Source organism: Dermochelys coriacea, chromosome 18 (assembly GCF_009764565.3).
Source record: "Dermochelys coriacea isolate rDerCor1 chromosome 18, rDerCor1.pri.v4, whole genome shotgun sequence".
Classification (NCBI taxonomy): Eukaryota; Metazoa; Chordata; order Testudines; family Dermochelyidae; genus Dermochelys; species Dermochelys coriacea.
In genome coordinates this window covers 1,853,406-1,995,911 of record NC_050085.1, presented here as the reverse complement: position 1 = coordinate 1,995,911, position 142,506 = coordinate 1,853,406, and the positions used below count along the sequence as shown (strand labels likewise).

The window sequence follows — 142,506 nt, the reverse complement described above, 5'->3', positions numbered from 1 at the left end:
CACACACACACACACACACACACACACACACACACACACACACACACACACACACACACACACACACACACACACACACACACACAGAACATGAAACAATGGGTTTTATCATACACACTGTAAGGAGAGTGATCACTTAAGATGAGCTATTACCAGCAGGAAGGGAGGGGGTGGGGAGAAAACCTTTTTGCCAGTAAGTTAAAGAAGTATGGGCTGGATTAATGGACGATAAGGTGGATAGAAAGCTGGCTAGATTGTCGAGCTCAACGAATAGCAATCAATGGCTCCGTGTCTAGTTGACAGCCGGTATCAAGTGGAGTGCCCCAAGGCTCAGTCCTGGGGCCGGTTTTGTTCAAGATCTTCATTAATGATCTGGAGGATGGCGTGGATTGCACCCTCAGCAAGTTTGCAGATAACATTAAACTAGGAGGACAGGTAGATACGCTGGACAGTAGGGATAACATACAGAGGGCCCTAAACAAATTAGAGGATTGGGCCAAAAGAAATCTGATGAGATTCAAAAAGGACAAGTGTAGAGTCCTGCATTAGGACGGAAGAATCCCATGCACCGCTGCAGACGAGGGACCGAATGGCTAGGCAGCAGTTCTGCAGAAAAGGACCTAAGAGTTACAGTGGACAAGAAGCTGGATATTAGTCAACAGTGTGCCCTTGTTGCCAAGAAGGCCAATGGCATTTTGGGATGTATAAGTAGAGGCATTGCCAGCAGATCGAGGGACGTGATCGTTCCCCTCTATTCAACATTAGTGAGGCCTCATCTGGAGTACTGTGTCCAGGTTTGGGCCCCACACTACAAGAAGGATGTGGAAAAATTGGAAAGCGTCCATCGGAAGGCAACAAAAATGATTAGGGGACTGGAACACATGACTTATGAGGAGAGGCTGAGGGAACTGGGATTGTTTAGTCTGAGGAAGAGAAGAATGAGAGGGGATTTGATAGCTGCTTTCAACTACCTGAAGGGGGGTTCCAAAGAGGATGGATCTAGACTGTTCTCAGTGGTAGCAGATGACAGAACGAGGAGTAATGGTCTCATGTTGCAGTGAGGGAGGTTTAGGTTGGATATTAGGAAAAGCTTTCTCACTAAGAGGGTGGTGAAGCACTGGAATGCGTTACCTAGGGAGGTGGTGGAATCTCCTTCCTTAGAAGTTTTTAAGGTCAGGCTTGACAAAGCCCTGGCTGGGATCATTTAGTTGGGGATTGGTCCTGCTTTGAGCAGGGGGTTGGACTCGATGACCTCCTGAGGTCCCTTCCAACCTTGATATTCCATGATTCTCAGTTGCCTCGCTGAGCCTCAGTTTCCCCATCTGTGAAATGAGAGTAACAGAGCTACTCCCCCGAAGAACTGTGAAAGCTTGAGCTAGATCCCCAGCAGGTGCCTCCAATGGAGTAAAACCAGTGTACATTGGCTGAGGATGTGACCTTCGTGGGTGGCACTCACTGTGTCTGACAGTGGACAGTGGAAATGCATCCGATGAAGTGAGCTGTAGCTCACGAAAGCTTATGCTCTAATAAATTTGTTAGTCTCTAAGGTACCGCAAGTCCTCCTTTTCTTTTTGTGTCTGACTGGAGCATCCATGGCAGCTCCTCCACTCCCTGGGCCCTGGGAACTTCTGTTCTGACCTCTCCTTCCCCCTGGGGGCATCTGGCTTCTGGGACTCTTGCCTGTGCCCAGATTACCATTAATGTCTGGTGGTAAGGGGTTCAAACCATTTCTGGATGGGGCAGGAGCAAGGTCTGTTGGGTAACCTCTTGTCTATGTGCTTGGAAGCAGGGCAGGCATTTTCTAGGGATGCTCCCAGTCCAGGGTCAGGTGAGGCCTTGTCTCTCCCTCTCTGCTGCAGTCACAGAGACAGAGCACGTGTCCGGTTCCGTCACTCCCCAGCACGGGGACCTGGTTGGGCGAAGCTCATTCTGCAAAGGTTCTCTCTGATTGTGAGCGTCTCCTGCGCCTAAGAGTGCGGGCTGTGTGCTGCACTAACAGCCGTGCCACGCACTTTGTCCCTTCCCCTGCAACAATGGAGCGACCTCCTGCCCAGACAGGCCCTGGTTACAGCGAGCTGAGCTGGATTGCAGGGAATAATGAGCCCAAGCAGCCTTGGCAGGGATTTGATCACAGCATCCTTGGTCTCCAGGCTCAATTACATGACAGCTCTGCCTCGGGCCAATTAAAACAGGAAGGTGCAATTATCCTGCCAGCAGGCAGCCTTGGCTAGCTCTGGAGATGGGCTGAGGAATGTGGCGCATCAGTTAACGCTGTAGTGGCGGACGGAGAGAGCAGCGGGTGAGTGAGAAGCAAGGGGCTGAGATGGAAGTGAAAGGGTGGCAACAAGGGATGTGCCCCATAAAAAGCCTTCACTGGGTCACCCCTCCAGTTTTGCACCCATGGGGTGGGGCGCTGGAATCCAGATCCCGGCTCGAGGAGCCCACGTGCCCCGTCAGGGAGCAGAGACTTTCCTACCTGGCGCAGGCACCCGTCGAGGGTCCCAGAGCATCTGTCGAAGGTGGATCCCAGAAACAAGCCTCTCTCCTCCCTCGGGCCTCCAGACGCCCAGGGCAAGGAGGCACAGCGCGCCGGCCCCCGGCCCCCGGCCCCCGACCCCCGGCCCTGCTCCGCGGCCGGCTGCTAATGAGAGGGATTAATCACGGCACAGGCATGAGTTGTAGCCACGTGGTGCCTTGGCACCAGCAATATTCAGAGCCCAGGGGCCCAGCTCCACCCATATTTGGGGCTGGGTGTCCCCCCCCCGCGCCTCCTACGAGTGTCCCCCGGCCCCCGCTTGCAGCCCCCAGGCCCCCGAGCCGAGCGTCCCGGCCTCTGCCCTGCAGCTCCATGCCGCCTCCCTGCAGCAGCTGCTGCCGCCGGGTCCTAGTGCCCCGCGACTCCACTGCCAGGGCAGACTGACCCTGAGCCTCAGACCCTTCCCTTTTCCGCCGGGACCCTCCACCACTTGCCCCCGCCCGCAGTCACCGCTCCTGCCCCACCCCTCACCCCCACTGAGGCTACGGTCAGGGACAACAGCGGAGGGGAGGCGCACGCAGCACCCCCTGGCACCCACCATGGGGGAGGCGAGGGAGACTCCTGGACCTGAGAGGGGCCCTAGGAGCACATGCAGTGACAGTGGGGGGGGGGGGGTGAGTGTGCTGCTGGGAGGGGCGGGAAAGGGGGGGCTCCTCCCCCAGAGCTCGCTACTGCCAGCAGGGAAAGGGCTGGGGGGAGTCCTCCTCTCTGACTCCTGTCCCGGAGCAGCCTGCCTGTACCCCAAACTCCTCATCCCCAGCCCTGCCCCACCCCAGAACCCACACCCCCAGCCAGAGCTTTCATCCCCCCACAGCACCCTCAACCCTCTGCCCTTGCCCTGAGCCCCTCCAGCACCCCAAACACCTTATCCCCAGTCCCAGCCAGAGCCCTCATCCCCCCGCACCCCAACCCTCTGCCCCAACCCTGAGCCCCTCCAGCACCCCAAACACCTTATCCCCAGTCCCAGCCAGAGCCCTCATCCCCCGCACCCCAACCCTCTGCCCCAACCCTGAGCCCCTCCAGCACCCCAAACACCCTATCCCCAGTCCCAGCCAGAGCCCTCATCCCCCGCACCCCAACCCTCTGCCCCAACCCTGAGCCCCTCCAGCACCCCAAACACCCTATCCCCAGTCCCAGCCAGAGCCCTCATCCCCCGCACCCCAACCCTCTGCCCCAACCCTGAGCCCCTCCAGCACCCCAAACACCTTATCCCCAGTCCCAGCCAGAGCCCTCATCCCCCCGCACCCCAACCCTCTGCCCCAACCCTGAGCCCCTCCAGCACCCCAAACACCCTATCCCCAGTCCCAGCCAGAGCCCTCATCCCCCGCACCCCAACCCTCTGCCCCAACCCTGAGCCCCTCCAGCACCCCAAACACCTTATCCCCAGTCCCAGCCAGAGCCCTCATCCCCCCGCACCCAACCCTCTGCCCCAACCCTGAGCCCCTCCAGCACCCCAAACACCTTATCCCCAGTCCCAGCCAAAGCCCTCATCCCCCTGCACCCCAACCCTCTGCCCCTACTCTGAGCCCCTCCAGCACCCCAAACACCTTATCCCCAGTCCCAGCCAAAGCCCTCATCCCCTGCACCCCAACCCTCTGCCCCTACTCTGAGCCCCTCCAGCACCCCAAACACCCTATCCCCAGTCCCAGCCAGAGCCCTCATCCCCCCACACCCCAACCCTCTGCCCCTACTCTGAGCCCCTCCAGCACCCCAAACACCCTATCCCCAGTCCCAGCCAGAGCCCTCATCCCCCGCACCCCAACCCTCTGCCCCAACCCTGAGCCCCTCCAGCACCCCAAACACCTTATCCCCAGTCCCAGCCAAAGCCCTCATCCCCCTGCACCCCAACCCTCTGCCCCTACTCTGAGCCCCTCCAGCACCCCAAACACCCTATCCCCAGTCCCAGCCAGAGCCCTCATCCCCCCACACCCCAACCCTCTGCCCCTACTCTGAGCCCCTCCAGCACCCCAAACACCCTATCCCCAGTCCCAGCCAGAGCCCTCATCCCTCTGCACTCCAACCCTCTGCCTTAGCCCTGAGGCTCTCTAACACCCCAAACCCCCCAGCTTCAGACAGAGCCCTCACTCCCACACCCCTACTCTTGCCCTGAGCCCCTCCCATGCCCCAAACCCCGCATCTGCAGCCACACCCTGCAGCCCTCACCCCTGCACCCCCTCCCTCCACACCCCCTTCCATCCCCAAACTCCCTCCCGCAGCCTGCACCCCAATCCCCTGCCCCAGCCTAGGGCCTGCACCCCAGATCTCCTCCCCTACCCAAACTCCCTCCAGAGCCTTGGGCAGGTGGGGGGCAGAGTTTGGGCAGGGGCAGGTTCTTGGCACCACCAAGAATTATACAAACCTGCCGCCCCTGGGCAGAGGTGGGAATTTGAGATTCATAGGCTTTGATTTTCTCCACTGCCACATGTAGGTGTGGAGAGGGCTGGGAGCTGAGCTGAAATATGAATAGCTCATCATCCGAGACCTTCCCCTCCCCTTCCGGGGGTGGAACACGGAGCTGCACGTCCAGAGGCTGGGGAGCAGAGGGCTCCCCACCACTCTGGGGAGGCCCCTTCTATTAGGCCACTCTGGGTTACTGCCGTTATTAGAGCAGGAGGGTCAGGACAACTCCTGCAATGCACAGCCCAGGCAGCCCCCAGCCTCCTCCTCAGACATGCCTGGCCCATCTGGTCAGGGGTGCCCATTTTCCTATGGCCATCAGGGGGCAGGACGACATAAATCACCACCCTTGTAAAGAGACTAAATGGCTTCTGAATGGGCCTGACCCTGCAAAGTCTGCTGGCACCAGTAGCTTTTACTGCCATGAGCAGACCTGCTGGGACCAGTGGTGCTACCTGTATGAACCCGGTTTGGTGGGGCTGGCACCACTAAGACAATAACATGCCTGCATAGGTTTGATCCTGCATGGTGCTGAGCACCACTGGTGACTCTAGCAGGGTGGGAGGGCACTCAGCACCACCCAGCATCACTCGCTGGGGTATGTGGGGAAGGGAGACGAACCCAGGTAGCAGCCCAGGCCCACCATCATCTGCTTTCCTGGACCCCATCCTCCCCCTCCTTGCTTGCGGCTTCCCCCGATCCTGTCCAACCTGTGGTTCTTCCTTCCCCATCTCCATTCTCCCCAGCCTTTATGTGTCTCATTCCCCCCTCTCCCCCCACCCCCTGGCCAGGCAGGGTACCCCAGGCCACACCCAGCATTGTGGCACACACACTGACCTGGGGGGCCAACCTGACATTCTGGGGCCTGTCCCAGCAGATTCGTCACTCTCCCTAGTGTGTAGGGAAATGGGGGATGCTCGCACCCACAGCTGGTCAAGGGATGCTTCAGGCCCGGATCAAGCCTCAGAGGGGATAGATGAAGGTAGGGTCACCAGATGTCCCAATTTTATAGGGACAGTCCTGATTTTTGTGTCTTTTTCTCACATACGCACCTATTACCCCCCACCTCCTGTCCTGATTTTTGACACTTGCTATCTGGTCAGCCTAGATGAAGGGGTTTCCCCCATGGGAGTCCTATGCTAGCAAAAAGAAAAGGAGTACTTGTGGCACCTTAGAGACTAACAGATTTATTAGAGCATAAGCTTTCGTGAGCTACAGCTCACTTCATTGGATGCATTTGGTGGAAAAAACAGAGGAGAGATTTATATACACACACACAGAGAACATGAAACAATGGGTTTATCATACACACTGTAAGGAGAGTGATCACTTAAGATAAGCCATCACCAGCAGCAGGGGGGGGAAGGAGGAAAACCTTTCATGGTGACAAGCAAGGTAGGCTAATTCCAGCAGTTAACAAGAATATCAGAGGAACAGTGGGGGGTGGGGTGGGGGGGAGAAATACCATGGGGAAATAGTTTTACTTTGTGTAATGACTCATCCATTCCCAGTCTCTATTCAAGCCTAAGTTAATTGTATCCAGTTTGCAAATTAATTCCAATTCAGCAGTCTCTCGTTGGAGTCTGTTTTTGAAGCTTTTTTGTTGAAGTATAGCCACTCTTAGGTCTGTGATCGAGTGACCAGAGAGATTGAAGTGTTCTCAAGTCACCTACTACAGGACAGGCCCAACAAAGAAAACAACAGAACGCCACTAGCCATCACCTTCAGCCCCCAACTAAAACCTCTCCAACGCATCATCAAGGATCTACAACCTATCCTGAAGGACGAGCCATCGCTCTCTCAGATCTTGGGAGACAGACCAGTCCTTGCTTACAGACAGCCCCCCAATCTGAAGCAAATACTCACCAGCAACCACACACCACACAACAGAACCACTAACCCAGGAACCTATCCGTGCAACAAAGCCCGTTGCCAACTCTGTCCACATATCTATTCAGGGGATACCATCATAGGGCCTAATCACATCAGCCACGCTATCAGAGGCTCGTTCACCTGCGCATCTACCAATGTGATATATGCCATCATGTGCCAGCAATGCCCCTCTGCCATGTACATTGGCCAAACTGGACAGTCTCTACGTAAAAGAATGAATGGACACAAATCAGACGTCAAGAATTATAACATTCAAAAACCAGTCAGAGAACACTTCAATCTCTCTGGTCACTCGATTACAGACCTAAAAGTGGCAATTCTTCAACAAAAAAAACTTTAAAAACAGACTCCAACGAGATACTGCTGAATTGGAATTAATTTGCAAACTGGATACAATTAACTTAGGCTTGAATAGAGACTGGGAATGGATGAGTCATTACACAAAGTAAAACTATTTCCCCATGGTATTTCTCCCTCCCACCCCCCCCCCCCACTGTTCCTCTGATATTCTTGTTAACTGCTGGAATTAGCCTACCTGCTTGTCACCATGAAAGGTTTTCCTCCTTTCCCCCCCTGCTGCTGGTGATGGCTTATCTTAAGTGATCACTCTCCTTACAGTGTGTATGATAAACCCATTGTTTCATGTTCTCTGTGTGTGTATATAAATCTCTCCTCTGTTTTTTCCACCAAATGCATCCGATGAAGTGAGCTGTAGCTCACGAAAGCTTATGCTCTAATAAATCTGTTAGTCTCTAAGGTGCCACAAGTACTCCTTTTCTTTTTGCGAATACAGACTTACACGGCTGCTACTCTGAAACCTATGCTAGCAGCGGCACTGACTCCTTGCAATCTCTACCTGGTCAATTCTGCAGGGAGGAGCTGCTCCAATCAGCACTCGCCACCGCAGGCACCGGCCCTGCTGGGGAGCCAGAGCTGTGAATAGCAATTTGCCTTCAACAAATTAAACACCAAAAGCATATGTTCCCTGTCATCCTGTCACCTCCGCTCTACCACAAATCATCTGCCAAGCCCTTCGCTCTCTGGATAGCTGTCCCCTGATCACAGCACCCCAGCTGAGTCCTGGAGCAGCTGTAATGATCCATGGCAGAGCGCTGCTGGGCACCGCAGCCATTAGCCATCTGCACAGCACAGGCCGTAGGCACAAGTGGCAGCATGCGAACTCGCAACTTCCGACACCAACAACTGTCAGCCCCCAGTGACCAGGCCGGCCGGCCCTGAGGAGTGATTAGAGGGGAGCAATTCTGGCATATTCCAGTAGAGGGCAGTGGGACATACACATTAGACACCATCCAGGAGACTGATCACCCTTCAGGAGTGGGGTCACAGCACGGTGCACAGGCATCACACACTACCAGCCCCCCACCAGAAATACTCCACGAGTCAGCCAGAGATTCCCACCAGGATTTGAACTCAGCACCGTGCACTCCGACCATACAGGCTCTCAAGTCAGGAGAGCTAAAGCAGCAGCTCCGTAGCCAGGGCAGGCTGGGGCTCTGTGGAAGACAGTGGGTGCTATTGACACACAGCTCTGCTATGCAGCAGGTAAGGATTATTTTGTACCACAACAGGGTAGGCACCACCCCCAGTGCCTGTGGGAAGGGTCAGCCCTTCCTGAGCTCAGCAAGCAGTGGGAGCTGGTATATTCACCAGCAGGCCCTGGACTGTATTTGAGCAGTGGCACAGTGTTCCTTGTGTCAGCTGCAGCATGGGTGCCGGTGCAGGTGCAGCTCAGATGTTATTCCCACTATGGAGCAGGTGTTCGTGACAGTGAGCCCAGCCGGTACTGGCCCTGATGTTGCCAGGACTGGTACAGCTGTCCCATTGCTGGAATGTGGGCACTGATTTGGCTAGAGGGCAGTGCCCAGGTACCTACCCAGGGATCTACAGTGCTGACTATTGTGTAGTCACTGTGGGGTTTTCATCTCAACCTGCTGCCCCTGCCTCTGGAGTGGATTTTCCGGCCCCTCCCCTGGCATGGAAGGGATCCCAGGATGGCCCTGCCGTGCTCAGTTCTGTTTAGCCCTTGGTTTCTTAGTGCCATGGGTGGTGGGAGTCTCTGGCATGGCGCAAGTTTGTGGCCTGGGCCCTGCTGCAGAGGCCTATGGGTAATCCATCTCTATTGCTGCCTCACTCCATTCCCAGCACCCCACCAGCACACACCAATGGGGGCTGAGAAATCAGGGGATGTGGGGTTCCCAGGCAGAGCGTCAGGTATTGGGCACTGTCAGAGGGAAGATGCCCAATGGTTTGCTCCAGAGGGGTAGGAGATGGGACACAGCACTAGCTGGATCAGTGTGTCGGTGTCTGCATTACTCATCAATAGAGAGTGCTCTGAGAGCGTGGCTGCATCGGGGACAGCGGCAGTTCCATGGTTATCCTGAGATACAGCAGCTCTGTGTCCCACACAAACGATCCCCCGGCCTGGCACTTGGGGCAGAAGATCCATGGGGCAGGAGATGTGTGTGTATCAGTGGTAGGGTGACCAGACAGCAAGTGTGAAAAATTGGGACAGAGGTGGGGGGTAATAGGCCTCTACATAAGCAAAAGCCCCAAATATTGGGACTGTCCCTATAAAATCAGGACATTTGGTCACCCTAATCAGTGGGCCAGGTCTGTGCGGTTCCAGGGTCCTTTCCTGGGTGGAGCTGAGGCTGCAGCTCCTCTGTTCTGTCCTGTCTCGGTTCCTATACTGCGTTCGTCACCAGAGTATCTGAGCACAAAGGTGCTGAGCACAGTATAGGGGCCTAGACACCCTCCACGGTGACTACACAGCTCTCAGGTGTTTGGTCTCTCTTGCTCGCCTCCAAGGAAGAAGCATGGGCAGGGGTGGGGCCCTGGCCTCTATTTGCCAGAAGCTGGGAGTGGGCGACAGGGGACGGATCACTCAATGGCCTGGTCTGGTCATTCTCTTTGGGGCTCCTGGCATTGGCTACTGTCGGAAGACCGGAGACTGGGCTAGCTGGACCTTTGCTCTGACCCAGGGCGTTCTTATGCTTTCTGTGCAGTGGCTTGGCTTGGCTTGGCTTGGCTTGGCAGGGTGTATATGTTTTTTTAAATATAACCTTGGCTGTGTGTTTCTGTTAGCAAAGGCAGGCCAAAGAAATGTGCCTCACACTTGGAGTCAGCGGCACCAGAACAGGGGGAAGGGGTGGAGTGAGTGACAGGGGGGAGGGGGCAGGGTCTTGGGGGGAAGATACAGCTTGGAGCTGGGGCCTTGGGGGAAGAGAAGGTGTGGGGGCAGGGTCTTGGGGGAAGGGGCAGTGTGAAGGTGGGGGCTCAGGGAGAAGAGCAGGGCCTACTGCTCCTGCTTGGACTGGAAGGTGGGGAGGTGTGTGATGGGGGAGTTCACTGCAATGTCAGAGCAGCCCCCGAAAAGGGTCTGTCTCCCGCCCAGACAAGCTTTGCTCTTGCTGAGATTCCACTGGGCCAGAGGAGCAGAGCTGTTGATTGTGGTCTTCATCCTGGATCTTGTCCCTGGCAGCACCGTGGTGGGGATATGCACCAACTCCCCCATTCCACGCATTTTCACAGGGGAGGGGAACCTGGGCCCCAGAAAATCATTGCCCCATTGTGCATACCTGGGGAGGAGTAATTGGGCGGATCAGACTCAGGTTCAGTTAAAGAGAGACCGTTAACGGCTGGGAAGCTGGGGGAGAGCACAGTTCGAGTACCCCTCCTCCACAGCCGGGATGGAGAGAGCACGATCCCTAGGGGAAGAACTGAGCTCTCGGGTCCAAACAAGTGCTAAGCTGGCTGAGGGAAAGCATGGGGCAGGCTAGGGTTTCACTTGACCAGCTCAGCACAAGCCTACATAGCCTTGCCTGGACTCTTCAGAGCAGCTTAGTGGGCGCCTTCTGACCCTGCACTGTTTATCCCAGACTGGGCCCGGGGCTGCCCGGCTGTGGCAACTGCAGTCTAGCCAAGAGGGAGCGAACACGTTCGCAGCAGGCGCTTGGGAGCACTGATAATGTCAGTGTTGGTCGGCAGCACTGTGAATTACAAGCAGCAGAGGCTGGACGTGGAGACAGGCGAGCCTGTCCTGAGCAACGTGCCGGGCTCTGTCAGCGAACCTGCCCCTCTGCATTATGGCACTAAGCTGGTCAGGAGATAGTTCTGCTCCCACATCACTGGTGTTGGGATGTTAGAGCATGTGGCTGTGAAACAAATACATCACTTGCCGCTTAGCCGCAAGACCTGTGCTACGGACCCTGGCCCCAGTCCTGCCCCCAGCAAAGCCACTGGCCCTTTCTGTATCCCCAGGCACAACTTAATTGCACTTGTAGCAAGGGATCATCGCTGCTTAGTCAGGGATGAGGATGCCCGAAGGGGCATTTTTAGCAGAACCTTCCTCTCGTCTGTGGGACTCCTTCCATGAGGCCCCTATGGTAGAAGGTTTGATTTGATCCACTATCCCTCCATCCTCCCCGGCTCCAAGCCTCCTGCCCGCTCAGGGCACCTTTCTTCCAAGAGGCCTCAACCTGACCCACCGAAGGCACCTGACAGCTGGCGATGGAGCAGGTAGAGGACGACACAGGCATGGCAGACTCGAAGCGGCTGATGTCCCCTTCATAGACGGGCATGTCTGGAGCAGCGCCACAAGCACAGAGTCATGCAGACGTGAGATGACCAGCAGTGGGTCCAGAACTTTTGCCTGAAGAAAACTACTTATGTGGAGCGTAGTGAGCAGCTTGCCCCACCCCTCCAGCTTCACAACCCACACATGCATGAGGGCAGCCATGCTGGTCTTAACGCCAGTTGCTAGAGTCCTCTGGAAACTACCTTAGACTGTTCCGGGTCCATTGCCAACCACTCTGGGACTGGAAGGTCAACTGTGGGTATAGCGGTGGCAGAGGCTTCTGAGGGGATCCAGTATGTGGGTTACCCCACAGTGGTGTGTGTTAGATATTCCAGAGGTAGCTGCTGGCTTTGAGAGAATGGGGTTTCCAAACTGGGCTGGGGTCATTGATGGGACTTGTGCCCATACTTTGCCCTCCTCAAGGAGCACATGAGTATGTAAACTGCAGCAGGTTCTACTCCATTGGCACACAGGCCCTTGGGGACCACAGAGGCTGATTTACGAATGATAACCTGGCTGCACTGGGAAAGATCATGGTGCCAGGGTTTTCTGCTGATCAGGAATCTACATCCAAGGACAGGCTGTGCACTATTCCCTCCAAGTGACGTTGTCTTAATGGAGTTAGTGTCCCCACCGTTCCTCTTAGGGACCCTACTCACCCCTTTTTGCCTTGGTTTATGGAACTGATCTCAGAAGCTCTGCCAAAAGATTTAATTACACTCTCAGCAGGCGTAATTAACTCAATGATGTAACAAGCTGCCTGCTAACAGTGAACTGGAGAAGGGGGGATTGAAATGGGGTCCATTTACAATTGTAGTCCATTTCAGTTCAGTGTAGTCCATGTGGTCCACAGGTGGCAAAATCTTTTGTTCGGATTAAATATGCTAGGGGTTGAGTGCAGCCCAGAAATGTGCTGGGGGGAAGGAAGGGGAGCGCCAGCAGAGTTCTGTGTGTTTCCATACAGTCATAATGGGCTGTTCTGTACACCATGGGGAGGCACCAACCCATATGGATGCTAATGCAGCATCCTGTAGTGTCTCTTATGAATTTTGACCTAATCCCAGGTGCTGATAGCTGCAAACTTTTCCCAAAGCAGGAACTCCGGATAGGCAGTCACATTTTGGGGAAGGGCATATTTTTCAGGGCCACCTCAGTAGCTGACCAGCCCACTCCACTTACAGATGTGCTGGTCATCACCATACATTTGAATACTTTGGTGACACACATGGCTGGCTTGCCACTGGCAGCTTGGAATAAACCCCTGTGTCCTTCAAGATGTGGAATGCCTGAAATGGTAGAGGCGCCTTACGTGGAACGCCCCAGGAGCTGCCCTGCCCCAGAGCCTGGACTGGTCTGCACTTCTTAGAAAAAAGCCGTTGTGATTTTTCATTTCCCATTCTCTGCAGTGCCCAGCACCTGGGCAAAGTCTTGGTAAAAGAGGCATGATGATGGTGTGCTCCCAGAGGTGGGGTTCTCATCCCTTGCTTTGCGATGGTTGGTCTTGAGCTGCTTAATCTGCTCTCTGCATTGACATCCTGGTCTGGGGAATTTCCAAAGCTGCCAGCTGCTTTGCCGTTTGCGGGTAGGTGCAGTCATTCCTTGGACTTAGTAAAAGCAAATGGTTAGTTTGTTGGCCTCACACCAGAAAGTCCCCAAAATCTGGTTGTGCTCGTGCCACCTGGAAGTTGTGGGTCTTTTAGGTCCTGCATTTGTCCTGTGAGGAAGGGGCAGAAAACAAGGGCTGGTCGGTGACCATTGCAAGTGCTGGAGGTTCACTCTCTTTGCAGCTCAGAGGTTAGATGGTGCGCTGTATTTGAACAAAGAGAGTTGACTGGCATCTTGTGGGATAGAGATGACAAGGAACACCGGCCAGTGGGGTTGTGGGATAGAGTTGGCACACTCTCCGGGAAAGAGTCTGGCATGGCTGCATCACACTGCAAAATAATAGGGCTTGAACCCTGGGTCCCAGATGGACTCAGGTTTGGAACTCCCTGTGGGGTCCTTGGACCCTGAGTCTGAGCCCAAGTCTGAGCGATCTGTGTGTAGACAGAAGGGGGATTCAGGATTGAGCCTGAGCCTGGGCTTACACTGCAGTGTGGACATACACTGAGGCACAGCGACTTCTCTCAGGCCTGTGGTGGAGTCAGGAATGAAGGCCTGACTCCCAATCCCCTGGGCTAGGCACTCGACTTCCCTGATGACTAGGAAGTCAGTTCTCAGGCTGTGCAGTGCTGAGAGCCGCACACTTACTGAGCTGAGCAGAGGAGAGTAGCTGTTTGAAATGTAGGAAGGTGCAACCCCCACACAGACCAGCCCTCCAGGTTATACTGCAGTATGCCGAAAGGGTTCCGCTGAGGTCAGGGCTCCGTGGTGCTTGGAGCTGTACAAACATGCAGCCAGTGACAGTCCTGGCCCCAATGTGAAGCTTAGCAGGCAGATACAGCAAAGGAAGGGGTGAGTGGGGATTAACAAATGTGTTAGCATCAGCTAGCTGTATGGGCCACGCTTAGTCATTCAGGAGCAGCGGTCACAGCTCACCGCCTGGCTTGCCATTTGCAGATGGTGATTTTCATGCTGCAGAGGTGAGTTTGGAGAAGGGACTCGAATTGAGAGGAAGGGGAGCTTTGTGGATTTTGAGTGAGCTTTTTTCCCATTAGTAAGGGGCAGAAAGTAAGGGCATAAATCATGGTTGGAACCAGTAAACCTCAACCTCAGTAATATCAGTTGCTCTTAGTTTGCTTGTTTATTTTTATTTTTTGTAGGGGAAGAGATTCTTAGTTCAAAATAATGCAACAAAAGTTTTAAAAAAAGGTAAGTCCATTTCATATTATTGTTGAACCCAGGCTTTCAAATTCCATGAGCCAGGCCCCCCCCCAAAATCAGAAGACTGGCTTAAAAATCAGGAGATTTTAAAATATAATACATGTTGGAGTCTTTTTCTTTGCCTTTGGGGAGTCATGTTTTCAAACTCTTCTGTGCAACCAGGCAGGCTAAAAACTTACTTTTTTAAAAAAGAAAGCTGAGATCCTCATATATACGGGTTTCATAGTAGCAGCCGTGTTAGTCTGTATTCGCAAAAAGAAAAGGAGGACTTGTGGCACCTTAGAGACTAACAAATTTATTAGAGCATAAGCTTTCGTGAGCTACAGCTCACTTCATCGGATGCTGTAGCTCACGAAAGCTTATGCTCTAATAAATTTGTTAGTCTCTAAGGTGCCACAAGTACTCCTTTTCATATATACACTTAACTGCAGGAGCTGGGGTTTCCAACGAAACACCAAGTATTGCAAGACTCGTGACAAAATCACAACACCGGGTTACATGGAAATGTTTGAAAATGTTTTGTTTTCTGATTTTTCCTCAAAAATAAAACTGAAAAATTGCTGACGTTTTGGGTCACCGCCTTTCCCTTTTTTCCCCTTTTTCAGTGGCAAAGCTGAAAAAGGGGGGAAAGGAGAGAAAGGGGAAGAAATCAACACACACAGACACGCACAAAAAAATGGAAAAAAATAACATTTTAATGGTCATATTTTTGTTGACAAACTGGAAAATTTTGAAAAATCCCCCCAGAAGTATTTCTTTTCAGCAAAAGATCATTTTGCATTGAGAAAGAATTTGGAATGAAAAAGTTCAACTGTTTCCACGACAGACCAAAATCTTGTGTCCTAGGGAGAATCTCAAAGCCTCTTTGAGTCTGTCTGTGCTGGAGCTAGTTCTATTTCCAGATCAGGTAGAAATATCTGACTGAGCTAGTGCGCTGGCACAGGAGGTCAGCCAGGCTAACCAACCTGAGTATGTACCAAGGGTTGCAGGTGAGATTGGGTTTCATTGAAGCAGAGATGTATTGTACCAGGCTTTGATGGGATCCCAATGGCAGTTCTAGTGTAGACAAAAAGAAAAGGAGTACTTGTGGCACCTTAGAGACTAACAAATTTATTAGAGCATAAGCTTTCGTGAGCTACAGCTCACTTCATCGGAGCTCACGAAAGCTTATGCTCTAATAAATTTGTTAGTCTCTAAGGTGCCACAAGTACTCCTTTTCTTTTTGCGAATACAGACTAACACGGCTGCTACTCTGAAACCTAGTGTAGACAAACCCTCAGAGCGAGTTGTTGGGGCAGAACCTGGGCTGGTGGGTTGAGACTCTCAGAGGAGAAATCTGCAGCCTTTCTATGGATTTCTGAATCCATTTTCTAAAAGAATTGCAGCTGATATTGACATGGGGATATTTTCTTCCCGACCTCTTTCAATCCTTGGATGAAAGGCCCTCTGTGCACAGTATGATGATTTGTTTTTCTCTGCATTGTGTGGTAACACTGGTTCATAATTATAGGGTAGCTGGCAGGCACTGTGCACACTGATTTTTTATTGCAGATGTCTCCCTAATTAACATAGCGCTGCGCAGACAGGTTTGTTATTGTAGGGTTGCTGATGAGCGCTGGGCTGTGCAGACAGGTTTGTTATTGTAGGGTTGCAGACAGTGACAAAAGGGCTGCTGACTGATTTTTCTTTTTAAAGCAGAAAACGGCACAGAAATACTTGCTTTTATAAAAAATCACAAGATGAAGAACAGCCTGAAACTTGCGAATTTTGGATCAGACAGCTGGGGGGGCCCCCGCGGGATTTTGAACTAATCCCCCCTGCCCCCACGCACTCTTCCAGCATCCACAAGACTAGTGAGAAGCGACACATGCTCCCGGGGCTACCGCTCACCCAGCCGGCAGCCTGTGCAGCACAGAATTATGACACCCCACCTTAAATTTGAGCAAATTCCATCTTTCTGCGATGATGGCTCACTCATTGCCAAACTAAACATGCAGGGAGGTTCGCTGCTGGCCAGGGCTGTGAGGGCCCCGCAAAGAGCCCCAGGAGGAGTGTCTGTGCAGTGCTGTTATTGCTGTGCCAGGAATGTGCTGCTCCCTGGCCTCACACTGCTGCCTCACAGCTTGCTGGGGCAGCTCCAGCGCCATGCTTGCAGTCCAAGCTGTAAAAAGAAAAGGAGGACTTGTGGCACCTTAGAGACTAACAAATTTATTTGAGCATAAGCTTTCCTGAGCTACAGCTCACTTCATCGGATGGCACTGCAGGTTCTGCAGGGTGGCCTAAACCCAGAGGAGTGCACCCCTTTCTCCCTGCCCTGAATGCCCTGGGGCAGCAGCAGTAGACACCCAGCTACGAAACCCTCTGACTGAATCCCAAGGAGAATCCAAACCAAAGTCCATCTCATCCAGCATCCTGCCTGAGAGCAACCAGCACCTTTCAGACCAAGGTGCAAGAAACCCCCTAGTGAAGCACTAAGGAATAATCTACCCATAGGTTTCAGCCTAATCCAGTTAGGGTGAATCACGGCCGACTGAGAGCAATTTTAGCCCTTCTAAGAATGTATATTTCCTATTTATGGGGGTTCTTACTAGCCATTTAAATGTCCACTCCCTATTTTAACCCTGCTGAGCTCCTCACCTATCTATCATAGGTATTTGCCTGGCCTCTGAAAACCTCCAAATCTTTAATGTATTTATCCTTACCACAGTTATGGAGGGGCTATTCTTCCCATGGGAAAATGAGGCACACAGAAGCTAAAATGACTTGTCTAAGGTCACACAGGAAGTCTATGGGGAGCAGGAAATTGAAGCCAGGTGTCCCAAGTGGCTAAGCCACTGCCCTGATCATCCTCCCTCTCTCAGAGATATCTTCTGGCAGCGAGTTCCACAGGTTAAGTATATAGTTTGTAAAACATTTCCTTTTTCTGTGTTCAATTGGCTGCCTTTCATTGCCAATGTGTTGGTTTTGGATTATGAGAAATGGTCAACGGGAGAATCTGGGCCATTCAATGTCATATCCCCGCTTATTCATCTTCTCTCTAAACGAAACAGTCCCAATCTTTGCAGTCACCCTTTCTGTAGAAGTCTCGCTAGGCCTCTAACTATTTTCAGTGCCCATCTCTGAACCCCTCTGGACCTGCTATATCTTGCTGAGAAGGGGTCTGCACACACTATTCCTAGGGGATGTATAGAAGGGCATTTGAACGTTTGCTGTGTTATTCTCTCCCACTCTTTTGGCATCTCAGTATCAAGTTTCCATTTCTGACTGTTGCTGTGCAAAGGGTCTGAAAACATTTTACAAACTATTTGCCCAACATTTTCAGATGCAGCCCTGAAATTACAGGTGCCTCAATTTTGAAGGGATCACACTGAGACACCCTAATAGTGAGACATCCAAACCTCAACAGCCACTTTTGAAAATGTTGGCCTATATCTGTCGGGATGACTTCACCCACCATTGGAATGCAGCCACCTCTGGGATGCTGCAGCTGTTTAACAGCATAGAGCAATGTTACAAAGCAGTTTAGGACAAGTGAAAGAGACTGTCTTATCTTCATGAAAATAGGGGAATTTAAGGATGCTGAATGTAATGAACTGCACTGCAACTTGCCTTGGAGGTGTATACTAACAATTTGGCAGAATTTGCCACAGCATCTAAATGACTGGGTTTATGAACTGTTCTATAACAGGGTTATATACAATATACAAATTACAGAGTTGCTGAAGGAGACAGATTAAGACACAAAGAGACAAAGGAGAAACCAGATTTGAAAGGGGATGAAGAGGAAGAGCTGCAGAAAGGCTGTTCCAAGAAGAAGGCTTTTGCACCAGTAGTGACTGTATTGGGGAGAGCCCTGCTCATACGTGCTTTTCAATCTGACATAGTTGAAAGCTACATCAGATAGTTTGGATTTCAAAATGAGAAAGAGCTGATGTTCTTAATCCACAGAGTGACTGCTTCTGGGGGGCTGGGGCATAAGCAGTGTGGCTTTGTCTGAACTAGGAAAAGTGGTTGAGTTTAGGTTTCGCTTAGCTAACACAAGCTAGCTCACTAAGCTCAGCCTAGGTGACAACTCAGCCTGCTAAAATTTAACTACCCTGCATCTATACTAGGAAGGAAAAGTGCTTGAGTTTAGATCAAAGTTAGCTAGGTCATGTTAGCTGTCCCAAACGAAACTCAACCCCTTCTCCTAGTGAAGATAAGGCCTGTGAATACCCAGGCTCCAAAGGTCTCTATTATTATTATCATTGCTCCTCTATCCAGCAGTTGTTGGGAAGGACCTTGCAAGTTGGCTACCCAATGGAGGAGAAATTACTGACATGGAGTCGAGGTATATTCTAAGAGTTTGTCTGTACAGGGATGAATTAAAAGTGGATTAGCTGAACTGCATTAAACACCTGTGTGGACATTCTCATTCATTATTAAAGTGGCCTTAATTCAGTTTGTGAATTAAACTAAACTGAATTAAGGCCACATTAATTCTGAGAGTGTCCACACAGGCGTATAATGCAGTTTAACTAATCCATTTTAAATTCATACCTTTAGTTAATTCAGATTATTTTTCCTAAGTGTCTTTGTGCAGACAAGTTCTAAGTGTAACTTGTGTTATTTACACATATACTCCAGTCCTGGAGCAGTGGTGTTCACAAACAGCAGGCAGGGAAATCCCCAGGAATCTCAGCCCAATACTAATATCCAGTTCTCAGAGAGCAATTCTGCCTCAAACAGTGACTCTAATCAGAGCTCATGGCAGAGAGCAAATGCTCCTGCTGCTCACACAGCTCCCGCTAGCCAGAACCTTGTATAACAAAACTACATCACATAGCATTTCTTCCCAAGACTGCACATTTGCTCGCACACTAGAAAAAGGTCTTGGAGAACTCTATGTAACAGCACCACCTGGTGTTAGTTATATTCCAGGATGTTACACCAGTTGATAGCATGCCCTGTATGGAGCAACAGCATCTCATGAGTGGGTGAAGAGGAACAAGTCAGCCAAGAAGCAATACCTGCACTCCAAACACAGTAGGCTGTGCAGAGTTAAGAAGCCAGGGGCTAATGCAAGTAGAGGGGAGTCTTCCAAAGAGCCCGCTCCCTTGTGACTAGGTAAAGGAAGGGCAGAGCAAAGGTAGGTTCATGCTCCATGAAGCTCAACACTCTAGCTTTGAGGCTCCAGAAAAGTCAGACTCCCCAAAGAGGCTTTCACTCTGTGGGCTCTTGTCTTCCTCCCAGATCTGAGTCCTTCCTCTTTAGAGCCGGGTGGGTGGGTGGAATTTTGACTAAAACTTTTTTCAGACAAAAATGCAGATTCAAGTAAACAGAAATATTTTGTGATTTTAGGTCAGTTTTGGTTAATTGTTTTGGTCGGGGAAAAAAACTAAAAAAAATTCTGAAAAAGTCAAAACACTTGGTTCTGACATGTTTTCGATGAAATGCTTTGACTTTTCAATTCAAAATGGCTTTTTGTTTAGAAATTATCTTGGAATTTAACTTTTTTAATGTAAAAAATGAAAAAAAGCTCAACACTGAAAGGAACCAAAACATTTTGTCTGGCCAGAAATTAATTTTTTCCCCAATTTTTCAATTCACCAAAAATTGTTTCCAGTTTGTCACAAAACTATTTTGTTGTTGTTTTGGAATGGCCAGTGAACCGAACCATCCATTACTCACACAGATCTCTTCATCTCCCTCCCAAGTGGTCCAGCTCAGCCCAGAAGGAGTCTGTCCAGCCAGCAGTGACCTTCTGTGCCCTGCATTGCTAGTTGCTGGTCTGCCCCAAGGCTGCAACCAGGCTCCCTCTGATCATAGGACCCAGATCTCATTGATCCTACGCAGTGGATGGTGGAAAGCGATAGAGAAGACAAAAAGAAAAGGAGGACTTGTGGCACCTAAGAGACTAACAAATTTATTTGAGCATAAGCTTTCATGAGCTACAGCTCACTTCATAGGATGCATTCAGTGGTAAATACAGTGGGGAGATTTATATACACACACAGAGAACATGAAACAATGGGTGTTACCATACACACTGTAAGGAGAGTGATCACTTAAGATGACCTATTACCAGCAGGAAAGCGGGGGGAGGGGGGGAGAGGGAAAAAAACCTTTTGTAGTGATAATCAAGGTGGGCCATTTCCAGCAGTTGACAAGAACGTCTGAGGAACAGTGCGGGGAGGGGGGGAGAAATAACATGAGGAAATAGTTTTACTTTGTGTAATGCCCCATCCACTCCCAGTCTCCATTCAAGCCTAAGTTAATTGTATCCAGTTTGCAAATTAATTCCAATTCAGCAGTCTCTCGTTGGAGTCTGTTTTTGAAGTTTTTTTGTTGAAGGATAGCCTCCCTCAGGTCTGTAATCGAGTGACCAGAGAGATTGAAGTGTTCTCCAACTGGTTTTTGAATGTTATAAATTCTTGACGTCTGATTTGTGTCCATTTATTCTTTTACGTAGAGACTGTCCAGTTTGACCAATGAACATGGCAGAGGGGCATTGCTGGCACATGATGGCATATATCACATTGGTAGATGCACAGGTGAACGAGCCTCTGACAGTGTGGCTGATGTGATTAGGCCCTATGATGGTGTCCCCTGAATAGATATGTGGACAGAGTTGGCAACGGGCTTTGTTGCAAGGATAAGTTCCTGGGTTAGTGGTTCTGTTGTGTGTGTGTGGTTGCTGGTGAGTATTTGCTTCAGGTTGGGGGGCTGTCTGTAAGCAAGGACTGGCCTGTCTCCCAAGATCTGTGAGAGTGATGGGTCGTCCTTCAGGATAGGTTGAAGATCCTTGATGATGCGTTGGAGAGGTTTTAGTTGGGGACTGAAAGTGATGGCTAGTGGCGTTCTGTTATTTTCTTTGTTGGGCCTGTCCTGTAGTAGGTGATTTCTGGGTACTCTTCTGGCTCTGTCAATCTGTTTCTTCACTTCAGCAGGTGGGTATTGTAGTTGTAGGAATGCATGATAGAGATCTTGTAGGTGTTTATCTCTGTCTGAGGGGTTGGAGCAAATGCGGTTATATCATAGAGCTTGGCTGTAGACAATGGATTGTGTGGTGTGATCTGGGTGAAAGCTGGAGGCATGTAGGTAGGAATAGCGGTCACTAGGTTTCCGGTATAGGGTGGTGTTTATGTGACCATTGCTTATTATCATTGTAGTGTCCAGGAAGTGGATCTCTTGTGTGTACTGGTCCAGGCTGAGGTTGATGGTGGGATGGAAATTGTTGAAATCATGATGAAATTCCTCAAGGTCTTCTTTTCCATGGGTCCAGATGATGAAGATGTCATCAATGTAGCGCAAGTAGAGTAGGGGCATTAGGGGACGAGAGCTGAGGAAGTGTTGTTCTATGTCTGCCATAAAAATGTTGGCATCCTGTGGGGCCATGCGGGTACCCATCGCAGTGCTGCTGATTTGAAGGTATACATTGTCCCCAAATATGAAATAGTTATGGGTGAGGACAAACCTCTGACTGCCTGTGAGCAGTGGTCATCACCCTGGGCTAGAACAGCTGTGGGGAATTTGCCACGCCTGCCAATGTGCAGTCTCAAGAACTATTTACACCAGAGCAGTATTTTAGTGCTGTTGTCCTCAGATAGAAACACTGGACTCTGAGCAGCAGCAGGGTAATTGTAGGGACCAGTTGGTCTTGGAGGAGCAATCAAAAAATGGGTGTATGTGAGAGAGAAGCATATTGTGGGCCTGGAGCAATGAGCTTGTTTCCTTCCCCTCCCCTGGGATCAGCTCTGAAATGGCATTTGCCCCCGCAGCATGAGTGCTGCTCATCTAGCCTGGATAATAAAATTGCTGGTAAGTCATCACCTACAGGGACTGAACCTATGACCTGGGGACCTCAGACCCAGAGTCTCTAGTGCCTGAGCTGAAGGGCAAGGTCCCCTGCAGGCAGCAGCAGACTCATCTAAGAGCTGCACTGTGTGAACATGAGGTACATCAGGCACATGTGGATTGCTGCAGAGCTGCTCATAGGAAGTGCTCCAGGTGTGGTGGCAGCACAGAGCGTGCCTGTCAGAGTTCCCTCCCCACTCTGAACTCTGGGGTACCGATATGGAGACCCGCATGAAAGACCCCCTAAGCTTGTTTCTACCGGCTTAGGTTAAAACTTCCCCAAGGCACAAATTCTTTGCCCTTAGAGGGTATGCTGCCACCACCAAGTGATTTAACAAAGAATCAGGGAAAGGATCACTTGAAGTTCCTGTTCCCCCAAAATATCCCCTCAAGCCCTTACACCCCCTTTCCTGGGGAGGCTTGAGAATAATATCCTAACCAATTGGTTACAAAGTGATCACAGATCCAAACCCCTGGGTCTTAGGACAATAGAAAAATCAGTCACGTTCTTAAAAGAAGGATTTTATTTTTTTTAAAAAAAGGTAAAATCACCTCAGTAAAATCAGGATGGAAAATATTTTTACAGGGTAACAAAAGATTCAAAAACAGAGCAGAACTTCCTCTAGGCTTAGTTTCAAAGTTACAAAAAACACGAATAAACCTCCCTCCAGCAAAGGAAAAATTCACAGGCAGAACAAAAGAATCTAACATGCCTTGCCTGGCTTTTACTTACAATTTTTGTAATATGAGAGACTTTTAGGATGGTTTATAGGAGAAGGAGTTTTCTGACCTGATGCTTCTCGGCTTCCCAAGAGAACACACAAAACAAAGCCTCTCCCCCCTCCCACCCCAAGATTTGAAAGTATCTTCTTTCCCCATTGGTCCTTTTGATCAGGTGCCAAGCAGGTTATTTGAGCTTCTTAACCCCTTACAGGTAAGGAGGAATTCTAGGCTACCCTTAGCTGTATGGTTATGACAGGGCCCAATCAGCACAGGGGCATTGCTGCCAGTAGAACAGAGGTGGGCAAACTATGGCCCATGGGCCACATCCGTCCTGCCTGGCCCCTGAGCTCCCGACTGGGGAGACTAGCCCCAGGCCCCTCCTCCGCTGTCCCACCTCCCCCACAGCCACACTGCCACATGGGCAGCATGGTTTGCACCCACCCACCTCCCAGGCTTTCCAATAAGCCTGTCCTGCCGCTCTGAGCGGCCTGGTAATGGGGTGGGGGGAGGAGGGGGGTTGGATAAGGGACAGGAGGTCCCGGGGGGCAGTCAGGGAAGAGGGGGTGGTTGGATAGGGTGGAAGTTCGGGGGTGGGGTCAGGAGACAGGGAGCAGGTGGGGTTGGATGGGGGTGGGGTCCTGGGGGGGGGCAGTTAGGTATGGGGATCCCAGGAGGTGGCGGTCAGGGGACAAGGAGTGGAGGGGTGGGAGGTTGGATGGGTCGGGGGCCTGTTGGGGGAAGTGTGGATAGGGGTCGGGGCAGTCAGGGGACAGGGAGCAGGGAGGGTTGGAAAGGGGGTGGAGTCCCGGGGAGGGCAGTTAGGGGACAAGTAGTGGGGGGTTGGATGGATCGGGAGTTCTGAGGGGGGCAGTCAGGAGGCAGGAGGTGGGAGGGGGCCAGGCTGTTTGCAAAAGCACAGCCTTCCCTACTCAGCTCTCCATACCATTTCACAACCCCGATGTGGCCCTTGGGCCAAAAAGTTTGCCCCGCAGTAGAAGGTGCCTACCTTGTGGATATTGCTAGGCAAGCCAGGGTGGGAGATGGCAGGGAAGTACTGGGAAAGAGAGGGGAGGAGAGAAGGCTGTGGAAAAGGCTGGGTGGGCAGAAATGGCCCCCTCAAGGATTGAGCTCACAATCCTGGGTTTAGCATGCCAATGCTCAAACCACTGAGCTATCCCCCCTTGGCAGCCCCAGTAGCAGTCCTCTCATGACAGCAGTGTTGCAGAGGGCTGAGATAAATCAGGTCTGTCATGTCCTGATCTGATTTAAAGGTGGACGTAAAACACTGTAAAGAAACCATCCTTATTCTCCATCCAGCTCTGAGTCCTAAACCTGCTCTGGGCTAGTCCCTCCACCAGCCACTCCCATAGTGCAGAAAGAGAGAGCCAGCCTTTGGATTCTCACTTGACTCCTCGCTTCCCCAAGCACCTGCGGGTGCTGTGGACACAACAATCAGGTCCAATCAGGGAGTCTGAGCCGGACAGCTCTTGATTTCCTCTCACAAGCTATCATCATTCAGCTTCACTCACTGTCATAGTTTCCATCAATGTCATTATCCTCACTAAAAGAAAAGGAGGACTTGTGGCACCTTAGAGACTAACAAATTTATTTGAGCATAAGCTTTTGTGAGCTACAACTCACTTCATCGGATGCATTCTGGATGCATTCATTGGATGCATTCTCACTGGAGCTTGAAAGGCCTGTGATTGATGTTTCCCCTGAAGTGGAGACCAGCTGGGCTACATCTCTCTAGGGAGCTGCTGAAGGAGACCGGGGCTGCTGCAGATCCTGCCAGCATTCAGAAAGGGCACAGCCTTCCCAGCTGTGAACTCAGTGGCTTTCCTCCCAGAGGACCAGCCTCTCTCATTCACACAGCTGCACCCCCAGCAGCTCTTCTCTTGTGTCTCTGGCTCAGAAGTCACAGCTCCCTTTCAAACTTTGTATCCCTGGTGCCATCAGTGGGGAAATAATGTCTTATGATGCGCTGCATACTTCATTTCCCATTATTTGCACGCAGACTACGTGCTGAGCATCTTCATCTGGAGTCAGAGACGCATCTGGTGCATGTTAGGTGATTCTGGTTTGATTACACTGTCATTAGGCATGGATATCGGTAATACACTTTTTGGATTTGGATTTCCAGCCTTAAATTGCTCAGCATTTGTTGTCACAATAAGAAGGTGGCATCTGTAAAGTAAGGAACAAGAGTCTCTTTAGGGACCTTTGAGGATGCAAATCATTGTGAGATTTCAAACTGCCAAGCGAGGGGATAGGTGAGGGGTCTGGAAGAGGGGCGAGAAAGATAAATAGATGGATAATTAGATTCACAACAATGGCACTGTACACATACTGTAAAAAATAATAGATAGGTCAGGACAAAGGTGTGAGGTCACCCGAGTCAGATTAGATAGATAGTGGGCTGTATAGGGATAGGGATAAAACCTGTATAGGGAGGGATGGATAGATAGAGGGGCTGTTTTGGGACAGATAGATAGATATGAGGGGCTTGAAATAAAGCATATGGAACAGAGAAGCAAAGATACAGTGTGAGAAATGGGTTGAAGGGATAGGGATAAAACAAAGGAGAACACTGTATTTTAAAATTAAGTATATAATTAAATACTGGTCCCCTCCTACCCACTGAAATGTACCTCCGTTAAGGCTCTAAATCCAGCTCAGGCTGTGGTCTCATGCTCTGTAGTATCACCCTTGTGTGGTGTACAGAGTGGGCTCTAGTCATTAAAGCTGGGAACTAGAAGTCAGGACTCCTGGGTTCTGCTCCCACTTGTGGGAAGGACTGTGATCTGGGTTCATGCCCTGGTTCCACCACTGCTATTGGGCAAGTCATCTCAGTAGCTGAGTAGCCCTGCTGATGAAATTGGGACAATAATAATTATCTTGGGAGGCTGAGAGAGGCTTTAAAGCTTAGAAGGACAATTTTAAAATCACTCCTTGGTCTGAAAATGTATTTGCTGTTACAAATAACATATAAAGTGTGTAGAACTGCCAAAGAGGAGAGTGGTCTTTTCCTCAGCAACTGATTGATTTAGGAGCACAAGCTCAGTTGTCAATGAGACACGCGCTGTTGATTACAATGGGAGGTTAGGAGCCTAAATATCTTTACGGATCTAGGCCCTAGAGCTTTCAGGATCCCACCTGCATTTGAGCCAAGGCAGTTTGCTGCTTTTCCCCTGTTTATTGGGACCTCAGGCCCAGCGATATGGTAGGGACAGAAGGTACAAATGCCTACTTTCTAGTTGCAGGGATTTTGACCTTTGCTGTAGCAAATCAATCACAGCAGAAGCTTCCGCCGTAAGGGATTTCCAGCCCCACCCTGGAGAAACCCCCTCTGTTCCTCATCCTCCCTTGAAAAGCAACCCATCAAAGCTGCTGCAGGAGGCATGCAGCACTCTCCCCCCTTCCCTCAAGAGCCAGAGGAGTTTTGTGTAGGGGAGGAGGGAGAGGAGCAGCCCTTCCTTCCCTGGAGAGGCTGGTGAAGAGCCCTGGAGCTGCCCCCACCCAGGCATGGGACAGGGGAGATGAGGAACCCATTGTGGTGCCCTAGACCTTGAGGAGGGCTCAAGGGCCCCACAGCTGCAGGTGGGGCAGAGCTGGGAATGGAACTGGGAGTATGGTGTAACTGGGACCCAACTGCCTTCGCTTCGGATGGGGGAAAGGGGGCTGGCAGAGCTGTAACTTCCCCAGCACTGTGCATGGGGAGGGAGGCTGGCAGAGCTGTAACTGCCTCCATCCTATGCAATGGAGAGTTGGGGAGTATGGGGGAAAAAACAGAATCATCTTATTAAAACCATCTGATGATTTTTGGGGATCTGAATCATGATTTTTGAACTTTAGGGTTGGCAGCAGGGCGGATGCGCCCGCTAAGCCACAGATGGTAGCAGGGTCTCAGGCCAGGGGAAGCCCCTGAAATGGGTAACTAGAGCTGGACCCAGTCCTTCCCTTTCAGAGGGTTCCAATGTCAGAACGTGGTTTGGGTCCGATTTGAAACCAAGCCCCGAAGTTCTAAATTCTCGGGGGGACAGAGCCCCAGCTGCAGGGCACGGGCACTGCGCCCGGCTTGCACCCAGCAACCTGCCTGGCGGGCTGCCCAGGAGCCGGACGGGGAAACCCGCCTGATTTCTGCGAAATCAGTTTGGGCGAAATGGAGCCAGTCCCGCGACTTCGCCAAATCAGCAAATTCCCACCAAACATTTTCCTCTTGGAATTTCCCCCGCCAGCTCTCGTAGCGAGTCCGGACGCGTGCGGGTTGTGCCGAGATGGGAGGAGGGCACGGCACATGTAGGGGACACTGAGCCCGGCTGGGCACAGCCTGCTCCTCCCGCCCGAGCCCCACCCCAGAGCCAGTCAGCCGTGTGCTGCGGCCGGGCCCCCTGCAAGCCCCCCAACCGGTGCAACTCCGAGCTCCCAGGGCGGCTGGGCACTGCAGCCGCCACACACGCTGCTTCTCGTACGGGTCTGCTGCCGCTGCCGCTGCCGCTGCCGCTCGAGGGCTCCCGCAGCGCTGGCAGGAGCGGGCGATCCTCGGACAGGCTCGCCGCAGCCCGCCCCTGGCTCCCGGGATCCCTGCGCCTTTAGCCCCCGCCCCGCCAGGAGGAAACTCCCCGGCCGCGGCTGGGAGAGCAGGTGCGGGGGACACGGTGCGGGGCCCCGCGGTCTCCCTTTGTCCTGGCAGCTGCGCCGGGAGGGGCGGGGGGACCCGACTCGGCCCGACCGCCCAGCGAGCCGGGCTCGGCTCGTTCAGTGCTGGCTGCTGCCGGCGCCGCTCTGCCGCCGCTTCCGGAGCCGGAGCCGCGGGAGAGTCCGGAGGCCGCTGCGCCCGGGGACAAGGCGGGCCCGAGCCCCCCCGGCAGCGTCCCCAGCTCGGACCGGCCCCCGGGGGCAGCTCGCCAAGGGGGTGTGGACGCGCAGGGCCGGCGGCCGGCTGGCTCGGCGGAAGCAGGGACACAAAGGCTGGGCGTGTGCGCGCTGCGCAGGGAGGCGCCTCTCCCTGAGCCAGGGCCCGGCTGCCCGGGGGGCGGGCGGCTGAAGCCCGCCGGGAGGCGCGAGGAGCCAGTGTCGGGGGCAGAGCCGCCCCCGGGGGCTGCTCGGCGTTAGGGCCCCGCGGGCCGCCCCCGGCCCCGGCCCCGGCCCCGGCCCCGCCCGCCATGGCCTGCAGCCTGAAAGACGAGCTGCTCTGCTCCATCTGCCTGAGCATCTACCAGGACCCGGTGAGCTTCGGCTGCGAGCACTACTTCTGCCGCAAATGCATCACGGAGCACTGGGTCCGGCAGGAGCACCAGGGCGCCCGCGACTGCCCCGAGTGCCGCCGCACCTTCGCCGAGCCCACGCTGGCGCCGAGCCTCAAGCTCGCCAACATCGTGGAGCGCTACGCGGCCTTCCCGCTGGACGCCATCCTGAGTGCGCGGCGCGGCTCGGCGCCCTGCAAGGACCACGAGAAGGTCCAACTCTTCTGCCTCACGGACCGCGCCGTGCTCTGCTTCTTCTGCGACGAGCCCGCCGTGCACGAGCAGCACCAGGTCACCAACGTGGACGACGCCTTCGAGGAGCTGCAGGTGGGCGCCCCCGGGCTGCAGACGGGATGGGCCCTGCCCCCGGCCGAGCCTGCCGGGGAGGTGCCTGGTGCTGGCGGAGCCCAGCTTGCCGGGCGGGGCGAGCTCCGCGTCACTTGTGAATAAGAACAGGAGGACTTGAGGCACCTTAGAGACTAACAAATTTATCTGAGCGTCAGCTTTCGTGAGCTATAGATGCATCCGATGAAGTGAGCTGGAGCTCACGAAAGCTTCCGCTCTAATAAATTTGTTAGTCTCTAAGGTGCCACAAGTCCTCCTTTTCTTTTTGCGAATACAAACTAACATGGCTGCTACTCTGAAATCAGTTGTGAATAAAAACAAGGAGGCGTCTGGTGGCACCTTAAAGACTAACAGATTGATTTGGGCAGAAGTTGTCCCCTTTAAAAACCCCTTTCTTCCCTCCATACAACTGAAGAAGTGGGTATAAATCTCAAAAAGAAAAGGAGTACTTGTGGCACCTTACAGACTAACAAATTTATTAGAGCATAAGCTTTCGTGAGCTACAGCTCACTTCATCGGATGCTCTAATAAATTTGTTAGTCTCTAAGGTGCCACAAGTACTCCTTTTCTTTTTGCGAATACAGACTAACACGGCTGCTACTCTGAAACCTGGGTATAAATCTGTTAGTCTTTAAGGTGCCACCGGACTCCTCAGAGTTTTTGTGGATACAGACGAACACGGCGACCCCCCGATGCTCAGTTGTGAATGTAAAACAATCATGTGTGCCCTGGCACCTCTTTCATTACATATTGAGCTCTGCTGAGGAGGTGCCCATGGGCTAAAGCCCTGTGCTCAGCCTGGCTGGCCAGCTGCTGCTCCACCCAGAAGTAGGCTCTCGTTCCCCGGCAGGGCGGTGCCTGCCCCCAGCCTGGCTCTGGGTCGGTCTGGAGCCCTGAACCTGCCTGGCTCAGGCAGTAGCTCTCTACTGGGGTAGCTGACAAGAGCCCAGAGCCTTGCCCTGTGCCAGGGGAGGGAGGGAGCGCTGTGCGGCAGGTCCAGCATTAGCACATCAGCCCTATGCCGAGCTCCTGGAGAGGTTCTGCTGAGGGTACAGATGGTGCCATACGCCCCGCTTCTGTCCCTTCCCCAGAGGCGGCATCCTCATCTCATCCTCTACCCTCCCCTTGTTTCATTAACCACCGTTCTTGTTTCTGGGGCTTCTGACTGGAGCCAGCCCCCTGGGAGGACCTGTTCCCCGGGCAGAGCGTGCTGTACTCCATCTGCTTCCACAAGGGGGGTGGCGAACCCCACATTTAACAAAAGGAGCAGCCAGCCCCTTTCTGAGCCATTTAGCGGGATCATGCCCCCACAACAACCCTTAGCGAACTGCATTTCCTCTTGACTCCATCCCCCACCCGCAGTTCTCGTCTCACCCCCTCCCGCCTGCTTTGCTGCACTGTGCCCCTGTCTGAGCATCTCGGCATCTCAGCTCCCCGGGCACCGTCCAGTGATTCAAATGGACTTGACTTGAATAACATTTCAAGTGAAATGGACTGGCCGTATCCCACCTCCCAGGATCCTGCGGGCGGTCCACAGAGCTAGAAATACCCACTAGGAAGATGCCAAAGACCAAGTGGTGCAGAAAGACCAGTAGCCCTGTGGAATGAATCCACTTCCCTCTGCTGGGGAGTAATATGGCATTCTGTCTATCCTGAGTGCTGCTGAAAGGATAGCAAGGCAAACAGCTTTCTCTCCAGTCTGCAATGTACCATGCTTTGGGGGTGAGCAGCAGAGGGTGAGATATAAGACAGGGATGATTGAATGCCATGCTTTGCAGGGTCAGGAAGGAACTGTGTCCCTCCTGTGCAGCAGTGCACAATTGGCCTGGGACATCATGGGGCTTCTCTTTCCCCCTTCCTCTTGGAGCCTCAGGTGCCAGGATACAGGACATGATGGACCTCCTCCGTATGACACCTTGCTGCCGAGGTTTATTTGGATGTGAGTGGTGGATGTGAGTGGTGTGTGTCTACATCTCTCTCTGCTCTCAGTGACAAAGCTTGCTTGCTTCCAGGGCAAGAGATTGAGCTGAGATTCCCAAACTTGAGACATCCATGACCTGTCTCCTGCATTTCCAACGGGTCACATAGCTGGGCACAGCGCAGTGGATGATTTACAACGCATGGTCTGCCAGTATCGTCGGAGGCATCATGTTGGGCAGGAAGCTGGAAACCACATATCTGTTTTAATGTTTGGATTAATAATCTAGCAAGAAGGAGGCTGGGGGCCTGGTCTCAGTCTCCTGCTGCTTAGTACCCTTTGGGATTTTAAAAGCAAATTTCCTCTTCTCTGTGAATTGGACTTTAACCGGGGGAGCTGGGGGGGTTTATGGCTATGAAGTGAAACTGGCTAAGATCTCTTCTCTGGGTAGGAGCCAGACACTGGCCTCAGACCCACCAACTAATTGTTTCCCAGTTGATAACAGCACTTATTGCCTTATTAAGGATACATCTGCTGATATCAGGGTGGCACACAGCCTGAGATCTCAGCGATAGGGTGCAGTTATTACCCTTCCACTCCAGAGTGGTATCGGAGCTGGCTTTAGGATCTTTGGGTCCCCGAACTATTGGTGGGGAAGGGGGTAGGGATGGTGGGGTGCTGGTGAAGAATAAAGGGGTAGCCTGTAAATTGCCCAAAAAATCACAGGGCCTCAGAGTTTGTGTGTGCTTTGAATTGTCCTAGGATGCCTGCAGGGTGGGAGATATATCTAGTTGGGCTATGGGGGAAGGGGTGGTTCAGGAGGGAGACTAATGGGGGTGGTTCTCCAGTGGGGAATGCTGATTATTTGGGAGTGGCCAAAGTACCCCTAGCATGAAGTTCCTGGGCTCATTCATGATTCAGAATTTTTCCAAATTCCTCCTGCGAATTATTCTCTCCCTATGGGTTGTTTGCCCACTGAGTTTGTGAAATCAGGTTCTTTATTGGTTAGCAATAGAAGTCACATAGTATTGTTCCTGCTTCGGTGACTTATGTAGCTAACCAGCAACTGCCATGGATTTTGAAATCATTTCAGCGATCAAATTTGAAAATTCCCTTAGTGCTGGTTCTGCTTTGCACTGAGGGACCCCAGACTGAAAAGTCTCTTAGGAACATAGGCATTGCCAGGCCAAATCAGAACAGGGACCTGTCTATCCTGGTATCCTGGCTCTGACATGGCCAGCACCAGTTGCTTCAGGGGAAGGTGCAAAGAGCCTTCAGTTATGGAATAACCTGCCCAAAGGGATGATTTTACCTAACCCCTGTTACTCAATGGTTGGCTGATGCATGGAGCAGGAGGATTTATAGCCCTCATCCATATAAACCTCTCATTCTTTTTGTTTAGGTCTCCTAATAAGTTCTTGAACTATGTGATATCTGTGGTTCCAGAGGTCAATACTGCGCTGTGTAGAGAAATATTTGTTAGGATCCGTTTTAGGTTTTTCTGGCTTTCAATTTTATGAGCTGTCGTCCTGTTCTTAGGAAGGGTGACTGGAGCTCCTCTTTCCAGGGAATTGAATGCGAGAGAATCACAAGGTGTTCACGCTGGCGTTGGTTTATGCTGCTTTGCTCGGCGCACTCTGCTCAGCCTGTGACAGGCAAATCGGCCTGATTTCAGAAGATATGTATTTTGCAAACATAAGTAGCTTCTGTCACTCAGTGAATCTCTAATGGGCTGGTCATCTTGGGAACAACTTCATGACTGGTGACTATGACCTTACCTCAGGCTCTATCTTGCTGCATTTGAAAGCTGTTGGTATTTAGTAGCAGGACTGGGGTTGGGGCTTTTGGTTGGGAAGGCAGGTGCTCTGGGAGACTGTGGGAGTCTGAGCCCTGGTCTACACTACGAGTTTAGGTTGAATTTAGCGCGTTAGATCGATTTAACTCTGCACTCGTCCACACAACAAAGCCATTTTTGTCGACTTAATGGGCTCTTAAAATCAATTTCTGTACTTCTCCCCAATGAGGGGATTAGCACTGAAATCGACATCGCCGGGTCGAATTTGGGCTAGTGTGGACGCAGTTTGACGGTACTGAATGGGTGGTACTAGTTCTGATAGTTATATGGGGAGACGAATCCGTTGTATCAGAACTCCGTTCCAAAAGACGAAATGCCAAAATATTTGAAAAAAATCTCCAAGGGCATGAAGGACAAGAGACTATAACAGGCACCAGCAGCAGTGCCGCATGAAAATTAAGGCGCTCAGGCAAGCCTACCAAAAAAACAGAGGCAAATGCCCACTCAGGGTCAGAGCCCGAGACATGCCGCTTCTGTGATGAGCTGCATGCAATTTTAGGGGGTGCCCCTACCACTGCTCCACCCCTGTACGTGGACTCCTGCAAGGGGGCAGTCTCACGCAACAGGGATGAGGATTTTGGGGATGAGGAAGATGATAGCGCACACCAGGCCAGCGGAGAAACCGTTCTCCCTGACAGCCAGGGACTGTTTATCACCCTGGAGCCAGCACCCTCCCAACCCGGGCTCCCGGACCTTGAAGGCGGAGAAGGCACATCTGGTGAGTGTACCTTTGTAAATATAATACACAGTTTAAAAGCAAGCGTGTTTTAATGATTAATTTGCCCTGAAGACTTGGGATGCATTCGTGGCCAGTACAGCTACTGGAAAAGTTTGTTAATGTGTCCGGGGATGGGGCAGAAATCCTCCAGGGACATCTTAATGAAGCTGTCTTGGAGGTACTCCCAAAGCCTTTGCAAAAGGTTTCTGGGGAAGGCGGCCTTATTGTGTCCTCCATGGTAGGACACTTTACTACGGCAGGCCAGTAGCACATAGTCTGGAATCATTGCATAAGAAAGCATGGCAGCGTGTGGTCCCAGTGTTTGCTGGCATTCAGAGACTTTATCTCTCTGTGTTATTCTCAGGAGAGTGATATCATTCATGGTCACCTGGTTGAAATAGTGGAATTTTATTAAGGGAACATCAGAGGTGCCATTCCTGCTGGGCTGTTTGCCTGTGGCTGAAAAGAAATCATCCCCGCTGTTAGACACGTGGTCGGGGGAGGGGTAAAGCAATCATCCCAGAGAATTGGGTGTGAGGGGGGGTTAGTTGGGTTTGTGCTGCACGTTAACACGAAAACATCAGCCCCTCCTTTTAAATGGCCTCCCTTTTTTCCTCCCGCAGCTGCAAATGTTTCAACACTGCGACTAGTATCTCCGTCCCAGAGACTAGCGCAGGTAAGGTGAAAAAAAAACACTCGCAACGAAATGTTCTCTGAGCTCATGCAGTGCACCCAAACTGAAAGAGCCCAGCAGAATGTGTGGAGGCAGACAATGGCAGACTCCAGGAAAGCACAAAATGAACGCGAGGGCAGGAGGGACACATGAGAGGATAGATGGTTGGAGCAACAGGAGAGGTGGCAGCAGCGTGATGAAAGGAGGCAGGATGCAATGCTGAGGCTACTGGAGGATCAAACTGATATGCTCCGGCATATGGTTTAGCTGCAGGAAAGGCAGCAGGAGCACAGACCGCCACTGCAGCCCCTGTGTAACCAACCGCCCTCCTCCCCAAGTTCCACAGCGTCCTCACCCAGACGCCCAAGAACGTGGGGGGGGGCCCCCCTCCGGGCACCCAACTACTCCACCCCAGAGGACTGCCCAAGCAACAGAAGGCTGGCATTCAATACGTTTTGAAGTGCAGTGTGGCCTTGTCCTTCCCTCCTCCCCTCATCCACCACCCCACCCGGTGCTTCCCTCTTCCCTACCCTTCCCTGGCTACCTTGGCAGTTATCCTCCTATTTGTATGACAAATTAATAAAGAATGCATGAATTTGAAACAACAATGACTTTATTGCCTCTGCAAGTGGTGATCGAAGGGGGGAGGGGAGGGTGTTTAGCTTACAGGGAAGTAGAACGAACCAACGGACGGGGGGGTTCATCAAGGAGAAACAAACAGAACTTTCACACCGTAGCCTGGCCAGTCATGAAAGTGGTTTTCAAAGCTTCTCTGATGCGCAGCGCACCCTCCTGTGCTCTTCTAACTGCTCTGGTGTCTGGCTGTGTGTAATCAGTGGACTGGCAATTTGCCTCAACTTCCCACCCCGCCATAAACGTCTTCCCCCTTACTCTCACGGATATTGTGGAGCACACAGCAAGCAGTAATAACAATGGGAATATTGGTTTCGCTGAGGTCTGAACGAGTCAGTAAACTGTGCCAGCGCACTTTTAAACGTCCAAATGCACACTCTACCACCATTCTGCACTTGCTCAGCCTATAGTTGAACAGCTCCTGACTACTGTCCAGGCTGCCTCTGTACGGCTTCATGAGCCATGGCATTAAGGGGTAGGCTGGGTCCCCAAGGATAACTATAGGCATTTCAACATCCCCAACGGTTATTTTCTGGTCTGGGAAGAAAGTCCCTTCCTGCAGCTTTTGAAACCGACCAGAGTTCCTGAAGATGCGAGCGTCATGAACCTTTCCCAGCCATCCCACGTTGATGTTGGTGAAACGTTCCTTGTGATCCACCACTGCTTGCAGCACCATTGAAAAGTATCCCTTTTGGTTTATGTTCTGGCTGCCTTAGTGGTCTGGTCCCAGGATAGGGATATGGGTTCCTTCTATCACCCCACCACAGTTCGGGAATCCCATTGCAGCAAAGCCATCTAGTATGACCTGCACATTTCCCAGAGTCACTACCCTTGATAGCAGCAGCTCAGTGACTGCGTTGGCTACTTCATCACAGCAGCCCTCACAGTAGATTTGCCCACTCCAAATTGATTCTCGACTGACCGGTAGCTGTCTGGCATTGCAAGCTTCCAAAGGGTTATTGCCACTCACTTGTGAACTGTGAGGGCTGCTCTCATCTTGGTATTCTGGCGCTTCAGGGCAGGGGAAAGCAAGTCACAAAGTTCCATGAAAGTGCCCTTATGCATGCGAAAGTTTTGCAGCCACTGGGAATCGTCCCAGACCTGCAACACTATGCGGTCCCACCAGTCTGTGCTTGTTTCCCAAGCCCAGAATTGGCATTCCAGAGCATGAGTCTGCCCCGTTACCACCAGGATGTCCAAATTGCCAGGGCCTGTGCTTTGAAAGAAGTCTGTGTCCATGTTCTCATCACTCTTGTCACTGCGCTGCCATCGCCTCCTCGCCTGCTTTTGCAGGTTCTGGTTCTGCATATGCTGTATGATAATGCGCGAGGTGTTTACAATGCTCATAACTGCTGTGGTGATCTGAGCAGGCTCCATGCTTGCTGTGGTATGGCGTTTATAGGAGAGCAGAGTTGCAGGGGAAGCGGTGGTTGGATGGCCAGTTTTGCAGACCTACTGCACCGTCTGCTGCCAGGACACAACAGCTGAGCGGGCTGCACGCTTGCCGTGATATGGCGAGACAAGAGCAGCCGAGCAGAGTTGCAGCGGAAGCCACGCTATGAGACTACCAGGAGAGCAGAGTGCCAGCGGAAGCGGTGGATGACAACGGTCATAGAGGGCCTGCGTGGTGAATTCATAGCATCAGGAGAGCAGAGTGGATGATGATGACTACAGTTAGCAGTCCTACTGCACCATCTGCTGAAAGCAGTATGGCGCCCGCACGGAAAAAAGGCGAGAAATGATTGTCTGCCATTGCTTTCACGGATGGAGGGGCAACTGACGACATGTACCCAAAACCACCTGCGACAATGTTTTTTCCCCGTCAGGCATTGGGAGCTTAACCCAGAATTCCAATGGGCAGCGGAGACTGCAGGAACTGTGGGATAGCTACCCACAGTGCAACGCTCCGAAAGTCGACGCTAGCCTTGGCACTGTGGATGTACTCCGCCGACTTAATGCATTTAGTGCATTAGCGTGGGGGAATACACAATCGACGGTATACAATCGCTTTCTAAAAATCGACTTCTATAAATTCGACCTAATTTTGTAGTGTAGACATACCCTGAGATTGATTGGGGGCTGATTGGAGCTGGGAGGGGTTTGCCAGGCTTTCTGATCCTCTCTGAATCTGGTTGCCTTGCTCTCTGCTAGGTCAGGAATCCTGTGCCATCCCAGCACATGATGGTAGCTGTGCCTGGTTGAGCAGCTTCCTACACTGCCTATGCTAGATTGAGCGGTTGCTTTGCATGGCCAGGAACAGTGACCTCTCCTGCTTGGAGAATCCGGATGGGGCTCCGGACACTTCTCCTCTTGCCATAGTGGTGTGTTGGCACTCGTCACATTAGCTGCAAAATGGCTGGGGGACTCGGCTGCTCAGAACTCGTATCGTATCTTAGGATTTTATCCTGCCACTCATTATGATAGTATCTGGACACCTTCAGTATAAAATCCGTAGCAATAGTGGAGTCCCTAGTAGAGGTCTCTGGCATTTCTCCATTTTCAGGACCCAAACTCTGGCTGGGGTAGGTTTTTTCTTTTTTGCTGGTAGGGGCTTGAGGTAGAGAGGATGTTGTGCTGTGCATTTCATTCTTGTAGTGGAAAGGGCTTCTCAGGAAAGTTTTGCAGCGTTTCCTAAAGATGGTCCGATTCAGGATTCCCCCATTCTGCTTGGAAGATTGCTTTGTCCCCTACTCCTGTGTGCTTTGTCCTGGGCTTAGCGCTCCACGTCGTCCCCGAAAAGCGCAGCTGTTACAGTAGTTCATGGATCAGAATTCAGTCGTTGATGTAGCTGGGGGCTGGGCTATAATTTGCTTTTAAAATTAGGACCAAGGCGTTAAATTGGCACTGAAAGCATCTGGAAGCCAGTGGAGGGACTGTCCCACGGCCTGATGTGCTCCTGGCAGCCTGAGCTGTGGAGAAGGAGTGCAGTTGTATTCTGTTCCAGCAGGGATCACTGACTGCCCCGAGAGGAATCAGCAGTGTCTGTAGCCCCCCAGTGTGTACTGCTTCTGCTCCACCCATGTTGTCCACCCAGTGCGAGATGCAGCACTGCCATTGGCTAACAACTCCCTTGGTGCGGTAGCTCCCATCTAGCATACATGCTGCAAGGCCAGGCAGCAGAGTTAGTCTTCGTTACTTGTATCGCATGGTAATTGTGCATGGCACGTTGTGAACACAGTCATGCCAGGGCCCTGCCCCAAATTGCTTGCTGATGCAATATAGACAGTGAAGGGTGGCAACAATGAGATCAGGGCTCTAGCAGTGGGAGAGGGAGGCTGCTAAGGGATCTGTATGGTGTTTGCAGGAGGAAATGGTCATTTCCATCAGAAATTTTCCCCTTGTGCAGGTACAGTCAGAGGAAAGCGTTTAATTCTCCTTGTGTAGCAGAGAGTGCAGTGCCATCACCCGGGGCGGGGGAGGATGTTCTCTGCCTGGCCCCAGAAGCAGCTCCTCAGCTGCTCCTCTGATTGCTGTGGACTTGAGCTGAAAAGCCCTTGTTCCTCCTCAATAAGGGCCCTTCCTGTGTCTATATAGGACTGTATAAACCGGTGCATCTCAACCCATGGGACCTGTAGGGTGCAGTATGTGGAGGGCTGGGCTGCTGCAATAAGGTTGGCTATAGGTCAGGAGGATCCAACCTAGGGCCGCACTGGTAACTTCCTCGGAGACATGCGTGGTGCCGCAGACTGCAGCCGCTCTCCCTTGGGATGGTGGTGTAGTCCCAGAGGGCTCCCAGCCTGCGGTGTGGCTTGGCTGCTTGGGTCAAGGTGGATTGTCGCATGCTGGCACCCGCTGAACTTTGGGCCTGACAGCCGCACTGGCTGTTGCCCATCTGCAGGCGACCTGGGCGATTTAGCTGTCTAATGAGATTAGGCAGGTGCTTAGAAGGGCAGGTGTATCTCTGCCTCTATCTCTGCCCGGCTGTCTTCCTGAAGCCCCCTCTTAGGCTGCTGAGCAGAGTTCACCTTGGGGAGTTGCAGCTCCACCCCTCGGTCCCAGGTTTACCCACCCGTGCAGCACTTGCATCTCATCCATTGCAGCAGGGTGCTAGAGGATAACCCAAAGGGAAATGCGTTTGCATGCAAAGTGTGATCAGTAGCCCGGGTTGGGGAACGCCAGCTGCAGAGCGTGACCCTGCAAGCAGGTTGCCCAGCCTGCCTGGCCATGCCTGGAAGTGTGGAGGAGCCGGAGTGGGATTGGCACTTGCTGTTGGAACACAGGAGTGGGGATTAGGGATGGCTTAGTGCCTCTGCTGAGCGCCAGCCGCCAGCTCCCCAGCCTTGCTGTTGCGTGATAATCTTCCTGACAATTAGCAGAATTCTGCAGAGGCCAGTGCTAAAGGGAGGTGGCTACCAGCCCGGACTGTGCTGTTCTACTAATGGGACATGTCAACGGAGGCGTGCTTTCTTTGTTGGGGGGGGTCAGTGCACCCGGAATAGTCCCCTGGCTCTTGAGGCGGTCTGTGCTTTAGCCTGGTACAGTGCAGAATCAACCTAATAGTACCCTCCTGGGAGCTGTCCTGGAGCCCTAGGTGACAGACACCCCAGAGCCGGTGCACATCAAAGGCTCCCATGTTAAGGAGAACAAGCCGGGTCGGGCCTCATCTGCCTTGGCTTAGAAACTGAGCCCCACATTCCTGGCTCTTCTGTGGCTCCTTTGTAGCCGCTCAGCCGCTGTCAGGGGTCCCCAGAGTCAGCTTAACCCGCCTCCAGGGCATAGCCCCAGGCCGGGGGAGGCATTGAGCTGGCATACGTGGCTCTTCGGCAACCCCCATCATGCAGTTGCTCGCAGGGGTCCTGCTGGCTGCTCTAAGTTACAGAGCAGTCCATTGGTGGCTGTGGAAGCTACTATGAATTAAAGCAAGGCTTGGGGCTGCTCTGACATACACCACAGGCCAGCCCCGCCCTGCAGCCCTCTCTCTCTAACCCCTTAGACTGGCGGTGAGCCCCACCCTGGCACCGAAATCCAGGCTGCCGTTGCCTGCCTGGGAAGCAGATCCCTACCTAGCACTCTTTAAACCTGGCTTGTCCCTGCAGTGCAGGCCAGCCTTGGAGAACAGCACAGGCATTCAGTGCAGGCCAGGCCTGTGGTAAACTTGGCTCTGGGTTGCAGGCTGATTGGGAGCATGAGGCGTGAAAGCACTTTGCCTGGAGAGTTTAATCTCTGTGAAGGGTATCTAAGCCAGAGGCCTAGCAAACTCATTATCTGTGTGAGTGCCTAGCACTGATGGAGTCTGAGCCCTGGTCTACGCTAGGCATTGAGGTCGAATTTAGCAGCGTTAAATCGATGTAACCCTGCACCCATCCACATGATGAAGCCCTTTTTTTCGACTTTAAGGGCTCTTAAAATCGATTTCCTTACTCCACCCCCGACAAGGGGATTAGCGCTGAAATCGGTTTTGCTGGGTTGAATTTGGGGTATTGTGGACACAATTAGATGGTATTGGCCTCTGGGAACTATCCCAGAGTGCTCCATTGTGACCGCTCTGGATAGCACTCTCAACTCAAATGCACTGACCAGGTAGACTGGAAAAGGCCCGCAAACTTTTGAATTTCAATTTCCTGTTTGGCCAGTGTGGCAAGCTGCAGGTGACCATGCAGAGCTTATCAGCAGAGGTGACCATGATGGAGTCCCAGAATCGCAAAAGAGCTCCAGCATGGACCGAACGGGAGATATGGGATCTGATCGCTGTATGGGGAGAGGAATCCGTGCTATCAGAACTATGTTCCAGTTTTCGAAATGCCAAAACATTTGTGAAAATCTCCCAGAGCATGAAGGATAGAGGCCATAACACGGACCCGAAGCAGTGCTGCATGAAACTTAAGGAGCTGAGGCAAGCCTACCAGAAAACCAGAGAGAGGCGAACGGCCGCTCCGGGTCAGAGCCCCAAACATGCTGCTTCTATGATGAGCTGCATGCCATTTTAGGGAGTTCAGCCACCACTACCCCAGCGGTGTTGCTTGACTCCTTCAATGGAGATGGAGGCAACACAGAAGCAGGTTTTGGGGACGAAGAAGACGATGATGAGGAGGTTGTAGATAGCTCACAGCAAACAAGTGGAGAAACCGGTTTTCCCGACAGCCAGGAACTGTTTCTCCCCCTGGTCCTGGAGCCAGTACCCCCCGAACCCACCCAAGGCTGCCTTCCGGACCAACCAGGCGGAGAAGGGACCTCTGGTGAGTGTACCTTTTAAAATACTATACAAGGTTTGAAAGCCAGCATGTATAGTGATTAATTTGCCCTGGCATTCGTGGCTCTCCTGGATATACTCCCAAAGCGTTTGCAAAAGGTTTCTGGGGAGGGCAGCCTTATTCCATCCACCGTGGTAGGACACTTTACCACTCCAGGCCAGTAGTGTGTACTCGGGAACCACTGTAGAACAAAGCATTGCAGTGTACGTTTGCTGGCGTTCAAACAACATCCGTTCTTTCTCTCTCTGTGTTATCCTCAGGAGAGTGATATCATTCATGGTCACCTGGTTGAAATAGGGTGCTTTTCTTAAGGGGACATTCAGAGATGCCCGTTCCTGCTGGGCTGTTTGCCTATGGCTGAACAGAAATGTTCCCCGCTGTTAGCCACGCGGTGGGGGGAGCCAAAATGCGACCTTGTAACGAAAGCACATGTGCTATGTATGTAATGTTAACAGCAAGGTTTACTGTGAAAGAGTGTACCCATTGTTCTATAAAATGTGTCTTTTCAAATACCACTGTCCCTTTTTTTTTTTTCTCCACCAGCTGCATGTGTTTCAAGGATCACAGGATCTTCTCCTTCCCAGAGGCTAGCGAAGATTAGAAGGCGAAAAAAATGCACTCGCGATGAAATGTTCTCTGTGCTCATACTGTCCTCCCACACTGACAGAGCACAGACGAATGCATGGAGGCAGACAATGTCAGAGTGCAGGAAAGCAAAAAATGACCGAGAGGAGAGGTGGCGGGCCGAAGAGAGGGCTGAAGCTGAAAGGTGGCGGCAGCATGATGAGAGGAGGCAGGATTCAATGCTGAGGCTGCTGGAGGATCAAACTAATAAGCTCCAGCATATGGTTGAGCTGCAGGAAAGGCAGCAGGAGCACAGACCGCCGCTACAGCCCCTGTGTAACCAACCGCCCTCCTCCCCAAGTTCCATAGCGTCCTCACCCAGACGCCCAAGAACGCGGTGGGGGGGCCTCCAGCCACTCCACCCCAGAGGATTGCCCAAGATACAGAAGGCTGGCATTCAGTAATTTTTAAGTTTTTAAAGTGCTGTGTGGCCTTGTCCTTCCCTCCTCCACCACCCCTCCTGGGGTACCTTGGTAATTATCTCCCTATTTGTGTGATAAATTAATAAAGAATGCATGAATGTGAAGCAACAATGACTTTATTGCCTCTGGAAGCGGTGATCGAAGGGAGGTGGGGAGGGTGGTTAGCTTACAGGGAAGTAGAGTGAACCAAGGGACCGGCAGGTTCATCAAGGAGAAACAAACAGAACTTTCACACCGTAGCCTGGCCAGTCATGAAACTGGTTTTCAAAGCTTCTCTGATGTGCAGCGCACCCTCCTGTGCTCTTCTAACCGCCCTGGTGTCTGGCTGTGCATAAGCAGCAGCCAGGCGATTTGCCTCAACCTCCCACCCTGCGGTAAAAATCTCCCCCTTACTCTCACAGATATTGTGGAGCATACAGCAAGCAATAATAACAGTAGAAATATTGGTTTCGCTGAGGTCTAACCGAGTCAGTAAACTGCGCCAGCGTGCTTTTAAATGTCCAAATGCACATTCTACCACCATTCTGCACTTGCTCAGCCTGTAGTTGAACAGCTTCTGACTACTGTGCAGGCTGCCTATGTATGGCTTCATGAGCTATGGCATTAAGGGGTAGGCTGGGTCCCCAAGGATAATTATAGGCATTTCAACATCCCCAACGATTATTTTCTGGTCTGGGAAGAAAGTCCCTTCCTGCAGCTTTTGAAACCGACCAGAGTTCCTGAAGATGCGAGCGTCATGTACCTTTCCCAGCCATCCCACGTTGATGTTGGTGAAACGTCCCTTGTGATCCACCAGTGCTTGCAGCACTATTGAAAAGTACCCCTTGCAGTTTATGTAGTCGCTGGCTTGGTGCTCCGGTGCCAAGATAAGGTTATGGGTTCCATCTGTGGCCCCACCACAGTTAGGGAATCCCATTGCAGCAAAGCCATCCACTATGACCTGCACATTTCCCAGGGTCACTACCCTTGATATCAGCAGATCTTTGATTGTGTTGGCTACTTGCATTACAGCAGCCCCCACAGTAGATTTGCCCACTCCAAATTGATTCCTGACTGACCGGTAGCTGTCTGGCGTTGCAAGCTTCCACAGGGCTATTGCCACTCGCTTCTCAACTGTGAGGGCTGCTCTCATCTTGGTATTCTTGCACCTCAGGGCAGGGGAAAGCGAGTCCCAAAGTTTCATGAAAGTGCCCTTACTCATGCGAAAGTTTAGCAGCCACTGGGAATCATCCCAGACCTGCAACACTATGGGGTCCCACCAGTCTGTGCTTTTTTCCCGAGCCCAGAATCAGCGTTCCACCGCATGAGCCTGCCTCATTAGCATCATGATGCCCACATTGGCAGGGCCCGTACTTTGAGAGAAATCTGTGTCCATATCCTCATCACTCTCGTAACCGCGCTGATGTCGCCTACTCGCCCAGTTTTGCTTTGCCAGGTTCTGGTGCTGCATATACTGCTGGATAATGCGTGTGGTGTTTAATGTGTTCCTAATTGCCAAAGTGATCTGAGCGGGCTCCATGCTTGCCGTGGTATGACGTCTGCACAGAAAAACAGCGCGGAACGATTGTCCGCTGTTGCCCTGACGGAGGGAGGGGCAACTAACGACATGGTTTACAGGGTTGGCTTACAGGTAATTAAAATCAACAAAGGGGGTGGCTTTGCGAGAAACTGAATGGCCGCTTCAAGGATAGAACTCAAAATCTCAAGGATAGAACTCAAAACTGGGTTTAGCAGGCCGTTGATTTAGAAGGGAGGAGAAAATGAATACAAAACAAATCTGGTCTATTTCTTGTTTTGAGCTACTTCATCTATCTTTATACATCTTGCTGGCAGCAGACTGTGCAGTACGACCGCTAGCCATCCTCACCTTCTGGGTGCTCGGCAGAAAACGGTGCAGTTTGACTACTGGCCATCGTCTTTTGCTAGCTGCGGATTAAAAGACAGTGCACTGCCGGTAGGACTCAATCGCCATGAGACAAAACAAGGGAAATGACCTGGCTGAGTCACTCCCATGTTTGCCCAGGCGCCCGGTTAAAAGAGCACCCAGGATTATGTCGGCGACGGCTACCAGTCATACTGCACTGTCTGCTGCCAAAAGGCAATAAACCGCTGCTGTGTAGCAATGCGTCCGCCAGCACCCAGGAGACATACGGTGACAGTTAGTTGAGCGGGCTCCATGCTTGCCATGGTATGGCTTCTGCAGAGGTAACTCAAGAAAAAAGGCCCAAAACGATTGTCTGCCCTTGCTTTTACAGAGGGAGGAACGGGGGCCTGACGATATGTACCCAGAACCACCCGCAACAATGTTTTAGCCCCATCAGGCACTGGGATTTCTACCCAGAATTCAAATGGGCGGCGGAGACTGCGGGAACTGTGGGATAGCTACCCACAGTGCAAAGCTCCGTAATTCGACGGTTGCCTCGATACTGTGGACACGGTCCGCCGACTACATGCACTTAGAGCATTTGTGTGGGGGGGACACACTCGACTGTATAAAAACGCTTTCTACAAAACCGACTTCTATAAATTCGACCTAATTTCGTAGTGTAGACATCCCCATAGAGACCAGCCCTCAGGAAATCTTGGGCTTACAGTCTTCAGTCAAATGCAGTGAGTCACGGTGGGGCCTAGCCGCACTGTGGTGCAGGGTCAGGGAGATGGGAAGGAGCCAGCATCGGCTGCGTGAGGCTCTGGCATGACTGAATTAACCAGGGTGAGTGGGAATCTTGAAAGCGGCCAGTGAGAAGCGTCCCTCCAGCACTGGGGTCTGCCGCTACCTCCACCTCCATAGAGACCCTTGTCTCACAGCAGCAGGAGTGATCCCATCCCCTGAAGTGCCCATCCCACCGCCACTGATTCCCTGGGTGCTGCTGGTGAGAATGAGCATCCTTCAGGTATGGGGGCTTTCTGCAAGAGCAGTGCTGCTGGCACAGCAAGGATCTCACTGCTTGCTGGCTCTCAGCTGACATGGTACCTCCAGGGAGACAGGATGATGTGTCATTAGCAGGCAACTGGGGGGTCCTGATTGCCCACCCCGCAAACCCACTTCTGCTAGGCCGGCTTCACCCTCCTTCCCTCTGCCCCGGGGGAGGGGCAGTGGGGCTTGCTAATCAGCTGCCTCTCACTGATTGATTTGCACACTGCTGTGGAGGAAGAGCACTCTCTGCACAGCCCTCACTGAGCTGCCAGGAGGGCGAGATATTGATTGGCCTCGCTCCGCAGACGGTGTTAATGGGGATGCTGACATATGTCAGAGGCGCTTGAGGCAGGGAGATGGAGCGCGGCGCTGGAACAAAAGGGCTTGTTGCTCCTGCACTCCTTGATGGGAACACGACTGCAAGCGGCGTGGACACGCACGGGGGAGGTGGCGCTAGGAACCTGTTGCTTGCTTAGCGAGATTCAGCCCCATGGTGAGTGACCGCACTGCTGCCAGCACTAGCTTTGGTCATGGCCACCTTGCCACATACAGGTGATGGAGAGCTGTCCACGCGGCACCTGCTGCAGCACTGGCTCCCCGGCTCAGGCAGGCAGAGCTACGCAGGCAATTAGAGAGAGGAGAGGCCTCCGTCGCTGGCCGGGATCCCAGCTCCTGGCTTTTCCATTGCACCCCTCAGTCCCCTGCCTTCTCCAGAAACCAGGCCAAGCATAACACTTCATGAATACCTTGTCTCTTTATCCCTGAATTCCTGTATAAATCCTCTATGGAGGAATTGCCTCATGTACTGCTTAACAGCAACTACTTCTGGGGTGGGGCACTGCAGCCATACACAACAGCACTGCCCAGCAGTTCCAGACTTGCAAATGCTGTCTAGCAAATACTGTACGAGAGGACGTCAGGGAGGCAAGTAATAATAATCCTGGGTTATTGGGCCAGCTATTGCTGGGCAGGAAGTTCCGTAGGATCTGTTCTGAGGACAGATACTCAGGGCCTCAGTTTTATGTCCCATCTTAAAGCCTGCATCTCCCTACCTGCCATTGCATTGGCTCACTATCAAGCCAGAGAAAAGAACAATAGCTACTGAATGCAGCACCTCGGGTGGCTCTGGAGGTCTCCCACCGGGCGCCAATGGAGGCTGTGACCTTATCCAGCTTAAGAAGCTAGTACACAGGCTGAGACAGATGGCTACGAGCATCTACGTTGCTTTTCCTTCAGGCTGAAGTCACCTTCTCTGTCACTACATGAACATGCCTCCTGCCTCTGTCTGCAGTTCTTTCTTGGCTCCCTTGGTTTTTACGGGCTGTTCCAGGACTGGCAAATCTCTTGCCAGAATAAAGAAGGATCTTCTTTGCTATGTACCAGGGCAGGGGTGCCCAGGAATGGCCCTGAGCCTGTCGCAGTATCTCTGGCTAGTCTCGGGCAGAGATGGGGTGGTCCTCAGGGGATGCAAAGAGCTTTTGTCTCTTCCTCTAACACGAGTCCTGCAGAATTGCACTGAACCTGTTGCTAAGTAGTAGCTGTACCAGTGTAATACTGTTTCAAGGGCAGTGTTATAGTAATTGCACTTTTCACTCTAGCTCTCAGAGCACTGTACAGAGGAGGTGAAGATCATTATCTTCATTGTACAGATGGAGAAACGGTGGCACACAGCAGCAAAGTGACTTGCCCAAGGTCATCCAGCAGGCCAGTGGCAGAGCTGGGAGTAGAACCCAGCTCTCATGGATGGCAGGTCAGGCCTCACTGCTTCTAAATAGTTCTGTTGCATTATAGCTGTATTGTTTAAATAATTAACTTTCACCATCTCCCCCATTCTGTGCTAGTTTAGTTCCCTCCTTCTGCTGCACATCTTGGTTTGAAGGCTTCCTCCCTTCGCTTCACCGCACCCTCCCTCTCTGATCTCTCTTTACATGATGATAATGCTTCCCTCTTCTCTTCTCTTGTTTTCACAAACCATGGCTGTGCACATACAGGTGCTACAGTCCTTGGCAGGGATCAAATCGGTGACCTCAAGCCCTTGTTCCTGGAGCTAACAAGCAACTCGGTCCACTACAATAGCAGGCTGTCACTCAGAGAGGGCAGCCCTAGTGGGAGACATGCTAAACCAAGGTGGTGCATTATTGCCCAAGCAAATGATGATGTGGCATGCAGAGCCCGCCGGTGACCGAGGTGCCTGCACGTAGGGCCATGGTATGATATGTTATAGTTTCCTTTCAGCTTTTCTCCTGAGACCCCCGAATCCACAAGGTTGAGCTTCTGGAAACCCTGTTCCTGGCTATGGCGTTTGTCTCCCTGCTCTCACTGCCACACCTCTCAGTATCACAACAGTGCTATGCCAGAGAGTGTTAGCTGCAGGGATTAAGGCAGGATGGTGCTTGCAAAGAAGACGTAGAGATTCCTGCAGCCCCAAACCCTCACTGTGTTCGCTTGAGCCCAAGTCACATCCTCAGCTGTCCTGGCACCTGTTCTGGCATGCAAATCACTCAGCAGCGGGTCCATTCACAGCCTGACATGGGAACTTCCCAACCCACCCTGGCTGCCCTATGGGGCCATGAGCTTGTTTTCCCTGCCAGCTTGGGACTCCAGGACCCTGCCTTGTTGAGCCAGACATGCTAGCCTGATGCAACACAGACCCAGGTCTAGTCCACGCCCCCAATGCTGCGGACTTTAACTAAAAATTGCTCAGCAGGTAATTTCAGCATGTCATAGAATCTCAGGGTTGGAAGGGACCTCGGGGTCATCTAGTCCAACCCCCTGCTCAAAGCAGGACCAATCCCCAACTAAATCATCCCAGCCACGGCTTTGTCAAGCCTGACCTTAAAAACTGCTAAGGAAGGAGATTCCACCACCTCCCTAAGTAACACATTCCAGTGCTTTACCACCCTCCTAGTGAAAAAGTTTTCCTAATATCCAACCTAAACCTCCCCCACTGCAACATGAGACCATTACTCCTCGTTCTGTCATCTACTACCACTAAGAACAGTCTAGATCCATCCTCTTTGGATCCCCTTTCAGGTAGTTGAAAGCAGCTATCAAATCCCCCCTCATTCTTCTCCTCCTCAGACTAAACAATCCCAGTCCCTCAGCCTCTCCTCATAAGTCATGTGTTCCAGTCCCCTAATCATTTTTGTTGCCCTCTGCTGGACGTTTTTCAATTTTTCCACATCCTTCTTGTAATGTGGGGCCCAAAACTGGACACAGTACTCCAGATGAGGCCTCACCAATGTCGAATAGAGGGAACGATCACGTCCCTCGATCCTCAATAAGGATTCTTTAAAATACAGCCAGCTCTCCTGGACTCTTTTCCCTCTCATGTTTTTCTCCCAAGGGATCCTGCCCATCAGTTCCCTGAGGGAGTCAAAGTCTGCTTTTCTGAAGTCCAAGGTCCGTATTCTGCTGCTCTCCTTTCTTCCCTGTGTCAGGATCCTGAACTCGACCATCTCATGATCACTGCCTCCCAGGTTCCCATCCACTTTTGCTTCCTCTACTAATTCTTCCCGGTTTGTGAGCAGCAGGTCAAGAAGAGCTCTGCCCCTAGTTGGTTCCTCCAGCACTTGCACCAGGAAATTGTCCCCTCCACTTTCCAAAAACTTCCTGGATTATCTGTACACCAGTGTATTACTCTCTCAGCAGATATCAGGGTGATTGAAGTCTCCCATGAGAATCAGGGCCTGTGATCTAGTAATTTCCGTGAGTTGCCGGAAGAAAGCCTCGTCCACCTCATCCCCCTTGTCCGGTGGTCTATAGCAGACTCCCACCACGACATCACCCTTGCTGCTCACGCTTCTAAACTTAATCCAGAGACTCTCAGGTTTTTTTGCAGTTTCATAGCGGAGCTCTGAGCAGTCATACTGCTCCCTTACATACAATGCAACTCTCCCACCTTTTCTGCCCTGCCTGTCCTTCCTGAACAGTTTATATCCGTCCATAACAATACTCCAGTCATGTGAGTTATCCCACCAAGTCTCTGTTATTCCAATCACATCATAATTCCTTGACTGTGCCAGGACTTCCAGTTCTCCCTGCTTGTTTCCCAGGCTTCTTGCATTTGTGTATAGGCACTTGAGATAATTTGCTGTTTGTCCTGCTTTCTTAGTATGAGGCAGGAGCCCTCCCCTCTCACGCTCTCCTGCTCGTGCTTCCTCCCAATATCCCATGTCCCCACTTACCTCAGGGCTTTGGTCTCCTTCCCCCGGTGAACCTAGTTTAAAGCCCTCCTCACTAGGTTAACCAGCCTGCTTGCGAAGATGCTCTTCCCTCTCTTCGTTAGGTAGAGCCCGTCTGTGCCTAGCACTCCTCCTTCTTGGAACACCATCCAATGGTCAAAGAATCCAAAGCCTTCTCTCCGACACCACCTGCATAGCCATTCGTTGACTTCTACGATTTGATGTTCTCTACCCGGGCCTTTTCCTTCCCGCGGGAAGATGGACAAGAACACCACTTGCGTCTCAAACTCCTTTATCCTTCTTTCCAGAACCACATAGTCCTCAGTGATCCGCTCAAGGTCCTTCTTGGCAGTATCATTGGTGCCCACATGGAGAAGCAGGAAGGGGTAGCAATCCGAGGGCTTGATGAGTCTCGGCAGTCTCTCCGTCACATCATGAATTAGCTCCTGGCAAGCAGGAGATTTCTCAGTTTTCCCGGTTGGGGCAGCAGATAGATGACTCAGTCCCCCTGAGGAGAGAGTCCCAACCACCACCACCCGCCTCCTCCTCTTGGGAGCGGTGGTCGTGGAACCCCCATCCCTAGGACAGGGCATCTCCTGCCTTCCAATCGGCGGAGTCTCCTTCTGTTCCCTTCCCTCAGACGTATCATCTAGTCCACTCTCCGCATTAGTACCTGTGGAGAGAACATGAAAACAGTTGCTTACCTGTATCTGTGCTGCTAGTACATGGACGCTCCCCTTTCTTCTTCTGGAGGTCACATGCTGCCAAATTTCTTCACCGTCCTCCTGTCCCCACAGTGCAGCCTGCTCTGAATCTTCAGAACATTGTGCCTATAGAAGCGTATCCTGACATCTGTCCAGGAAATCTTCAGTTTCTCTTATGCAACGCAGGGTCGATACTTGTTTCTCCAGACCTTGAACCTTCTTTTCCAATATGGAGACCAGCTTGCACTTTGTACAGAGAAAGTCACTTCTGTTCTGTGGAAGAAAGACAAACATGGCACATCCAGTGCAGGTCACAACAGCTGAACGCTCCCCATCCATGTTACCTTCCTTGTACGAGCTTCCTCAGGAGTTGTAGTAACTACTCAGAGAAGCCGGCAAGATGTAAGCCTCAGTGGGCTCTCCCCAGGCGAACTCCCAGGCAAACTCCCTCTGTTAGCCTCTCTGCTGTTTGCCGCTCAGCTGGTTCGCATGTCAGGTGAGAGTCCCAAGGGGGTCTCTGTGACCGAACCCGTCACACCCCTTTCCTGTTGGAGTTTTGCTAATGGCCCAGCTGCCCTTTGGCTGATGTATGGGGATGGGATTGGCTGCTGTCCTGGAGCCCCAAAGTGTCACCTGACCTGGCCGTGGAAAGTGTGTCATTGGCTGGAACTGACTGTGCAGAACAGGGGTCCCTTCAGGACAGCTGAAAGGTTAAGGCCAGGTCGATGTATACCTCTGCTTTAACCTAGGTGATACTGCCCCACGTCTCAGGGGAGCAGGGAGGCTAAATGCACTGATGCTTGGCAAGCACTTTGAGTTCCCCAGAAGAAGGGCATTGGGAAAGGGCGAAGTGTTATGAGATCTTTTTGATACAGCCTTCATTTCCCCCTGCAGCTCCAGGGAGACGTGCAAAAGCTGGGAAATCAGAGGCCTGTACGTTTGGTAGAGCGGGCCTGATTCTAGGGATCGCTGCCTGGCTCTGCAGACTTGCCAGCACTAGAAGGACTTTGGGCGCCCTGGGTGTGGTGTCTGTTGCTGTGCTGGCTGGAGCACCTTGCCATGGTCTGCCATGGCCAGACATAAGCATACTTCAGTTCTGGGGTCGTCTGAGCATCAGGGCTGAAGTAACCTGGAAAGTATTTAGCAGGCTCCTTTTACAGGATATAGAGTTGTTTGTACTAACTGTAAACTTTCTGATGGGAACATGTGTGCTGGGTGTGTGTGCATGGGGATGTTGAGGGGTTGTGTATTTGTGGGGGTGGGGAAGTGTGTGTGTTAAGGAGGAACTTAGGGGTGTGTTTGGGGGGGTCTGTATGGGAGGATATAGGGAGTATTGGGGTGGCAGCTCCTGGCCCCTGCACTTGTCTCTGTTCTGAACATGGCCCCTACTGCACCATCACGCTCCGTTTCCCCAGGCCCTGGCCAAGCCTCCCCATTAGATGCTACAGAGCAAGCGTGAGTGATTGTGGCAGAAAGCACAGAGCTGAATTCCCTCCTGCATTGAAGGGGCACCACACGCATCCCAGTACAGACTGCCAGGCTGGAGGCCTGTCACAGGCAATACAGTCCCTTCTGTGACAAGCACCTGCGCATCAGATTGCAGCAGGTGGGGCCAACCCAGGGTGGAGCAGCCCTCTCCTGGCTCTGATTGTGCTGTGGGGAGAGGGGCTAATGCCTCAATATCAGCACTAGCCCTTTGGCTTCTCCTCTTTGGCACTGAGCACATCTGTTGGCTCCTCCAAAATCAAAAGCTGTAGTGGCTGAAATGGGTCAGATCCAGCAGGGGGGTGCCCCTCCATCCTCACTGCCCCCAGGAGTGGTCTCTCCGGTGGATGGTGCTGTCTGCTGGGGAGAAGCGGGAGGTGCTCTGGCATCTGGACTTGACATGTCCTGCACTGATGCCTAGTGAAGGGGCCGGCTATATGGCAGACAGAGAGGGGTGCCTGTCATGGCTGCTTCTCCCTGAGTGCAGGATGGGTGGCTACTCCTCCATCACGTTCTGGCTGAGATTTCCATCGCTGCTGTGGGGATCTGGACTGGACACAACATTCCCAGGGCCCGTGATCTGCTTTGAAAATCACAGCCTGTCTAGGACTGGTGAGCCGAGTGTGCACAGGGTGGGTCGTGACGGACTGGATTGTGGGTGCCAGCATCGCACACCCCAGCAATGGAGGCTCTTCCTCGCTCCCCCATGCATTCTCTCTGGCTCTAAATCTCCCATCCATAAACCTTTGCCCAGACAGTGGGTCACTCGGATGGGGTGGGTGTCCATCACGTCAAGTTGGTCACCAGTGAGCCTGGAAGTCTGAGCTTGTGGGGAGTGAGGGGATGGGCGAGGAGAGAGGACAGCTGTAAGCACAGCAAGGCAGTGTGATCTAGTGGTGTGAGCACTGGCCTGGCTGCCCAGAGCTCGTGGGTTCTAGCCTTGGCTCTGACATGGCCTTGGACAAACTGCTTCCTCTCTGTAGGACGGAGCTCGTGATCCCTACTCAGCCCCAGGGGTGGTGGGGCAGAAGGCTGGCAAGCCTGTGCTGAGATCTGGCTGGGTAAAAGTCCCTCTGATTTATTAAAATGCTCTGGATCCAGATCAGCACCTGAATAGTCTCTATGTCCCTTACTACTGTGAGAGGTGCTCTGGGCAATGGCACCTGAGGTCGCCTCTCTCCTGAGTGGCCCTGGGTCCTCTGCTTAGGTGCTGCGTCGTAGCTCAGAGAACCCACCCTGCTCGGAGCAATGAGGCTGGACGGCTCTGGCCCTGCCTGACTGCTCTTTGTCTGTCTCCTTGCCTTGTGTTTCAGAGAGAACTGAAGGAGCAGCTCCAGGCACTGCAGGACAGCGAGTGCGGCCACACTGAGGCCCTGCACCTGCTCAAACGCCAGCTAGCCGAGACCAAGGTAACTGACTCAGATGCAGAGCCCCCAATGGATGCAGGGTGGATCATGACCGCTCAGCTGTGGCCTATGGAGATGAAGGTCTCAGTGAGCTTGGGTGTCTCAGACTCGGAGGAGCTGCTGTCCGTGGATGGGGGCGACAGACCTTTCACAGCCTCATTCTCCCCCAACTCCCACCATCTCCAGGCCCCGTCGGCGTCCAGACAAAAGCCCAGCTCCCTCCAAACCTGGAGGCTTGTGTAGCGGCGGCTGTGGTGTGTACTCCACAGCAGCTGCAGACTAGGGGTTCTAGGTCCAGATCATCAAAGGTATTCAGATGCCAAACTCCTACTGAAGTCAATGGGATGTTGATGCCTAAATACCTTTACCTGGTCCCTAGAGACCGAGCACATCTGTTAGGTCCCATCTTCTGGCCAACGCAGGCCTGTTCCTATCGGACCATTTTCTCGCGCTGCACTTGCCTTGTTCCCAGTGTCCCAGCGGTAGAACCTTCCCTTGGGCCGGTGACGCCACAGCCTAATGGGCCATGACAAATCTAGAAAGCCACTAGCTGTGATTGGGCATCACTGCCCCAGGCTTCTGTGCCCTGACGTGTGCCAGGGCCGGGGGGCAGCTCAGGAGTGCAACCAGAGGCCTTGCATCATGTGTGTAGGCAGCCGATGTTTGCTCTTCACTGGCCAGCGGCCCTTGGGCTCCTGGTGCCGTCTGTGCCTCACAGTCCAGAGGAAAGCGTCCTTGTTGCCCCCACATTGAGCGCCTCTCATGGATCCCTTTTGTGTGTTACAGGAGACCTTAGAGGCCCTGGCTGAGATCAGGGCCCCATGGTGCTAGGGGCTGCCCCAAAAAGCTTAGGCCAGCTCCACAAATCTAGTTTGGGTCCTACCTCTATCTGAAATCAGTGGAGGTGAGGAGCCTAAATGCTGGTGTGGCTCTGACCTTGCTGTGTAAGCAATTGAGGCAGACAGCGAGCGGGAGAAGTGGGGTGCTATGACCCCATGTACAGATTGAGAGTCAAAGCCCAGAGAGATTAATGGCAGAGGATCATGTGCCCCCACCCAGCAGCTACTCTTGTTCGTAGGGTGATTTCGTGGTGGGAGTCTGCTATAGACCACCGGACAAGGGGAATGAGGTGGACAAGGCTTTGTTCCGGTAACTGACAGAAGTTATTAGATCGCAGGCCCTGGTTCTCATGGGAGACTTCAATCACCCTGTTAGCTGCTGGGAGAGCAATACAGCAGTGCACAGACAATCCAGGAAGTTTTTGGAAAATGGAGGGGACAATTTCCTGGTGCAAGTGCTGGAGGAACCAACTAGGGGCAGAGCTCTTCTTGACCTGCTGCTCACAAACCGGGAAGAATTAGTAGAGGAAGCAAAAGTGGATGGGAACCTGGGAGGCAGTGACCATGAGATGGTCGAGTTCAGGATCCTGACACAGAGAAGAAAGGAGAGCAGCAGAATATGGACCCTGGACTTCAGAAAAGCAGACTTTGACTCCCTCAGGGAACTGATGGGCAGGATCCCCTGGGAGAGTAACATGAGGGGGAAAGGAGTCCAGGAGAGCTGGCTGTATTTTAAAGAATCCTTATTGAGGTTACAGGGACAAACCATCCCGAAGTATAGAAATAATAGCAAATATGGCAGGTGACCAGCTTGGCTTAACAGTGAAATCCTTGGTGATCTTAAACACAAAAAAGAAGCTTACAGAAGTGGAAGACTGGACAAATGACCAGGGAAGAGTATAAAAATATTGCTCGGGCATGCAGGAGTGAAATCAGGAAGGCCAAATCACACCTGGAGTTGCAGCTAGCAAGAGATGTTAAGAGTAACAAGAAGGTTTTCTTCAGCTATGTTAGCAACAAGAAGAAAGTCAAGTAAGGTATGGGCCCCTGATTGAATGAAGGAAGCATCCTAATGACAGAGGATGTGGAAAAAGCTAATGTACTCAATGCTTTTTTTGCCTCTGTCTTCACGAACAAGGTCAGCTCCTAGACTACTGCACTGGACAGCCAGCATGGGGAGGAGGTGACCAGCCCTCTGTGAAGAAAGAAGTGGTTCGGGACTATTTAGAAACGCTGGACGAGCACAAGTCCATGGGGCCGGATGTCCTGCATCCAAAGGTGATAAAGGAGTTGGCGGATGTGATTGCAGAGCCATTGGCCATTATCTTTGAAAACTTATGGAGATCGGGGGAGAGGTCCTGGACGACTGGAAAAAGGTTAATGTAGTGCCCATCTTTAAAAAAGGGAAGAAGGAGGATCCTGGGAACTACAGGCCAGTCAGCCTCACCTCAGTCCCTGGAAAAATGATGGAGCAGGTCCTCAAGGAATCAATTCTGAAGCACTTAGAGAAGAGGAAAGCGATCAGGAACAATCAGCATGGATTCACCAAGGGCAAGTCATGCCTGACTAATCTAATTGCCTTCTATGACGAGATAACTGGCTCTGTGGCTGAGGGGAAAGCAGTGGACCTGTTGTTCCTTGACTTTAGCAAAGTTTTTGACTCAGTCTCCCACAATATTCTTGCCAGCAAATTGAAGTATGTGCTGGATGAATGGACGATAAGGTGGATAGAAAGCTGGCTAGATTGTCGGGCTCAGTGGGTAGTGATCAATGGCTCCATGTCTAGCTGGCAGCCGGTATCAAGTGGAGTGCCCCAACGGTCGGTCCTGGGGCCGGTTTTGTTCAATATCTTCATTAATGATCTGGAGGATGGTATGGATTGCACCCTCAGCAAGTTTGCAGATGACACTAAACTAGGAGGAGAGGTAGATACGCTGGAGGGTAGGGATAGGATGCAGAGGGCCCTAGTCAAATTAGAGGATTGGGCCAAAAGAAATCTGATGAGGTTCAACAAAGACAAGTGCAGAGTCCTGCACTTAGGACGGAAGAATCCCATGCACTGCTACAGACTAGGGATCGAATGACTAGGCAGCAGTTCTGCAGAAAAGGACCTAGGGGTTACAGTGGACGAGAAGCTGGATATGAATCAACAGTGTGCCCTTGTTGCCAAGAAGGCCAATGGCATTTTGGGCTGTATAAGTAGGGGCATTGCCAGCAGATCGAGGGACGTGATCGTTCCCCTCTATTCGACATTGGTGATGCCTCATCTGGAGTACTGTGTCCAGTTTTGGGCCCCACACTACAAGAAGGATGTGGAAAAATTGGAAAGCGTCCAGCGGAGGGCAACAAAAATGATTAGGGGACTGGAACACATGACTTATGAGGAGAGGCTGAGGGAACTGGGATTGTTTAGTCTGCGGAAGAGAAGAATGAGGGGGGATTTGATAGCTGCTTTCAACTACCTGAAGGGGGGTTCCAAAGAGGATGGATCTAGACTGTTCTCAGTGGTAGCAGATGACAGAATGAGGAGTAATGGTCTCAAGTTGCAGTGGGGGAGGTTTAGGTTGGATGTTAGGAAAAACTTTTTTCACTAGGAGGGTGGTGAAGCACTGGAATGCGTTACCTAGGGAGGTTGTGGAATCTCCTTCCTTAGAAGTTTTTAAGGTCAGGCTTGACAAAGCCCTGTCTGGGATGATTTAGTTGGGGATTGGTTCTGCTTTGAGCAGGGGGTTCGACTAGATGACCTCCTCAGGTCCCTTCCAACCCTGATAGTATATGATTCTGCAGCTGCGGGGAGGCTGCATTTGTCTCAGCACCAGCTGCTGGCAGCTTTGCACTTGTAAGTTGCCCAAGGTCACGCCAGGAGCCTATGCCAAGTGGCACAGCCAGGAATTCAGCCCACACCTCCTGAGTCCCAGTCCAGCACCAAGCCTCAGGATCACTCTTCCACTGGGGTGGGAGAGGTCAGCCTTAGAACTTCTCCCTGGCAGCTGCATTGCTCTGGGCTTCCCTTGCTTCCTTGCGAGGGTTGTTTATGTGAGAATTGCCTCCCATTTCTCCCCAGTGCTTTTATGAAGTGGTATTTCAGATGACAGCCAGGTCCATTTCCCTCTGCTGCAATGACTTATCCATCACTCTGCTTTTTTTTTAATGATCTGTTTTTATTTGGCTTCTTATTCTTCTTGCTTGCTTTAGCGGTTATTGAAAAGATGACTTTTATTCCTGGAGAGGCTGCCATTTCTTTCAGTGGCAGCTTAATTTTCTCTCTCAATCAGCTAGTGATAGAGGCAAAGTGGATGGTTTCTAAGGGGGCAGGGTGAAGGGCCCTTTTATTTCAGCAGAGAGCTTTTTATTTACGGTAGATTACCAGGGGCCTTTTTGTGGAAATGGAGCTGGTGGGTTCATAGAATATCAGGGTTGGAAGGGACCTCAGGAGGTCATCTAGTCCAACCCCCTGCTCAAAGTAGGACCAATCACCAATTTTTCCCCAGATCCCTAAATGGCCTCCTCAAGGATTGAACTGGGTTTAGCAGCCCAATGCTCAAATCACTGAGCTATCCCTCCCCCCAGAAGCAAGTGTTTCCCTTTGGGGGAGTGGCTGCTTTGAAGTAGTTTGCCCGTCTCTCAAAAGGGCTCTCAAGCATGCCTGCACGTTTGAGTCTGATATTAGTGCGAGTCAGCCCTTCCCAGACCTGCTGCAGTGTGAGGTCTCTCCAGCACAGTGCCTGCCCGACCAGTTTGGCTGGAATCCTACTGGAGGGCACGGTGCCATTAGCCACAGGTATTTCACCTATTTTCCACTGAGCCCCATCCCACCGCTGTTGACCCCATTAACTAGGAGAAGAAGAGGGACTGGTATTGCCACAAAGAATCATGAGATTGGCTTAAAAATCATGAGATTAAACAAAAATAATGTTGCGGTCACTTTATTTATGTGACAGATTGACAGAGCCAGAAGAGTACCCAGAAGTCACCTACTACAGGACAGGCCCAACAAAGAAAACAACAGAACGCCACTAGCCATCACCTTCAGCCCCCAACTAAAACCTCTCCAACGCATCATCAAGGATCTACAACCTATCCTGAAGGACGAGCCATCGCTCTCTCAGATCTTGGGAGATAGACCAGTCCTTGCTTACAGACAGCCCCCCAATCTGAAGCAAATACTCACCAGCAACCACACACCACACAACAGAACCACTAACCCAGGAACCTATCCTTGCAACAAAGCCCGTTGCCAACTCTATCCACATATCTATTCAGGGGATACCATCATAGGGCCTAATCACATCAGCCACACTATCAGAGGCTCGTTCACCTGCGCATCTACCAATGTGATATATGCCATCATGTGCCAGCAATGCCCCTCTGCCATGTACATTGGCCAAACTGGACAGTCTCTACGTAAAAGAATGAATGGACACAAATCAGACGTCAAGAATTATAACATTCAAAAACCAGTTGGAGAACACTTCAATCTCTCTGGTCACTCGATCACAGACCTAAGAGTGGCTATACTTCAACAAAAAAGCTTCAAAAACAGACTCCAACGAGAGACTGCTGAATTGGAATTAATTTGCAAACTGGATACAATTAACTTAGGCTTGAATAGAGACTGGGAATGGATGAGTCATTACACAAAGTAAAACTATTTCCCCATGGTATTTCTCCCCCCCACCCCACCCCCCACTGTTCCTCTGATATTCTTGTTAACTGCTGGAATTAGCCTACCTGCTTGTCACCATGGAAGGTTTTCCTCCTTTCCCCCCCCTGCTGTGGGTGATGGCTTATCTTAAGTGATCACTCTCCTTACAGTGTGTATGGTAAACCCATTGTTTCATGTTCTCTGTGTGTGTGTATATAAATCTCTCCTCTGTTTTTTCCACCAAATGCATCCGATGAAGTGAGCTGTAGCTCACGAAAGCTTATGCTCTAATAAATTTGTTAGTCTCTAAGGTGCCACAAGTACTCCTTTATTTATGTGGTGACTTCTGAATTTTTAGCGACCATCTGTGTCAATTTTTCACGCTTTCCCTACAACTATTGGGACCAGAAACTTATTTTATTTTTAATAAAAAGAACAGAAGTACTTGTGGCACCTTAGAGACTAACAAATTTATTTGAGCATAAGCTTTTGTGAGCTACAGCTCACTTCATCGGATGCATTCAGTGGAAAATACAGTGGGGAGATTTATATACACACACAGAGAACATGAAACAATGGGTGTTACCATACACACTGTAATGAGAGTGATCAGGTAAGGTGAGCTATTACCAGCGGGGGGGGGGGAGGCGGGGAGAGAGGGGCATTTTGTAGTGATAATCAAGGTGGGCCATTTCCAGCAGTTGACAAGAACGTCTGAGGAACAGTGGGGGGGGGGGGGGAGAATAAACATGGGGAAATAGTTTTACTTTGTGTAATGACCCATCCACTCCCAGTCTTTATTCAAGCCTAAGTTAATTGTATCCAGGTTGCAAATTAATTCCAATTCAGCAGTCTCTCTTTGGAGTCTGTTTTTGAAGCTTTTTTGTTGAAGGATAGCCACTCTTAGGTCTGTGATCGAGTGACCAGAGAGATTGAAGTGTTCTCCGACTGGTTTTTGAATGTTATAATTCTTGACGTCTGATTTGTGTCCATTCATTCTTTTACGTAGAGACTGTCCAGTTTGGCCAATGTACATGGCAGAGGGGCATTGCTGGCACATGATGGCATATCTCACATTGGTAGATGCGCAGGTGAACGAGCCTCTGACAGTGTGGCTGATGTGATTAGGCCCTATGATGGTATCCCCTGAATAGATATGTGGACACAGTTGGCAACGGGCTTTGTTGCAAGGATAGGTTCCTGGTTTGGTGGTTCTGTTGTGTGATGTGTAGTTGCTGGTGAGTATTTGCTTCAGATTGGGGGGCTGTCTGTAAGCAAGGACTGGTCTGTCTCCCAAGATCTGTGAGAGTGATGGGTCGTCCTTCAGGATAGGTTGTAGATCCTTGATGATGCGTTGGAGAGGTTTTAGTTGGGGGCTGATGGTGATGGCTAGTGGCGTTCTGTTGTTTTCTTTGTTGGGCCTGTCCTGTAGTAGGTGACTTCTGGGTACTCTTCTGGCTCTGTCAATCTGTTTCTTCACTTCAGCAGGTGGGTATTGTAGTTGTAGGAATGCATGATAGAGATCTTGTAGGTGTTTGTCTCTGTCTGAGGGGTTGGAGCAAATGCGGTTATATCGTAGAGCTTGGCTGTAGACAATGGATCGTGTGGTGTGATCTGGATGAAAGCTAGAGGCATGTAGGTAGGAATAGCCGTCAGTAGGTTTCCGATATAGGGTGGTGTTTATGTGACCATCACTTATTAGCACCGTAGTGTCCAGGAAGTGGATCTCTTGTGTGGACTGGTCCAGGCTGAGGTTGATGGTGGGATGGAAATTGTTGAAATCATGGTGGAATTCCTCAAGGGCGTCTTTTCCATGGGTCCAGATGATGAAGATGTCATCAATGTAGCGCAAGTAGAGTAGGGGCATTAGGAGACGAGAGCTCAGGAACCGTTGTTCTAAGTCAGCCATAAAAATGTTGGCATACTGTGGGGCCATGTAGGTACCCATCGCAGTGCCACTGACTTGAAGGTATACATTGTCCCCAAATGTGAAATAGTTATCGGTTATGACAAAGTCACAAAGTTCAGCCACCAGGTTAGCCGTGACAGTATCGGGGATACTGTTCCTGACGGCTTGTAGTCCATCTTTGTGTGGAATGTTGGTGTAGAGGCTTCTACAGCCATAGTGGCTAGGATGGTGTTTTTAGGAAGATCACCAATGGATTGTAGTTTCCTCAGGAAGTCAGTGGTGTCTCGAAGATAGGTGGGAGTGCTGGTAGCGTAGGGCCTGAGGAGGGAGTCTACATAACCAGACAATCCTGCTGTCAGGGTGCCAATGCCTGAGATGATGGGGCGTCCAGGATTTCCAGGTTTATGGATCTTGGGTAGCAGATAGAATACCCCAGGTCAGGGTTCTAGGGGTGTGTCTGTGCGGATTTGTTCTTGTGCTTTTTCAGGGAGTTTCTTGAGCAAATGCTGTAGTTTCTTTTGGTAACTCTCATTGGGATCAGAGGGTAATGGCTTGTAGAAAGTGGTGTTGGAGAGCTGCCTAGTAGCCTCTTGTTCATATTCTGACCTACTCACGATAAAAGAATAAATGGACACAGATCAGACGTCAAGACTTAGAACATTCAAAAACCAGTTGGAGAACACTTCAATCTCTCTCTTCACTCGATTACAGACCTAAAAGTGGCTATCCTTCAACAAAAAAGCTTCAGAAACAGACTCCAACGAGAGACTGCTGAATTGGAATTAATTTGCAAACTGGATACAATTAACTTAGGCTTGAATAGAGACTGGGAATGGATGGGTCATTACACAAAGTAAAACTATTTCCCCATGTTTATTCACCCACCCCCGACTGTTCCTCAGACGTTCTTGTCAACTGCTGGAAATGGCCCACCTTGATTATCACTACAAAATGTCCCCTCCCCCCCCCCGGCTTTCCTGCTGTTAATAGCTCACCTTAAGAGATCATTCTCATTACAGTGTGTATGGTAATACCCATTGTTTCATGTTCTCTATGTATATAAATCTCCCCACTGTATTTTCCATTGAATGCATCCGATGAAGTGAGCTGTATCTCACGAAAGCCTATGCTCAAATAAATTTGTTAGTTTCTAAGGTGCCACAAGTCCTCCTTTTCTTTTTGCAAATCTAGACTAACACGGCTGCTACTCTGAAACCTTTATTTTTAATGAAAGCCAAGATTCTCATATAATAATGTGACTCCAGAAGCTGGGGCTTTAACCAAAATACCAAATATTGTGAGAGGCACAAGGTGAGTGAGATGCTATCTTTTATTGGACCAGCTTCTATTGATGAGAGAGACAAGCTTTCATCCAGTAAAAGATATTACCTCACCCACCTTGTCTCTAATATCTTTGGACTGATGAGGCTACAAGACAGCATACAAATATTGAGAGACTTGCAGTAAAATCATACAGGTTGGCACCACCACGGAACAATCCCAACCGGGGAAAGTCTGACCCTGGCTCATACCAGGAGTGTTGTGTTCTTGGAACAGATGTGTTTTCCCTTTTCCGAATTTGGAACTTGCTGTCCAAATTGTTTGCCTGTTCTCAGTCACCCTGGGTGTGACTGATCCCAGGCGTTGGGCTAGTGGAATACTAGGCTGAGAGGCTAAGGATATGTTTACGCTGCAGTCAAAGATGTGACTGCAGCATATGTAGACAAACCCCAGCTAGCTTTGATCCCAGTAGCTCCAGTAATAATAGCAGTGAAGCTGCATCAGCAGCCACTTGAATACACACCCAGGGTCCTGGGCAGCCTTGTGCAGTCCATGTGCCGCTGTGTCACTGCTGTTCCTATTCACGCTGGCTAGGTCAGAGTTAGCTGGGGTCATGCTGCAGTCACACCTCTGACTGTAGTGCAGACATATCTTTAGAAGCACAGATCAGAACTCACAGCCCAGGGCAGGGAGGCTAAGGTAACTTTGTCACCTTTATGCCATCCCAGTTCTTGGCTGATCCATGATCCTGGCCCAGGCTGCCTGTGCGCTGCAAAGTGGGACAGAATCTCCACTGTGCTGCAGCCTTGCCATGCCACGCTTCTGCCCCCATCACACCCCTGCAGCAGGGCTTCTGTGGGGGTCCCCAGAGGGCTGCCTCGGTGCTATCTTCCGCAGTGCCTGCTGTAGGGGCATCTTCCCCCAGCTGGATCTAGGGCTTTTAGAGCCCCTTTACATTGCTCCAGCCCTTTTACCTGGTGTAAAGGGGCTGGAGTGGGGGTGATAATCTCACCCCACATCATTAGTGGTGAAACCACTTCTCAGGCTGGATCAGCCATGGCGGCACGGTTGGGTTTTGCCTCTTTCAAATGCCATGTTTAACAGGCTGCTTTTTCTTGCAGTTTGTGAATGAATTTAGTGCTTATGAAAGTGAGGGATTGACAGCTGAACCCAGGCATCCTGTGCCCCTGCCCACACAGCCTTCTCACACCCAACTCTGACTGGGCACCTTGATCCTGACCTGCACATCCTACTGCTATTTCCATCCTGGGCTTCTCAAACACAGCTCTGCTGGTACAATTTCCTCCTCACCCACACCCCGCTCTGCCCTGCAGTTCCAGTCCTGGGGCTCCACTGCTTTTCCACAGCTCCTCAGTCCCTACCTACAACCCCCTGCTATTCCAGCCCTGGGGTCTCCACTCACCCAGCTCTGCTGATGCCTCTCGCTTCTACTCCCCTGCTCCCCTTATTCTAGTTCTGGACCTCTCCTCTGCAGGGACTGGCACAAATTGTGGGGGGGGGGGTTGGGGATGTGGATTCCCTAGAGCCTAAGGGAAATCTCCAAAACTCTCCTCACACATGAACTTAAAAGGATTGAACCCACCTCTCCACGATTACAGTCCTGGTGCACTGGGATAAAGTGCTACCTAAACTCTCTGAAATATGTTTCACCAGCCAGGCTCCTTGTAAGGTGCCTGGAGTGAGGTGCCATCTTCACTTCCCAGGACATTTGTTTTTTAAAACAAATAAAACGTAACAACTGTAAATTACCTTTAAATGATGGCAGGCCACCAGAACTGGAATTGTTGCTGAGACAGGACAGCGTAATGAGCCATGACATGACAGGCCTGCACCAGAGAGGAAATTAAAATGGAATGTGTGGTTTAAATCAAATCATTTGGAGATATTCTGGATTCAGAGAATTAGGCCATCAAATATCCATTTCAGATATTCAGATTCCTTTGCTTAAAATTACCCTATCAAGATAAAAAAAATCCTGTTTAAAAGGATGATTTTTGCAGGGCTGCCCTAAAATGCCTCAGATTGTGGAAGCGGAAAGGACCGTTAACCTTGGATTTACCTTTTCACTGCTTGTACAATCTATCCTTCACATTTTGTACTGCAAGGAGACTTGTCAATTTCATTTTGTTTCTAGTCAGTTTCATTTTCTGTTTCTGATCTTGTTTCCTTCCCTACATTCCAGGACACTTTGGTATTTCCAGACCCTCGCTTCCTAAAATCATGAGCCAGGCCCTAAAAATGCATGATAGACTTACAATTCCTGAAATGAAATAAACTATTAATAAATACTTATTATAAAATTGTAAACAATAATAAATAACACTGAGGTACTTTTTCTTTTGCTTTCTGTTTTTTTAACCTTTTTAAGCTTTTCTAATAAACCAGGAGGACTAGAAACTTAGGGCTTGATCCCCAAAGGTACTTAGCCACCTAAGTCCAGTTTCTAGGTGTCACTCTGGGATCACAGAACTCCCCTTGGCTACCACCTAACTCTGTAGGGGCCTAAACTTACTCAGGTTTCTGCAGCAAAAGTTCCTTAGGTGCCAATGTTTCTGCCTCCTACCATGCACACTGCTGGGCATCTGGGGGCTGATCTTCCATCCAAGCTCCAGAGAACTTCATGAACTGGGGGAAGATAGGCATTCAGCCACCCAACTCATCTGAGGGGCCTGCTCTGGTAGGCATGCTCAGAGACCGCCTAACTTCCGATAAGGTGGTGGAAGATGTCCCTTTAACCCAGTGATTGGAGCACTTACCTGGGATGTGGGAGACCCCCAGTTCAAGTCCCCCTTATGTCTAATAAGGAGAAGGGATTTGAACATATCTCTTTCACGTGCGTATGCAAACTATTGGACTATAAAGAAAGAGATAGGTATAGTTAGGAAGAGACAGGTAATAGTTATGCGGGATTTGATCATTAGAAACACAGATCGCTGGGTTTGCGATGAGCAGGAGAACCGCATGGTGACTCGCCTGCCTGGTGTGAAGGTTGCGGATGTCTCAAGACATCTAGATAGACTTCTGTGTAGAGCTGGGGAGGAGCCGGTGGTCGTGGTACATGTAGGTACCAATGACATAGGGAAGGATAGGAGAGGTCCTGGGGACCAAATTTAGACTGGTAGGTAAGAGACTGAAGTCCAGGACCTCCATGGTAGCATTCTCTGAAATGCTTCCAGTTCCATGTGCAGGGCCAGGCAGAACTGCAGGGTCTCAATGTGTGGATGAGACGATGGTGTAGGGAGGAGGGGTTTAGATTTATTAGGTACTGGCTAGACTTTTGAGAAAGTGGGAACCTGTACAGGAAGGATGGGTTCCACCTAAACTGAAATGGAACCAGATTGCTGGCACTTAACATTAAAAAGGTCGTAGAACAGTTTTTAAACTAAGGGCTGGGGGAAAGCTGACAGGTGCGGAAGAGCATGTGGTTCGGACAGAGACACCTCTTAGGGGAGGATTGATTAATGGAGATTCTAGTAAGGAGGAGAGGATGGAAGATGATAAAATACAGGTAGGATCTGATGAGAAACTGTCAAATGAAAAGGAGTCTCATTCAATTACATCATGTAACGACAGAATTCTAAAAGTTTCCATTTTTTAAAGTGCTTATATACAAATGCTAGAAGTCTAAATAATAAGATGGGTGAACTAGAAGATATTGACATAATAGGTATCACAGAAACCTGGTGGAGTGAGGACAATCAACGGGACAATTATTGCAGGGTACAAAATATATCGGAAGGACAGAACAGGTCGTGGGGGAGGGGCAGCGGGGGGAGTGGCACTATATGTGAAAGAAAATGTAGAATCAAATGAAATAAAAATCTTAAATGAATCCACAAGATCCATAGAATCTCTATAGATAGTAATTCCATGCTCTAATAATAAGAATATAGCAGTAGAGATATGTTACTGACCACCTGACCAGGATGGTGATAGTGACTGTGAAATGCTCAGGGAAATTAGAGAGGTTATTAAAATAAAAAACCTCAATAATAATAGGGGATTTCAGCTATCCCCATATTGACTGGGTACATGTCACCTCAGGATGGGATGAAGAGATAAAGTTTCTTGACACCTTAAATGACTGCTTCTTGGAGCAGCTAGCCCTGGAACCCACAAGAGGAGAGACAATTCTTGATTTTGTTCAATATCTTCATTAATGATCTGGAGGATGGTGTGGATTGCACCCTCAGCAAATTTGCAGATGACACTAAACTGGGAGGAGAGGTAGATACACTGTAGGGTAGGGATAGGATGCAGAGGGCCCTAGACAAATTAGAGGATTGGGCCAAAAGAAATCTGATGAGGTTCAACAAGGACAAGTGCAGAGTCCTGCATTTAGGACAGAAGAATCCCATGCACTGCTACAGACTAGGGACCGAATGGCTAGGCAGCAGTTCTGCAGAAAAGGACCTAGAGGTCACAGTGGACGAGAAGCTAGAGATGAGTCAACAGTGTGCCCTTGTTGCCAAGAAGGCTAACAGCATTTTGAGCTGTATAAGTAGGGGCATTGCCAGCAGATCGAGGGACGTGATAATTTTCCTCTATCTGGTATTGGTGATGCCTCATCTGGAGTACTGTGTCCAGTTTTGGGCCCCACATTACAAGAAGGATGTGGACAAATTGGAGAGAGTCCAGCGGAGGGCAACAAAAATGATTAGGGGACTGGAACACATGACTTATGAGGAGAGACTGAGGGAACTGGGATTGTTTAGTCTGAGGAAGAGAAGAGTGAGGGGGGATTTGATAGCTGCTTTCAACTACCTGAAAGGGGATTCCAAAGAGGATGGATCTAGACTGTTCTCAGTGGTGGCAGATGACAGAACAAGGAGTAATGGTCTCAAGTTGCAGTGGGGGAGGTTTAGGTTGGATATTAGGAAAACCTTTTTCACTAGGAGGGTGGTGAAGCACTGGAATGCGTTACCTAGGGAGGTGGTGGAATCTCCTTCCTTAGAAGTTTTTAAGGTCAGGCTTCACAAAGCCCTGGCTGGGATGATTTAGTTGGGGATTGGTCCTACTTTGAGCAGGGGGTTGGACTAAATTACCTCTTCAGGTCCCTTTCAACCCTGATAGTCTATGATTTAGTCCTAAGCGGAGAACAGGATCTGGTTCAAGAGGTGAATATAGCTGGACAGCTTGGTAATAGTGACCATAACATAATTAAATTTAACATCTCTGTGGCAGGGAAAACTCCACAGTGGCCCAACACTGTAGCATTTAATTTCGGAAAGGGGAACTACACAAAAATGAGGAAACTAGCTAAAAGGTACGGCACCAAAAGTGAAATCCCTGAAAGCTGCATGGAAAATTTTTAAAGACACCATGATAGAGGCTCAACTTAAGTGTATACCCCAAATTTAAAAATCATAGAGAACCAAAAAGGTGCCACCATGGCTAAACAACAAAGTAAAAGAAGCAGTGAGAGGCAAAAAGGCATCCTTTAAAAGTGGAAGTTAAATCCTAGTGAGGAAAATAGAAAGGAGCATAAACTCTGGCAAATGAAGTGTAAAAATACAATTAGGAAGGCCAAAAAAGAATTTGAAGGACAGCTAGCCAAAGACTCAGAAAGTAATAGCAATTTTTTTTTGAAGTACATCAGAAGCAGGAAGTCTGCTAAACAGGCAGTGGGGCCACTGGATGATCGAGATGCTTTAGCAAGACGCTCAAGGACGATAACGCCATTTTGGAGAAATTAAATTAATTCTTTGCATCAGCCTTCACAGCTGAAGATGTGAGGGAGATTCCCAAACCCGAGCCATTCTTTTTAGATGACAAATCTGAGGAACTGTCCCAGATTGAGGTGTCATTAGAGGAGGTTTTGGAACAAATTGATAAGCTAAACTGTAATAAATCACCTGGACCAGATGACATTCACCCAAGAGTTCTGAAGGAACTCAAATGTGAAATTGCAGAACTGCAAACTGTAGTCTGTAACCTATCATTTAAATCAGCTTCTGTACCCAATGACTGGAGGGTAACTAATGTGACGTCAATTTTTAAAAATGGCTCCAGAGGTGATGCTGGCAATTACAGGCTGGTAAACCTGACTTCAGTACCCGGCAAACTGGTTGAAATTATAGTAAAGAACAAAATTGTCAGACACATAGATGAACATAATTTGTTGGTGAAGAATCAACATGGTTTTGGAAAGGGCAATGATGCCTCACCAGTCTACTAGAATTCTTTGAGGGGGTCAACAAGCATGTTGTCAAGAGTGATCCAGTGGATATAGTGTACTTGGTCTTTCAGAAAGCCTTTGACAAGGTCCCTCACCAAGGGCTCTTAAGCAAAGTTAGCTGTCATGGGATAAGAGGGAGGTCCTCTCATGGATCGATAACTGGTGAAAAGATAGGAAACAAAGGGTAGGAATAAATGGTCAGTTTTCAGAATGGAGAGAGGTAAATAGTGGTGTCCCCCAGGGGTCTGTACTGGGACCAGTAATATTTAACATATTCATAAATGATCTGAAAAAAGGGGTAAACAGTGAGGTGGCAAAATTTGCAGGCAATACAAAACTTCTCAAGATAGTTAAGTCCCAGGCAGACTGCGAAGAGCTACAAAAGAATCTCTCAAAACTGGGTGACTGGGCAACCAAATGGCAGGTGAAATTCAGTGTTGATAAATGCAAAGTAATGCACATTGGAAAACACAATCCCAACTATACGTATAAAATGATGGGATCTAAATTAGCTGTTACCACTCAGAAAGAGATCTTGGAGTCATTGTGGATAGTTCTCTGAAAACATCCACTCAATGTGCAGCGGCAGTCAAAAAAGCGAATAGAACATTGGGAATCATTAAGAAAGAGATAAATAGTAAGACAGAAAATATCATATTGCCTCTATATAAATCCATGGTATGCCCACATCTTGAATACTGTGTACAGATGTTTCAGAGTAGCAGCCGTGTTATGTGATTGACCCATCTTAAAAATGATATATTGCAATTGGAAAAGGTTCAGAAAAGGGCAACAAAAATGATTAGGGGTATGGAATGGCTGCAGTATGAGGAGAGATTAATAAAACTGGGAGGACTTTTCATCCTGGAAAAGAGATGACTAGGGGGATATGATAGAGGTCTATAAAATCATAACTGGTGTAGAGAAAGAAAATAGGGAAGTGTTATTTACTTCTTCTCATAACACAAGAACTAGGGGTCACCAAATGAAATTAATAGGCAGTAGGTTTAAAACAAACAAAAGGAAGTATTTTTTCATAACACACCGTCAACCTGTGGAACTCCTTGCCAGAGGATGTTGTGAAGGCTAAGACTATAACAGGGTTAAAAGAAAGCTAGATACATTCATGGAGGATAGGTCCATCAGTGGCTATTAGCCAGGATGGGCAGGGATGGTGTCCCTAACCTCAGTTTGCCAGAAGCTGGGAATGGGCGATGGGATGGATCACTTGATGATTACCTGTTCCTTCTGGAGCACCTGGCATTGGCCACTGTTGGCAGACAGGATACTGAGCTAGGTGGACCTTTGGTCTGACCCAGTATGACCATTCTTATGTTCTTAAAGTGATTTTTGACACAGTCCCACAGGACGCTCTCTTAAGGGAATTGTGGCCTAGATGAGATTAGGCCACTATAAGGTGGGTGCACAGCTGGTTGAAAGAACGTACTCAAAGAGCTGTTATCAATGGTTTGCTATTAAACTGTGGAGAGGGGCACATATAGTGGGCTCCCGCAAGGGTCAATCCTTAATCTGGTACTATGCAATATTTTCATTAATTACTTGGATAATGGAGCAGAGAGTATGCTTATAAAATTTGGAGATGACACCAAGCTGGGAGCAATTGCAAGCACTTTGGAGGACAGGATTAGAATTCAAAATGACCTTGACAAAGTGGTGAGTTGGTCTGAAATCAACAAGATGAAATTTAATAAAGATAAGTGCAAAGTACTGCATTTAGGAAAGAAAAATCAAATGTACAACTACAAAATGGGGAATAACTGGCAAGGTGGTTGTACTGCTGGAAAGGATTTGGGGGTTAGAGTGGATCACAAATTGAATATGAGTCAACAGTGTAATGCTGTCGTGAAAAGGTTGATATCATTGTGCGCTGTAGTTACAGATGTGAAGACACTGAAGGGAGTCCAGAGGAGAGCAACAAAAATGAGAAATGGTTTAGAAAACCTGACCTATAAGGAAAAGTTAAAAAAAGAACTGGGGTTGTTTAGTCTTGAGGAAAGATGAGAGAGGGGGGACCTGATAACAGTCACCAAATATGTTAAGGGCTGTTATAAAGAGGATGGGGTTCAATTGTTCTCCATGTCCACTGAAAGTAGGACAAAAAGTGATGATCTTAATCTGCAGCAAGGGAGAGTCAGGTTAGATATTAGGAAAATCTTTCTAAGTGTATTGGTAGTTAAATGCTGGAACAGGCTTCCCAGAGAGGTTGTGGAATCCCCATCATTGGAGGTTTTTAAGAGCAGGTTGGATAAACCCCTGTCAGGGATGGTCTAGGTTTACTTGGTCCTGCCTCAGCACAGGTTGTTGGACTAGATGACTTCTCAAAGTCCCTTCCAGCCCGACATTTCTATGATTCTCACTCTTTTTCTGGCCCAAATAATACTAAATTATTCAATTAAACTGGAACTACTTCAACAGGAGAAATTGAGGGAGACTCCCCTCAGAATAGCCCCTAGCCCTCATTGAAAGGTGGCAGATCCCTGTTCAGATCCCTTCTCCCTGAGAGGGGACATGAGCCAAGCATCTCCCACAGCCTGAGCGAGTACCTGAACCACTGGGCTAAAGCCTATAGGGTGGGCCTCTCTTCTTTCCTCCTCCTCTTCCATCTGTTTTGTGTGAGCTAGGTGGCCTCTGAACACACTGCCAAACTGAGCCCTGCATGCAAGTTCGGCAGAGGAATGACTATGTGGCCCCAGTTTGTGGATCACAGTCTCGGGCACCTGGCTCTCTCCGTTCACTGTACAGGGAACCTAAGCAGCAGATTCAGCCTTATGGATCTCAGTATGGTTCCTGATATTTTCTAGGCACCTAAAAGTTTGGCGCTATGACATTTGGCGTCACAGTGCCCAAGACCTTTGTGGATCCAGCCTTCTTTACTTCCTTTAAATGAAAGCTGAGAGTCTCACTTAGTCACATGATTGCAGGAGCTTTAAGAAAACCTGCAAGTATCACTGGACTTGCAATAAGATTACAAGAGTTGGCCATGCTGAAAAAGCCATTTGTTTTCATTGAAATGAAGAATAAAACAAAACCCTATTCCTAGTCAGAATTATGTCTCCTAAGAGTCCTTTTCTATTACATCAAAATGTTGGGCCTGAATTAACAGGAACAGCCTCAACCTGAAAACCATGCTGTACCTGAAAAGTCTTGTGTTTACAAGTCACACATTCAGCCCATCCCTTCTCAAAACTCCTTTGCTGAGATGCTTATAAGAGCTTGGCAGTAGTTAGACAACTAGGACCACAGCCCAATGTGCTGGCCAGTATTGTCTCATCCATCTGCTGTCTCTTGTCTCAAACTTGGACTGTGAGCTCCAGGGAGTAGGGGCCATCTCTTTGTTCTGTGTTTGTGCAGCACTAGAGCCATGGGGTCCTGGCCAGGTGCTCTCACAATACCAGTAATAAATCACTAGAATTCCTGCATCTGATAGCGTGCTGGGCCAGATTTTCCAAAGAGCCCCAGGCAAGATTTCCAAGGGCTCAACCCTTACAGCTGGGGCCAGATGTTCCAAAGACCTCAGCTCCCATTGGATAAGGTCCGAGTTTGCACAAGCACTTTGCTTCCAGCAGCCCCCATTCTGACACTTATGGCTGGGCTGGCAAAAGTGCCCTGCACCCAGCATGCTGAGTCCCTGAGCATCCTAAGTGGAAACAGCTCTTTGGAAAACTTGTTGGTGTATAGTCGGTTCCCCTCTTTCTCTTTTATTGTCAGTTTCACTGCTTCTCCTGGGTGTCCTAAGTAAGTCATTCCATCCATCCCCCCCCCCCGTCTCCATCCATCCCCCCCCAAGGATCTTTTGACAGTGATAGGGGAGAGAACATTTTTTTTAAACAATGGGGAAATGTGATTGCAACAAGGGGATGGAGGCAAACACACCTGACTCTCCCATTTTTAAACTGACTAGATTTCAAGCTGACTGTGTCCCTTGGGAAAAAAAATCTCATTAACAGGGTTTGCAGTAGCAGTGCGATTCTGAAATAGTGGATTCTGGAGCAAAGTGTCACATGGGGTGTTGGAGGCAGGCCGAGGTTGCTCTCAGGAGTGGGGACAGCATGATTCCACAGGAGGGAGGAGTGGAGTGGTGTGTGGTGAAGGGAAGTAAACTGGAATTTAAAGGCAGCAAAGGTGCTGTTAAATATCCTTAATGTTCTTTCCACAGGCAAGCAACTGGGAGGGAGAGGAAAGGTCAGCGGTGCTGGGTGCCGTAGGGAGGAGAGACTGAGTCAACTGTGGGGTGAGGTGCCAGGGGCTCCCCAGCTGTAACATTGACCAGCCTTGCAGAGTGACTAGGTGTAGTGCCATGAAGACGCAGGGTGCAGTGTCAGTGCCTGGCACAGCCAGAGAGCAAGGCTGGGTGCTATAGTGAGGGAGTAATGGCCAGAGCAGAGAGGTGTGTGGGGAACCCAGGGCTGAAATAGTTCTGGGGACGCAGGTCTGGAGAAGGGGTCTCAGCAAACCTGTAGAGATGATTCATAGATTCCACTCCAGGGGACCTCTGTAATCGTTGAGCCTGGGCAGTTCCTGGAGCCGAACTTTCAGAACCCAACCAGTCTGCAGAGCATGTATTGAATTCGGAATGAGAGAGATGAGCCCTGAAAATAGAGTGGAAGGGCTGCACATCTGGAGCCAGGGGCACTGGCAGAGCTGGTGTGGGGAGCTCAGGGCCAGGCAGGCTGTGGGAGAGGAGTGGGGGGTCACTGGGAGAGCTGGGTGTGGGGATCTCAGGGCCAGGCAGACTGTGGGTGAGGAGTGGGGGGCAGTGGCAGAGCTGGGTGTGGGGAGCTCAGGGCTGGACGGGCTGTGGATGAGGAGTGTGGGTCACTGGCAGAGCTGGGTGTGGGGAGCTCAGGGCCGGGCGGGCTATGGGTGAGGAATGGGGGGCAGTGGCAGAGCTGGGTGTGGGGAGGTCAGGGCTGGACGGGCTGTGGGTCAAGCCAGGGGCACTGGCAGAGTTGGGTGTGGGGAGCTCAGGGCCGGGCAGGCTGTGGGTGAGGAGTGGGGGGTCACTGGCAGAGCTGGGTGTGGGGATCTCAGGGCCAGGCAGACTGTGGGTGAGGAGTGGGGGGCAGTGGCAGAGCTGGGTGTGGGGAGCTCAGGGCTGGACGGGCTGTGGGTCATGCCAGGTGCACTGGCAGAGCAGGGTGTGGGGAGTCAGGGCTGGGCGGGCTGTGGGTCGAGCCGGGGCACTGGCAGAGCTGAGGGAAAAGCTAGCCTTGCTGCGTATCCTGCCGCTAACCAGCGTATGGGTGGTGCTGTCGGGGAAGTAATGAGGGTGGTGTGTGGCTCTGGTGTGACTCTTCTCTGCTTGTCTGTCCTGTGCAGTCCTCTGCCAAGAGCCTGCGAGCCACCATTGGGGAGGCCTTTGAGCGGCTGCACCGGCTCCTGCGCGAGCGCCAGAAGGCCATGCTGGAGGAGCTGGAGGCTGACACCGCCAGGACTCTGACCGACATCGAGCAGAAGATCCAGCGCTACAGCCAGCAGCTGCGCAAAGTGCAGGAGGGCAGCCAGATCCTGCAGGAGCGGCTGGCTGAGATGGACAGGCATGCCTTCCTGGCCGGCATCGCCTTGCTCTCGGAGAGGTACTGGGGGCTGAGGGGGCATCACCTGGCTCTCAGAGGGGTGCATATGGCCTTTGCAGCCCAGCACTGTCTCAGTGCATCTCCCTGGACAACAGCTTTTCCCTCTCGTCAGCACCCAGCCCGGTCTGGCCCAGCCCAGTGCAGGACAAAGCCCTTCCTGTTATGGCTCCCTCCCATCCATTCCTAGTCTCTGATCATCCTGAAGGCCTGCTGAGCCCCATGCCCACGGAAGGGTTTAGTAGTTGAGGACAGGACCTTTCTAGTCCAGAGCAGCTCCCCATAGCCACTCTGGCACCAACGGGACACTGCCAGGGTGTGCACACCGACTGGCCTCACTCAGCGCTCCCGTGGTATATGCACCCCAGGGCCCATGTGGCTGTAACCCAAGAGGCAGTGCCCTATGCTCCTGCCAGAGCTCCTGCCTTTAGGCCAGGCCCTCACTTAGTTGACCCTCTGCCCCTGTAACCTCTCCCCTTCCTCACCAGCAAACCCCACTTTGTGGTAGGGGAACTGCAGGGGCTCCGTGCTAACCAGCTTGACTCTCCAATCAGGCTCAAGGGAAAGATCCATGAAACAAACCTCACGTATGAAGACTTTCCTACCTCCAAATACATGGGCCCTCTGCAGTACACGATCTGGAAATCGCTTTTCCAGGACATCCATCCAGGTATGGTTCCCCAGCCCAGGGAGAGCAGCCTGCTCCCTCTAACATACTACAGGCCTTTCCTGGCATAATGTGGCAGCCGGAGCCTCTGGCGTGATTATCAGAAGTGCTGAGCACCCACAAGTCTACTGGCCTGAGGATGGTGACGCTCAGCCTCCCTGCAAATCCTGCCATGTGGGGAGAGTCGCCTTAGCTAGGTAGATACAGCCTGCTGGGCCCAGCCTTTGTGCTGGGAGGGATTAAACTGCAGACAAATGGCCGCGGTGGCCTCCTCAGGGCATTGTGGTCTGACGCCAGCAGGAATACCCTGCACGTAGGGCCAGATCCTGAACTGGAAGTCACAGGGCTGCAGAGAGAACGAGGAGGACATGTGGCACCTTATAGACTAACAAATTTATTTGAGCATAAGCTTTCGTGAGCTACAGCTACAGCTCACTTGATCGGAGGCATTCAGGGCTGCAGGATTCAGCACGTCAGCTGGGGACGAGCAGCAGCAGACTGTATGTGACGTGCTGGTGCCTGCTGTGCAGCGGTGCCTGGGATCCAGCACCTGGCATGTCCATGATGCGCCTCTGTCAAAGGGGCCCCAGCTGTGTGGTTTGATGTTTCTCCTGTTCTAAGGCTCTGTGGGAGTGCTGGGGGCTTCCCCTTTAGAGACCTGCAAGCGGCAGACTGGTGAGGGGACAGAATCCTTTGCCTCCAGGTCACTGGTTCAAATGCCGCCCCCTCCAGGAATTGCATGTGGCTGCTCCGTGACCCATGCAAAATCCGAACGGGCAGAAGGCTGAGCACCTAGGCAGCAAAGCGCCCATTGACTGCAGTGGGGGTGAGAGTGCCTTGGGGAGAACACCCTGTGTCTGGAGGGGTCCTGAGATCCTTCAGGGATGGGGACCAGAGCCTAGGCACCACCCTCCCCTTCCCTCCCCCCCCAACCGCTGCTGCTCTTCCCGCCGCCAGGGCCGTGCATGTCCTAATGTGCAGCCCAGACACCATCTCCTGTTCCTGGGAGAAGGGAAAACGCATCAGAGGCTTACAAAGGCCCTCTCTGCAGGGCTGCTCCCACTGCTATGGTAACGGGAGCTTGGGGGCCTGCAGTGCAAGGATACGGCCCCAGATGGAGCTGGCTTGGAGACCAGCTGTGAAAGGCAGGGCCCTGGGGGCAGGCTGGGGAGTGGGGGGTTAATCCAGGGAGGTGGGGGTTAATTCCATTTCTAGCTGGGTTTCTTGTCACTGAGCTCAGTGTCTGATACAGACATTCACAACCCATGTTTATTAATTAGCTGATCCATCCCCTGGGACAGGGAGTGTTCTGCTGAGACACAGTGACCTGTAAGAGAGCTTGCTCCAGGCCTGCTGGCTTTTCTGCTCTTGTTTATTCGGGCCCCGCCCTCTGTCCTGCCTAGGCATAAGGTCTGTCGAGTGCAATTACACTTGCCTGGTTGTGGCTAAAACTGCCCTGTGCCAGCTCTGCCATTGTTCCAAACCCGTCTGTCTTTGCACGCAGCTCAGCAGCAGCCCCGCTTGAGCTGTCACGCTGCCTGCGGCCCCAGTGGGGACGAGCTCCTTTGATGGGTTGGCGGGATCTGGGTTGCAAAGAGCCAGGCTCCAGGTGGTGCCCGCCCATTTTGACTGTGGGTTTCCCTTTTAGACCAAGTTTTCTCCCCCTGCCCCCTCCCCCATCCACAAAATAAGTCAGATTGGCCTCAGAATTGGTAGGTTAGACCTGGGGCCATGGTCAAATTTGTCTCCTCAAATTTTGAAGTGACTTGGACAAGGGCTTCCTGAGTTATGACTGTCTAATCATGGGGGCATTCCACACCATTCCAAAAGCGCCTTGAGGGGTGGAATTTACCACTCTGCAGCAAAACTAAGAGAAAGGAGAGGGATGAAATCACCGTGCCTGGCTCCCCTCACTGAGCTCGAGTGCCTGGCACCAGACTTTCGCTGATGAATGTGAAGTTACCCATGGTGTTAATTAATATCACTGTGCAGCATCAGCTCTGCCAAGCCCAGCACGGGGCATCTGTGAGCGCTGGGGACCTGAGCTTCCATAGAGGAGGCTGTGGGCCTTTCCCCACAGAAACCCCCTCTCTGGGGGGCTGGGCAGTGGTGGGAAGAGAGAACTGCTTGTCCAAAGCTTGTGAGGGAGCCAGAGTCTCTATGGATCCTGGGGCCCCCAGCAAGGCGCCCCATGAATCTACTGCCCCTGCCAGCCTGGAGTGACCTTGTACTCCTGCCCCGTGGTTCCGAGCAGCGTAGGGCCCCTCTTGCCAAACCCTAGGAGGTCTGTTAGATGGAGCAGGCAGGGAGCTCTGGTGCTTCCCACCAGCCACCCCACCTTCTCCTGCGGCACCTCTGAGGTGCTCTCCAGGGCCTACTCCCCCTTGCAGCAAGATTCCTGCCCTCTCGGGCCTCCTGGCTCCACTCTCCCCTATTCCCCCTATATCCACAGACCCACCCTCACCAAAGATTTCTTGAGGCAGGGTTGGGGCAGGAACTGTCACCCTCTGTAGCTCGCTGCGGGGATCCCACCACAGACACCAAGGAAGCTGCTGCTTGTGCTGGAGCATCCCACATTGAGGTTACATCTGCACTGGCGCTGAGGTGTAATTTCGAGACGTACACACACTAGCTTTGATCGAGCTAGCATGCTGCAAATAACGCTGCAGCCACAGTTGCACAGGTGGGGGAGGGTTAGCTGCCCTGCATCTGCACCTAGGGTCTCAGGGAGATTGTACGTGGGGCAGCTGGCCTCTGGTGCCACCGTGGCTACCTGTCTATTTTTAGTGTGCTCACTCAGTCAGAGCTAGCCTGGGTACATCTCGAGCTGGGAGCCCAGCAGAGCCATGTCCTGAGACACACCTGCTTGGTGTGTTTGTTATCCCACCCCAGATCAGCTCAACCAGGGCATTGATCTGTGCATCTAACTCCCACCACTGGGTGAGCTCTCGGAGACGTAGCCGTGGTGTGGGGTCCCCCAGAAAGGCCCCAAAGCATCAGTCCCCATCTCCGAGGCCCTGGCACATCTGGGCATGTGATCTGTACTCTGGTAAGAGCACTCCCTACCTCTTCGCATCTTCCTCCTCCTAAAGGAAGCTTCAGTGCCAAAGGGATTGCTAAGCAGTGTCACGGGTGGGATTTTAAATGCAGCCAAGGCACAGGTAGAGCCTAGCTAGCTACACTGCCTCTCCCGTGCTACAGGGCCTCAAGAAGGTCCCTCCAACAGCTTTCCCCACCTTTGGGGTCAGTCCCTGCGCGGAGCACAAGGGCAGAGGAGAGTTACAGGGGGCTGGCTGCCCAGCCACCTGACTGACCCCATCACATGTCCCTCAGCGCAGCACCCTCTGGTGTCCCTGCGGATCATTGCTACGTGCTGTCTGTGTGAGGGGTGGCTGGGTGGGTGCTTGTAGGCCCCTATTTTGGGGGCATTTACATTCCCGCTGCATAAGCAAGTGCTTTGCCTGTAATTGACTAGCCATGTGGGGTGTGGCTAGGTTCTGAGCCCCTTCCTGTCCCTCTGCTTTCCCAGTACCAGCAGCCCTCACGCTGGACCCTGTCACAGCTCACCAGCGTCTCATCCTGTCGGATGACTGCACCATCGTGGCCTATGGCAACTTGCACCCGCAGCCATTGCAGGATTCACCCAAGCGCTTTGACGTGGAAGTATCGGTGCTGGGCTCAGAGGCCTTCAGCAGCGGCGTGCACTACTGGGAGGTCATCGTCTCGGAGAAGACCCAGTGGATGATCGGGCTGGCACACGAGGCTGTCACCCGCAAGGGGAGCATTCAGATCCAGCCCAGTCGCGGCTTTTACTGCATCGTCATGCACGACGGCAACCAATACAGCGCCTGCACCCAGCCCTGGACCCGGCTCAATGTTAAGAGCAAGCTAGAGAAAGTCGGCGTCTTCTTGGACTATGACAAAGGCCTCCTGATCTTCTACAATGCTGATGACATGTCATGGCTGTACACCTTCCGGGAGAAGTTCCCTGGCAAGCTCTGCTCATACTTTAGTCCTGGCCAGAGCCATGCCAATGGCAAGAACGTGCAGCCGCTCCGCATAAACACCGTCCGGATCTAGGAGGGAGCAGAGAAGGGAGCCTGGAGCTGTATAGAGCCTCCTGGCCAGCAGGCTGAGTCCAGAGTCCCTGCTAAGACAGTTCCCACCTACTCCTTTCTGCAGGCTCTGGGGCTGTGCCATTCCTAGCCCTGACCTCCTGGCATTATCCGGGTGCGGGAGGGTGCAGGGCTGGGGCAGGGGGGTTGTGGGGATGGAGGGAGGCCATGGAACTGTTAGTATTTCAGTGTGAGAAGATGCAGCATCCTGCCTCCCTGTCTGCGTCAGTTTTCAGACTAACTCAAGGATCCAGGCTGAGTGTGGACATCCAGCTGGCTATCCCTGGCATGACCCCGGCATTGCCATGGGCACTCTGCCAGGATGGATGCAGGCGGAACCCTGTGCTGTTGGAGCCTCCTGCTGGCATGGAGCAGAGATCAAGCACCTTGCAGAGCTGCTGCTGAACCGCTGCTTGGTATCTCAGCTCACCTATGAGCTTCTAGCTGGGTTTGCTCCTAGGGACAGAGCATGAACCATCCTGCATGGGGCTAGTGACCTGGCAGCATCTGCACTTAGTATTTGTTACATTGGCACTCGGGGCCCCCGGCACCAAAGGGTCAGGATCCCATGCTGCTAGGCCCTCTGCAAAGAAGTGGGTGGCAGCCTCTGCCCCAGAGAGCTGCAGTCTAGGTTTATGACAAGGGGCAACTAAGGGGGAGAGGGTGGGGAAGGACAAGGGGGAGGGTTAGATGAGCATGTTTTGCATAGTGGGCTGCAGTCTGGGCTTGCCAGCTGGGCTCGCAGTTCCTTTTAGCGGCAGCTGGAGGCTGAGGCAGCGTTGCCCTGTGCCTCCCTGAGAGCAGAGGGCTCAGATTGCCAGAAGTAAAGTCATAGAGCCACCAGGTCATCAAGCCTGACCGCCTGCATGTCACCGGCACCAGCACCACCCCGCACCTGCTCCTGAATCCAGCAACTGAAATGAGACCAAAGGTGCTCAGCCCACAGGAGCCTGGGTTGGTAATGCCCCAGGCAGAGCACAGGAGGGGCTGATGGCAGGGAAATGACTGAGATACACCCAGGTAACCCTGGCAAGTGACCCACACACTGCAGAAGGCAGCAAAACTGCTCCCTCAGCTGATTCCAGTACAGGGCATGGGTGTCTGAGCAGGGATGGGGTGTGCGCATGTCCCCAACGAGGGCCACCTCGTTGTTCCCTCTTGTGTGAGGCCCTCCCCCCCCCCCCAGCTGTCCCCTTCACCAGGTTCTTTGGCTTGGGCAAAATCTGCCAAGAGGAGCCTGGATTGGAGTACCCCGGGAGCCAGCCTGGCTCCACACTCTGATGGCTGCCTTAGGGGCAGACATGGCTGGTGCCTGGCCCCAGATCTGCCATGGGTAGAGGCCTGCTGAGATGCATGACCCTCAGCCCAGCACCGGTGGAGCCTGCTCCAGCACTGTATGCCACAGTCCTCGCTGAAGCCAGTTTGGCACCAGGGAATAATGGTCAGCCGTGATCATGGCTTGGTCCTGTGGTAGCTGCCTGTGGTTTTCCCTGCCCAGAGCCCTGTGTAGAACAGTCTGCAAGTCACTGCACCTGCATAACCAGGCTGGCTGGTTCTCCTGGCGTCATGGGTAGTGCGACACTGCCAAATACATCGTTGGTGCTGCTCTGTGTGCATGCCTACTGGGCGCTCTGCCCCTGCTCAAGCATTGTGGGGTAGCAACTCAGGTTTTCCCAGAATGCACCGCTACCAACACATAGGTAGCAGAGCACGGATGCACCTGGTGTGTTGGCACAGCTCCCTTGTGTTGCAGGTGGATCAGGTGAGTGTAAGTTACTGAGCACGGTGGACGTGCAGTGTGGGCAGCACCCGTTAGCGCAGTTTGTTTCCCATGGAGTGGAGTGTTGACCTGCTGGTTGCCAGGACACATCTGTGACTGTGACCGTGTACCCGACTCCGGAGGCATATGTTCCTCCCTCCACCTTGCTTTGGAACATGTTCCTTGGCTCTTGTCAGTGAGCGAGATGTGCTTCAGGTTTCCCCGTACCTTCTCCCGGGTGGACGTCATCTCTCGGGGGAATGCCTGCAGCTGCCTGGACTCGGGCAAATGCCTCCCCACACTGAGCTGTGCAGTGGGCAAGGGCAGAGGGGGCTGGAGAAGAGGAGCTTGGGGAGGTGGGGGTGGGCTGGAGGAGAGGAACAAGGGATGCAAGAGGGGGATATCAGAGTAAAGGGCGGGGATAGGCAAGGATGAGTGTGTGAGGCGGGGACAGCTAATAAGCAAGGAGTCCAATTTCCTCTCTCCAGCTGGGGCATCCTGAGCAGGGTCCCAGGAATCAGCAACTCCTGGTTCTTTGTGCCATGGCCCCTCCCCGGGCGTGGTGGGGCAGACAGGTGATGGGACAGTGCTCAGCCCAGTGCGGCCTGTCAGGCACTGCTCCTGACCCTTGAGGGACGCGCTCACACACTACCCTGGGCAATGGCATTTTGCCAGGCGCTGCTAGTGGTACAGAGGCAGCCAGAAGGCAGCAGCCTTGGCAAGTACCCTTGCAGTGGGTGGGGCTGGGATCGCCTAGCCTGACTGGGTCTCCATGCAGAGCCACCGTCAGTACTGGCACTTTCACAGGCTCCAAACACTATGTCCTCCAAAGGCCCGTACCAGGAACCATGACGGGCTGGGCTCCTCATTAATGAGCTGGGCACCCACATGGGGCAGAAGTTAGAGCACGTGACCCGGGTGGCCAACACACAGCGAGTAGTCAGTGCAATCAGCTCCTGCATGGCCCAGCGGCCAAGGGGGACAGGAAGCACTCCAGTGCATACAGGTGGGGACCTTGGCCGGGAATCTGGATCGAGTCAGCTAATAGGCTGAGACCTAGACTTTACTAACAGGGGCTTCTGTTTTGGGGGGCCCCTTGGGCCTGATATCCAGGGGCACTGAGCAAACACCACCAGTGCCCATCAACACCAGCTAGAGCCTGGAAGAACAGGCCAAAAGGGGCTCACAGCAGGCACCCAAAAGCAGCTGCTATGACTGAAGACATAAGCCTCACATTGTAGCCAGTTAGTGGTAGCACCTAGCCCAGTTGGCACTAAGCCCATAGTTGGCCCAGGAGCCGAAGCCGCTGGTCTGCACCCAGAGCAGCAGGGAGGCTAGCTGGGGGAAGTCCTGCTACCGGGAGGAGTAGAGCCTGCAGCTTTGCCTTGGGGCTGTGGCAAGGGGTTGAAGGACAGATCTGGACAGGAGAAGTCAAAGCTGGGCCCTGTCTGTGGAGATCCTCACAGGGCAGCAAGGAGTTATGCTCAATGGTGGGGAGCAGGCACAAAGCTGAACATTGAGGTAGTTCTCTTGAGGCTGCCTGGAGCCCATCTGGTGCTGGCCTGATGCCCTTACTCGCGTCTCAGGTCAAAGGCTCTGTGCCTTCAGCAGGAGTGTGTTTGTGACAGGCCCCTGGGAATCAGTTCCATAATGATCAGAACCCTGAGGCAGGGAAATAGACCCCAAGGAGACAGGTGGGGCCCTGCACACCAGGGCTATGAGAAGAGCAGGAGGCTGATGAGACTTTCCACTCTATAGTCACTGATGTCAATGCATCCGACAACAGAGCAAGAGCATCACGATCTGCAGTTACAGCTGGGGAAACTGAAGCACAGAGAGGGGAAGGCACTTGGCCAGAGTCCCACACAGCTCTGGGATTGATACCAACAGCAGATTCCTGGTTCTGGGCCCTGCCACCTCCCCCAGACCCAGGCTGGGCTTGGCTAGGTACCCCAAGGGGAGAAGTCCATTGCTGGCATTGGATGTCACCAAACCCTACCCCTCACTGCACCAAGAAGCCAGTGGAAGCACAGGAACCTTGGACGTGATGTAGTGCCTTTGTGGGCAATAGTGTAATGGTAGTAGTGTCTGAATGGCAGCCAGGAGGTCCCATGGGCAATGGGTGCAGAGACAATGTGGCAACATGATGGGTAGGGTGGCAGCCCCACACGAGTGGCTCCAGCCCACCCCAAGGCAACTGGTGTGTGGTGAATTTCACATGGCAACAGACCTGCTAAGTCCAGGTTTTCTGAGCACCAAGGAGGTGCTGTCTGCAGGTGTTTGGAGAGACAAACGGGGTGTTCCCCACTGGTGTTTCTTGGCTCTGGGGACTCCAGGCTGATCATGTTGCTTTGTAAATGAACGAACTTGGAACATGTCAGGGGCTCTGGTCTGAGCAAGGGGGAGCAGCCAGCTGTGCTCACTCTCTGTACAAGTGTGCACAGCAGCCTGGTACATGGCTGCCTTGGGCACATCTGCTCTGTGCATTGAGGGGAGAAGGGCGTGGACAGGGATTGCTCTGGTTGTATGAAGAGCCCGTTCTCCCCTTCCTGAGATCCAGCTGGGACATAAGGACTCAAGATCCAGAGGACACTAGATGTTGTGACTGGACTCAGGCTCTCCTGTCCTCCTACCCCGTGAGCTGGATCACATGCAGTGCGGTTTGCTTCTTGTCCCTTCTGGGGCCATGTCTTGTCAGCCACCAGGCTCCCTGGAGACTTTCTGTTCAGTGAATGGCCAACACTAATTGCTGCTCTGCAGCCTGGCCTGGCTGCTCACTTGGTGATAGAGAGGGGAAGAATAATGCTCCCCCATTTCACGGCTTCCACTGGAGGTAGCTGATGAGCAACACTTCCTCCTACCAGGAGGGCAGAAAGCCCAACTCCAAGGCACCAGCTGGCCATTCTGTGCTGAGTGCCTGGCTGCAGACTCCCCCACCTGGAGAGGTATTCCCCTCTCTGAGTACATTGCACACAGCCTGGTGGATGTAAGGGAGCAAACCCCAACGTCACTGGTGACATGTGGTGTCTCCCCCATCCTGGCCCAGTTCTTTCTGGGAAAAGAGGTCCAGCTTGCAGACCAGGCTGAGGACGCTATTTGGAGGGAGTTGCTGAAACTCAGCCCCATCCCACTTTGGGGATGAATCCTGAAAACTCCTTCTGTGTGTAAGGAGTCCTATGGGGTGTAGCCCCATGAGGTTACTCGTCTGAGTAGGTTCAGCCTCTTGGCAAGGAGGCTGCTCTGTTGATGTCACTGAGAAATCCCGTAGTATGGACAGGAGCTGCAGGGAGAGAGCTGGTGTGGTGCGGGGACAGCGTCCTTCTGTAGCCTGGCAGGATGGAGTGTCGCAGGGTAGTGCACCCACAGGCTGCAATCCTGCAAGGCAAGCTCAGTGCCTGGCATGAGTCGGCCCTTCCTGGCTTCACCATTCAGGTCACTCCAGTGCCTGCTGGGTGCACTTCCACCTCCACCACCTGCCTGCGTGCTCCGCCAGTGCTGTGGTTTTTCCTTTTCCAGAAGCTGATGGATTCTGTATTTATTCCTAGTTCCGTAGCACGTAGTCTCTGACTGCTGCAATAAAGGCAATTTTTTTAAAAAAGGAATGGAAACTTGTTTCTGCAATGCAGCCGCCTCTGGAGCTCCTGCCTTCCCCTCCTGGCCCATGTCCTTGCAGACGCCCCGTGGATTGCATGCAAACACAGACAAAGGACAACAATGCAGCTGGCAGCCAGACCTGCAGGAAGGCTGCCATTCGCATGCTATTGTTCTGCTGAATGGATCTCCCATTGGTTCAAAACATTCCTACTGCACCCCCCCCCCCCAAGATAGCAGACATTATACACTGTTCTTGGCCCGATTCTGTTCTCACTGGTGCAATTCTATTGACCTGAATCAAGTGACCGCACATGGATAACTATGAGAACAGATTGGGTCCTTTATCTGTGTGCCACAGGAATCAGACCCTACCACAAGATCTCAACACCACAGGCCTGACTCAGTGGAGTCACACACACTGGGTTTTACACCATTGTAGCCATGGGACCTGATCCTCCTCTCAGTTACAAAATATTGCTGTTGGCAACTGTAATGTTCCTCTCTTGGGGAGTGTGGCCGTGTGGTCATAGCTGCAACTCCTGACAGTCAAGGGGATTGTGGGAGGGGGGCCCGGGTGCTCCTACTCCACTGAGCTCTGATCCAGGGCCCTTTGGGCCACTGGTAGTCTGGCAACCAAGGCTGCTTAAGGCTGTCCACCCTGGGCCTCTTCCTCTCATCCACCCCCTGGGATCAGCTCAGTCCAAGGCTTTCCCCTGGTGGGGAGATCCAAACCACAATGAGTAAGAGGAGGTTACTCATGTCCACTGGATCCTTCCCTCTCTGTTTGTCTCTGGGGTGGGTCCTCCCTTCCCTCAGGTAGGAACCCTTTGGGCAGCTGTGTAAGAGCCATTAGGCTTCCCCTCTGCTCTGTTGGAGCTGTGGGCTGCAGATCTGCTCACTTCCAGCTCTGCCACCCAAATTAGCTAATTCTCCGCCTTTTAATTCCTTCAGCAGATGGAGCATTTGCTGCAGGTGTGGCAGGGCGGGGCTCGCTGAGCCCAAAATAATACCTTAACCCCTTATTGCCCAGTGTGGGGTTTGTACACCCCATCACAGCAACAAAGAGACAGCTAGCCCTAAGGCACAGCCAGACAACTCAAAATGCATAGGTAAACTGAGGCACAGGGAATGCCCTGATACTGCAATGATGGCCATATTTGTGCCAAGATAATGACTTGCCCAACGTCTCAGAGCTAGTCAGTGACAGTGACCCTGATTCCCTCTCTGCTGCTGTTTCGCTAAGACAATTCCATCCATGTTAGATGAGGGTTGGGGGAGAGGAGCTGGATGGAGTCTCCTGGGTATTATGCATCATCGGCCTGGCTCCTCCAGCCATCCAGAATTACAGAAAATGCAGGACTAGCTAAGCACCCTCCACCCCCATCTCTGCTGACAAAATAAGCTCTCTTACCAATTCCTCTTCCTAATGGACAAGCTGCAGCAAGCCAGCTCTGTACCACCACCAGGACTTTCTCCAGAGGGAGCCTTGGCAGTGCCATCTGCAGTTAATGACGTCATTTGTCAGCTCAGCGTGGCCACGCCTGGGCCTGCATTCAGAGGCGCCAATTGAATTGCAAAGCTGCTGTCAGTGCTGATTCTCAAGCCAGCTCCTGAGGGAGCAGAGCCTCCTTGTGCACTTGCAAAGAAGCGAGGGAGAAAATAGATCCTGGGAAAATAAGGAACAAAGGATTTGCACAGACGAAGTGGAGCCACAAATGCAGATTCTGCCCTCAATTACCAACTGGGGCAAAGCCAAAGGGATTCCACAGTAAACAGTTTCAGCTAAAGTTTTAATTTGGGGGTTTAAAAATTTACATTTGTTGCTTTACAAAAGCCAAGTTTTTTTGAAAACGAAAACCCAAAAATTATTACTGAAAAAAATTGCCGGGGGGAGGGGGGGGAGTCATTAAGTTTTTCCATAAAAATTTAAAAGAAAGAGACAAAAGAAATTTCCTGCAAAAGATAATTGGGGATCTTTGACTGGCTCCGCCAGCTGCTGTGGAGCAGAATCAGGCCCCGAGAGCCCAGACGAAGGCCAGGGCTGCACTGGAAGCTGGTGCCAGTATATCAATGTGGGCTACGGGGAGCGATGGGCAGGGAACTGTTGGAGCATTTCAGAAAAAAAAAAAAAGGTCCAATATCCCATTGGGCTGAAGCAGAGCCTTTCCACATGTTCCATGTGACTCTAGGCTGGAAGAGTCCAACTGGTGGGCTGGGCATTCAGCGGGGATGTGGGAAGCCCATGTTTACACACCCTCAATTAATTAGTATTTTTTAACAACAAATTCCCGTCCAGTTCTCCCTAGGAGTGTGATTTTAATTTTAGCAACATGTCTATACTGGCAAAGGCCTTGCGTCGACACAGGTACACTGGCAGAGAAGGGCTTTTGCCGGGACAGCTTAGTTTGCTGGGGGAACTGCTGTAAGAGTCACTAGCACAGCGCTCTGCGTCTCCACTAGGAGGATTTGCAGCGCTTCTCTACTGGCAAAGAGTCTCTCGGTACAAGTTGGACTCGTCTGAAATAAACCCCCGGAGAGAGTTTATTACTCTCCTAATTACTCCTCTAATTAGCCACCTTGAAGCAAGACCAAGGGCCATGTGGGCCACTTGGCTGCCTTTCTGGGCCTTACAGGGAGTCAGTGCTGGTGGTGCTTTGTGGCTGATGCCAGTGCTGGACAGAGCATAGCTGTCAGTCCCGAGAGCCCACAGCCCAAAACCTTTGCAGCAACACTAATGCACAACTGTGGGGTTTGATACTGGTCTCATTTGGTGTAAATCAGGCTTGCTTCCAGTGATGTCAATGGACTTGCACCAGTCTGAGAGATGGCTCTACATTTTTGTTCCCCTTGAAGCAATAGAACCCTCCCTTTCTGCAATCACCCCCAGGCATTCAGCTGGTTGTTGCTTTCCTGCCTGTAATGATGCTGCCTCTGGCGGGACACAACTGAGAATATCAGTTCAGGACAAATTGCTGAGAGCAGGGCAGTCACAGCCCAAAGTTGAGTGTCCTTTATTACTAAGGCACAACCAAACCAGCCAAACAGAGAGGACTTCGGTTTTACCCCACTGGCTAACCAGAAGTCATATTCGCAATTTCTCAGATACTCCAGTTCCCTTGTATCACCACCAGTGCTCCTCATTATGGGGATGAATGGTTATGAAAACCAATACCCCAGTAGAAGAAAAAAGGTTCTCCCGATCCCAAAGGACCAAGCCCCCAACCCAGGGCAATATACAAATCAGATCTTACCCACAAATCACGCTGTTGCCAATCCTTTAGAATCTAAAATCTAAAGGTTTATTCATAAAAAGAAAGAAATATAGATGAGAGCTAAAATTGGTTAGATGGAATCAATTACATACAGTAATGGCAAAGTTCTTGGTTCAGGCTTGTAGCAGAGATGGAATAAACTGCTCGCTTAAATCAAGTCTCTGGAGAACGTCCACAGGTTGGATGGGCCATTCAGTCCTTTGTTCAGAACTTCAGTGTAGCAAAGTTCCTCCAGAGGTATGAAGCAGGACTGAAGACAAAATGGAGAAGATACAGCAGCTTTTATAGTCTCTTGCCATGTGGTCTCTGCTCTCTTTGTCCCAAAAACAAACTGTCCAGCACATGGCCTGGAAAAACCTCAAAGTTCTGTCCATAGGCATGTCCCTGCATACCTGGCTGAGTCCCAAGATGTATCTGCCTTCTCTCAACGGATCAGTTGTATAGCTGATGGTCCTTAATGGGCCATCAAGCAGGCTAGGCAGTGCTGACGTCACAATGTCTGGGATAAAGAAAAGGAGTACAGCACAAGTTTGATATACAGACAGTATAGAGCCAATACTTATAACTTTAAATACAAAAATGATACCTGCATACAGATAGCATAATCCTAACAAGCCAACCATAACCTTGTCTTAGCCCTGGTCTACACTAGGCATTGAGGTCGAATTTAGCAGCGTTAAATCGATGTAACCCTGCACCCGTCCACATGATGAAGCCCTTTTTTTCTATTTAAAGGGCTCTTAAAATTGATTTCCTTACTCCACCCCCGACAAGGGGATTAGCACTGAAATCGGTTTTGCTAGGTCAAATTTGGGGTACTGTGGACGAAATTAGATGGTATTGGCCTCCGGGAGCTATCCCAGAGTGCTCCATTGTGACGGCTCTGGACAGCACTCTCAACTCAGATGCACTGACCAGGTAGACAGGAAAAGGCCCGTGAACTTTTGAATTTCAATTTCCTGTTTGGCCAGTGTGGCAAGCTGCAGGTGACCATGCAGAGCTCATCAGCAGAGGTGACCCTGATGGAGTCCCAGAATTGCAAAAGAGCTCCAGCATGGACCAAACGGGAGTTACGGGATCTGTTCGCTGTATGGGGAGAGGAATCCGTGCTAACAGAACTATGTTCCAGTTTTCGAAATGCCAAAACATTTGTGAAAATTTCCCAGGGCATGAAGGACGGAGGCCATAACAGGGACCCAAAGCAGTGCCGTGTGAAACTTAAGGAGCTGAGGCAAGCCTACCAGAAAACCAGAGAGGCGAATGGCCGCTCCGGGTCAGAACCCCAAACATGCCGCTTCTATGATGAGCTGCATGCCATTTTAGGGAGTTCAGCCACCACTACCCCAGCGGTGTTGTTTGACTCCTTCAATGGAGATGGAGGCAACATGGAAGCAGGTTTTCGGGATGAGGAAGACGATGATGAGGAGGTTGGATAGCTAATAGCAAACAAGCGGAGAAACCGGTTTTCCCGACAGCCAGGAACGGTTTCTCCCCCTGGACCTGGAGCCAGTACCCCCCGAACCCACCCAAAGCTGCCTCCTGGACCAACCAGGCGGAGAAGGGACCTCTGGTGAGTGTACCTTTTAAAATACTATACAAGGTTTAAAAGCCAGCATGTTTAATGATTAATTTGCCCTGGCATTCGTGGCTCTCCTGGATATACTCCCAAAGCATTTGCAAAAGGTTTCTGGGGAGGGCAGCCGTATTCCATCCACCATGGTAGGACACTTTAGCACTCCAGGCCAGTAGCACATACTTGGGAATCATTGTAAAACAAAGCATTGCAGTGTATGTTTGCTGGCATTCAAACAACATCCATTCTTTCTCTCTCTGTATTATCCTCAGGAGAGTGATATCATTCACGGTCACCTGGTTGAAATAGGGTGCTTTTCTTAAGGGGACATTCAGAGGTGCCTGTTCCTGCTGGGCTGTTTGCCTGTGGCTGAACAGAAATGTTCCCTGCTGTTAACCATGCAGTGGGGGGAGCCAAAATGCGACCTTGTAACGAAAGCACATGTGCTATGTATGTAATGTTAACAGCAAGGTTTACTGTGAAAGAGTGTACCCATTGTTCTATAAAATGTGTCTTTTCAAATACCACTGTCCCTTTTTTTTCTCCACCAGCTGCATGTGTTTCAAGGATCACAGGATCTTCTCCTTCCCAGAGGCTAGCGAAGATTAGAAGGCAAAAAAAACGCACTCATGATGAAATGTTCTCTGAGCTCATGCTGTCCTCCCACACTGACAGAGCACAGACGAATGCGTGGAGGCAGACAATGTCAGAGTGCAGGAAAGCACAAAATGACTGGGAGGAGAGGCGGTGGGCTGAAGAGAGTAAGTGGTGGGCTGAAGAGAGGGCTGAAGCTGAAAGGTGGCGGCAGCGTGATGAGAGGAGGCAGGATTCAATGCTGAGGCTGCTGGAGGATCAAACTAATATGCTCCAGCATATGGTTGAGCTGCAGGAAAGGCAGCAGGAGCACAGACCGCCACTGCAGCCCCTGTGTAACCAACCGCCCTCCTCCCCAAGTTCCATAGCCTCCTCACCCAAACGCCCAAGAATGCGGTGGGGGGGCCTCCAGCCATCCAACCACTCCATCCCAGAGGATTGCCCAAGTAACAGAAGGCTGGCATTCAATAAGTTTTAAACTTTTAAAGTGCTGTGTGGCCTTGTCCTTCCCTCCTCCACCACCCCGCCTGGGGTACCTTGGTAATTATCCCCCTATTTGTGTGATGAATTACTAAAGAATGCATGAATGTGAAGCAACAATGACTTTATTGCATCTGAAAGCAGTGATCAAAAGGAGGTGGGAAGGGTGGTTAGCTTACAGGGAAGGAGAGCGAACCAAGGGGCGGGGGGTTTCATCAAGGAGAAACAAACAGAACTTTCACACCGTAGCCTGGCCAGTCATGAAAGTGGTTTTCAAAGCTTCTCTGATGTGCACCGCACCCTCCTGTGCTCTTCTAACTGCCCTGATGTCTGGCTGTATGTAAGCAGCAGCCAGGCGATTTGCCTCAACCTCCCACCCTGCCATAAACGTCTCCCCCTTACTCTCACAGATATTGTGGAGCGCACAGCAAGCAGTAATAACAGTGGGAATATTAGTTTCGCTGAGGTCTAACCGAGTCAGTAAACTGCGCCAGCGCGCTTTTAAACATCCAAATGCACATTCTACCACCATTCTGCACTTGCTCAGCCTGTAGTTGAACAGCTCCTAACTACTCTCCAGGCTGCCTATGTATGGCTTCATGAGCCATGGCATTAAGGGGTAGGCTGGGTCCCCAAGGATAACTATAGGCATTTCAACATCCCCAACGGTTATTTTCTGGTCTGGGAAGAAAGTTCCTTCCTGCAGCTTTTGAAACCAACCAGAGTTCCTGAAGATGCGAGCGTCATGTACCTTTCCCGGCCATCCCAAGCTGATGTTGGTGAAACGTCCCTTGTGATCCACCAGTGCTTGCAGCACTACTGAAAAGTACCCCTTGCGGTTTATGTACTCGCTGCTTGGTGCTCCGGTGCCAAGATAGGGATATGGGTTCCGTCTATGGCCCCACCACAGTTAGGGAATCCCATTGCAGCAAAGCCCATCCACTATGACCTGCACATTTCCCAGGGTCACTACTCTTGATATCAGCAGATCTTTGATTGCGTTGGCTACTTGCATCACAGCAGCCCCCACAGTAGATTTGCCAACTCCAAATTGATTCCCGACTGACCGGTAGCTGTCTGGCGTTGCAAGCTTCCACAGGGCTATTGCCACTCACTTCTCAACTGTGAGGGCTGCTCTAATCTTGGTATTCTTGCACCTCAGGGCAGGGGAAAGCAAGTCACAAAGTTCCATGAAAATGCCCTTACGCATGTGAAAGTTTCGCAGTCACTGGGAATCATCCCAGACCTGCAACACTATGGGGTCCCACCAGTCTGTGCTTGTTTCCCGAGCTCAGAATCGGTGTTCCACCGCATGAACCTGCCCATTAGCACCATGATGCCCACATTGGCAGGGTCCGTGCTTTGAGAGAAGTCTGTGTCCATGTCCTCATCACTCTCGTCACCGTGTTGACATCGCCTACTCGCCCGGTTTCACTTTGCCAGGTGCTGGTGCTGCATATACTGCTGGATAATGCATGTGGTGTTTAATGTGCTCCTAATTGCCAAAGTGATCTGAGCGGGCTCCATGCTTGCTGTGGTATGACGTCTGCACAGAAAAACAGCACGGAATGATTGTCTGCTGTTGCCCTGACAGAGGGAGGGGTGACTGATGACATGGCTTACAGGGTTGGCTTACAGGGAATTAAAATCAACAAAGGGGGTGGCTTTGCGAGAAACTGAATGGCCGCCTCAAGGATAGAACTCAAAACCTCAAGGATAGAACTCAAAACTGGGTTTAGCAGGCCGTTGATTTCACAGAGGGAGGGAGGGAGGAGAAAATGAATACAAAACAAATCTGGTCTATTTCTTGTTTTGAGCTACTTCATCTATCTTTATACATCTTGCTGGCAGCAGACTGTGCAGTACGACCGCTAGCCATCGTCACCTCCTGGGTGCTCGGCAGAAAACGGTGCAGTTTAACTACTGGCCATCATCTTCTACTAGCTGCAGATTAAAAGACAGTGCACTGCCAGTAGAACTCAATCGCCATGAGACGAAACAAGGGAAATGACCTGGCTGAGTCACTCCCATGTTTGCCCAGGCGCCTGGTTAAAAGAGCACCCAGGATTATGTCGGCGACGGCTACCAGTCATACTGCACTGTCTGCTGCCAAAAGGCAATAAACTGCTGCTGTGTAGCAATGCGTCCGCCAGCACCCAGGAGACATACGGTGACGGTTAGCTGAGTGGGCTCCATGCTTGCCGTGGTATGGCGTCTGCACGGGTAATTCAAGAAAAAAGGCGCAAAATGATTGTCTGCCCTTGCTTTTACGGACGGAGGGAGGGAGGGAGGGAACGGGTGCCTGACGATATGTACCCAGAATCACCCGCGACAATGTTTTAGCCCCATCAGGCACTGGGATTTCTACCGAGAATTCAAATGGACGGCGGAGACTGCGGGAACTGTGGGATAGCTACCCACAGTGCAAAGCTCCGTAAGTCGACAGTTGCCTCGGTACTGTGGACACACTCCTCCAACTACATGCACTTAGAGCATTTGTGTGGGGACACACACACTCGACTGTATAAAAACACTTTCTACAAAACCGACTTCTGCTGAACAGGGTCCCTGCCAGAGCCTTTTTTAGACCACTTTTGTGCGTATAGATGTATTTCAGCTCCCTTCCATTTCGTGCTCTCCTCGCAGCCTGGGTAGGGTGACCATAGTCCCGTTTTGGCCAGGACAGTCCCTTTTTTAACCCCTGTCCCAACCGTCCTGGCTTTTTTTGGCAAAAGTGGGCATTTGTCCCAATTTCTCTTGCTGACTTGATCAGTTGGCAAGAGCAAACAGGACAGATGCCCACTTCCGTCAAAAAAGTGGGGTGTGGGTCAGGAGGGAGATGTCAGCCCTATGCAGGGGGAGAGGCAGGGGTCCTGTGGGGGGGTGAGGAAGAATTCCAGCATGCTGGGGACAGGCAGGGTTTGAGTGACCAGTGACAGCCTCGAGCAGGGGCGCTTGAGTGAGCCAGTGAGAGGGGTGGCAGTTTTATATAATTTTTGGTGGTGCCCAGAACCCACCCCTGCCCAAACTCCGCCCCCCACCTGCCTAAGGCTCTAGGAGGGAGTTTGGGTGAGTGAGGAGGTCTGGGGTGCAGGCCCTAGGCTGGGGCAGGGGATTGGGGTGCAGGTTCTGGGAGGGAGTTTGGAGATGGGAGGGGGTGCAGAGGGAGGGGGTTCAGGGGTGAGGGCTGTGGCTGCAGATGAGGGGTTTAGGGCATGGGAGGGGCTCAGGGCAAGAGTGTGGGGGGTGAGGGTTCTGTCTGGGGCTGAGGGGAGTTTGGGGGTTTAGGGAGGCTCAGGGCTAAGGCAGAGGGTTGGGGTGCGGGGGGATGAGGGCTCTGGCTGGGACTGGGGATAGGGTGTTTGGGGTGCTGGAGGGGCTCAGAGTAGGGGCAGAGGGTTGGGGTGCAGGGGGATGAGGGCTTTGGCTGGGACTGGGGATAGGGTGTTTGGGGTGCTGGAGGGGCTCAGAGTAGGGGCAGAGGGTTGGGGTGCAGGGGGATGAGGGCTTTGGCTGGGACTGGGGATAAGATGTTTGGGGTGCTGGAGGGGCTCAGGGTTGGGGCAGAGGGTTGGGTGCGGGGGGATGAGGGCTCTGGCTGGGACTGGGGATAAGGTGTTTGGGGTGCTGGAGGGGCTCAGGGTTGGGGCAGAGGCTTGGGTGCGGGGGGATGAGGGCTTTGGCTGGGACTGGGGATAAGGTGTTTGGGGTGCTGGAGGGGCTCAGGGTTGGGGCAGAGGGTTGGGTGCGGGGGGATGAGGGCTCTGGCTGGGACTGGGGATAAGGTGTTTGGGGTGCTGGAGGGGCTCAGGGTTGGGGCAGAGGGTTGGGGTGCGGGGGGATGAGGGCTCTGGCTGGGACTGGGGATAAGGTGTTTGGGGTGCTGGAGGGGCTCAGGGCAAGGGCAGAGGGTTGAGGGTGCTGTGGGGGGATGAAAGTTCTGGCTGGGGGTGTGGGTTCTGGGGTGGGGCAGGGCTGGGGATGAGGAGTTTGGGGTACAGGCAGGCTGCTCCGGGACAGGAGTCAGAGAGGAGGACTCCCCCCAGCCCTTTCCCTGCTGGCAGTAGCGAGCTCTGGGGGAGGAGCCCCCCCTTTCCCGCCCCTCCCAGCAGCACACTCACCCCCCCCCCCACTGTCACTGCATGTGCTCCTAGGGCCCCTCTCAGGTCCAGGAGTCTCCCTCGCCTCCCCCATGGTGGGTGCCAGGGGGTGCTGCGTGCGCCTCCCCTCCGCTGTTGTCCCTGACCGTAGCCTCAGTGGGGGTGAGGGGTGGGGCAGGAGCGGTGACTGCGGGCGGGGGCAAGTGGTGGAGGGTCCCGGCGGAAAAGGGAAGGGTCTGAGGCTCAGGGTCAGTCTGCCCTGGCAGTGGAGTCGCGGGGCACTAGGACCCGGCGGCAGCAGCTGCTGCAGGGAGGCGGCATGGAGCTGCAGGGCAGAGGCCGGGACGCTCGGCTCGGGGGCCTGGGGGCTGCAAGCGGGGGCCGGGGGACACTCGTAGGAGGCGCGGGGGGGGGACACCCAGCCCCAAATATGGGTGGAGCTGGGCCCCTGGGCTCTGAATATTGCTGGTGCCAAGGCACCACGTGGCTACAACTCATGCCTGTGGTCTCACATGGGGGCGGGGGGGGGCAGGTGAGCGGCGGGGCGAGTGTCTGGGGAGGGCGAGGGCCAGCCCTGCACGGCGTCCCATTTCCCCATTTGGAAATATGGTCACCCTAAGGCTGGGGCCCGGCGTCCCAGTGGCACTGCCGGCGCCCAGCATCGCTCACCAGCCGCCTTGCCAGACCCACAGGGAAGGGGCGCGAGTGGAGCAGTTAGTAGCCAGGGTCTCTAGCATCAATCAGGGACCTAGGTGGTGAAATGCTGCCACCCACAGGCCAGCAAGGGAAGCGTGAGCTGCATGTTCTCATGCACAGAGGGAATTGACAAATGTTCCCCGAGTCCCCAGAGGACCCTGATTGTTGCTCTAACAAGGGTTGATGCAGCTGCTAAAGGGACAATGAAGCAAGGGTCAAGAAATTAAGTCTGATGGACAGCCAGGATAAGGTGGGAGCCAGGCTGGCTATGAATGGAAGAGTGGAGGGCTAAACCTGTGGTGGGGACTAGAGATGGTCCAAGGGCCCTTCGTCTAGCTTGGATTGACTAAGTGACACAAGTGCCCGAGGAAGAGGAAGGCCTGTCAAATGCCAGATGAGACACAGTGAGAGGTGCCATCTCTCCCTTTAGGATTTCATAGCGTCAACCAGCACCCTTAGCACTGAGAGAGTGAAAATCCTTCCCTGGAAGAAGGTGAGGAGGAAGAAAAAAGATTGTTTCTCAATTTCAAAACCTGAACTTTTGATTAAAAATTTAGAGGGAAAAAAAGATTTTTCAAAAAATTCTTGCAGAAAACAACCATTTTCAAAAGGCCCTAGTTTGTATCAGGCTCCTGTGGTGATGGGGTGCCCTCTGGTGGCATGTTGCCCGGGTTTAACAGAACCCAAAGCAGTGGTAACTAACTGTTTCTCTCCAGCCAGTGTCAGGAATAAATCAATGGGGGCACAGCTCCTCTGGCTGATAAATGATTGATGCAAACCAGAGTGCTTTCACCTAAAACGACACACACATGCTGTAGCAGTAGGTTCAAAGCATCTTAAATCTTTATATTTACCAAATTTAAGATGGTTTTGAGGAATCAGCAGCCAGGCTTCTGCGGGGGAGGGGGGCAACTTCCGTCTAGTTGCTGGGGAACTTAGATGTCAGATCCTTGGCCAAGAAAAAGCTCCTTTAGACTGCTACAAAGCACACTTTCTAACTAAACTTTTTATACATTTTCTCTGAACAAAATACATAACTCATAAGAGCTCCCAATAGGTTAACAATTTCCCTAGCAACAGCCAGTAACAATTCACTATTCTCCTTATCAACAAAACATTTCTAATCATAACAACAATAAACCTTACATGTCAGAGGTGCCTAAAACCAAGGCCAGCTGTCCAAACATTCCTTCTGTTTTCATGGAACTGCAACTCCCTGTCCCAACCTCCCAGTCTGATTGGCAGAGCTGCAAATGTGCAGCTGCATGGCCTTGCCCCTCAGGGCCCTAAAACTATTTCTAGCTGCGTCTAGTTGGTAGCCAGTATCAAGCGGAGTGCCCCAAGGGTTGGTCCTGGGGCTGGTTTTGTTCAATATCTTCATTAATGATCTGGAGGATGGCGTGGATTGCACCCTCAGCAAGTTTGCAGATGACACTAAACTGGGAGCAGTGGTAGATATGCTGGAGGGTAGGGGTACGATACAGAGGGCCCTAGACAAGTTAGAGAATTGGGCCAAAAGAAATCTGATGAGGTTCAACAAAGACAAGTGCGGAGTCCTGCACTTAGGACGGAAGAATCCCATGCACCGCCACAGACTAAGGGCCGAATGGCTAGGCAGCAGTTCTGCAGAAAAGGACCTAGGGGTTACAGTGGACGAGAGGCTGCATACGAGTCAACAGTGTTCCCTTGTTGCCAAGAAGGCTAATAGCATTTTGGGCTGTATAAGTAGGAGCATTGCAGCAGATCGAGGGATGTGATTGTTCCCCTCTATTCGGCATTGATGAGGCCTCATCTGGAGTACTGTGTCCGGTTTTGGGCCCCACACTACAAGAAGGATGTGGAAAAATTGGAAAGAGAGCAGCAGATTGGGGGCTGGAGCACAGGATTTATGATGAGAGGCTGAGGGAACTAGGATTATTTAGTCTTCAGAAGAGAAGAATGAGGGGGGATTTAATAGCTGCTTTCAGCTACCTGAAAGGGGGTTCCAAGGAGGATGGATCTAAACTGTTCTCAGTGGTACCAGATGACAAAAGAAGGAGTAATGGTCTCAAGTTGCAGTGAGGGAGATTTAGGGTGGATATTAGGAAAAACTTTTTCACTAGGAGGGTGGTGAAGCACTGGAAGGGGTTCCCTAGGGAGGTGGTGGAATCTCCTTCCTTAGAGGTTTTTAAGGTCAGGTTTGACAAAGCCCTGGCTAGGATGATTTAGTTGGGATTGGTTCTGCTTTGACAGCAGGTTGGACTAGATGACCTCCTGAGGTCCCTTCCAACCCTGATATTCTATGTTTCTATGATGTTTGGGTTTCATCTGGCAGTGGTTGAACATACTGTGAGAGGTTCCCCGGGGTGCATCCTGGAACTGGGGTACCACTGAGCCCTTTGTCTCACCATCTTGGGCTCCTTCTCACACTGTGATGCTGTGAGAAGCTGCAAATCTTTCCAGGTACTCACTTATACAGACATCCACAGGCAGGGACACACCCAGCTGAGTTACATGAATGCTTCTCATGAAACAACAATAGAGAGGCTCCAGCCAATTCCCCCAGCTCCCCAGCCTAAGACCCCAGAGCTGTATCATCTTGCCTTGGTCAGAAGAACGAGCACGGTAAATGTATTACCTAGTCTGCCCCTCCCTCAATGTGGAGAGGACAATGCACCAGCTTTTGTTCTTGAGCAGATTCCCCAATCACTTCAAGCAAATCACACTGTTTAGGGTAAAATATAAAACAGATTTATTAACTACAGAAAGATAGATTTTAAGTGATTGTAAGTAATAATAGCATAGATCAAAGTTGGTCACCTAAGAAATAAAAATAAAATCTCAATCTGAATTCTATAACTAGACAGGTTTCATAGTAGCAGCCGTGTTAGTCTGTATTCGCAAAAAGAAAAGGAGTACATGTGGCACCTTAGAGACTAACAAATTTATTAGAGCATAAGCTTTCGTGAGCTACAGCTCACTTCATCGGATGCATTTGGTGGAAAAAACAGAGGAGAGATTGATATACACACACAGAGAACATGAAACAATGGGTTTATCATACACACTGTAAGGAGAGTGATCACTTAAGATAAGCCATCACCAGCAGCAGGGGGGGGAAAGGAGGAAAACCTTTCATGGTGACAAGCAAGGTAGGCTATTTCCAGCAGTTAACAAGAATATCTGAGGAACAGTGGGGGGTGGGGTGGGGTGGGGGGGAGAAATACCATGGGGAAATAGTTTTACTTTGTGTAATGACTCATCCATTCCCAGTCTCTATTCAAGCCTAAGTTAATTGTATCCAGTTTGCAAATTAATTCCAATTCAGCAGTCTCTCGTTGGAGTCTGTTTTTGAAGTTTTCTGTTGAAGAATAGCCACTCTTAGGTCTGTAATCGAGTGACCAGAGAGATTGAAGTGTTCTCCGACTGGTTTTTTTAATGTTATAATTCTTGACGTCTGATTTGTGTCCATTCATTCCAACCCCTCAGACAGAGACAAACACCTACAAGATCTCTATCATGCATTCCTACAACTACAATACCCACCTGCTGAAGTGAAGAAACAGATTGACAGAGCCAGAAGAGTACCCAGAAGTCACCTACTACAGGACAGGCCCAACAAAGAAAATAACAGAACGCCACTAGCCATCACCTTCAGCCCCCAACTAAAACCTCTCCAACGCATCATCAAGGATCTACAACCCATCCTGAAGGACGACCCATCACTCTCACAGATCTTGGGAGACAGGCCAGTCCTTGCTTACAGACAGCCCCCCAATCTGAAGCAAATACCCACCAGCAACCACACACCACACAACAGAACCACTAACCCAGGAACTTATCCTTGCAACAAAGCCCGTTGCCAACTCTGTCCACATATCTATTCAGGGGATACCATCATAGGGCCTAATCACATCAGCCACACTATCAGAGGCTCGTTCACCTGCGCATCTACCAATGTGATATATGCCATCATGTGCCAGCAATGCCCCTCTGCCATGTACATTGGTCAAACTGGACAGTCTCTACGTAAAAGAATAAATGGACACAAATCAGACGTCAAGAATTATAACATTCATTTATATAAAAACCAGTTGGAGAACACTTCAATCTCTCTGGTCACTCAATTACAGACCTGAGGGAGGCTATCCTTCAACAAAAAAACTTCAAAAACAGACTCCAATGAGAGACTGCTGAATTGGAATTAATTTGCAAACTAGATACAATTAATTTAGGCTTGAATAGAGACTGGGAATGGATGAGTCATTACACAAAGTAAAACTATTTCCCCATGTTATTTCTCCCCCCCCCACCCCACCCCCCACTGTTCCTCAGATATTCTTGTTAACTTCTGGAAATAGCCTACCATGCTTGTCACCATGAAAGGTTTTCCTCCTTTCTCCCCCCGCCCCACTGCTGGTGATGGCTTATCTTAAGTGATCACTCTCTTTACAGTGTGTATGATAAACCCATTGTTTCATGTTCTCTGATTGTGTATATCAATCTCCCCTCTGTTTTTTCCACCAAATGCATCTGATGAAGTGAGCTGTAGCTCACGAAAGCTTATGCTCTAATAAATTTGTTAGTACTGATGTGCCACAAGTCCTCCTTTTCTTATAACTAGACAGGATTTGAATCAAGCAGTGTCTCACCCTGATGGTGTAGCTCCTTCATACACAGGCTGGGATTCCTCTTTTTAGCCTGCGACCCCCCTTCTCCCATTCAAAGTCTTTGTTCTCCAGACATGTTTCCAGGTGTCAAGTTGTGAGGGGAGTGAGAACAAGCAATGATATCACTTGCCCCTTTTATAGCTTCTTCCAGCTTGCTGGAAAGATCTTTTGCTATGAGGTGAGTTAAGCAGTCTCCATTGTCTATGTGCTCTCTCTGAGAGGTCTCCATTGTACACAGTTCCTGTGGTAGTCATTATGAGTGTGTAGTCCCCTTAATGGGCCATCATCAGTGTCTGCCTGACCCACTGTTGTACCTGAAAAGCTGGTTGTGGGTGTTCCCAACCTTACAACACATTTCAGTAACACACACATAGCAAAACTTCATAACTTCCCCTCCAATGACAGCATATCAATCCAACAGATCAAGTCTTTTAAAATAATACCTCACAAGGTATACTTTGTACAAAACAAATCATAATCATATCACCCTGGTAAATGTGGGGTGCCAGGGTGTTGCTTTGGGGTACAAAGTGTCACATACAAAACGGCTGATTCAGTACTGTCAAATTCTGGGGTACATGCAGGAATGTCAAATTAGGTGGCTACAGCAGAACCCTACATGGTCCATTACTTTGTCTTTCACCAACAGTTACCTGGCCCACTCCCACAACTTCTGACAGAGATAATTCAATCAATCATCATAATTCCTCATCTGTTAATTTGCATGCCTCAATTCTATTGGTTAAAGTGAGACAGTGGACTGAGAGTCCCTGTACGCACCCACTATGTGATCACAGGATGATGACTTACTTGATCATCTTGACATAAAGTACCCTGGGATGTCTCCAGAGTTTGAGGAAAGGGGAAATAATCTTTTGTCTCCTGAAGCAGAGAGGGTAGCAATAGCAGAATGCAGGGAACTTTGCCTCCTTCTCCTTCTCCTCCCCCACCCCACCCCCAACACACAGGCACCATGGGGTAGACAGCTGGATGCTCATAGCTACACAGGATGCAAGTGATGGACTCTTCCCCAGGGTAACAGAATGTTTTTGATCAAAATGGGGAGGAGGAAATGAAGCAAAATTTAGAGGGATGGGGAGGAATCACACTTTACTTTAGGGCCTACAGGTCTGCAAATTCTGACCTCTTTAAGTGAGCCCAAAGAGACAAGCAAGCGTAAAGATTCTATGTTCCATGATTCTAAAGGGAGACCTTCAAAGAGCTGACAACTCATTCCATGGGAACACACTTTGCAACAAAAGAGACCTATTTGCAAAGTAGGGTTTGTAGATGGCAGCATTTCAACAAGCTGCCTGGATAATAACACATGCTTCTCTTGTGAAAGATTTTCTTTTTACAACCGGCTAATTAAATACTTGCACACAGGAAACCATATGAGCAGAAATGTTATCCTGAACACTAGCTCCTTAAATGCAAGTGTCTAAAGACATTAGAATTGCCAGGTATGCTGATATTTATGTCTGCCACGTTTCATCAGAGAACATGCCACATATAAGCAAAAAGCTAGGAAATTCAAAGGAAAAACAAAATATCCCCCCTTCCAATCCCCCCCACGCCCTATATTGTGAGAAAGTTGGGGGCTGCTAACCCCTCAGTACACCCCAAAGAGGAACGTTAAAAACTAGGGAAGTGAGCATCAGACAGCAGAAATCTCAGACCTCCTGACAGCACAAATTCCCTATGGCTCTGCAAGAGTGGACAGAAATCGCAACTGTAACACCAAACAACAATGGCATGGAGGAGGCACAACTGTGGTCTACTTAAAGAGATACAATGTACTGCAGCCTGTGGGCAGATGTCCCCCTCAAGTGGCCAGTCCATGCTAAAAGCTGCATGTTTCTCTTAAATCAGGGGTGGGCAAATTTTTTGGCCTGAGGACCACATCGGGGTTGCGCAACTGTATGGAGGTCCGGGTAGGGAAGGCTGTGTCTCCGTAAACAGCATGGCCCTGGCTCCCTATCCACCACTTTCCACTTCCCGCCCCCCTCAGAACTTCTGACCCATCCAACCCCCCCCAGCTCCTTGACCCCTGACCGCCCCCTCCCAGGACCCTCCTCCCTAACCACCCCCAGGACCCCACCCCTATCCACCTCCCCCTGCTCCCTGTCCCCTGACTGCCCCTGAGGATCCTCTGTCCCTTATCCAATGCCCCCACTCCCCACCCCCTTACCGTGCTGGAGCCAGCCACGCCGCCACACTGCCCAACAGGCACGGTGGGCTACAGCGCTGCCCGTATGGCGGTGTGGCTTCGGGAGAGGGGGGACAGCGGGGGAGGGGCTGGGGGCTAGCCTCCCTGGCCGGGAGCTCAGGGGCCAGGCAGGATGATCACGGCTGCCGGATGTGGCCCGTGGGCGGTAGTTTGCCCACCTCTGTCCTAAATGCAAACAATATGTGACTCAACCCTTCTACTGATCCCTGGGCCTCTAACACAAATGGTCAACATCTGCTAATAATTTATTAACCCTTTCTAAACTATTAATAAATGGAAATGTAATATGAATTTTTTTGCAAGTTACAACAAAAGCAGATTCAGGTGGCAAAGCTGCTGTCTATGGCTTGCACCTGATGAGCAGCCAGCCATAGGTTTGACAAGACAAGAATGTCTCTAAAGTTTGGTCTACACTAGACCTTACTTTGGAATAATGTACATCACACCCCTGAGCGACATAAGTTACACTGACCTAAGCGCTGGTGTGGATGCACTATGTTGGCAGGAGAGCTTTTCCCACCGACATGGCCCCCCCCTCACTTCGGTGGATTTCTTATGCTGCCAACGGGAGACAGCTCTCCCATCAATATAGAGCATCTTCACCAGATGCGCTACATCTGCATCAGTGCAGCTGCGCTGATGTACCACGTCTAGTGTAGACAAGCCCTAAGTCTGTTGCCAACCTGGAGAAGATCTCTGTGTAGCTCAAAAGCTTGTCTCTCTCATCAGCAGAAGTTGGACCAGTAAAAGGTATTCCTTCCCCTACCTTGTCGCGCTGATATCCAGGGACCAACATGGCTACAACACTGCATGTGCCAAGTCCTCCAAGCAGCTTATGAGCCTGCATTAGAAAAGCAGCTAAGGGATTTATGTAGCCTCCATTGCTGCAATATTTGAGCATCTCACCATATTTAACAGATTTATCCTCACATCGCCTGCGAGGCAAGACAGGGCTGTTATCTCCATTGTACAGATGGGGGAAACTGAGGCATGGAGCAGTGAAGTGCCTTACTCACGCTCCCACAGGAGAGCTGTGGCAGAGCAGGGATTTGAACCATGGTCTCCCTAGACCTATGCTAGAGCCTCTCTGAGTCTGTCATCAATTTATAAATGCCATGGAATCCAACCAGGATGTTTATGAACTGGCCTGATGTAGCTGGGTCTTGCAGTGTGCTGTGTAGCCCTAGCAGAGGGGCTGTGGGGGGTGGGGGGGTGCATCTTGGCTGAGATTTCTGGTCCAAGATTGTTTGCTGATGCTTTAGCTGTTCATTTCACTGTTAACATTTGGGCGCTATTGGTAGGTTAGTGCCTTTATGGTCCCATGGATACTCGGCGATTTTGTCAGCCATTGTGTTTGCCTGGTAAATTGCTGCCTGCAGTTGAAGGGATTAAACCTGTCCTCTGGCACCTAGCACCCTCTGAAACCCAAGACACCCCAGAGCTCATGGCCATTGGAGGGAACAGTGCCTCCTGCTGAGATATTTCTGTCTCTCCCCCCCTGCCCCCGGTTACCTGCCCTCTCTGGGAGCACCAGGCACATGGTAACACACTGGCTGTGTGAGCGAGTGGCTGGCCCACAGGCCAATCAAGGGAAGGCGGATCTCCCTAGCTCCAGGGGCCAAGGCCTCATTCCAGCCTCCTGTGGGTGTTGGGAGCCCGTGCGATTTGACTCAGGAACGCCAGGCAGTGTCTGCAGCCGGGTGTCGTTACCCACCGGCAGGGCAGCCTGCTTAGCCTTTGATTTGCTGGTTCTTTTAGCTGCTGCCTGGACCCGGGAAGGGGGAGTTCAGGATCCTGACGCAGGGAAGAAAGGTAAGCAGCAGGATACGGACCCTGGACTTCAGGAAAGCAGACTTTGACTCCCTCAGGGAACAGATGGCCAGGATCCCCTGGGGGACTAACATGAAAGGGAAGGGAGTCCAGGAGAGCTGGCTGTATTTCAAGGAATCCCTGTTGAGGTTACAGGGACAAACCATCCCGATGAGTCGAAAGAATAGTAAATATGGCAGGCGACCAGCTTGGCTTAATGGTGAAATCCTAGCGGATCTTAAACATAAAAAAGAAGCTTACAAGAAGTGGAAGGTTGGACATATGACCAGGGAAGAGTATAAAAATATTGCTCGGGCATGTAGGAAAGATATCAGGAGGGCCAAATCGCACCTGGAGCTGCAGCTAGCAAGAGATGTCAAGAGTAACAAGAAGGGTTTCTTCAGGTATGTTGGCAACAAGAAGAAAGCCAAGGAAAGTGTGGGCCCCTTACTGAATGAGGGAGGCAAGCTAGTGGCAGAGGATGTGGAAAAAGCTAATGTACTCAATGCTTTTTTTGCCTCTGTTTTCACTAACAAGGTCAGCTCCCAGACTGCTGTGCTGGGCATCACAAAATGGGGAAGAGATGGCCAGCCCTCTGTAGAGATAGAGGTGGTTAGGGACTATTTAGAAAAGCTGGACGTGCACAAGTCCATGGGGCCGGACGAATTGCATCCGAGAGTGCTGAGGGAATTGGCGGCTGTGATTGCAGAGCCCTTGGCCATTATCTTTGAAAACTCGTGGCGAACGGGGGAAGTCCCGGATGACTGGAAAAAGGCTAATGTAGTGCCCATCTTTAAAAAAGGGAAGAAGGAGGATCCTGGGAACTACAGGCCGGTCAGCCTCACCTCAGTCCCTGGAAAAATCATGGAGCAGGTCCTCAAAGAATCAATCCTGAAGCACTTAGAGGAGAGGAAAGTGATCAGGAACAGTCAGCATGGATTCACCAAGGGAAGGTCATGCCTGACTAATCTAATCGCCTTTTATGATGAGATTACTGGTTCTGTGGATGAAGGGAAAGCAGTGGATGTATTGTTTCTTGACTTTAGCAAAGCTTTTGACACGGTCTCCCACAGCATTCTTGTCAGCAAGTTAAGGAAGTATGGGCTGGATGAATGCACTATAAGGTGGGTAGAAAGCTGGCTAGATTGTCGGGCTCAACGGGTAGTGATCAATGGCTCCATGTCTAGTTGGCAGCCGGTGTCAAGTGGAGTGCCCCAGGGGTCGGTCCTGGGGCCCGTTTTGTTCAATATCTTCATAAATGATCTGGAGGATGGTGTGGATTGCACTCTCAGCAAATTTGCGGATGATACTAAACTGGGAGGAGTGGTAGATACGCTGGAGGGGAGGGATAGGATACAGAAGGACCTAGACAAATTGGAAGATTGGGCCAAAAGAAATCTAATGAGGTTCAATAAGGATAAGTGCAGGGTCCTGCACTTAGGATGGAAGAATCCAATGCACCGCTACAGACTAGGGACCGAATGGCTCGGCAGCAGTTCTGCGGAAAAGGACCTAGGGGTGACAGTGGACGAGAAGCTGGATATGAGTCAGCAGTGTGCCCTTGTTGCCAAGAAGGCCAATGGCATTTTGGGATGTATAAGTAGGGGCATAGCGAGCAGATCGAGGGACGTGATCGTTCCCCTCTATTCGACACTGGTGAGGCCTCATCTGGAGTACTGTGTCCAGTTTTGGGCCCCACACTACAAGAAGGATGTGGATAAATTGGAAAGAGTACAACGAAGGGCAACAAAAATGATTAGGGGTCTAGAGCACATGACTTATGAGGAGAGGCTGAGGGAGCTGGGATTGTTTAGTCTGCAGAAGAGAAGAATGAGGGGGGATTTGATAGCTGCTTTCAACTACCTGAAAGGGGGTTTCAAAGAGGATGGCTCTAGACTGTTCTCAATGGTAGCAGATGACAGAACGAGGAGTAATGGTCTCAAGTTGCAATGGGGGAGGTTTAGATTGGATATTAGGAAAAACTTTTTCACTAAGAGGGTGGTGAAACACTGGAATGCGTTACCTAGGGAGGTGGTAGAATCTCCTTCCTTAGAGGTTTTTAAGGTCAGGCTTGACAAAGCCCTGGCTGGGATGATTTAACTGGGACTTGGTCCTGCTTTGAGCAGGGGGTTGGACTAGATGACCTTCTGGGGTCCCTTCCAACCCTGATATTCTATGATTCTATGATTCTATGATTCTCAGGCCCCGCGCCCCCTCCTCCAACCTGCAATGCCAGAGGAGCAGGGTGAGTGAGACAGACTCCCACAGGTGCTTCCCCTGCAAATAGGGAGGCTATTGGTAAGACAGAGCTGGGACTCCCCCAGAGAGGCACTGCCCAGCCAAGCCCTTGGGACCTTGGGTGCCAGGGTTGGGGAAGGGTGGCATGATGCCACGGGGACCAGGGAGCCAGGCTGGATGTAGCATGGGGGCAGCTGGGCTGGGAGAGCGATGTTTTGACGAGATGGCTCCTCTGCCCTTTCCAGAGCCAGCAGCCCCACGACAGGACACAGCCACATTGCTGGGGGGTCGGGGGGAGTTACCTGCATAGGAATGCACGGGAGTTGGCTCCTCCCAGGGGCCGTGAGTCTGCAGCACTTCCATGTCCGAGTTCATACTAAAGGCTAGGGCATGTGAGAATTTTCTGTGCAGCGCAAACTAGTGGATTTTAATAAAAACAATTATTTGCTGGTTGGAACAAAAACTTGGATGGTTGGAGACCCCTGAGACCCAGAGTTGTTAACCCCTGGTTAAACACAGAGTCAGTGAACAGAACAAGAGAAATATTCAAAAATAAACTTGTTTTATATTCAAAAAGATTCAAAAAGAAAACTGTTTTATCAATACAACAATATGTTTATTTTGCATATCACCTGGTCATAGTACTCATCCATTTGAAAAACACCTTACAGTCCAAATACTATTTGGGGTAACACTCCCACAGCTCCCCCCCCCATAGTCTGGTGGTCAGGAACCCCCCCACCCCCACAGCTTGGTGGTCAGGACACTCATCTAGGATACTAGAGACCCAGGTTATTGCTCATCTATAAGGCTTCGTGTTTGTCACAGAGGTCACAGAAGTCACAGATTCCGTGACTTTCTGTGACCTCCGTGACTTTTGCAGCTGCCGGTGCACCTGGCCTGGGGGCCTCCTGAGCAGCTCGGGCAGCCCATAGGCCAGTCGCACAGGCTGCTGCTGGGGCAGTCTCGGCCTCCCTGCCCCACAGCAACAGGAGTTTGGGTGTGTGTGTGGTGGGGGGGCTCAGGGCTGGGGGTTGGGATGCCAGATGGTGCTTACCTGCGGGGAGCTCCCGACAGGTGCTCCCCTCCCTCATCTCCTAGCTCCACGTGCTGCCTCCTCCCACAGGCACCACCCCCGCAGCTCCCATTGGCAACAGTTCCCAGCCAATGGGAGCTGCAGAACCAGGGCTTGGGGCAGAGCAGAGGCAGCCCATGGAGCTAGGAGCTGCTGTAGTGTTGCCAACTTAGCGACTTTGTCACTAGATTTAGTGACTTTTTGGTTTCCTCAGCGAGTAAATAAGTGTCCAAGTGACCAGTGACAAATCTAGCGACTTTCACTGCCAATGACAGTGACGTTCAGAGAAATACGTCACCAACATGTGTAGTCACCAAATCATTCACAAGCAGCTCAATAGTGTTAATAAAATCCATTCCATGCTCTTCTTACTATGTTCTGTTGCACCCCAAGTCAATGTCATTATGTCTCAATTGAGCACGTCCTCGGAAGGAATCGCATTCCAGGGCCGCTTGGGCTGAGATCACTCTAATCTGCACGTGAGGAAATGAAGTTTGTGGAGGCTAATTAAATATGTTGCTAAAGCCAGGCGCACATTGGAGAGAGCAGCACATTAGCCAGTGCTTGTTTTTACCTAGATGTGTTCTTTGTCGCTGCTCCACAGTACTGTAGGTAGCACAGCCTGTGATGCAGGGGAAGATGGCTAATGAAGCAGGCTGGGTGTGGGAGGCAGGTTAGCCAGCAAGGAGAGCTGCATGGATGGAAGATAAATTCATGGAGGTTAAGTCCATTAATGGCTATTAGCCAGGATGGGTAGAAGGGCTTGGCTACACTCGCGAGGTAGAGTGCATTAAAGCAGCCCCGGGTGCCCTAGCTCACTCCCTGTCCACACTGGCAAGGCATGTAGAGCGCTCTGACTCCACAGCTAGAGCGCCGCTGGTACTCCACCTCGGCGAGAAGGTTAATGCTTGTTGCGCCTCGGCTGAAACGCCCGGGCGTCAGTGTGAATGAGGTGTTGCATTACTGTGCTCTGATCAGCCTCTGGAAAAGTCCCATAATCCCCTTAAGTCACGTGGCCACTCTTGTCATTGTTTTGAACTCACCTAGGAATGTGGATATACCCTTTGAAAGCTCTGTTTCTGACAGCTAGCTCCAAGACGAAGCAAGCCGTTACTGTGGAATGCTGTGTGTGAGAGAGAGGCGGGGGGCAGGGGGGTCTGCTGCTGTCTGAATTTACAAGCTTCAGCCCCCCCCAACCCACTCTCTCCCCCAACATACACACAACACACTCCCTGTCACACTCCACCCCCGTTTAAAAAGCACGTTGCAGTCAACTGCATGCTGGAATAGCTGCCCACAATGCACCACTCCCAATGCTGCTGCAAGTGCTGCAAATGAGGCCATGCCAGTGCACTTGAAACTGTCAGTGTGGACAGATTGCAGCGCTTTCCCTACTGTGCTCTACGAAGGCTGGTTTAACTCAAAGTGCTCTACATCTGCAAGTGTAGCCATCCTCTAAGGAACGGTGTCCCTAGCCTCTGTTTGTCAGAGGGTGGAGATGGATGGCAGGGGAGAGATCACTAGATCATTACCTGTTAGGTTCACCCCCTCTGGGGCACCTGGCATTGGCCACTGTTGGTAGACAGGATACTGGGCTGGATGGACCTTTGGTCTGACCCAGTATGGCCATTCTTATGTTCTTAAGGTGGGGTGGGATGAAATGAGACAGGGCCATGTGCCCCAATGGGGCGGGGGGCACCAGGCCTCCAGGGATGAAGCCTTACTACAGGATCAAAGGTGGAGCTCGCTTGATTTCAGTTCCCCTTTACTCCTTCCCCTGGCTTGGCCTTGGGTTAGCTGCCCAGAAAATGAAACCCTGGAAGCGGGGGGAAGGGGGTCCAGCTAGTGGATTTTTGTTTTTAAATCTACTTTCTTGGCTCCCTGCGGTGCCGAGCTCAGGTCAGGTGGATGCCCTCTTTCCCCCCCACCCCAGCTCCGGGCTCCCCCTTTCACTCACCTGTCGGCTCCAATCCAGGCTGGCAAGAAAGGGAGGCTGGACTGAAATGAACCAACCCCAGCTGTACTGGGCTGCGCTGTACAGCGCGCCCTGCCCAATGAGCAGAGGGCGCCCTCCTGCTGATGACAGCGTCCTGGTGTAGTTGCTTCTGGTGTGCAACAGAACATAGTAAGAAGAGCATGGAATGGATTTTATTAACACTATTGATCAGCTTGTGAATAATTTTGTGACTATACTCACCTGTGTGTGTGTGTGTGTGTGTGTCTGTGTGTGTGCAACTTGCCTCTGTGTGTGTGTATGTAATTCGCTGTTGAATTCTCGGGAAATTTTGTTTAGTGACATTTTTGACTCCTTTTGAGTGCTTAAACAGCTGTATCTAGTGACTTTTCAGGGTTTGACTGATGACTTCCTGCTATGTGGAGTCGCCGCTCCCCAGGAGCTGGGTAGGGAACCTGCCCCAGCCCCACCACCACCACCCCCAGTCCCAGCACCTGCAGCACCCCCCCAAGCCGTGCCCCACCCCAGCACCTGTGGCACTCCCCAAGCACTTGCGATGCTTCCCCGGCCACTCCCCTCATCAGCACCCGCAGCATCCCCCAGGCTGCCCTCCCAGCAACCATGGCACCCTCCCAAGCTGCTCTCCCCCCATTCACCCAACTTGTAGTCAGGGTATATAGTAAAAGTCATGGACAGGTCCTGGGCTGTGAATTTTTGTTTATGACTTTTACTAAAAATACCCTTGACTAAAACATAGCCTTACTCATATCACATTGGCAGCAAACTAAAATAATCAAATTCCAAAATAAATAACTGAAAAATTAATTAAAATTAAATAATTAAAATAAAACATAGCCAAACAATACATTAAATGAATGTAAAAGTAAAGTAATTACACTGAATTGAATTAATTTGAAGCTAACAAACCATAGATAAAGTATTCAGATTCCACATTTCTTGTCATAGCTAACTTTGGTTTCACATTTTATTCATGTCTTTGTTGTATTGCCATGTGGCCCCTTTGCTGTTTTTATAACTTCTTTTGGCAACTCAAACCTTGAAACACGGCTCAGGATTTGCCAGCTTCACTTGCATAATAGAGCACAGTGTCCCACCTAGTCCAGGGGCTGGGCTGAAAGGTGTCTTTCGAACAAGACAGAACACTCTTCTCCTGCATTTGAGTGGCGTAACACTAAGACAAGTCTGGCACCCCTGGATAGGAATGGGAACTTGAGAAGACCATGAGGACTTTTGACATTGCTCAGACATGCCCATACTGTGTCCATCCTGTACTGGACAGCAGTGTTATCTGTCAGTAGTGCTGCTCTGACGTTATGAATGTAAAATAATCTCATTGAAAGGTGACAGGGCCAGAAAGAGTTAATGAACTCACAGACTGACCTGATCCAAGGCCGGACTTCAGAGACTGGTTAGGAGAAGATGGAAATGAATAGGGCTTTGAAATGCAGCCGGCATTGTTAGAGAGAGAAGGGGAGATGTTTGCTCAGGTCTTGTGATGTAAGCCAACCAGTCTTGTCTATGGCTGTAGCTTTGATTCAAAGATCAAAAAAGGAATATTAACATATACTTGAGTGAAATAGTTTTATTGTCTCTGTCTCTTTGAGTAATGACAGGTTTCAGAGTAGCAGCCGTGTTAGTCTGTATCCGCAAAAAGAAAAGGAGGACTTGTGGCACCTTAGAGACTAACACATTTATTTGAGCATAAGCTTTCGTGAGCTACAGCTCACTTCATCGGCATCCACGAAAGCTTATGCTCAAATAAATGTGTTAGTCTCTAAGGTGCCACAAGTACTCCTTTTCTTTTTTGTCTCTTTGAAGGTTGTGATAACCTGTATCCAGGGGCAGCGAGTTATATACACTCATGGTGCCCGGGCTCCAGCAATATTCAGGGCCCGGGGCCTGGCTCCACCAATGTTTGGGGCCGGGTCTCTCCCCTGGCCCTGCCTGCCACCCCCCTGCACCTCCCCTGAGTGTCCCCCGGCCCCCACTCACTGCCCCGTGCACCTCCCCCGCCCGGGAGCCTGCAGCTCACCCTGACTCTGCTCTGCCGGCTCCCCACATCAACTGCTGCCGCAGGGTCCTAGTGCTCCCCTTTCACTAATGGCAGGGCAGGCTGCCCTTACCTTGCCCTTCTGCCCTAGCCCTGAGCCTCTCCAACGCCCCAAACCCCTCAACCCCAGCCCCAAACAGAGCCCTCATCCCCCCGCACCCTAATCCTCTGTCCCAGCCCTGAGCCTCCTCCCACACCCCAAACCTCTCATTCTCAGCCCCACAGCCCTCCCCCCGGCACCCCCTCCTACCCCTAAACTCCCTCCCAGACCCTGCACCCCCTCCCCATTCCCACATACCTCCTCCTGCCCCCAAACTCCCTCCCAGAGCCTGCACCCCTCACCCCTCCTACACCCCCACCCCCAGCCCAGAGCCTGCACCCAAACTCCGTCCCAGAGCCTGCACCCCTCATCCCCTCCTGCACCCCCATCCCCTGCCCCAGCCCGGACCCTGCACCCAGCACCCAAACTCCATCCCAGAGCCTGTACCCCAGACCCCCTCCCCCACCCAAATTCCCTCCCAAAGCCTGCTCCTGCACCCTAATCTCCAGCCCAGGGCCTGCACCCCAGACCTCCTCCCCACACCCAAACTCCCTCTCAGAGCCTTAGGCAAGTGGGAGGTGGAGTTGGGGGGGCAGGTTCTGGGCACCACCAAAATTTCTACAAACTTGCCACCCCTGCCTGTATCTGAACTGTTTAATGGATAAATTATCCTGTGCTAATTGCCATGATGTTTGGAAAAAGGAAAGTTAAGCCTGTTGTTTTCTCAGGCCAAGAAGCTGCAGGAAATATATAAAAACTTGGGGACACGATCCGTCTTCATCTCAGATCTGCTTTGGGTTTCAAGAGGGGGAAACCTTAAGCCATAAGGATTAAGATCCCCAGTCATTGACTGGAGTCACCCTGAATATGGACATTGGACTATAACCTGTGGACTATTTCTAAAAGGACTTTTGGCAACTACATGCTCAGCTCTGCTCTTTATCTGAACCTCAAGAATTGAATTCAAGTCTGTCTGTATATTGATCTTTTAACCAACTCTCTCTCTTTTCTTTTTTAATAAATTTTAGCTTAGATAACAAGAATTGGCTATAAGCATGTATTTGGGGTAAGATCTGAGTTATCATTTGACCTGGGTCTGGGGCTTGGTCCTTTGGGGTCAGGAGAACGTTTTCTTTTCTATGATGAAATAAGATTTTCAGAATTTATCATCCTATGTTTGACGTGTGTGTCTAGAGGGAGATCTGAGGCTGGGCACTTTAAGGGAACTGCATTATTTGGAAAAAGAAAAGGAGTACTTGTGGCACCTTAGAGACTAACACATTTATTAGAGCATAAGCTTTCGTGAGCTACAGCTCACTTCATCGGATGCATTTGGTGGAAAATACAGAGGGGAGATTGATATACACACACAGAGAACATGAAACAATGGGTTTATCATACACACAGTAAGGAGAGTGATCACTTAAGATAAGCCATCACCAGCAGCAGGGGGGGGAAAAGGAGGAAAACCTTTCATGGTGACAAGCAAGATAGGCTATTTCCAGCAGTTAACAAGAATATCTGAGGAACAGTGGGGGGTGGGGTGGGGTGGGGGGAGAAATAACATGGGGAAATAGGCTTGAATAGAGACTGGGAATGGATGAGTCATTACACAAAGTAAAACTAAGTTAATTGTATCCAGTTTGCAAATTAATTCCAATTCAGCAGTCTCTCGTTGGAGTCTGTTTTTGAAGCTTTTTTGTTGAAGGATAGCCACTCTTAGGTCTGTAATCGAGTGACCAGAGAGATTGAAGTGTTCTCCAACTGGTTTTTGAATGTTATAATTCTTGACATCTGATTTGTGTCCATTCATTCTTTTACGTAGAGACTGTCCAGTTTGGCCAATGTACATGGCAGAGGGGCATTGCTGGCACATGATGGCATATATCACATTGGTAGATGCGCAGGTGAATGAGCCTCTGATAGTGTGGCTGATGTGATTAGGCCCTATGATGGTGTCCCCTAAATAGATATGTGGACAGAGTTGGCAACGGGCTTTGTTGCAAAGATAGGTTCCTCTACGTAAAAGAATGAATGGACACAAATCAGACGTCAAGAATTATAACATTCAAAAACCAGTTGGAGAACACTTCAATCTCTCTGGTCACTCGATTACAGACCTAGGAATGGCTATCCTTCAACGAAAAAACTTCAAAAACAGAGACTGCTGAATTGGAATTAATTTGCAAACTGGATACAATTAACTTAGGCTTGAATAGAGACTGGGAATGGATGAGTCATTACACAAAGTAAAACTATTTCCCCATGTTATTTCTCCCCCCCACCCCACCCCACCCCACCCCCCACTGTTCCTCAGATATTCTTGTTAACTGCTGGAAATAGCCTACCTTGCTTGTCACCATGAAAGGTTTTCCTCCTTTCCCCCCCTGCTGCTGGTGATGGCTTATCTTAAGTGATCACTCTCCTTACAGTGTGTATGATAAACCCATTGCTTCATGTTCTCTGTGTGTGTATATCAATCTCCCCACTGTATTTTCCACCAAATGCATCCGATGAAGTGAGCTGTAGCTCACGAAAGCTTATGCTCTAATAAATTTGTTAGTCTCTAAGGTGCCACAAGTCCTCCTTTTCTTTTTGCGAATACAGACTAACACGGCTGCTACTCTGAAACCTGCATTATTTGGACGTCTGAGTACCCTGGGAGGTGCTACAGAACCTGGTTTGGGCTGGCTGGGCAAAGCTCAGTATTGGAATAGCCACCAGCGTGTGGGGTTTGTCTGCCCCGTTCTGTCTGCAGTTCACCCTGATTGAGTGACCTCAGCTGGCTCCCACGGGCAGCACTGTCACAGCTGTCTCATCCCATACACAGGGAGGGCTAGCTGATTGCTGCTGCAACTGGTAATCAACAAACTCCTCTTGCAGCTTCTCTATCTCAGGTGGGGAGAGATTGAACCTGCACTGGTATCTGCCAGCAAACTGCTCAACCTGTTCAAAAGTGCCGTTCCCCCTAATCTCAAAGGTCACAAACGCTGCCATCTGTAACAGCTCCAAGGGAGCGGAGCATCTCCCAGGCAGCCCTGACGACACAGAAGAATGTCCGGTTAGCAGGACCGATATCCTCTGGCTCTTCCCACTTCCATGCACCCTGGTTTGTGTCCAAACCTACAAACACTGTTTGGCTCTTGCAACACTGGAGCACAAATAATGTAAAGCATTACGGACCCTGGACTTCAGAAAAGCAGACTTTGACAACCTCAGGGAACTGATGGGCAGGATCCCCTGGGAGAATAACATGGGGGGGGAAAGGAGTCCAGGAGAGCTGGCTGTATTTTAAAGAATCCTTATTGAGGTTACAGGGACAAACCATCCCGAAGTGTAGAAAGAATAGCAAATATGGCAGGCAACCAGCTTGGCTTCACAGTGAAATCCTTGCTGATCTTAAACACAAAAAAGAAGCTTACAAGAAGTGGAAGATTGGACAAATGACCAGGGAAGAGTATAAAAATATTGCTTGGGCATGCAGGAGTGAAATCAGGAAGGCCAAATTACACCTGGAGTTGCAGCTAGCAAGGGATGTTAAGAGTAACAAGAAGGGTTTCTTCAGGTATGTTAGCAACAAGAAGAAAGTCAAGGAAAGTGTGGGCCCCTTACTGAATGAGGGAAGCAACCTAGTGACAGAGGATGTGGAAAAAGTTAATGTACTCAATGCTTTTTTTGCCTCTGTCTTCACGAACAAGGTCAGCTCCCAGACTGCTGCACTGGGCACCACAGCATGGGGAGGAGGTGACCAGCCCTCTGTGGAGAAAGAAATGGTTCGGGACTATTTAGAAAAGCTGAATGAGCATAAGTCCATGGGGCCAGATGCGCTGCATCCGAGAGTGCTAAAGGAGCTGGCGGATGTGATTGCAGAGCCATTGGCCATTATCTTTGAAAACTCATGGCGATCAGGGGAGGGCCCGCACTACTGGAAAGAGACTAATGTAGTGCCCTTCTTTAAAAAAGGGAAGAAGGAGGATCCTAGGAACTACAGGCCAGTCAGCCTCACCTCAATCCCTGGAAAAATGATGGAGCAGGTCCTCAAGGAATCAATTCTGAAGCACTTAAAGGAGAGGAAAGTGATCAGGAACAGTCAGCATGGATTCACTAAGGGCAAGTCATGCCTGACTAATCTAATTGCCTTCTATGATGAGATAACTGGCTCTGTGGATGAGGAGAAAGCAGTGGACGTGTTGTTCCTTGACTTTAGCAAAGCTTTTGACACAGTCTCCCACATATTCTTGCCAGTAAGTTAAAGAAGTATGGGCTGAATGAATGGACGATAAGGTGGATAGAAAGCTGCCTAGATTGTCGGGCTCAGTGGGTAGTGATCAATGGCTCCATGTCTAGCTGGCAGCCGGTATCATGTGGAGTGCCCCAAGGGTTGGTCCTGGGGCCAGTTTTGTTCAAGATCTTCATTAATGATCTGGAGGATGGTGTAGATTGCACCGTCAGCAAGTTTGCAGATGACACTAAACTGGGAGGAGAGGTAGATACGCTGGAGGGTAGGGATAGGATATAGAGGGTCCTAGACAAATTAAAGGATTGGGCCAAAAGAAATCTGATGAGGTTCAACAAGGACAAGTGCAGGGTCCTGCACTTAGGACAGAAGAATCCCAGGCACCGCTACAGACTAGGGACCGAATGGCTCGGCAGCAGTTTTGCAGAAAAGGAACTAAGGGTTACAGTGGACGAGAAGCTGGCTATGAGCCAACAGTGTGCCATTGTTGCCAAGAAGGCTAACCGCATTTTGGGCTGTATAAGTAGGGGCATTGCCAGCAGATCGAGGGACGTGATTGTTCCCCTCTATTCAACACTGATGAGGCCTCATCTGGAGTACTGTGTCCAGTTTTGGGCCCCACACTACAAGAAGGATGTGGAAAAATTGGAAAATGTCCAGCGGAGGGCAACAAAAATGATTAGGGGGCTGGAACACATGACTTATGAGGAGAGACTGAGGGAACTGGGATTGTTTAGTCTGAGGAAGAGAAGAATGAGGGGGGATTTGATAGCTGCTTTCAACTACCTGAAAGGGGGTTCCAAAGAGGGTGGATCTAAACTGTTCTCAGTGGTAGCGGATGACAGAACAAGGAGTAATGGTCTCAAGTTGCAGTGGGGGAGGTTTAGTTTGGATATTAGGAAAAACTTTTTCACTAGAAGGGTGGTGAAACACTGGAATGGGTTCCCTAGGGAGGTGGTGGAATCTCCTTCCTGAGAAGTTCCTTCCAAGGTCAGGCTTGACAAAGCCCTGGCTGGGATGATTTAGTTGGGATTGGTTCTGCTTTGAGCAGGGGTTGGACTAGATACCTCCTGAGGTCCCTTCCAACCCTGATATTCTATGATTCTATGATTCACTGCAAATGAGTGAGCTGAATTTAGGAATGAGAGTGGGAGTGAGATAGCAGGCTGAGGAGTGAGTCTCACACCCAGTGAGACTTGACATTGTCGGGCATCAACAAGGCAAGCAGCCTCCAAGACAACTTGCCTCTCTGCTGCCCTGGTGCAGCCAGCTCTGGGGGTAACAGGGGGAGCTAAGTCCTTGGGGTCTGTGCCCTGGGTGGGGGAAAAGGGGCCAGTAGCACTGTGGACACTCGGATACTGGAAATGAGGCTGAGCACCCTGCCCTGGTCACCTCACCCAGCAGTCACCAAATGCCAGCAGAATCCCACATCTTCCAGGTGCCTTGGTCAGGGAGTGGCAGAAGTAGGGAAGGGAGAGCAGAGGGCTTGAGAAATTGGTGTATAATTCCATCACCACTGGAGGGCGCGCCGCAGGGCCCAGGGAACAGCACCCCCGAGGCTGATGGGCACCTTGGCTGCCAGCTCAGGGTGTTCCAGGCCAGGACATGCTGCTGGCAAGCTCATGGGGATGGCACTGAAATGTGTCTGTGCCCCCTTCACACCAACTGCCCCTGCAGAAATGCGGATCCCCCCCCAGGAAAAGTAATGTACTGGTGATTAAACGATGCTGCCTGGGCCCCCCACTCTCTTCCTGGCAGTGAGAGCACCATTATCATGTGTTTATAAAGCAAACAGGGCAGCATGGTGCACAGGCCTCCCCTCGCCAGCACTGCTGATAGCCAGCCAGGGCATAGGGCTCTGGCACACAGGTGTGGCTGATATTCACCAGCAGCAACTCTACCCCATGCTTCCAGTGAGCCCCTCCCCACCCAGGGCAAAACTGCCCCAGGCAGGCCAGGGCCATCAGTGGTTAAACAGCACCATGGCCCAGGGCTGGGCCCTCTGCTGCGGGGTGAGTGTCACTCCCTGTATTTCCTCACCATTAATCCCTGGGCATCAATGCATCCGATGAAGTGAGCTGTAGCTCACGAAAGCTTATGCTCTAATAAATTTGTTAGTCTCTAAGGTGCCACAAGTACTCCTTTTCTTTTTGCGAATACAGACTAACATGGCTGCTATTCTGAAACTCCCCTTTTGTCCGCCTTGCAGGCATGTCTGAGCTGCCTCCAATTCACCCCCTCCTTGGCTTCTCCTGCCAGCAGCAGGGTCAGTGGGGCAGGACACGCCAGACACAGCCCTGGCGGAGCTGCTACTGGGCTGTGGTGCGAGGAGGCAGCTTTTCTCAGATGCTCCGGGCTCATCCACATGAGAAAGCTGCAGATTGGACACCCACTGGGGCAGCCCCACGCAGGCCCCTGGGCACAGAGATTTCAGGCAAGGTGGGGCTTGGGGTTTGCTGGAAAACAACAATTCCACCTCAGGAAAACATTGGAGGTTTCAAACTCTGGTGTAATTCCACATCACATCAAATCCCACCTGATCCTCTTGGCTGCCTGGTGGTCAGGACAACCCCCAGAGCCAGGGCAGCCCCCAGCCTGGTGGTCAGGACAACCCCCAAGGCCAGGGCACCCCCCCAGCCTGGTGCTCAGGACAACCCCCAAGGCCAGGCAGGACAACCCCCAAGGCCAGGACGCCCCCCAGCCTGGTGCTCAGGACAACCCCCAAGGCCAGGGTACCCCCCCAGCCTGGTGGTCAGGACAACCCCCAAGGCCAGGCAGGACAACCCCCAAGGCCAGGGTGCCCCCCAGCCTGGTGGTCAGGACAACCCCCAAGGCCAGGGTGCCCCCCCAGCCTGGTGTCAGGACAACCCCCAAGGCCAGGGCACCCCCCCAGCCTGGTGCTCAGGACAACCCCCCAAGGCCAGGGCACCCCCCCAGCCTGGTGCTCAGGACAACCCCCAAGGCTAGGCAGGACAACCCCCAAGGCCAGGATGCCCCCAGCCTGGTGGTCAGGACAACCCCCAAGGCCAGGGCGCCCCCCCATGCCCAAGACACTCACCTAGGATACTAGAGACCCAGTGTGACATTCTATATCTTGGGGGAGTGTCCTGGAACCCCCATAGTCCTCATTTATTATAATCATGATTTTACATATAAAGCATGCATTGTAAGGTATCGGGGAAAGGTTATGAACTGCTGAAAGTCATTTCTCTCTCCATATATGTATAGCAGGAGTATTATATGTATTAGCAGGAGTGTTGTAAGCAAGACACTAGAAGTAATTTTTTTCGCTCTACTCCATGCTGATTAGGCCTCAAGTGGAGTCTTCTGTCCAGTTCTGGGCACCACATTTCAGGAAAGACGTGGACAAATTGGAGAAAATCCAGAGAAGAGCAACAAAAACGATTAAAGGTCTAGAAAACATGACCGATGACGGAAGATTGAAAAAATTGGGTTTGTTTAGCCTGGAGAAGAGAAGACTGAGAGGGGACATGATAACAGTTTTCAAGTACATAAAAGGTTGTTACAAGGAGGAGGGAGGAAAATTGTTCTTGTTAACCTCTGAGGATAGGACAAGAAGCAATGGGCTTAAATTGCAGCAAGGGTGGTTTAGGTTGGACATTAGGAAAAACTTTCTAACTTTCAAGAGTGGTTAAGCACTGGAATAAATTGCCTAGGGAGGTTGTGGAATCTCTATCATTGGGGATTTTTAAGAGCAGGTTGGACAAACACCTGTCAGGGATGGTCTAGCTCAGTGCTACTCAAGCTACCTCATGTTGGGGACTGGCAATTTTTTTCCCCAATGTGCACGCATACCGGCAGCCGATGGCTCGCAGACCGGCATCAGTCCGCGGACCACCACTTTGAGTAGCACTGGTCTAGATAATACTTAGTCTTGCCCTGAGTGCAGGGGACTGATTAGGATGATCTCTCGAGATCCCTTCCAGTTCTATGATTCTATCATTAATGCATATGAAGTTATGAGAATTGTGTTGTATGGTGGTCACTAAAACATGCTGTAAGTTGAGGAATCAGCCAGCTATTAGATCCCCAGGGGTAACAGCAAGGAAAGTAACCAACGCCCAGGCGGGGTGTCAAACAAACAACCCAGCAACAGCCATTGTCCAGCAAGGGAGCTACAATTCAATGACTCACCTGCATGAGGTCACACCAGGAGAATTGCTCAACCTTGCCTGGAGACTCAGCAATGCCCCAGACATGCCCGGACTTGTGTTCTACAAGCATATGGACTGAGGGTATAAAACAGACACAGTGGCCACATGCTGGGCCTTTCTCCAGCTCCCACCTTTGCTGTAAGCAACAAAGACACTCAGAAGAAGACTGAAGACTGTAACTGAGGGGACTAGCCCAGATTTAAGGGACTGTATATTAAGGACTGCAATATCCAGTGGGGTGAGAAAAACTGCTTAATCTAGAAGTTGCCATGTCTAATGGGGTTCAGAATTTAGACTGCGTGCTTGTATTTTATTTCCTTAGGCAAAAAGTCAGAGTTAGTTACCAATCGCTTAATGTCACTTAAAATCTATCTTTTGTAGTCAATAAATCTGCTTTACTGTTGATCTTTACCAGTTAATTTGTATGAAGTGTGTGGCAAATCTGCTCAGGTTTTACAAAGGCTGGTGTATATCCACTTTCCATTGATGAAGTGGTGAACCAATTAATAAATCTGCATTGCTCATCTTGAGCAGTGCAAGACGGTATATTCCTGAGGTACAGTGCTGGGAGCTGGGGGGATTTGGCTCTAGGGCCTTTCTCTGTGTGATTCATGAGTGGCTCTGGGAGCATCCATGCAATCTAGCTGGCTGTGGGGCTCCACATGCGGTTATGTTGAGTGATGATAGCGCCTGGAGGGGTTGCTGCTGGTCGCTAGTGAGGCATTGTGAGACACAGCCCAGGCTGAAGAGAGTTCAGGGGGCACAGCAGTCCCACAGTCCCAGGCTATACCCCGGGGAGCCCATCATACCCAGGTCAAGTTGCTACTCTGAATCTAGCAGAGGAGGGGCTTGAACTGTGTCTTCCACACCCCGGGGAGGGCCTGAGCCTTTGGGATGCAGCTGGGGGCCTCACTCTCTCTCTCTCTCTCCTTCCCGCTTCCAGAATCTGGCTGTGGGAAACCTTCCTGACAAAGCCTGTGTCCAAACCAGCCCATTTCCGGAGCCCTGTCTGTATTCACAATGGAATGTGGTGTGGGAAGTTTTCCAATCCACTCTAGTTAAGAGCAGCTTATCCCCTTTAGCTTAAGCCTGCTCCTACATCGACGTAAACTAAACCAAAATAAGCCTTGCTTTAAACCAAATTCAGCATGTCCACATGGGGAGTTGCACCAGTGCAGTTAAACCCTCATAAAGTCACACCTAAAGTTCAACTGATGCAGCTTCCCTCCCCCATCATCTTCTCAGATGGGCCTTTATTGTAACTGACTCACTGGCCAAAGCTGAGCAGGGGCTGGGGAGGGAGGGGGCTGGGCATTCTTGGCTTCTCAACATGCTCCCATGCATGGATATGGGTCAGTGTCTCCTATTCGGCACAGCTACAGTAATGGGGCCCCTTGGTTTGGCTGCCTGGGTGGTTTCCCCCTGAGGAACTAGGGGCCAGATGGACATATCACTGATGAGGAGATAAAGGGTGGAGGCCTGTCAGGGCCATGCCAGTGATAAGCAAGACACAAAAATCAGATGTTCCTTCAGAGGACATCAGTCCTGGAAAGGAAACAAAGACCTAGGGCTGGAGGGGACCCCCTGGCTCTTCAAATCCAGGCCCCTGCTCGCACAGGCAACCCAACAATATCCTCCCATGCACAATGCTAAAAGGAAACCTGAAAGGGGCTACCTTGTTCCCCAGAGCTCACCCTCCTTTACTGTGTCCCCAACCCATTTTCAAATCAATGCCCCCCCTCCACCTCATCTTCCTTTCTCATAGGCCACAATCTGCCATCAACTGTCCTGTGCCCACCAAACCAGCATAGAGCCAGAAACTCAACCTGCTCCCCAGAAATGCTCTCATTAGTGGCCTGAGATCACACCATGTGCTCCAGACACCAACCTTCCACCCACTGTCTTGTCATAAGCTGGGGAGCTCCAGCTGCCTCCCCAACCCTCCCATTGGCTGGAAGCCAGATGGTACCAATCCCATTCACCATCTCATTCCAGAGACAAGCCTAGACTCCCTTGCATCCTGTGCTCTCCCTGTCTGTGCTATCCTCCCAGGATCTCCAGGCAGATGAACAGGAAGAACACACGTGCCAATTCTACTTTGCTGCCCCCTCCGATTTGCGAAACTTCAGTTTCAGACACTCTTCTCTTACACGTGGATGATCAGCTCCTTGGGGCAGGAACCGCTTTGACTTCAGTGTCTGCAGCACCTGGCTAACAGGACCCTTTGCCATGACCTGTTCCTTGGCATTCACACAGCACAGCATCAATGTCACTGAAAAATGACTACGCTAATGGAGATCTGTATTCGTGAGCGGCATCAACTGGGGACATCAATGCTGCAGTCCCAGTAAAATGGCCCTCGGGGTCCCACAGCAAGACAACACATCACTCCATTGTGCTGGCTGGAAAACAAGTTTCCATTTTGCAAACAATGTTGAGGTTCCAAACTTTATTTTTGTTCCCCATCAGAAAAAAAGCAAGACCTTCCAAAGCGTTCCTGTAAATCACCTGGGAGAGAGAGCCCCCATCCAGAACAGCCAATCCCGCAGCAGTTAGGGAACTTGTGAGAAAATGAGGTTCAGGTCCCAGCTTTGAAGCAGGTAGAGAAAGGACTTGAACCTGGTGTGCTCTCTCTCTCTCTCTCATTTTGATCAGAAATCCTATCCTGTGCCTAAGGAACCTTCCCAACAGATGTGACAGCAAAACCTTGGGGTTTCGGTGAAACGTTTAGGTTTCAATGAAAACACATTTTGCTGAAAAATTCCCAGCCAGCTCTATGCCCCTGTTCAACCCAACCAGACCTAATTGACATGGCAAGCTACATAGGTCTGGGCAAGGTGTAACAGAGTCAGACCCATCAAGTACTCATTCCCCAAGGCACGTAAGATCTGCCATGGAGAGGGCTGCCCGGGGACTTGGGGGTTCACCCCATGGGTCCGTTTGTCACTAATGTCCATTCCTGAGCGCTTAAGGCCAGAAGGGACCATTAACTCATCTAGTCTGACCATCGGCTTAACACAGGCCAGGGAATTAACCTGCTTATTCCTGTAATGAGCCCCACCCATCCATGGCAGGGAGATTGCTGCATAACACAATACTGTCTCTCTCCTGCCCCTGCCCCCAGAGTGGGGCATGGTCTGTTGCCATTACTTTCTGATGACAAGTCTCACAATTCTGGACCATTTGAAGAAGTCTTTCTTCTGCTCCCCAGGTGCCTTTTCTCCCCAGGCTCTATGGATCAGCTTAGCTAGCCCTCCCCAAAACCAACACCCGCACTTTGGTTTTAGCTTTGGCTGGTTCAGTGGCTTGAGCATTAGCCTGCTAAAAACAGGGTTGTGAGTTCAATCCTTGAGGGGCCCATTTAGGGATCTGGGGCAAAAATTGGGGATTGGTCCTGCTTTGAGCAGGGGGTTCAACTAGATGACCTCCTGAGGTCCCTTCCAACCCTGGTATTCTATGGCCTTGTCTACACTATGAAATTAGGTCCACTTTATAGAAGTCGGTTTTGTAGAAAGCGTTTTTATACAGTTGATTGTGTGTGTCCCCACATAAATGCTCTAAGTGCATTTAGTCGGCGGAGTGTGTCCACAGTACCGAGGCAACCATCGACTTCCAGAGCGTTGCACCGTGGGTAGCTATCCCACAGTTCCCGCAGTCTCCGCCGTCCATTTGAATTCTGGGTAGAAATCCCAGTGCCTGATGGGGCTAAAACATTGTGAACATTGTGGGTGGTTCTGGGTACATATCGTCAGGCACTCGTTCCCTCCCTCCCTCCCTCCGTAAAAGCAAGGGCAGACAATCGTTTTGCGCCTTTTTTCTTGAATTACCCGTGCAGACGCCATACCACGGCAAGCATGGAGCCCACTCAGCTAACCATCACTGTATGTCTCCTGGGTGCTGGCAGATGCGGTACAGCATGGCTACACAGCAACAGTTTATTGCCTTTTGGCAGCAGACAGTGCAGTATGACTGGTAGCCATCATCAACGTAGTCCAAGGTGTTCTTTTAACTGACCTCAATGAAGTCAGGGGCGCCTGGGCAAACATGGGAGTGATTCAGCCAGGTCTTTTAAGTTTCGTCTTATGGCGATTCAGGCCTAGTGGCAGTACACTGTCTTTTAATCTGCAGCCAGCAGAAGATGATGGCTAGCGATCATACTGCACAGTCTGCTGCCAGCAAGATATATAAAGATAGATGAAGTGGATCAAAACAAGAAATAGACCAGATTTGTTTAGTATTCATTTTCTCCTCTGTTAAATCAACAGCCTGCTAAACCCAGTTTTGAGTTCTATCCTTGAGGTTTTGAGTTCTATCCTTGAGGGGCCATTCTGTTTCTTGCAAAGCCACCCCCTTTGTTGATTTTAATTCCCTGTAAGCCAATCCTATAAGCCATGTTGTCAGTCGCCCCTGCATCCACTAGAGCAACGGCAAACAATCGTTTCGCGCCCTTTTCCCTGGATTGCCCGAGCAGGAGCAGACGCCATAGCACAGCAAGCATGGAGCCCGTTCAGCTCACCACAGCAGTTATGACCATTGTAAACACCTCACGCATTATCGTACAGTGTATGCAGAACCAGCACCTGAAAAACCAGGCAAGGAGGCAATGGCAGCACGGTGATGAGGACATGAACACACTTCTCTCTAAAACCGCATTCCCCTGCAATTTGGAGATCATGGTGTTAATGGGGCAGGCTCATGCGGTGGAACACCGATTCTGGGCTCGGGAAACAAGCACAGACTGATGGGACCGCACAATGTTGCAGGTCTGGGATGATTTCCAGTGGCTGCGAAACTTTCGCATGCGTAAGGGCACTTTCATGGAACTTTGTGACTTGCTTTCCCCTGCCCTGAGGTGCAAGAATATCAAGATGAGAGCAGCCCTCGCAGTTCACAAGCAAGTGGCAATAGCCCTGTGGAAGCTTGCAATGCCAGACAGCTACCGGTCAGTCGAGAATCAATTTGGAGTGGGCAATTCTACTATGGGGGTTGCTGTGATGCAAGTAGCCAACGCAATCACTGAGCTGCTGCTATCAAAGGCAGTGACTCTGGGAAATGTGCAGGTCATACTAAATGGCTTTGCTGCAATGGGATTCCCTAACTGTGGTGGGGCTATAGACGGAACCCATATCCCTATCTTGAGGCCTGACCACCAGGGCAGCCAGTACATAAACCGAAAGGGGTACTTTTCAATGGTGCTGCAAGCACTGGTGGATCACAAGGGACGTTTCACCAACATCAATATGGGATGGCCGGGAAAGATTCATGACGCTAGCATCTTCGGGAACTCTGGTCTGTTTAAATAGTTTCAGGAAGGGACTTACTTCCCAGACCAGAAAATAACCGTTGGGGATGTTGAAATGCCTATTCTTATCCTTGGGGACCCAGCATACCCCTTAATGCCCAGGCTCATGAAGCCGTACACAGGCAGCCTGGACAGTAGTCGGGAGCTGTTCAACTATAGGCTGAGCAAGTGCAGAATGGTGGTAGAGTGTGCATTTGGATGTTTAAAGGGTCGCTGGCGCAGTTTACTGACTTGCTCAGACCTCAGCGAAACCAATATTCCCATTGTTATTGCTGCTCATTGTGTGCTCCACAATCTCTGTTAGAGTAAGGGGGAGACATTTATGGTGGGGTGGGAGGTTGAGGCAAATCTCCTGGCTGCTGCTTACGCACAGCCAGCTACCAGGGCAGTTAGAAGAGCACAGCAGGAAGCGCCGCGCATTAGAGAAGCTTTGAAAACCAGTTTCATGACTGGCCAGGGTACTGTATGACACTTCTGTTTGTCTCTCCTTGATGAAAACCCACCCCCTTGGTTGATTCTAATTCCCTGTAAGCCACCCGCCCTCCCACCTTCGATCACAGCTTGCTTGCAAAGGAAATAAAGTCACTATGGTTTAAAAAACATGTATTCTTTATTAATTGATTATAAAAATAGGGAGATAACTCACAAGGTAGCCCAGGTGGGGTGTGGGAGGAGGGTAGGAGGGAAGGAAAAGGCCACTTTAAAACTTGTTGAATGATAGCCTTCTATTGCTTGGGCTGTCCACTGGGGTGGAGTGGTTGAGTGCCCAGAGCCTCCCCTCCCCTCCGCGTTCTTGGGCGTCTGGGTGAGGAGGCTATGGAACTTGGGGAGGAGGGAGGGCGGTTAAGCAGGGGCTGCAGCGGCAGTCTGTGATCCTGCTGCCATTCATGAACCTTCACCAGATGCCGGAGCATGTCCGTTTGATCCCGCAGTAGCCCCAGCATTGCCTCATGCCTCCTCTGATCTTCCTGCTGCCAACTCTCCTCATGGTCGTCGGCCACTGTTCTGTACTTTGCTATTGTGTCCTTCCATACATTCTGCTGAGCTCTATCAGTGCCAGATGACTGCATGAGCTCAGAGAACATTTAATTGCGCGTGCGTTTTTTTCACCGCCTTATCTGAGATAGCCTCCGGGACGGAGGAGGGAAGCTTGAAACATTTGCAGCTGTGGGAGGAAAAAAAGGGAGTGAAGTATTTTAAAAGATACATTTTACAGAACAATGGCTATACTCTTTCATGGTGAACAACACTATTCACATTACACAGCACATGTGATTTTGGCACAAGGTCTCATTTTGTATCTTATATTGAGTGCCTGCAGCTTTTGTGTTAGAGATCACACACGCAGGGCCAGGCAACAGAATTCGGCTTGCAGCAGCCATGGTAAGCCATAGTCTTTCAGCTTCTGCAACCTTCATAACAGCAGCGCCCTCCTCTCCCATACCAAGCAAAGCATGTTGAGTTGGCCATTTAGTGCTGCACTTTTCCTGTTAACATGCAGCAGCAGAAACCAAACTAACCCCCTCCCCCCATCCAATTCTCCGGGATGATCACTTTTCCCTTCCCCCCACCGCCTGGCTGGTATCAGGGAAGATCCCTGCTAGCCAAATGCGAACAGCTCAGCGCCAATGGCCCCCCCTCCTACCGCATGGCTAACTGCTGGATGGATTTCTTTTCAGCCACAGGCAAACAGCCCAGTAGGAATGGCCACCTCTGAAAGTCCCCTTAATCAAATTCCCCTATTTCAACCAGGTTACCATGAACGATATCACTCTCCTGAGGATAACACAGAGAGATAAAGAACGGATGTTGCTTGAATGCCAGCAAACACCGGGACCATATGCAGCCTGGCTTTGTCATGCAATGATACCAGATTACTTGCTCCTAGCATGGCGTGGTAAAGTATCCTACCATGGAGGACGGAATAAGGCTGCTCTCCCCAGAAACCTTCTGCAAAGGCTCTTAGAGTACCTCCAGGAGCACTTCATGGAGATGTCCCTGGAGCATTTCCGCTCCATCCCCAGACACGTTAACAGACTTTTCCAGTATCTGTACTGGCCACGAATGCATCCCAAGTCCTCAGAGCTACTTAATCATCAAAAAACGCTTGCTTTTATAACATGATTATATTTAAAAATGTGAGGTCCCTTCTCCGGCTTCGTTGGGTTGGGAGGGTATTTCAGTCAGGGTGATAAAAAGATCCTGGCTGGCAGGGAGAACTGTGTGCTGTATGCTCTCCTCAAGCTTGTCCTCCTCCTCCTCATCTTCCCTATCTGCAAAATCCTCAGCCATGGCGGAGAGTATCCCATCCTCAGAGTCCACAGACAAGGGTGGGGTAGTGGTGGCGGCCCCCCCCCAGAATTGCATGTAGCTCAGGGTAGAAGTGGCATGTCTGGGGCTCTGTCCTGGAGCATCCGTTTGATTCTTTGGTTTTCTGGTACTCTTGTCTGAGCTCCTTAAGTTTCACGCGGCTCTGTGTTGTGTCCCTGCTGTAGCCTCTGTCCCTCATGGACTCTGAGATTTTTTGAAATGTTTTGGCATTTCGTCTTTTGGAACGTAGTTCTGATAGCATGGATTCCTCTCCCCATACAGCAATCAGATCCAGTACTTCCCGTTCGGTCCATGCTGGAGCTCTTTTTCAATTCTGGGACTGCATGGTCACCTGTGCTGATGAGCTCACCTGGCCAAACAGGAAATGAGATTCAAAAGTTCCCAGGACTTTTCCTTTACACAAGGCCAGTATATCTGAGTTCAGAGTGCTGTCCAGAGCACTCACAATGGTGCACTGTGGGATAGCTCCTGGAGGCCAATACCTTCGAATTGCGTCCACACTAACCCTAATTTGTAACGGCAATGTCGATTTCAGCACTAATCCCCTCATAGGAGAGGAATACAGAAATCAATTTTAAGAGCCCTTTATGTCGAAAAGATGGCTTCGTTGTGTGGACGGGTGCAGGGTTAATTCAGATTTAACGCTGCTAAATCCGACATAAACTCATAGTGTAGATCAGGCCTATGATTCTACGGGTTTTGGTAGGAGACAGAACATCGAAAAAGAAGACTGGGTGTAAATAAGGAGCTCAATAGAAGCAGGAGAAAAGCTGTACTGTACGAGAGGGCAAAGTGGCTGCTTTGCCTGACTTGCATGGGGCCTTTGCCTTTTCTGTTCATAAAACCTATTTGCTATTAAAAGCTTTCGGGGGTGGGGAAAGGTAGAATAATTTAGCAATATAACATGAAAGCTAACAAAGGTTTCATCTAGGAATTGTTTTTTTAAATACTATGATCATGACATCAATACAAGCACATAGCTCATGATGAACAAACAGATTTTATTTTCTAGGTAAGTAGTGATGACACCCAAAATTTCAAAGTCAAACTGTGTTTTTATTTTGTCCGTGAGAAGCAAGGTCAATTGTACATCTGAAGCTCTGTTCTCTCGCCAGGTGACATAAATCATGCTGGCAACCCAAAGGCACAGAGAGTATTGCAGTCTTTTTGAAAAAAACAAACATGTTTTTGGTCAGGAATTGCTGGTGCTTATTCTTCTCATTGCCACAGTCTTTCAGCAGTATCCAGTTTGACATTTATTCCCACTAAGCTCATTTCATTGCAAGCTCCTTGAAGATAAATCATTCCATTGTAAATGGATGCAGAGTAATTTCTCCAGACTCACTGGAAATATACAGTCAATAACATTTTTATCAATAAAACCAATCCCAGTTCATTTCAGATTGCAACCCAGCCTTGCTCAAGATGTTCTCAAAAGTTGTACTTACAGTCCTTGTTGAAAACCTTTTCTTTTTGGAAGAAAGCTCAATAAAATACATGCTTTGTTCATCAGGAAATTATGTTGCCTTGCTGTTTCTCAAGAGGAATTTGAGGCCTCTTTTATTAAAAATTTGTTCACGGTTAATCATTTCAGTGCACACTTAAGAGGAATTGCTTCATTGGTAGGTGTCCGATATAAAAGATCAGTTTGGTTCAAAACGATCCTATGCATTAACTCTTAGGAAGAGAACTTCAGGCTAGATTCACAAAGGGACTAAGGTGCCTAAGAGTACATCTACACTGCAATACAAGACCCGCAGCATAGCTGCGGCTGGGCTGGCTCAGCTGACTCAGGATCACTATAAAATCGCCATGTTCAGGTTCTGGCTGGAACCCAGGTTCTGAGGCCTTGCGAGGGGGGGAGGGTCTCAGAGCCCAGGCTCCAGTCCCAGCCCAAATGTCTACACTGCAATATTATACCCCACAGCCCGAGCCAGCTGACCCAGTTCTGAGACTGAGTGCTGCAGGGCTTTTATCACAGTGTAGACGTTCCCTAAGTCCTAGAATCAGGCCCCCTGGGGATTTGCACGATCCTTGCCCAGCTTCACCCAAACCATGTAAGTCCCTAAAAATCACTCAGCACCTAAATGTTCACAATAGGAGCTCTCGAGGCACCTGTGTTTCTGCCTCTGGGCACGTGCCTCAGCCCCACAGACAGCTGAGCCCCAGAGCGGGGGGGGGGGCAGGATAGCTCAGTGGTTTGAGCATTGGCCTGCTAAACCCAGGGTTGTGAGTTCAATCCTCGAGGGAGCCATTTAGGGATCTGGGGCAAAAGTTGGGGATTGGTCCTGCTTTGAGCAGGGGGTTGGACTAGATGATCTCCTGAGGTCCCTTCTAACCCTGATATTCTATGATTCTATGAATCCAGTGAAGATGGATGTGCCTCCACCTACCTCACCTGCAGAGTAAGCATGCTGGATCAGGCTCCTATAGGTGAGCTCACACAATGGCTGGGGAGGGCCTCCTACACAACCCCCAATGGTTAGGGTATTCCTCAGGGACGTTTTCAAACCCCGGCACAAGTCCCCCCCACCTGCGGGAAAGAAGCAATTTGAACAGGGATCTGCCACTTCAGGCATCAAGCTATGAGGTATTCGGCTGTGGGGCTCCCTCAGTCCCTCCTGCTGAAGCCGTTCTCCTGTGGATAAATAATGACAGAACCATTTTGCCAGAGTGAGCGAGAGCATGCGCACGCAAGCATGAGTAGGGCTCTGCAGCCAGGTGGCTGGAGCACTCCACTGTCAGCCCCTGGATCCAGTCCCCTACTCCAATCCCTCTTCCATTATTTATCCCCAGGGGACCAGCTTACCAGGAGGGACTGAGGGAGCCCCCCAGCAGAATACCTGCAGCCCAGTGGTTAGAGCACCCTCCTGAGAGCTGGCAACTCCCTGTTCAAATCTTCTCCCCTCCTCAGCTGGAGGGGGATCTTGAACAGGGGCTTCCCGTGTCCCAGGCATATGCCCTAACCACGGGACTAAGAGCTATGGGCAGAGGGAGCTCCCCTTCCCCTGCCTAATGCCGAGACAGGATTCAGCTGAGGCAGTCAGAGCCTTCCAGCAACCTGGACTTAAGGTGCGTAGCTCCAGGAAAGGAACAAGGCTTAGCAGTTAGCACAGACCCCTCAGCTTGGCACCTCCCATTTAGGTCAGGCACTGCCTACCATGCTGGCAATTGTGAATCCCACTCGGAGGCACTGGTCTCTCCCCAATCACGGCACAGGGTGCCTGGGCACTTAACTCTGGCTTTGTAAGTCCCAGCGATTTTCTAGGCACTGGAATGCCTATGGTTGTGTGTGAAGCCAGCCCTTCGGGCGCTAGCTGCAAAGAGTTTGGGAGTTCTGGCTTCCCAGATCAAACACTCTGGCCACATTTCCACTGGGGAAATAGAACCAGCGGTGTGGGGGAGGGAGGTTGGTCAGCTCGCTGGGGGAGGGGCCATCTTGTTGTTCTGTGTTTGCACAGCACAAGTACAATGAGTCCATGGCTGGGGCACACACCAAAGAAATAATAACAACCCCTTTTGGAGCCAAGAATGAAATTCACGCCCCCCACCCCACAAGAAATTCAGGTAACTGAGAATTTAGACCAGTTCTGAAAGCAACGTACCTGAGAAGACTTTAGCAGCAGATCTCACCTCCTGGAGCCCAGAGAAAGTCCCAGGTGCCACAGGTGGGAGACAGGTGTAGCTTGATGGGGAGTCCATGCAGTGAGACAGTGAGTTTGTCTGCTGGGTTATTGTTACATCACACAGGCTGGGAACACAAGGAGACAGGCAAAATGCCCCAGAAAGCTGGCGTCTGGCCATGTGGGAATTTATTTACACAAGGCAGGTTTTTTTTCCAGGTTTACACCTAAAAAATAGGGTTATTGAGCCAAATTCACAGTTGGTATAACTCTGTTAAATCAGTCAAATTGCTCCAGGGATAAATCTGGCACCATAATTATAAGGCAGGGAGAACAGAGATTCTTAGAGATGAGACATGGAGAGCAGACAAGTCAAGAACTGTGTATTGCATGTATCACCTTAGTAACTACAGCTCCCATCCTAGGCCTGTTCTACGCTGGCTCAGTAAATTCTGGACACACAGAATCTGGGGGCAGAGGGAGGAAGGCAAGTGGGTTTGGGCAAGAGCTTCTCATCTCTGGAGAGCTACATTCAATCCCTAGTCTAAGCCAAGTTCAATGAGACAGATGGGTCACTGGCTAGTCCAGGTCACAATCCCCCCTGAGTTTGGTTCCCAGGCAGCATGGCAATGAGCTTGCCCGGTGGCATAGGCGCCAACTTCTACTGGAGCCGGTGGGTGCACGATCCCCCTCTGCCCCCAGCCCCAGTCTGACTCCACCCCTGCCCTGCTCTCTCCTGCCCCCATTCCAACCCCTTCCCCAAAGTCCCCGACCTGGCCCCGCCTCCTCCCCTGAGCGCACCACATTCCCGCTCCTCCCTCCTCCCTCCCGGAGCCTGCTACAGCTGTTTGGTGGCGGCAAGCGCTGGGCAGTAAGTGGAGGAGCGGGGATGTGGTGCGCTCAGGGGAGGAGGCGGAGGTGAGGTGGGGCAGGGAGCTTGGGTGCCGGTGGGTGCAGAGCACCCACTAATTTTTCCTTTTGAATGCTCCTGCCCTGGAGCACCCACGGAGTTGGCGCCTATGCCCGGTGGCTATTAGCACATTATCTGCCCTGCCTTTCCTCTGTGTGCCACATGCTACTGATAGCTACAGCAAGAGAGTGGAGAGGCTGCATGAGCCCCATGCAATCTCTGCAGGCAGGTGCAGAGATTACTTGGCAGGCCCCCAAGGCTGCCACAGCATTGGTAGCTCTCCAGGGCATCCTCCCTCTTTACAATTATTTCCTGCCTGCAGAGAAAGAGGAAAGAAACAACAAGAGGCTACAAAGTACTAAACTTGATGCTGCTCCCCTGGAAGCCAATGGAAGTTTCCCAGAGTTCAGTGGGGGCTGTATCAGGCCCCGCTACAGACTAGAGACAACAAATAAAAGAGTTAAATAGCACATGGAGTCTTTGAACTTGAGCCCGATACCCAAGTGCCACATCTGCAATCATAAAACCACCTGCTCTTAAACCTTTGCCCAGGGCTTCACGTGGTAACCTACTCACCAAGGCATCTGCATGTGGGGGAGGGCTCCCAGGTTACCTGCGCAGCTGGAGAAGAGAGGGAGGTGGCCAGGCCCCGTAGCATTACAGGGCACCCAGTTCCCTTCACTGAGACACACTTGCCTTTCCTGCTAGGAGCCCTGGAGCTGGGGCAGGCTGAGCCACACTTGTTGGAGTTCTACATTTGGAAGAGGGCTCTCTCCAATGGGAAGCCAGCACCCTCACCGCAACTTCTCCAGCGGCGACTGTCTCTGCAGTAAGCCCTGTGCACTTCCTCTTGTCGAGGCTTCTTTGGGGTGTTCTCTGTGCAGAGTTCCAATCTGCCTATCACCAAACAATGGCAGCCACTCTGCAGCAAAGTTGGAAGCTATTGGACCCACGCACCAAACTCCCTCAAAAAGAAACTGGATCCCCTGATGGCACATGCCACCTCTCAGTCCAGGGGAGAGGTTGTCTGGGAAGTTTTGGGAAAAAATATCAAAGTTGTGATGTTTAAATCTTTACACCAAGTTACAACAGGGAAACATGACCTAATTTTTGTTTTTCTTTAGCTCATCACATCTTTAAACACTCTAGAATCATAGAATCATAGAATATCAGGGCCGGAAGGGACCCCAGAAGGTCATCTAGTCCAACCCCCTGCTCAAAGCAGGACCAAGTCCCAGTTAAATCATCCCAGCCAGGGCTTTGTCAAGCCTGACCTTAAAAACCTCTAAGGAAGGAGATTCCACCACCTCCCTAGGTAACGCATTCCAGTGTTTCACCACCCTCTTAGTGAAAAAGTTTTTCCTAATATCCAATCTAAACCTCCCCCATTGCAACTTGAGACCATTACTCCTCGTTCTGTCATCTGCTACCATTGAGAACAGTCTAGAGCCATCCTCTTTGAAACCCCCTTTCAGGTAGTTGAAAGCAGCTATCAAATCCCCCCTCATTCTTCTCTTCTGCAGACTAAACAATCCCAGCTCCCTCAGCCTCTCCTCATAAGTCATGTGCTCTAGACCCCTAATCATTTTTGTTGCCCTTCGCTGTACTCTTTCCAATTTATCCACATCCTTCTTGTAGTGCTTAATGCTTATTTTGTGCTTGGGTCACAAACACCCTGTTACTAGTAATTATGTGTTACAATAACTTTCTAAGTGATTCTAAATGGAAACTGATACTCCACTGCCTCAAGCCTATGCTCCTTCCTACCAGTGCTGTACAGAGGAAAGGCAAAGGGGCTGGAGCCAGGAACAGAAAATCTGGAGGGACCAATGAGGTGGGGGAGGGGAGAATACTGGAGGGCAAATGGAGGAGTGTTTCAGAATGATCTCTAAAGGGGGAATTGGCAGGGCATGGGGGTCAGTGAAGGGGCAAGAGCAGAGCTGGCTGGGAAAAAAACAAGAACATTTTCAAAAGTTGGAGAGTTTTAATACCAAGGATTTTATGGTTTTCTTCCTTTCCCCCTGAAAAAGAAGAAGGGAAGGAAAATAACCAAAAGGTCTGAACATTTTTCAGTGTTTAATAGAAACATTTCAAAATCAAAACACGAAAAAGTCACAACATTTTCATTTTTGAGATAAGGCCAATTTGTGCTGAAAAAAATTTTGTTCCAAATGTGTTGCTCAGGTGTTGGTACAAGACCCAGCGGTAGGGCAGAAAGGAGAGGGGGCATGGAAAGACAGGGGCTTTTATCCAGGTTTGAAAACCAGAAGCCTTTTAAACCATTGAGGGCTTAAAAAACTTCTCTCCCTTCCATTTGCCACAGTCCACACAGAGAGTGGGTCACTAACGTTTGCAGATGGAGAGTCCTTTGGAGGGCTCATGATATCGGACAGCGCAGAGCTGGCTGGCTTTATCATCAGCCAGACGATGTCTGTTACACAAACAAGGAAATTCCTAAGCCAATAACTTGGTTATGAGAGGAGTTAATGCTGAAGGCACGTTTTATCCTCAGCTCACACCCCACTTACAAGAATATTACACATTTAAAAACAAAAATTAAGTGTGGCAATGAACAGTCACTCCCCACCCCATCCCACGTCCTCTCCCCTGCCCTCCCCTCCCTTCCTGTCCCCTTCAGGCAGTCCAGCTATCGCCATGACCACACCCCATTTATATACCTCACTCTCAACTTGAACCTTGCCCCCTTGTATTTGCAGAGTGAACATGCCAAGGTCAAAATAATGAGTTACTAGATTATAAAATCCCAATCCCTACTCAAAGGCTACATCTGCAATGCACTCTAACACTAGCGTAATTTGCAGTGCGACATCCTGCACACTACCTTTAGTTGGTACACAATAGAGCTGAAATAGTTCAAAATACAAACGTGCAAGCTCTGTGTACCTTACCCAGCCCTACGGCATCACACACTCAACACACATCACAACACCAAGCAAAGCAACCGTGTATTGCATTCCTACAGGCCCCCTGCTGTCCCACCCACACATCACACTGAGAACACAGAGGATAAACTCCTGCCCTACTGAAATCCTTGACAAAGGCCCCATTGACTTCCCTGGCGCAGGATCTCACCCATACAACCCAGTATTGCCATGCACAAGCATGAAAAAACAGGAGAGTTTTTAAAATACTGACACATCTAGGGTTGGGTTTGGCCTGCACTTCTGAGCCTTTTGGTTGCGCTCAGGTCACATTCTCAAGATCTCCTCTGCAACCACGAGGCCTAAATGAAAGCTGAGATTCTCCTGCAATCTCCTGCTTTCAGCAGCTGTGCTGGTAAGAAACACACCCAAAATCGCTAGATGTTTGATAAAATCGTTTGAGTGGGGCAGCACAGACACCCCATCATCACCTAGGAGACTGATGGAACTACACTACACATTCAGAGTCTGATATTCAAGAGCTCCACACACACACACACACACAACTGAAGCCTAGTTTTTAGGAGCACTCGGACCCAGATCTTCAAAGGTATTTAGGCACCTACCTCCCATTGAGGATCTGGGCCTCAGCTCCCAGCAGCTGCCCCTATGATGACACAGATGGCCAGAATTGTCAAGGGTTCCCCACTCTGAACATTGAGTGCTAAGCTCTCTTGTGGAAAATATCCGGCCTTAATAATCAATACATAAAAAAACCTCAGCAGTCCCCTGCCAGCAGCAGCTCCCATAAGAGAATGCAACAAGAGGGCTGCTTGAAGGTTAGATGGATGGCAGAATTCGGGGATATTTGGATGCAGGGGGTTAGACTTGAGCCATCTGGATTTTCCTCCAGTGAGGAAAAGCCACTGGAGTGATTCCTCAGTCCGACACGTCACCTTGGAGGTGGGTTTCCCCTCCTGAGTCTGATTATTTTCTCCCTGGATATTTTCTCCTTTTGCCCTCCAGAAATCTTTCAAATGATCAATCTCCCTCCCATCCCCGTGTCCCATCTCAGAAGAGTAAGCAGTAGAGGAGAGCAGCACTGGCTTGAGCAAACAGAGTCTCTTTAGTCTCCCATTCAGGAGACACCTGCTGAGACAAAGCTTTGCTCCGGGAATGTTTCAGCTCTTCAGCACTCAGACAGGGGGAATCAGAACAGGTACTCCAGCCAAAAGGTCTCTTCAGAGCACTCGCTGATTGGTTCTACGAGACTTACAGGGCCAGCCCTGGAAGTCATGCAGGAAAGGGATTTCTGTAAGAGGGCAGGTGCTATGGAGAGTGGTAGATACTTTAGAAGAGGAAGAAGAATAAGAAGAAGGTGATTCTGGGGAAGAGCCTCAGTGGATCATGCACTGTTTTCCATCTGCTCTCAAGAGCGTGGTGAGCTGTGTGAGTCATAGTTAGGTCCTTCCCTTTGGAAAAGTCATTTGGGAGGAGGAGGATGATCTCTGTTGCTTTTTCTCTGGTTAAGGGGGCAGCCTGAGAGATGTCTCTTCCCAAGAAATACCCTTGCTAGTCCATCTTAAAAGCAGTCCATTGCATTCCAGTCCAGGACTCAGGGGGTGGGGGGGAATGCCAACAGCAGGGGTGTAACTACAGTCAAAGCAGGGGTGTCAAGTTTTCCAGTGCACTGCACCCAGTCGTGGGCTGGAGCACATGACTTACGAGGAGAGGCTGAGGGAACTGGGCTTGTTTAGTCTGCAGAAGAGAAGAGTGAGGGGGATTTGATAGCAGCCTTCAATGACCTGAAGGGAGGTTCCAAAGAGGATGCAGCTCGGCTGTTCTCAGTGGTAGCAGGTGACAGAACAAGGAGCAATGGTCTCAAGTTGCAGTGGGGGAGGTCTAGGTTGGATATTAGGAAACACTATTTCACTGGGAGGGTGGTGAAGCACTGGAATGGGTTCCCTAGGGAGGTGGTGGAATCTACATCCTCAGAGGTTTTTAAGGCCCAGCTTGATAAAGCCCTGGCTGGGATGATTTAGTTGGTGTTGGTCCTGCTTTGAGCAGGGGGTTGGACTAGATGACCTCCTGAGGTCTCTTCCAACCCTAATCTTCTATAATTCTTTCTCTAAGCCCTGGTCTGCACTACGAGTTTAGGTCAAATTTAGCAGCATTAGATTGATTTAACCCTGCACCTGTCCACATAACAAAGCTATTTTTGTCAACTTAAAGGGCTCTTAAATTTGATTTCTGTATTCCTCCCCAATGAGGGGATTAGCGCTGAAATCGACATTGCTGGTTCGAATTTGGCGTAGTGTGGACGCAATTTGACGGTGTCGAGGACTCGAACCCCAGACGGCACGGTTTGTTGTCTGACCGGAGAGAGACAGGCAACACCAGCAAGGTCTGAACACAAAGCTCTTTATTGAAGAGTGCACACAACAATAGAGAGCAGCCCGTCTCCAAAGAGAACCAGTAGCCTCTAAAAGAAAAGGAGTACTTGTGGCACCTTAGAGACTAATAAATTTATTTGAGCATAAGCTTTCGTGAGCTACAGCTCACTTCATCAGATGCATCCGATGAAGTGAGCTGTAGCTCACGAAAGCTTATGCTCAAATAAATTTGTTAGTCTCTAAGGTGCCACAAGTACTCCTTTTCTTTTTGCGAATACAGACTAACACAGCTGCTACTCTGAAAGCAGCCTCTAAGTAAAACTAATAGGTTTTTATAGACAGTCCCGTCACGTCACAAATTTATTCATAAAGCAGCCCACCCCTCCCCTATGTTAGTTAAAATCCTCTTTTTCTATTATGCATGCACTTCTACCCCTTTATTGTAGATAACTTTTAGCAAATCGTAATGCTTCACTAACTTTCTTATCAGTATGGGTGTCAACCAGAAGATGAGGAGTTAAGAACAGACATAACACAAAAACAGGGAGTGGAAAACAGTGCCCCTGTATCTGAAGGACTGTTCCCAGTACATCTGGTACAAAATGCAGGAATGCAGGCCTCCCCTTTTTTTTCACTCCCTGCAACTTAAACAAGTATTCCTTCATTCTACTTTCAGAGACTTTCCCAGCAGCCTTTCTTGGCCTGACTTTGGTTTGGTTGGTCTAATTGCTTCATGTTTAACTTTTCTCACCTAACAACGGTATTGGCCTCTGGGAACTATCCCAGAGTGCTCCATTACGACTGCTCTGGACAGCACTCTCAACTCTGATGCACTAGCAAGGTACACAGGAAAAGCTCCGGGAACTTTTGAATTTCATTTCTTGTTTGGCCAGCATGGCCATTGTGGTGAGCATGCAGTCCCAGAATTGCAAAAGAGCTCCAGCATGGACGAATGGGAGGTACTGGATCTGATCACTGTATGGGAGACAAATCCATCCTATCAGAACTCTGTTCCAAAAGATGAAATGCCAAAATATTTGCAAAAGTCTCCAAGGGCATGAAGGACAGAGGCTACAACAGGGACCCGCAGCAGTGCCGTGTGAAAATTAAGGAGCTCAGGCAAGCCTACCAAAAAACCAAAGAGGCAAATGGCCACTCTGGGTCAAAGCCCAAGACATGTCGCTGCTATGATGAGCTGCATGCAATTCTGTGGGGGGGCCCTACCACTACCCCACCCTGTCCGTGGACACCTGCAAGGGGGGAGTCTCATGCAACAGGGATGAGTATTTTGGGGACGAGGAGGAGGAGAAGGATAGCACACAGCAGGCAAGCAGAGAAACCATTCTCCCCGACAGCCAGGAACTGTTTATCACCCTGGAGCCAATACCCTTCCAACCCTCCCAAGGTGGGCTCCCGGACCATGAAGTTGGAGAAGGCACCTCTGGTGAGTGTATCTTTGTAAATATAATACAGGGTTTAAAAGCAAGTGTGTTTAATTATTAATTTGACCTGAAGATTTGGGATGCATTCACGGCCAGTACAGCTTCTGGAAAAGTCTGTTACTGTGTCTGGAGATGGAGCGGAAATCCTCCAGGGACATCTCCATGAAGCTCTTCTGGAGGTACTCCCAAAGCCTTTGCAAAAGGTTTCTGGGGAGGGCAGTCTTATTCCGTTCTCCATGGTAGGACACTTTACTGCGCCAGGCCAGTAGCACATAGTCTGGTATCATTGCATAACAAAGCACGGTATGGTCCCGGAGTTTGCTAGCATTCAAGCAACATCAGTTCTTTATCTCTCTGTGTTATCCTCAGGAGAGTGATCGTCCCAGAAAACTGGATGTGGTGGGGGTTTAGTTGGGTTTATGCTGCACGTTAACCTGAAAACCGCAGCCCCTCCTTATAAATGGCCAACCCATCGGGTGCTTGGTATGGGAAAGAAGGACGCTGCTGTTTGAAACCATTCCCATATCTTATGAAGGTTGAAGAAGCCGAAAGACTGTGGCTTGTTATGGCTGCCTGGAAGCTGAATTATGTTGCCCGGCCCTGCGTGTGTGATCTCTCACACCAAACCAGCAGGCCCTCGATATAAGAGGCAAAATGCGACCTTGTACCGAAAGCACATGTGCTATGTAATGTTTACAGCTTGGCTCACCGTGAAAGAGTCTACCCATTGTTCTCTAAAATGTGTCTTTTAAAATACTACTCTTCCTTTTGTTTCTCCCGTGGCTGCAAATGTTTCAACACTCTCCCTATCATCTCCATCCCAGAGGCTAGCGCAGATAAGAAGGCGAAAAAAACCGCACTCGTGATGAAATGTTCTCCGAGCTCATGCAGTCCACCCAAACTGAAAGATCCTAGCAGAATGCGTGGAAGCAAGCAATGGCGGAGTCCAGGACAGCATAAAATGAATGCAAGGACAGGAGGGGCGCGTGAGAAAAGAAGTAGTGGGAGCAAGAGGAGAGGTGGTGGCAGTGTGATGAGAGGAGGCAGGAGGCAATGCGAGGCTCCTCCCCCACCCCACCTGGTGCTTCCCTGCTCCCCCACCCCTCCCGGGCTACCTTGGCAGTTATCCCCCTATTTGTGTGATGAATTAATAAAGAATGCATGAATTTGAAACAAAATGACTTCATTGCCTCTGCAAGCGGTGATCGAAGGCGGGAGGGGAGGGCGGTTGGCTTACAGGGAAGTAGCGTGAACCAAGGGGGCAGGTTTTCATCAAGGAGAAATAAACAGAACTTTCACACCGTAGCCTGGTCAGCCATGAAACTGGTTTTCAAAGCTTCTCTGATGCGCAGCGCGCCCTGCTGTGCTCTTCTAATCACCCTGGTGTATGGCTGTGTGTAATCAGCGGCCAGGCAATTTACCTCAAGTTCCCACCCTGCCATAAACATCTCCCCCTTACTCTCACAGATATTGTGGAGCGCACAGCAAGCAGCAATAACAATGGGAATATTGGTTTCGCTGAGGTCTAACCGAGTCAGTAAATTGCGCCAGTGCATTTTTAAACGTCCAAATGCACATTCTACCACCATTCTGCACTTGCTTAGCCTATAGTTGAACAGCTCCTGACTACTGTCCAGGCTGCCTGCGTACGGCTTCATGAGCCATGGTATTAAGGAGTAGGCTGGGTCCTCAAGGATAACTATAGGCATTTCAACATCCCCAACAGTTATTTTCTGGTCTGGGAAGAAAGTCCCTTCCTGCAGTTGTTCAAACAGACCAGAGTTCCTGAAGATGCGAGCGTTATGTACCTTTCCCAGCCATCCCACGTTGATGTTGGTGAAACGTACCTTGTGATCCACCAGTGCTTGCAGCACCATTGAAATGTACCCCTTTTGGTTTATGTACTGGCTGCCTTGGTGTTCCGGTCCCAAGATAAGGATATGCTGTCTGGAGTTGCAAGCTTCCACTGGGCTATTGTCACTCACTTGTGAACTGTCAGGGCTGCCCTCATCTTGGTATTCCTGCACTTCAGGGCAGGGGAAAGCAAGTCACAAAGTTCCATGAAAGTGCCCTTATGCATGCGAAAGTTTCGGAGCCACTGGGATTCATCCCAGACCTGCAACACTATGTGGTTCTGCCAGTCTGTGCTTGTTTCCCAGGCCCAGAATCGGCATTCCACGGCATGAGCCTGCCCCATTGCCACCAGGATGTCCAAATTGCCAGGGCCCGTAATTTGAGAGAAGTCTGTGTCCATGTTCTCATCACTCTCGTCACCGCGCTGCCGTTGCCTCCTCGCCTGCTTTTGCAGGTTCTAGTTCTGCACATACTGCAGGATAGTGCTTGAGATGTTTACAATGCTCATAACTGCCACGGTGATCTGAGGGAGCTCCATGCTTGCCGTGGTACGGCATCTGCAGGAGAGCAGAGTGCCAGCAGAAGCGGTGGCTGATGACGGATGCCACGAGAATAGATATTTATAGAGAACGACTAGAGGACCTGTGAGGTGGATTCGTGAGAGTAGGAGAGCAGAGTTGCAGTGGAAATGGTGGAGGACAACGGTTAGCACCACGCACATTTCCAGAAGAAGAACACAAGTACCCGGAAACCCATGACAGACAACATGGAGAAATTCGCTATTGAGACAATAGCAGCAGAGCAGAGTTGCAGTGGAAGCGGTGGAGGACGATGGTTAGCAGTCCTACTGCACCTTCTGATGCCAGCAGCACCCAGGACACAACAGCGGCGGTGTGGGTGAGCTGAGTTGAGCTGGCTACATGCTTGCTGTGGTATGGTGTCTGCACAGAAAAAAAGGCACAAAACGATTGTCTGCCATTGCTTTCACAGAGGGAGGTGGCGACTGACGACATGTACCCAAAACCACCCACAACAATGTTTTTGCCCCATCAGGCATTGGGAGCTTAACCCAGAATTCTAATGGGCGGCGGAGACTGTGGGAACTGTGGGATAGCTACCCACAGTGCTCCACTCAGTATGTCGATGCTAGCCACAGTAGTGAGGACGCACTCCGCTGACTTAATGCGCTTAGTGGTACATATGCAATCAACTGTATAAAATCGATTTATAAAAATTGACTTCTATAATATTGACTTAATTTCGTCATGTAGACATATCCTATGTGTACGTGTAGTGACTAGTACAATGGGGCCTTGATCTTGTTTGGGTACTCTAGGCATCACTGCAATATAAATAATAATATTATTTTCCACAATAATAATAAATAATAATACACATTAATAAAACTGAATTTCTAACCTAAAAAAAAACCAAGGGGGGAGAAAAAACTTTAAACACACTCCCAAGCCTTCTGACAGGTTTCAGAGTAGCAGCCGTGTTAGTCTATATTCGCAAAAAGAACAGGAGGACTTGTGGCACCTTAGAGACTAACAAATTTATTATCGCATAAGCTTTCGTGAGCTACAGCTCACTTCATCGGAGAAAATGCATCCGATGAAGTGAGCTGTAGCTCACGAAAGCTTATGCTCTAATAAATTCGTTAGTCTCTAAGGTGCCACAAGTACTCCTTTTCTTTTTCCCAAGCCTTCTGTATACCTCATAAGGAAGCAAAAAAGTCCCAAACCCGTTTTTCTGGGTTGGAGGTCATCTTTAGTACTGGGACATCATCATTAGCCCTGGTCTACACTACACAGTTAGATTGACATAAGGCTGCTTATGTTGACCTAACTATGTCAGTGTACACACTTCAGCCTTGCTCCTGCTGATGTGCCTTCCTACACCGACATTATAACTCCATCTCCAGTTTAAACAGTGAGAGTAAATAACCACTGGAACAATTTACCCAAGGTTGTGGTAGATTCTCCATCACTGACCATTTTTAAACAAAGAAAAGTCTGCTCTAGTTCAAACAGGAGCTATTGTGGGGCAGGTCTCTGGCTGGTGCTCTACAGGGGTCAGGCTAGAATGATCACAATGGTTTCGCCTAGCCCTGGAATCTAGGAATCAGTTGAGGCTTCAGTGCTGATAAAATCTGGCCTCCCTCAAATTGCCCTTTTCTGGAAAATATTGAATCTCTGTGATCATCAGACATTAGGAAGTTTTCTTTCTTCCAACTTCCCCAGCCATGTACCAGTGAGCATACTCCAGCAAAGCACCATAGCCCTCCTGGCTACTCACTGCTAAAGCAAAGTGACAGCCCTCGTTCCCCTCTGATAAGTGGACTCTCAGCATGCCTTCTACTTTTCAATTGCCCCCAACTGCTTCCTGGGAGCTGCAATAGTGGCTGCAGCATGTGTGGGTGGGTGGAAAAGCAAGCTAGCCAGTGGCCTGCATGAAGCGGTGTGGGTTGTTGGTTTTGTTTTTAAGTTAAAAGGGAGGTAACATTAAGTAGCAGTTAGACCACAGGCCTGGGAATCAAGAGACCTGTGCTCTAATCCCAGCTCTGCCACTGATCTGCTGGACAGAGATTTAGGCAAGTCCCTTCTCCCCTCCATCCCTTATGCCTCAGTTTCCCAATCTGTAAAATGGGGTAATGCTACTGACCTGCTTTGGTGAAGCGCTTTGACACTTGTGGGTGAAAACTGCTGCAGAAGTACTGTGGGAACATGGTGTATTTGTGAGCTAGTTAAGAATATTTATGAGCTAGTTAAGGTCGCGGTGAACCTTTAATGAACTTTGAGAAAGAGTTACAGGCTGGAACGTGACCCAGGCAAACTGGCAACACCAGACTTTGTTGACAACAGATAGCGGACAGCTGTGCTCCAATCAAGAGGAAGGACGCACGTGCATAGCCTGTGCTGAGGCTGCTCGACCAACGAGATGTCTCCGTGACCGGGTGATGGACTTTGAAGGGGGTTGAAAATATTATGTAAAAGGAGTGTATAAAAGCAATAAGAAAATAACAGATAAACGGCTTAGCTACCAACCATATTGGCTGTTGTGCTTTGTCCGGCTCGCATGAAAACCCCAACAAAGTGCTACATCTGATTGGCAAGGGATGAAGTGTTCGGCAGCATGAGAGTGGTTTGCACTTGCCATGATCCGCCTGCTCCAGGGGAATGGGGCAGGCAAGGGTGTAATAGGGTATGTTTGTAAGAGACAGATAACCCACAAGAGAACACAGCTCTTCCACTGGAATGGAGGGGCATTTCCCCCCAAAACAACTTTTCTCTAAGGCAGGGGTGAGAAGCACATACCCACACTAACTGTGATTAAGCTAGTCACTAAAAATAGCAGCATAGCTGCAGCTGCCTGTGTGGTGGGATGGTTGAGCAGCCCTGAGTACGTACGGTCCCATGTGTGGCTGTGCACCTCCAGCTCCAGTGCAGATGGACCCCGAAGTCCCGTATATGGGATGCACTGTGAGGCCCTGAGAATTTATTGAGCAGCCCTGACTCCTGAAGAGAAGGGTGAGAAAGGGCCTGACGGCCTCTCTGTCTCCATCTTATCAGGGTTCCTGTGGCCAATCAGTCTCAACCCAATGACATCTCCTTAGAGGCCAAGCAGGGATGTGCTGGGCCATAAGGTCCGACTCTTGCCCAGCTCTTGTACTGTCGGCCATTGCACCTAGCTCCTTGGGGCTGACTGGGAGCTGCCAAGGGCTCCTTGCCAGCGCCGAGAGGGTCATCTCTAGCATCTCCCCAGGTTCTTTGTTGCAGATGAAAATGGGATGTGGCACGCAATGGTTGTTATCCCCTCCCTCCTGGCCTCCTCCACACTGCTGGTGG

At 50.7% G+C, this 142,506-nt stretch overlaps 2 protein-coding genes and 1 long non-coding RNA gene across 4 annotated transcripts; 1 reads left to right on the top strand and 2 right to left on the bottom strand.

Annotated features, from left to right (window-relative positions):
• Positions 1-23,671: 23,671 nt before the first annotated feature.
• LOC119845194 (translation initiation factor IF-2-like) lies at positions 23,672-28,020 on the bottom strand. 2 transcript variants are annotated; one of them, XM_043500079.1, is made up of 3 exons: positions 27,278-28,020; positions 25,443-25,671; positions 23,672-24,992 (listed from the first exon to the last, which is right to left on the bottom strand). In XM_043500079.1, the coding sequence occupies exons 1-2, from the start codon at positions 28,018-28,020 to the stop codon at positions 25,650-25,652; spliced, it is 765 nt and encodes a 254-aa protein (XP_043356014.1). In that variant the 3' UTR covers positions 23,672-24,992; positions 25,443-25,649. The 2 variants fall into 2 exon arrangements, with proteins under 2 accessions (XP_043356014.1, XP_038233061.1); XM_038377133.2 differs by having other exon boundaries at positions 25,457-25,671.
• Positions 27,971-82,725, top strand: TRIM62 (tripartite motif containing 62). The gene is made up of 5 exons (XM_038377131.2): positions 27,971-28,378; positions 52,034-52,129; positions 72,340-72,596; positions 73,148-73,263; positions 76,790-82,725. Exons 1-5 carry the CDS (start codon positions 27,971-27,973, stop codon positions 77,338-77,340), a joined length of 1,428 nt encoding a protein of 475 aa, XP_038233059.1. The 3' UTR covers positions 77,341-82,725.
• Positions 82,726-91,150: 8,425 nt separating this feature from the next.
• Positions 91,151-118,247, bottom strand: LOC122457082. The gene is made up of 4 exons (XR_006276403.1): positions 118,130-118,247; positions 112,890-112,898; positions 94,435-94,441; positions 91,151-91,162 (listed from the first exon to the last, which is right to left on the bottom strand). It is a non-coding gene; the product is annotated as an uncharacterized LOC122457082 (long non-coding RNA).
• Positions 118,248-142,506: the final 24,259 nt, after the last annotated feature.

What these genes read in the sequence shown, in the direction of transcription:
- TRIM62 (XM_038377131.2), top strand. Translation starts at nt 27,971, where the DNA reads ATGGCCTGCAGCCTGAAAGACGAGCTGCTCTGCTCCATCTGCCTGAGC. An exon ending in ACGCCTTCGAGGAGCTGCAG is followed by an intron (nt 28,379 to 52,033) that starts GTGGGCGCCCCC and finishes CTTGTGTTTCAG; the next exon opens with AGAGAACTGAAGGAGCAGCT. An exon ending in GCCAGCTAGCCGAGACCAAG is followed by an intron (nt 52,130 to 72,339) that starts GTAACTGACTCA and finishes TGTCCTGTGCAG; the next exon opens with TCCTCTGCCAAGAGCCTGCG.
- LOC119845194 (XM_043500079.1), bottom strand. Translation starts at nt 28,020, where the DNA reads ATGCTCAGGCAGATGGAGCAGAGCAGCTCGTCTTTCAGGCTGCAGGCC. An exon ending in GCGGCAGCGGCAGCAGACCC is followed by an intron (nt 25,672 to 27,277) that starts GTACGAGAAGCA and finishes TTTCATCAGCAG; the next exon opens with GGCTACTCAGCTACTGAGAT.